Raw genomic sequence first — 144,179 nt, 5'->3', positions numbered from 1 at the left:
CCAACCTAGATGCCCATCCACAGATGAATGGATAATAAAGATGTGATATATCTACACAATGGAGTTCTATTCAGCAGTAAAGAAAAATGAAATTATGAAATTTGCAGGGAAATGGATGGATGAATCTGGAAAGGATTATAGTAAGTGAGGTAACCCAGGCCCAGAAAGCCAAATGTTGCCTGTTATCTCTTATATGTGGATCCTACCTACAAGTGTATAGAGTTGTGTGTGAGCTGGAACCAAAAAAAATTAGTAGCAGAAGCTCATAAGCTAGAAAAAAGGCTATAAGAGAGGGAGGAGAGGGAAGGTCTTAAGAGGATGGTATTGTATATAGAACATATTACAGGTAGGAGAAATGCCTAAGCGAGGTCAGGGGAAGAGATTTTATAAAAGAAAGATGGAGGGAGGATATTCAAGATATTCTGAATAAGACATATAGAAATCTACTTTTTTAAATAATGGCATATCCAAAAGCTATAGATTGTTACTACAAAATTTTCAGTGCCTGGGATGGGATACCTTTTCAAGGATAGTTTTTGATGATAAAGAAAGATGTGTGTGTGTGTGTGTGTGTGTGTGTGTGTGTGTGTATTTCAAAAAAAAAAAAAGTAAAGCTTTAAGATAGCTCAACAGGTAAGATTATTTGCTGTGTAAGCATAAGTACCTGAGTTCCATTCCCAACACTCACATAAAAAAATCCAGGCTTACATGTTGGGTCATGTTATGCAGAGACATTTATCTTACCCATAACTGTGGGCTAACTCCACAATGCATGACCCATATACCTCAACAAGGAGGGCCAATGGGGAGGGGGTAGGTCACGGATGAGCCTAATAATGGTACCAAACTGACTGTATTTGCTGAATAAAAAACTAATTAACAAAAAAATTTAAGAAAGATAATATTTAAAAAATCCAGGCTTCATTATACATGACTGTAATTCTAGAGCTGATGTGGATGAAAATGGGAGGACTCTGGTCCCCAGGTCTAACTGAAAAAAAAGAAGAGCTTCAGGCTTAGTGTGAGACTCTCTCAGAGAAGTAAAACAGAAGAGTCCTACACACACATGTGGAGACCAAAGGAAGACACTGAGCATCTTCTCCTATCACTCTTCTGTCTTACTTTCCTAGACAAACAAAAAAATAAATAAATTTAATAAACAGAAAACATTTTGTCCTGACAAGTGCCTTGCAATAAAATAGGCTATGGTAGTAGAATTGTGATTCAGTGACTACATTATATGGAGAGTTGTGTTAGTGAATTACAATAGGTATTGCTTCTGTCAAAAAACAAAAAAAAAAACACCTGGCCAGACATGGTGGCACATGCCTTTAATCCCAGCACTCAGGAGGCAGAGGTAGGAGGATCATTATGAGTTCAAGGCCACCCTGAGACTACAGAGTGAATTTCAGGTCAGCCGGGGCTAGAGTGAGATGCTACCTCAAAAAAACAAAAACAAAAAAAAAAAACCCTACAAATTTTAATGACTTCACGTATGTATAATAACACAATAGTTTTCAAGTATGAATTAAGAAGAGGCTTTGAGCACCATGTATACATTTAGACATCCAGGTGATGCCCACCCAACTATATTTAACATATAGCTTCCAAACTTCCTTTGAAGGATGATAGTCAAGGAAAAGACCATGGAAGGAGTACATTGGAGAGTTTACATTTCTGTCTTGGGCCACATGTTTTACTGCAGTTGATGTTTCATTGGTTCCCACACAGGTTTAGAGGTGCCTCAATTGATCACCTTCCAGCTCTAACATGAAGAAACATCATAAGGAATTTACCACAAATAATGGGGTCAACTTTTTGCCGAAGGAGCTAATGACCTCCTAAATCACATAGACATTGATAGAAAACAGTGATGTCTTAGGAATGTAGTAAGACCTTATTGGTCAGTCACCTGCTTTAAAGATTTCTCGGAGCATTAATGAAATAGAAAAGAACAGGGATGGGAATATAGGGTCATTTTCAAGTTCTTTGCAAGTAAAACATAATGCCAAATGAATGGCAACTTGAACAAATGTGTAAACTTTAGTGGAGATGGAGAGAAGTGAGAACAAATTGAGTTGAGTTTATTGTTCTTCAAGAGATATGTGATCATGTGATCTCAAAAGGACACAATTTACAATGTAAATTGAAAGAAACCTACCTATGCTGGAGCTTCTGAGAGGCTGATTGGTTGACTAAAACTACTACATTCAATGGTCTTCACTGGATGAGACATCTCTGTCACACCCACCTGGGCTCAGGGAAGATCGCAGAGGGCCTGGTGTGCAGAATGCTGATGCTGCCCTCACCGTTGACCTGTGAACTTTCTCTATGGACATGACCAGGAAGACTCAAAGCTCATCAAAGTTCTCAGAGTTAAAGGTTATTGAGAACCCAGTTATTATTTAGACATCTATGGGAATGCCATGTATTTTTCCCAGCTCAGGCACAAATGGCACATCACAGTGTGACTGCACCAAAAAACAGGTTTGGTGAACCGATGAGCTCATTGGGATTACTTATACAGCATGGGTGAGGGGTTGCTTACAGGGGTAATGGATCACTCAAAGGTGGAGCTCCCTATGTTGGGATTACCCCTGTGGATGGTCTTCTCTCAACCTCAGGGTGAGGGCTTATTTACAGAGTGTGGAGACCTCAAAGCAGCACACTATCAAGAAGTCTCATCCCATCATGGGTGGAAACCTCCCTGCAAGTACTTTGACTTAAAGACAGATACATCGTCAAAAAGCTCACAGCAGCTGGAAGAGCTCAGTGCGCAACCTACAGGCCGCTCTGCTGACCTGACAGGCCCAATCCCAGCACAGGACTCGCAGGAAGCGCTGGCTTTCCCCTTACCTAGCTGCAGGGGTGTGGAAACCTTTCCCCAGACTTGCTGACCTTCCTTCCTCCTCCACCCCAGGTGGGATTGTTTCAATTTTGAGGAAATTGATGCAAGGCTCAGAAAACATTGCAGAAAAAGGGGAAAAAATGAATATAAGAGCTAGAGGGTGGTGAGGAGGAATTTTGGGACACTATCCTTCCGACATAAAGTGACCAGTGTATTCATGACCTCATCGTGGTCATTGGATGTTGGTACCTCCACAAGACCTGCCTAATATTAAGGCCATACACACTTTAACATAGATGATGGAAGGGCAGAGAGAGAGAGAGAGAGAGAGGTCAAAATGGAGGGATAGTCACAAAGAAGAGGGAGTTCAGTTGGATGGAGGTAAAATGGGAAAAATGAAAGACAATGGGAAGGGATTATGTCAAAACTACAGTCTGTTAATGTATAGAAGTTCTTAATAACAAAAAAAAAAAAAAACTTCAAAGTTTTGGGGAGTTATGTTCCAGATACAAACCTAGAATTATCTTGAGCTATCTTTAGTCCCCATAATAGCCATTTATTACCCATCTTCTGTAATAACATCCTTGCAACAATCAGGTGACACCTTTGGAATGTATAAGCTTAGCATTACCACTAGCTTCCACCCACCCAAGGGCTAAGAATGTCATCAGATAACAAGTAAAACCTATTACAACATTTTCACCATATTTCTTAACATGTGTACTCAATATCTCTGGAAATGAAATGGTAAATACTTTGATTTATAACTTTCTTTTGTTCTGTAATATTAAAAGTTCGTGTAACTTCTTTCACATTGAAACATGTCATTCAGAAAAACCTGAATATGTGACTGTGCCTGGCCATTCTCACATTTGGCTAAAAGTAAACTATCTTTTATACCCTTTGAGGTGAGATTGTGTTTTATGCAAACAATGTGCACAGTTCTTCTCTTCATAGCCTCCTTAATCTTTATCAGAAGTGTGGTTTTTCACCATGTCTGATCCATTCTTTTCTAGCTCAATGCTAAGCTTTGGTTTTACTCACCTTTTTTTTTTTTTTTTTTTTTTTTTTTTTTTTTTGTAGCCTTATAGTGCTAGGAATTGAAAACAATACAATAACATGGCCTTGAACATGTTAGGTGCATTAATTACTATTCTGACTGCTGTGACAAAATACCTAACAGAAGCGACCTAAGAAAAGGGGGATTCATTTTGACTCACATTTTAAGAGGGTTCCAGTCCATCGCAGCAGCAAGTTTTGGCAACAAGTATTTGAGGCAGCTTGTCACATTATGTCCACAATCAAGAAGCAGAGAAAAATGAACACTGATGCTCATCTGACTTTTTCATTTTTATCTCTTTTTATTTAGGCCAAGAATCTAACCCATTGATAACTCTTCCTCAAAAATTACTCCCCTGAAATTCCCTCCCAGACACACCCTAGGGTGTATGTCAATATTCTAGGTGGTTCTAAATCCAGTCAAGTTGACTTTGAAAACTAGCTATCACACTAGGCAAGTGTTCTCCTGCATCACATCCCAGGCCATTAAGCAGCAATATTAAGGAAGAATAATGGCTTTAACCCCAGCTGTCATTGCTGGGTGTTTGGATGATGTCTCTTTCTTTGAGCAAAGAGAATAAGCATTTCAAAGAGCTCATAAAAGTTAAGTCCTCTATCTAATTCATCAATAAACTAGAGTTAGAACCTATGGTGAGAATCTCTAGCAGCTGGAGAGCAGGAAATGGGAAATGAACACATGTGACAGTCATGATTCATAATGAGAATCTGGGTCAGAATTTGCAGCTGGGGAAGCACCAGGAAAAATTGCTTTTATTATAAAAACTTGAACTTAATTACAGCTCAAGGCTGGAATGGGTGGGGGTGGTGGTGACTGCACAGCTGGAAGGGGAAAGCAAGTTAATTTGTTGACTCTTAAAGCCTTCTTACTGTGAAATGTGCCCCCTTCTGTTTTAGCATAGGGTTATAATGAAGAATTTTCAGAGTAGCCTCAGAGCAAGAGTGGACACGAAGTAGCATAAGAACATATCACATACGTGAGGCCTTTCCTCAGGCTTGTGAACTGTGAGAACTTTGGGCTGTGGTTTCTTTCAATAACATCAACAAAATCTGACCAGCAGTTGAAATTGCTTTCCTTCACAGACATCACATCCAGAGATGATGTTAGTAAACAAGGCCCATGGTTTTAGTGTATTTGTTTATTTGACAGAGAAAGAGGGAGAAAGAGAGAAAGAGAGAGAGAGAGAGAGAGAGAGAGAGAGAGAGAGAGAGAAAGAGAGAGAGAGAGAGAGAAAGGGAGTACCAGGGCCTTCAGCCACTGCAAATGAACTCCAAATGTGTGTGTTTCCTTGTGCATCTGGCTAGCATGGGTCCTGGGAAATTGAGCCTGAGTCTTTTGGCTTTGCAGGCAAACTCCTTAACCACTAAGCCATCCCTCCAGCCCAAGACCAATGATTTTATAATGCACTATAAATATTGACTATTTGGATCCCCTACAGAGAACCAATTGACAAAAAAGGCTCTCTATTTTCCATGAAATAAAAATGAAAAATATATATTAAATTGTTGCACTAAAATGGAGGAAGTTGGGTTAAACAGCACAAGATATTCATGTTATTAAATAACTATAACATAAAAATCTTTGCTAATTGGACAATAAGTAACAATATGCTTCTGGTCACACATTGAGCAATAAAGTGGGAAGCAAAATAAGGCCACCTGATAGCTAGCTGTTGAGTGAAGCTAAATATTGAAGGATACACAGACAGTTACCGGAAAGTCTTCTCCAGAAAAATGTCACCAAAAGTGGGATTTGATAATCATTTTAAGTGATTAGTATGTGAATAATGAGATACCTAGTGGAGTAATCATAAATAAGATAATAGTTTAAAGCAAAAGCAAGACAGTGGATGTCTACATTTTATTTTCAAATGACAAAACTCACTGGATATGAACCTTATTAAAAACTAAATCAGAATCCTATGCTTTGATCCCAGTACTGCAAAAAATACTATTATTGAATATATATGGAAATTTAGAAAGTATAACAAATTGGTACAATTAAGACTACTATGTGTCCAGACATCCTGGTACACACTTTTAATTCTAGCACTTGGGAGGCAAAGGTAGGAGGATTGCTGTGAGTTCTAGCCCAACCATGGACTATAGACTACAGAGTAAATTCCACATCAGTCTGGCCTAGAGTGAGACCCTAGACCAGAAAGAAAAAATAAAGAGTACTGTGTGTCTCTTTAGCTTCTCTGAAATGCACTTTGAATAATATTACAAATGGAAACAATTACAATAAAGTATGCTAACAGTATAAATAATCTGCATTTAATTTTACTCAATTGTCCTCATATTGTTGTATAGTATTTGTAGCTAGGACACAAAGAAAATGCTTCCAATTTGAATTGTTTGTCGGTAAGTATTTATGGAGAACTCAGTTTTCAAAAAAATGTAGCTCAGTGCTATCACTGAATTAAAATATACTTGTGGACTTCCGGCCAAGATGGCGACCGCCTAGCTGTGCTGCAAATCCCGGGTAAAGAAGGGCAAGATATTAAGGGTTTTCTGGGTCTCCTTATCAGTGGGAGGGCACAGAGGAGGGGAAAACAGGGAATCATGGATCCTCTCCCAGCGGGAAGACCACATCTAACATCAAATAGCCATGCCCCACCGACACAGACACACGCACCGCCTCTGCACTCCAATCTCGCCGATCCCTGCATGTGGAAGCTTAAACTGCTCTGCACACTTACCCACATTACTGTTCAGTGAACCCAGTCCCACAGCAACTGCCACACAAGCCCAGACTGTGTCTCTCGCTTGCACCAGCTCAGGTGCCCTCTCCTACCTATCTGCTGTGCCACCATATCCTAAATTCTCCTGTGGTGGGGGAGCGCAGACAGTTTCCGGGTCCCAGTGTTCCCAGCCAGAGTTTGGGCTGCTTCAGGGCTTGGTACTTCAGTCCCCCTCCAAGCTCAAATACAGGAAGTTTTGGCGCATAACCACTTGAGAATTCAGGCAGTAGATAGGCGGCTTTGGCAAGTGGGAGCCAAAGCCAAGGCTGCTTGACAACTGCCCCAGGCTGCCTAAGGTTCCCATTGCGCTAGAGCTCAGGCTGATCCATCCACCTACCTGCCCATAAACCGTCATGGGCAGACCACAGCACAAAGGAAATAACATGAAAAATCAAATGCAAAAAAACCCAGTTAGACCACCCAGTCCTACAATGAATGCATCTAACCAAAACAGAATAGTTATTAGGATCAGAACATCAAAATGAAGCTATGAGCAATGCAACCCTGACCAACCTACTGGTAGAACTTGCAGGAAAGCAACAAAGGACCAATAATCTTGTGGATGGTACCATCACTAAGATAGAAAAATTTGATAAGAGATTGGAAGGAGTTCAAGAGAGTTAATAGATTTGAGGGGGAGTGAAAAAAAAAAGAGGATCTTAAAAATCAGCTGGCCATACTAAATGAAGAAACAAATAACCAAACTCAAATGCCTACACAAAAGAGATCACAACAACCAAATCCAGAGTAGACACAAAAATCTTCAAAGCCCATGAAAACACCAACACACATCTACCACCATAATATGGCAGGGATCAAATCAAATCTCACAGTCATTATCCTAAATATTAATGGCCTTAATTCACCCATCAAGAGACAAAAGCTAACAGGATGGATGAAAAAATTAGACCCCTCAATCTGTTGCCTTCAAGAAACCCACCTCACCACTAAACACAGACACCTCCTCAGGGTAAAGCAGTGGAAGACAATATTCCAAGCAAATGGGAATAAGAAATAAGCAAGTGTAGCTATATTAATATCAGATAAAATAGATTTCAAACCAAAAATAATAAAAAAGACAAATAAGGCTACTTCCTAATCATCAAGGGAATGATCCATCAAGAGGATATTACAATCATAAATTTATATGCACCAAACACAGGGGCACCACAGTTCATAAAGCAAAACCTACTTGACAATAAAACAGAAATAATCACCAAGACCATCATAGCTGGGGACTTCAGTACACCATTATCAGTAATAGGCAGATCATCCAAACAGAAACTCAACAGGGAAGTAAGAGAGCTCAAGAAAACCACAGAGCACTTAGACCTAATAGAAATCTACAAAACTTTCCATCCCAAATCCAAAGACTACACTTTCTTCTTAGCAGCCCATGGCATATTTTCTAAAATATACCATATACTGGGTCACAAAGACTGCCTCCACATATTAGGAAAATTGACATAATTCCCTGCATGATATCAGATCACAATGCTATATTGCTAGAAATCAACAACAAAAGACCCAACAAGAATCACAACTGCACCTGGAAACTGAACAGCACACTTTGAAACAACAAATGGATAGTGGATGAAATAAAAAATGAAATTGCAAAATTCCTGGAATTGAATGACAATGAGAACACATCATACCAAAACTTATGTGACACAATGAAGGCAGTCCTCAGGGGAAAATTCATAGCCCTCAATGTGTTCATAAAAAAAGACAGAAAGATCCAAAATCAATAACCTAACCATCCACCTAAAGACACTGGAAAAAACAAGAAAAATCCAACCCAAAGAGCTCCAGAAGGAAAGAAATAATTAAAATTAGAGCAGAAATTAATGAATTGGAAACCAAGAAAACAATTAAGACAATTGACAAATCAAAGAGATGGTTCTTTGAAAAAATAAACAAGGTTGACAAACCTCTGGCCAATTTGAACAAGCAAAAAAAGGAGAAGCTCCAAATTAACAAACTTCAAAATGAAATAGGAGAGATCACAACAGATATAAGTGAAATTGGGAGAATCATCAGGACTTATTTCAAAAATCTCTACTCCACAAAACTGGATAATGTGGAGGAGATAGATAAATTCCTGGGCACAAACCATCTATCAAAGCTAAACTCAGAGCAGATTAATCACCTCAAAGAACCCATCACACTCATAGAGATTGAAAAAGTAATAAAGACTCTCCCCCAAAAGAAGAGTCCAGGACCAGATGGCTTCCCAGCTGAATTCTATCAAACCTTTATGGAAGAACTCAAACCAATCTTCCTCAAACTGTGCCACACAATCGGAGAATAGGGAAAGCTACCCAACTCCTTTTATGAAGCTGGTATCACCCTAATTCCAAAACCAGCCAGAGATGCCACAAGAAAACTACCGGACTATTTCTCTAATGAACTTAGATGCAAAGATCCTGAACAAAATCCTCTCAAACTGAATCCAACAACACATCAAAAGCATTATCCACCTTGACGCAGTGGGATTTATCCCAGGAACACAAGGGTGGTTCAACATATGGAAATATGTCAATGTAATACACCACATAAACAAGGTTAAACATAAAACACACATGATCAATTCAATAGATGCAGAAAAGGCCTTTGACAAGATACAACATCACTTCATGATCAAAGCATTGGAAAGAACTGGCATGGCAATATACAAAGCTCTGAAGGCTCAAATAATACTTAATGGATTGAGACTGGAGGAATCCCCATTAAGATTGGGAACAAGACAGGGTTGTCCTCTCTCACCTCTGCTTTTAAATATAGTACTGGAAGTCCTAGCTCAAGCAATGAGACAGGAAAAGGAAATAAAAGGGATACAATTTGGAAAGGAAGAAGTTAAGTTAGCTCTATTTGATGATGACATGATTGTATGTGTAAGAGACCTGGGAGACTCCATCCTAAAACTCCTGAAGGTGATTAACTCCTATAGCAAAGTAGCAGGATACAAAATCAATGCACAAAAATCAGTAGCATTTCTATATGCAAATGACAAAGATACAGAGAAAGAAATAAGGGACAGGGTCCCATTTTCAATAGCAACAAAAATATATATCTTGGAATAACATTAACCAAGGAAGTTAAAGATCTATACAATGAAAACATAAAAACACTCAAAAAAAAAAAAAATTGAAGAGGACTTGAGAAAATGGAAGGACCTCCCATGCTCCTGAATAGGCAGAATTAACATTGTGAAGATGACAATCCTACCAAAGGCAATATATAGATTTAATGCAATTCTAATTAAAATCCCTACAGTGTTCTTCACAGAGATGGAAAAAATGATCTCAAATTTCATATGGAAAGACAGAAGGCCTCATATATCCAAACATATCCCCAGCAAAAGAAATACCTCTGGTGGCATCACCATACCTGATCTAAAGCTATATTACAAAGCCATAGTAATAAAAAAACAGCATGGTACTGGCATAAAAATGGGAGTATAGACCAATGGAATAGACTTGAGGACCTGGGCTTTGGGTCAAGCAACTATAGCTACTTGATATTTGACAAAGGCCTGAACAATATAGGCTGGAAAAAAGACAGCATCTTCAACAAATGGTGCTGGACAAACTGGATAACCACATGCAGGAAACTGAAACTTGATCCACACATTTCCCCATGCACTACACTCAAATCCAAATGGATCAAAGATCTCAATATAAGACCAGAAACTTGAATACTACTGGAATAAATTTAGGAAGTACTTTCCATGGTATTGAAATGGAAAAAGACGTCCTTAACAAACCCCAAGTAGCTCATGATCTTAAACAGTTGCTCAACCAATGGGATCACATGAAGCTGAAGAGTTTCTTTACAGACAAGCATACAATAAGCAAAGCCAATAGATTACCCACAGAATCTGAGAAAATATTTGTAGGTTATTCAAATGATAGAGGCCTAATCTCTAGAATCTACAAAGAACTCAAAAATCTAAACAGTAAGAAGTCAAACACCCCACTCACAAAATGGGGCAAAGAGCTGAACAGGCAGTTCACAGAGGAAGAAACACAAATGGCAAACACACACTTAAGAAAAATGTTCATCATCCCTAATCATCAGAGAAATACAAACTAAAACAACTATGAGATTCCACCTTATCCCAATAAGGATAGCAAACATCAAAAAAGCAAATGAAAATAAATGCTGGTGAGGATGTGGAGAAGTAAGAACACTCATCCACTGTTGGTGGGAATGTAGGATGGTACAACCACTTTGGAAAGCAATATGGAGACTTTGAAAAAGCTGACTATAGAGATACCAACAGACCCAGTTATTCCCTTATGGGGCATCTACCCTAAAACTTCAAACCACAGGCCAGAGAGATTTGCTCAACCATGTTTTTAGCAGCTCAATTCATAATAGCTAAGAGCTGGAATCAATCCAGATGTCCATCACTAGAAGATGGATAACTAAGATGTGGTATATCTACACAATGGAATTCTACACAGCAGTAAGAAAAAATGACACAAAGAAATTTGAGGAAAAATGGTTGAACCTGGAACAGATCATTCTCAGTGAACTTACCCAATCACAGAAAAAAATATCGCCCCATAATCTCACTCATTTACAGCACCTAACGTGAATCTATCCAAGATACCTTACATACCCAGCAAGCATCTCATGGACTAGACACTAGGATGGACAGGGAGGGAGAGGAGGGCATCAAAGGGGTGGGAAACACTAAGCTAGGCCCAAACAGCAATGGTACCATAAAAATCTACTTCCTAAAAGGCAGACCAAATGGTTGAACCTTCACCAGGCCCTTACAGGAAACACCTGAACCACAAGACAGTGGAGAGGGTAGGATCAAGTCTAACCTAAACCTTTTATGTCTTCCCTCCCTCCCTCTCCTTCTCCCACCCCCCTCTTCTCTAACTCTTGTATATTAGTTATATTTTTCCTCATTTTCTTAGTGGGCACTGACCTGTAACTTCCAGTACCAGTATGGGCCTATCACCCACAATGAGCTTTTGATCAGGAAACCTACAAGGTTTCCTAAAAGAATGACAAATTTCTGTCAGAGTACTTGATGACCCACCAAAGGTTAGTGGTAAGACCCTATTGCTGAAGACACCATATGCAGCTGACACGTAAAATGCAACGGCATGGCTGGAAGCCAGGAGAGAGCCAGTCCCCAGACAGTCAGCATGTCTAGTGCCAGAAGGTGCTACATGGGCGACTGGGGGAAATGACCAATATCTGCCCAAGCAACTCCTGGTCTAACCTACCTAGCAGTAAATAACCTGTTGTGATGCCCACATAAGTGCAATAGAGGTACACAGCCATGGTGGGGATCCAACTGCTCTTGATTTGGCTAACTGATCCCCTCAGTGGTAAGGGATCCATAGCTGGAAATGGGAAACAAGTCAGAATCATATCCAAACATAAGCCCTCTCTACAATATCAAGCTACCATCAATCATGGGCTACAAGAGGGCCTATACCTATTAAACTCTCTGTTAAAAAAAAAAAAAAAGTATGGGTTATTTCATTTGTCCTGGAGCTAACTTGCTGTCTGTTGGAGAATCTGCTTCTCTTTTTCAGATAGATACAGATCCTAAGGAGAGAGTTGCCCCAACATACCTCAAAATGGCCCCTGCTGAAACTAAGGAAAATTGGCAAAACAAGCAAGGGTGCTGTTTTCCTGATGAACCGGATACCAGCACAAGGGGGATGGAGACCAACAGAGAAAAACCAACTCCTACCAAATCAGAGAGCCAGAGCCTCAGAGGCCCCCAACACCTCAGCACTGAAGCAGACCAAAAATGAACCCAACATGGCTCAGGGAAATTTTGCGGAAGAGAGGGCGGAAAGAATGTCAGAGCCACATGTTGGGTCAAGATATGCAGAGACATTTATCGTACCAATAACTGTGGGCTAAATCCACAATGCACAACCCATATACATCAACAAGGAGGGGCCAATGGGGAGAGGGCAGGTCACGTATGAGCCTAATAATGGTACCAAACTGCCTGTATTTGCTGAATAGAAAACTAATAAAAAATGTAAAATAGAATAAAATAAAATATACTTGTGATATTATACATAAATGATACTTATATATACACAAAGCCAGCTTGAAGACATCAACCAATTGTGTCCCTTTGTCTAATGATGAATTCTGACATCATTCATCTCTAAATTACTAATAATGTTTAATTATTTTTCACTGTTAAACAATATCAGTGATACTGTCATCTTACTTGGCACTGACATAATATACGGAGTCATAGTAGAATCAACACTGATTATGTATCAGTAAGCCTGATTCTTCCACTTAACAGGCCAAAGAAATGTTTACTAATTGCTTGGCTTCTAGATGTGCGAAGAGTCTTGAAATGGGCCAGTGTGCTATATTGTGTTTTCTTCTGAACAACACTTATATGTTCTGAACTGGTAGCAACATATTTCTGGTCTCATGTAAGCCCTTGCATTGCATATAAATCACACACGAATCATTGAAGCATCTTCAGTAACTGATAATGCTAGTGTAACATGACATTTTGACTACCATGCAATCAATGGTAAATGGGCACCCTCACAATGTCTACAAGGCAGCCTGAGTAGTCACTGAGAACAGGATCCCAGCTTCAGAATTACATAGAAGGGACAAGCAACAGATGCTCCAGCATTTCTAACTGAACCATATGTGACAACCACTCTTCTAACCCTACCCATACAGCTGGACAAGGGGGCGTAATTAAACATAGTGCCGTCTACATACTAGGGCTTGTAAGCTTCAAAGTTTGATATCTGTATCTGAAACTTAAATACAATTAGGAAAAAATAGCCAAAGAATGATCAAAGATATCAGGGATTCAAATGATTTTGAAATATAATGCTTAGGTTTTATTAAGATGTGTTTAAAATATTGGAACATAAAAATATCTTGGAAGCATCATAGGTCTTAAACAGAAAAGCTACGAGTCAGTATAAAGCCAATGACAATTATAGCTAAAATGGCATAGAATTTGCTATGTCAGGGCCTCTTCTAAGCACTTTGCACATATTAATTTGTTTAATTCTTTTAGTCCTCAACAAACCTTCAAGGAAGATATGAGTATTAACATATTTTACAGATGGTAAAGCTAGGTAGGAGGTTAAAATATTGGCTTTGCTTTTTGCGTATGTTGAAGAGCGTAGGCTCACGTTTGGTCTTAAGTGGCAGCACATGTGCTCACCTGTAGTGCTGTGTGCTTTCCTATGGCGGCCAGAGCCAAAAACCAGGTTTCCTGCTCCATGGCTCTTCTGCCTGTTCTTATTTGAGCCAGTGTTACTGAATCTGGAGCTTGCTGGGGTTTTGTTTTTTATTGTCTGTTTGTTGGTTGTTGTTTTGTGAGATCCAGGAACACTCAAGCCCCTTCGCTCCTTCAGGACTGGAATTACTGACAATGTGGCCATGACCAGCTGTATATGTAGTGCTGGGGACCAATCTTGAGTGGCCTGTCAGGTTTCCTCAGTCCCTCATGATTGCACAGGAAGTGCTCTTACCTGATACGCCATCTCTCCAGCCAAAACTATTTGTCTTTGGTCATATAGTTAACAAGAATGAGTAGTATTTAGGCTGGAGAGATGACTTAGTGGTTAAGGTGCTCTCCTGTAAAGCCTAAGGACCCAGGTTCGATTCTCCAGGTCCCACATAAGGCTTATACACATGGTGGTGCATGCACCTGGAATTTGTTTGCAGTGGATATAGGCCCTGGCATGCCCATTCTTCCCCTCTCTCTCTCCCTCTCTGTCTCTAATAAATAAAAATAAATCTTAAAAAAATAAATGAATAGTATTTAAATCCAGACTCTTCCTCAAAAGCTAGAGTATCTCTTCATAATGATTGGAAAGAAATAAGAACAAAACATGGAACATGTGGACACACACTTTGGACGGCATCCTCCGGGCATCCCACTCACCCATTTAGGGCTCTAACCCGCTCCCACTCCAGTCTGATGATACGATGCTTGGTGACACTTTCCTAGCATACATAAGGAAAAATGTAATGAAATAAAATGTTGCCATTCCTTCTAGTGAATGAGTGTTCAAGAAATCTTAAAGAACTCAAAAGAGGTCTAAAAAGGATCCCTGCCAGCAGAGATTGGAGGTAGTTTTGTGATACTATTAGCTTAGGAAAGCAAGTTCCTGCTTCAGGGTAGTGGGTATGTTCCTGGGCTGAACAGGAAAGAATGATGAAAAGATACAGAGCAAAGGGCTGGAGAGATTGCTCAGTGGCTAAAGAGCTTGTCTGCAAGGTCTAATGACAAAAGTTTGCTTTTGCAGTACCCACATAAAGCCAAATGCACACAGTGGTACATGTTACTATGTGCAGTTAGTTTGCGGTGTCTAGAGTCCTTGGCTTGCCCATTCTCTCTGTCTCTCTCTCTCTCTCTGCTTGAAAATAAATAATGAATAATTTTAAAAAGGAGATCTTTAAAATAAACATACAGAGCAATGGAGCATAGATGCTGTCACTATTATTCTTGACACACTCAAACCTGTCACATCTTTCTGTCAATATGTATGAACTACATGAAAATGCTTATTTTGTATACACATGACACGGCATTCAAGTATCATGAGAAACTGAACAGTTCTCTTGGTCTGCCTGCCTTCCTGACTTTCCACTTACCTTCCATGGAGGACCTTCCCAATACGGATGAGGTTTCTAAAGTGTGTCCACGGAAGAGCATAGACCTTTTTCCGCCCAGAATGCAAATTGTTCCCATAGGCTCCCATGTTTGAACACTTGGTCTTCAACTGATGGTGCTTTTAGGGAAGGTTTTGAAACCTTTAGGAAATGGAGCCTTGCTGAAAAACGTGGATACTTGGCATGGTCCTTGAACTGTTTATAGCCCACCCAGGAATTTATTCCCTCCCTGCTTTCTATCTGCTGATATGTGACCACAAGCTCCCAGCTGCTGTCACTATGCCTCCTGTGCCATTATGGACTTGCAGTCTCAAACTATAAGCCAAAATAAGCCCTTTCCTACCCTAAGTTGCTTCTGGTCAGGTATGTGTCCACAGCTACAAGAAAGTAAATGATATAGACTCCCAGGAGGGATGCAAAACACACTGATGGTAGGAAGACAAAAGCAGAGTGAAATGATTATGGGTTTTATAACTCAACAAAGTAGCCTTGATAATTACTAATTGGGTAAATGATATTTGCAAATAAAGAGATCAAAAGGTTTACAGAGTAGTGAGATTTCCTGTTTGCAAAGCAACAACAACAACTGCTACTTTATTTCTCTTTACTGATCCCTGAGGGAAATAAAGTTTCTCACTCCAGGCAAGCGTCAACTTTTAGCTGCCCTCCTCCTTCAGTGTAATGAACGGTGCATACCCTGACTCCTTGTGAAATGTTCCAAAGGCACAGTGGATTTTCTTGGCTTTACTCTTTCCATAATTTCTGGGATTTAATGCTCAGAAAGTATAGACTCCTAGGAAATGTAATGAGATGATTTACAAATCTGTTCTGTTTAGTTTTTCATTTGCTAATCCTTCTCCCATGTTGTTACTGCAAGCACTCTGACTTCTAGAAACTGGATGCATAAAGTTTCTAAGAATAACGGTTCCTTGGCTGAAAAAGCAAGAGGGGTTAATATATTTTCTTTTACTTCAATACTTTGACCACAGGCTAGTTTCTGGGGTTATTTCTATACTTCCTAGATGTGCCTCTATTAATATTTCAGGATCTGAAATGTTGTCTATAAACAATTATTTGGATTGGATAATTCTATTTCACATGCACATCTTCTGGTTAGAAATTTAGCTTTGACAAGATTAACACATTTGTATGTACATATACATGAGTATTACAAATAAGAACATATTCAAAACATATGAGATTGACTTAAACACTGTACTTTATTTGCTTCGCCATTTTAAGATAAATACTTCTATAAATATATGATTTATTTTGTTTTATTAACTTAGAAAAACATTTGATGGTCAAATTAAAAAGCACAATCTGGGTATCATTGAAGTTATCTTCAGGCTGGATTTAAAAAAAAAGATAAAATGTTTATAAAATTTAGTAATGCAATTTCAGGGCAGTTATTTTACAAAACAGTGTCACACATTGGTCACCAGAGGACCTGAGAAACAGAATATTTATAAGAAAAAACACCATAGCAGCTATTAAAAATTAGTACTGGCGGCTTGGGGATAGCTTAGCGGTTAAGGCACTAGCTTGCAAAGCTTAAGGACCTATGTTCTAATCTCCAGATCCCGGTAAGCAGGAAACAAAGGTAAGGTAAGCGCAAGGTCACACATGCCCACTAGGAGGTGCAAGGGTGGGGAGCTGATTGCAGTGGCCTAAGCCTTGCTGGACCAATTCTCTCTCACGTTTCCTCTCTCTCTCTCTCTCTCTCTCTCTCTCTCTCTCTCTCTCTCTCTCTCTCGCTCAACAAAAATAAATAATAAATAATAAATATTTTATAAATTGGCACTGGGCTTGATACAGGAATTTTGGAGTTCCTAGACAATGCACCAAAACAACATGCCAGCACAACAATAATTTAGGGGTGTCTCCAGATTTGAAAAATGAAATCCACAGATAAGATGATAAGGTTTAGAAGAATTTTATTATAGTTTAAAGCTTTAAGAGGGAAAAGAAAAGGGGGTGGGTGGTTTAAACCCAGGTGAGAAAAGGAAGCAAGCAGAGCTCTTGCACAGAGATGGTTTGAGATGCTCACTTGGAGACTCAGGTTGGAAAACTTTGATGTGAACTCCATGTGTGGGCACCTGGCCTAGCAATCTGGTAATGACATGAGGTGTCTGGGGTCAGGGTTTCTGGAAAAAAGCAATCTTCCCAGAAATCTAAATTCTCCTGGAAGGGGCTTCTCTAAAAGGAGCAGAAGAACTTCCTAATCAGGCAAAGATAAGGAAAGGCCAGACACTTCCATCATTACTAACCTATAGTAAACCACAATGAGATTTTTCCCACAGACCCAAAGACAATTCAAGGAGAAAGCTATTCACTTCTTATTCCTTCCATCTTAAATTATCTAGCCAATTTCTATGCCTTACAGGGTTTCAAAATACAAGAGAGGTAATAATCTGTTATTGAAATTCATATTAAAATTTCATTTATTTTCAATTCATATGTATCCCCCGAAATCTTCAAATTAATGAATGTTTTTGTCATTTGATATAACAGGTCATTAGCAAACTGTGAAAATAATACCCCTGATTGTTTGCAAATGTATGACTGAAAAATAAATGGTGGATGAGGCTACATGATGGAAAAGGGTTCAATTAGGATGTGTACTGACAGCTCTATGTTTGTTCCCATATAAGAATACTAAGCTATGAAAATAGGTCCCAAAGACCTGGACCAGCTTATAACCAGCCTAGAAATAAAAAATATATCCAGGTGTGGTGGTGCATGCCTTTAATCTCAGCACTGGGGAGGCAGAGGTAGGAGGATCACTATGAGATGGAGGCTACCCTGAGACTACATAATGAATTTCAGGTCAGCCTGGGCTAGAGCAAAACCCTACCTTAAGAGAAAGAAAGAAGAGAGGAAATAAAGAAAGAAGGAAAGAAAAAAATATGAAAATATGTCCAATTTATAAGGCTTTATGTGAAGGCATGCTTTAGAGCAGAACACTATTTCTAAAATGGGCTAAATCTACAGAGAGAAGCAGGTCTGAAAATAGAATCACTCTATTCACTCATCCAAGCAATTCTTTGAGAATCACAGACTTCCTACACTTTCCATTCATAAACAAAACAAAGTGACATGAATCAATTGAAAACACATTATATCAAATGAACAATTTATCACAAAATTCTTTTTCTCCAGTTGTTTTACTGTCACTTCCTATATGCAATCAATATCATGGCCTCAGAGGCAAACTTTATCTTTATGACAGGATCACTGCTTCATTTTGCTTGGTAATAAGGTGCAAAATTATAATGAGGTGAAAGTCATGCGTCATACTCATGATTATGTTCTGTAGCACGGCATGGTATGTCCAGTCCACACTAATACCTTTCTCAAAATAGCTAAAATACAGTCTTTTGAATGCCTTCACCAGAATTAATGGTGAATCTTCAGGGTATAGATATGCTGATTACTCATTTGATCATTGCACATGACATATATGTACTGTGGGCAAAGTGCTACACTGAGCCGCGTATCTCACTAAGCATCCCTGGATAGCCTAGTGACCCTCTTCTTCCCCTCAGTTCTGGATATAGCTATGCACAATAAATCATAGGGTCTGTGAGGCTAAGGCAGGAGTATCTTAACTTCCAGGAAAATCTTGGTTACATAGGAAGACCTTTGTCTCAAAAAATAATAATAGTAATAATAGACCTAAAAGCATATGTATTGGGTGAAAATGGTATTGTGAAAGTTTATATTAATTGTCAAATTGAAAGGACCTAGAATCTCCTTGAGGGATTATGTAGATTAGGATAGGTTCTGGGCAGGTCTGAGAAGGATTTTCTTCACTAGGTTAATTGAAGTAGGAAGGCTCACCTTCACTGTGGGCAGCAGCATTCTATGAGCCAGGGTCCTAGACTGTATAAAAAGAAGACAGCTGAGTGAACAGTAGTTCATTTCTCTCTGCTAATGTGAGGATGTGAAGCTGGTTTCCTGTCCTTCCATGCTTCCCACACTATAATACACTCTATCCTCCAGAACTATAAATCAACATAAGCCCTTTCTCCCTTAAACTGATTCTTGCCAAACATTTTACCCCAAGAATAAGTAGTTCACTAATACAGGTATACTGTGTGATTTTTCTCAAAAATTTTCCACAGGAACTTTTCTTCAGGGCACCTGAAAACAATGATTGTGGAGCACTCAATGGGAATAGATAAGCAAAAGAAATATCTAAAAACATGGCAAATTATTCTCACATCTTGTTAAAGCCAAAATGCCCTCTGGGAAGGTCTGCAGGCATTCAGACTCTGGGCAGTCTGGTATTTGGGGAGCATATCTATGGCTCTAAATCATTGGACCACAGTTTTGCTTCCTATGGAAATTTGTCTTCAGCGAGGGAACAGGCTGCAACAAAAGCATTGATGTTGCTACCTTATGTTTTGTCCTCAAGACAGGCTGCAGCACTGACAATCCCTCAGCCTGCTCTTTGCTTTACTCCCACCCAAGTTGGAGTCTAACAATTATCCCTCATTAGTTTTCCCTTGGTAACATTCTGAATGCCACAATTTCCCTTTGTGTCTTATTTTCATGCATATGTTGAATGAACTTTAACTTTCCTCTCTACATTATCATCTAACCTACTGAATTCTGAAGAAGAAAGTCTGATTCAGACTCAGATTGAAATTTATGGCTACTGAACCCAAGTAGTCCCTAAATTTGGCCTGGAGAACATTACTTTTCCAATTGTACTCTGTATCAAAAGCGACCGCGTAGCCGGGCGTGGTGGCGCATGCCTTTAATCCCAGCACTTGGGAGGCAGAGGTGGGAGGATCATTGAGAGTTCGAGGCCACCCTGAGACTACATAGTTAATTCCAGGTCAGCCTGGACCAAAGTGAGACCCTACCTCGAAAAAAACAAAAAAACAAACAAACAAACAAAAAAAAGCGACCGCGTGACATCTTCGTCCTCTCCATTGCTTTTCAGATCTAGAATTACTCCACCTCCTCTTGTTTTTGCTCCTCAGAGAAAGTGGCAGACCCTTTCACCCTATAGGCAATAGCCTCCTCTTCCCCTCAGAAAGGACACAGTTTTACAGAACTTTTATTAGCCATATCTTTCTTGTCTTTTGGGAAGAAGAGGATGGAATTATCTCAAATTTAAGACCAATCTGACACTATATTTTGGATCACTATCTTCAGATTATCAGACATCTTATGCTATTAAATATCATTGCCCTCTTTGTTCATGCACTTTTGCATTTTAACAATGAACTCTTCTGCCAGCACACAACAAGCTCGTGGCTCTTCACTAAAACACACGTATAAACACAAACTGATTTTGAACTAATTAGAAGTTCCTTGCATTCATACTTCCTAATCATTATTTTCATTCTTTCCTCCAACATCTTGATGTCATTTTGTGTCCTTTGGCTCCCTTTTATCTTTTGTTTAGTAATTGCATTTAACACTATCCATGATTTTCTTGGTACCATCTTTCTTGTCCATATTCATCTTTTTTGGAACTTGGTAGAACTTTTAAGAGGTGGAGCCTACTATGAGGAAGTTTGGTCATTGGAACCATGTCTGAAAGGGGCTTTGGATGTAATGGATTTCTTTGAGAGTGACAGAGGCTCCTCCCAGCTCTTAGGTGGGCTTAACTTGGGAGCTCCCCTACTGGTCTCAACAGTCACTAAAATTCTACTGCATGGGCTATTTTGGGTTCTCTATCGCCTTTAATCCCAGCACTTGGGAGGCAGAGGGAGGAGGATCTCTGTGGGAGGCCACCCAGAGACTATGTAGTGTATTCCAGGTCAGCCTGAGCTAGAGTTAGTTAGACCCTACCTCAAAAAAAAAAAAAAAAAAAAAAAAGAATGAATGAATCTCACAGACAGTGAAGGATGAATTTAAAAGGAACACCTTTATTACAGAAAGAAAAGAAGTTTAGAGAAAAGAATACAAAAGCTTACTGGGAAAGGAAGCAAACTGTATTGTGTACAAAAGTAAAAGCACAAAGCTGCCTGTAGCCGGGAGGGGCGTCTGGGCAGGCTGTGCTGGATCTCGAGGTTTATAAGATTTCTGGCTAGAGAAACAGTTAATCTTTAAAATTACTGGACTGAAATATGAAGGAGAACAGTTCTGGAGCATTCATCAATCCTGGCAAGGTGTCCATGTGTCTCCTTTCCAAGCAGGAAACTGGTCACAATCTTCTCCATCTAGATGAAGATCCCTGAGATCTGAATTATAATGAGAAAGTAGTCACCTACCTTTCAGTAAAAGGGAAAAAACTGATTGTGCTCTGAAGAGTCAATCTGGTATGGAGTATGGACATCAATAAAAAAGTATTTATTCATCTCAAGTCATTTCACTTAAATTAAAAGGTAAGTGGAAAAAAGGGTACTAAATTTAAAATAGAAAAAGTATAAATTGGAAAGATTTATGTATGTTAAACATTTCCCCCACCCCTCCCAAATAAACCACTCATGTATAGAAGCCTTCTTCTCTAGTGTGATCATATTTGAAGATAGGGTTTTGGCAATGCAGTTAAGTCAAGAAGATGATGTCTTTGTCAATGTAATGAGTTCCTTTGTAACTAGAAGCACAAGACAGATGATCTCCTTTCCACCAGTACACAAGATGCAGGAAGAAAGCTCCATTTGTAATCCAGGGAATGAGACTCAACGAGATACTGCCATTGTTATCTCCAGCATGGATTTCCCAACCTCCAGAATTTTGAGAAAGAAAAGTCATTGTTGTTATGTTAGCCAAGCTTTCATTGATTTTAACAATAATAGTGTGCAATTTGGTAATGATATACATAGATGAGATCTGTCAAAGTTCTGTAGGTTAAAAGTTTCCATGAAAAAAAAATAGCTAGCACACTTACGTGAGTCTGCGAGGTTCAAACTGGGGAGACGGTGCGCATGTCTACGACAAGCTCCTTAGTTAAACTGGGGAGACGGTGCGCATGCGTAAAACAGGCTCCTTAGTTAAGCTGGGGATGGTGCGCATGCGTAAGACAGGCTCCTTAGTTTGGTGTACTCACTTCTGAAGTCCTTGAAATTCTATACCTGTCAATGAAAAAAATCCCAAAGAACATAAAAAGTTGTCCTTTTGACATGTCCTTTTCATTTGTTAGAGGAAATTAATTTTAAATGAAAGAATGAAAAATGCAAAAAAGAGAAAGAAAGAAATTGAGCTGCTGTGCTATGGCTTTCAATACTTTGATGTGCTTCTCTTGTATTTGGCCTTCAGATCACCTGTGTAGTATGTAAATTTCCAAAAAGACTCGGTGAATCTAAATAAGTCAATTATGTCATTTCCTCTACTTGTCAGGAAGGGAACGCATACTTAGAAGGGTCAGGATTGCTTTAGTTCCAAATTGAGGAATGTCTGCATCAAAGAAACCTTCTCATGACCTTGACCATGCTCTGATTACTAAGTAGTCCTGATGACATATATCATCTGCAATAGGACACTTCAAAGAAATTAAAGTTCTGGGTGCCTATAATGGATGCTCAGCGATGAAATTCCCAATCTGATGTTAATTATTTGTTTCCAAGTTACTGGAGCACATAATGCAATTTGTGTTGATGGAGAAACAATACAGCACTAGGAAGCTTTCACTAACAAGCAAAGAGGTGCACTGCAGACGGGTTATTACATACACACCCAGCATCTGAGCACTGAGAATTGGAAGATGAGTTTGCCTACTCCATCCAATATAAAATAATTATTTTGAAGCAATGTCAAAGGATAACATGGGTCTGAATTTAAAATTTTTATCCCTAAATAGCTGTTGTGCAACCAGAAACTTAACATCTATGTTTACATTTGCATTTGGTGTCATAGGAGAATACTAATGCTCAGTATTCAATTAAAACATATGTATGATATTTTACTTATGTAACACATCATGTATGCATGCATGCATATATAAGCCTATTTGATAATGTACATATACAAACACATTGCACTAGTTCTCTTTGGTATCTGATTATGTCCTTCCATTCTCTTGCAGGTCCCATCCTTTATTTCATCCAGTAGAAAACATAAGTCTGGCTGAAATGGCTTTTCCAAGTATAGCATCTGAGGTTTTCCCTGGGTGCAATTTTCAATAGTCACTGTGTCTTATTCATGACTTTAGTTCCCACCAATCTGATCCAATACAATCCCAGTTTTCTGTGTTATTTCTCCAGTTTGGGCACATGGCCTTGACGCCAGAGTGTTGTTATCCTTTAGACTAAGAGTGGCAATGAATTCATTATGGTTTAACTTGGAGAGAATGGTTTCTTTCCGGCTGTCACTATCTGGGTGTCTCTAGCATGACTTCTCCATGCTTCCATGATTATTTTAACTAGCATTAAAATCCACTGCTTCTCATTCCTAAGTATTCCTATGCTATTGGTTGGACACACACATTCTCATGCACACACGCAGTGTTAGTATCTGCAGTCGCTTCTAGGCAATCTTTCCCAGAATCTACTGTCTTAAGCATCACAGTAGACCTTTACCTTAATTACATTTCCCTAGCCTGAATACTAAAGGTTTGGAGTAAGTCCCTTCAGTCCACGTTTTGGCTCCTGAGTTTTCTGCTTATTTCTCAACCCTATCATCTTGTGTTTTATTGTTTTTAGTTACTGCTCTCACTGGACTCAATCTCATGTATTTTCCTGCTCTACATTTATAAAGAACTATAAGCTTCATGGTCTCCTTTCTTGAGATGATGCCTTCATTGTCTATCGAATGCAAAATAACCAATTAAGGTATTTTTCTCAGTGAAAAGAGTTTCTCATCCCCAAAAGATTTCTGACATCAGCTACTAAAATGAAAATTTTTCATTTATCCACAAGTATTTAATTTTCTTTACTGAGGATTAATTGTATTCATTTTTAATATAACATTACTAACCTATGATTAAAATAGCAACGTTAACTATTTATATTTTCCTAAAAGAACAAGCTTGGTATGAGTTCAGAGGTATATGAGTTGAATAAATGACAGCCCAAAACTTATGATACATATTTTCAGAAAGAAATAAATCATTTAACACATAGACTTTGGTAATGATTTTTAAAAGAGCACATGACCACTTCAGTATTTTTCTCAGACATTAGTATTAAGAAGCAATAGATTATTGTTACTACACAATTATTTAGGTGCTACACAAGTCTAAGCAAGACTCTGCCTCAAGCACTTATTTACCTTTATACTAATATACAGTGGTAACTAAAGAATATCAGAGAAAGTGTCATGGTTGTGTCATTCAGACTAGATTTTATTATTCACTTTTATACTAACCCCCAAGAAAATAAAGTTCTGGTTTAAGAGAGAAAATATTTGGGCTGTAGAAACAGTTTAGCACTTAAGGCATTTGCCTGCTAAGCCTAAGGACCCAGGAACAATGCCACAGCACCCACGTATGCTAAATGAACAATGTGGCTAATGCATCTGGAATTCATTTGCAGTGGGTAAAGGCCCTGGCATGCCCATTCCCTCTCTCTCTCCCTCTCTCTCTCTCTCTCTCTCTCTCTTCTTTCTAATAAATAACTAAAAGTAAAATATTTTTAAAAAGATATAAAATATATACAAATGTATCCAATTGATTGATAATCCAAAATACCAATGGAAACAAAGAAAAGTTGAGCCACATGATAAAACGAATTAAATGTCTTTAACATTAGTTTTCATGGATCACAGATATGCTATCTCCAACTAGGTGTGGCTCCGTTCTCTTCTATACCTCTTCAGTTATCAAGTGTAGATGAGCATTCAAGCCTTCCTTCCTTGTCTGTATCTTATTTTGATTACTTTCTACTATATAAATGGAATCAGTGAAACTCATCTTTATCTATCTCTTTCTAGGAAGTTCATTTTGTTGTAAGGACATGATTTGGAGTCAGCTTACTAGAGATATAAATCAAAGTTCTTCCTTTCAGAGAAACATCAAAACACAGGACACAATGTGGCAGGTGGATTGTAGAGATGCTTCATGCTCCCTCTGGGCTGGAAACATCCTAGAAGAGGCAACAACTAAACCTGCCCTAGCCTGATGGAAGTGACACAGACTTCTTCCTTTGAACACTCTTCTTAGCTGAGCTCTCACTTTAGATCAGTCCACTCTTAGCAAGAAACTCGAGAAGTCCTCCTCCAACCTTGAAATAGCGCCATCCCTACGATCTACTCAAGCGCCACACTCCTAGACTTGGATGTTAAGTCCCTGGCTTGCACTTGTTAAGAATTTTGTTAGGCCAACTTCCTAAGAATCTCTTTCCTGAGTTTTGCTTCCAAGGGATGTTTTATCCACTTACTCACTCTGCTGTCTGACTACAAAATCTTCACCTTCTTTGTTGTACTCTGCCTTGAGCCTGAACACTCCTCTTGGTTGTAAGAGTGTGAAGAAAGTCTTCCTCATCATCATAGGGAACCATGTTTCCTTTAGCAGAAGGATAAGGAAGAACATATGAAGGAGAAGAATGGAGAGGAGCTTCCAGATAGAAAAAGGCATGTGCAAACGCAGCTAGCTGTGAGCCTACCATGTTTACAGCGGCACAAATTTAGAGTGGCTGGGGAACAAGATGTGTCTCACATAGTGGCATGAAACCAGGCCAGGGACATTGCTCATGCATGACAGACTTTATGTCCCAAGCCAGAGTCTCTATTTACACTAAATAAATTTTTGTATTTTATCCACAAAAGAATTTCAAGAAGAATGTAACATGGTTAAATTTGCATTTTAGTAAAAATTTGTGAGTGGCTGGAGGTCCTGGCATGTCCATTCTTTCCTCTACAGCTTTCTTTGCCTAATAAATAAATAAATAAAATAAATGTATTTTTAAATACATAAAATATTAGTTAAAATATATGCAAATGTATCAAATTGATTGATAATCCAAAATACCTGTCCTGCAGGGTCTTGTTGCACTGCAGGCCTCGTGAGGAAGCTCTGAGATTAGTCAGTAGTTGAGTATTTCAGTGAAGAACTAGTTCAAGTAAGTGTCTGTAAGAGATGGGATCAATAGTCGTGCATGTTGAAGTAATGAGACCAGGATAATGACTGGGGCGAATCTTGAGTGTCCCTAGTTGAGATGACTAGAAAGAATAGCTTATTGATTGGAATGGAATATGCAAGAGGAAAGGAACAGTTTGAAGATAAAATGAAAGCTTTTTCTTACTTTTGTTTTTATCTCATTATGAGATATTTAGAGAATAGAAATTGCTAAATAGCTGGGCAGACTTTGGGAATTAGCTGTGTAAAACCAAACTATTCATAACTATAATCATTCTAAATCCATTTGATTTTAATGTTTCAGATTTTTTACTATATAACTTATAAGAACATGGCTCCATATTAAAATGGTCATTTTCTCTAATTGCATATTACCAAATAATGATCGATTGTGAAGAGAAATTTGTTTGGATAAATTTTCAAAGCAGGCTTAACTAGCATTGCTGAAGTGGCTTATTGCTACCATTCTGGTTGCAATAGCATAAAACATACTAGGGAGATCTCAATTGTGATTGTTCATTTACTTATCCTGATGAACCTAGTGATTTTGCAGTATTACTATTTTGGAGATCTACCTCTCTTTCTCTCACACACAAACACACTGAGTTATTATAAGCCCTTAATAAATTTGAACTAATTGAAATGATGCCCTCACCTTGTGACCGACTCTTTTAGTTAGAAAGTAGGGAATATAAAAGCATTCCACAAGAAAAATTACTCAAGTACAGATAAAAAATACATGTAAAAATATGATTAACTGATTCATTGAAAAATGCTCCAATATGTGTACAAATGTCAATATTTATTACAAACACTACTGGCAAAAATACATGACCACATGAGGATTATAAAATTCCTAAGGCCTTTTAAATGCTTCTTGTTACAAAAAGAGAATTTGGACAAGTCTAAATGGAAACATGCACATATCTACATTTCTACTGTAAAGACCTAAATAAAGGATGCCCTCTTATCCTAGAAAACATGAACTATATATAAGACTGTGAATATGTCTGGGAGTAAAATTGTCAAATAAGTAAATATGTTACTGACATCACTGATGTTTAGAAATTGTCTCCATAGGAATGTAAATAGAAAAGCACTGGGAAGTATTAATTGCAGGAAATATAGGGAGAACAAGTGGAGAGAAGCAGAACATAACCTCTAATGAAGTGCTCCTAGTGCATGGGTATGTTCCATTCCTCTCCATTTTACTAGGAAAGTGAGCAAGCAGACTAAAGATTGCAAAGGCACTGTGGATAATTTAAATGTAAAATTATGTAAAACAGTCATGAAGATTTTATGTCCTAGAAATGATAAAACGTTAACCCTCTTAAATATTATTTCAGGGCTGGAGAGATGGCTTAGCGGTTAAGCGCTTGCCTGTGAAGCCTAAGGACCCCGGTTCGAGGCTCGGTTCACCAGGTCCCACGTTAGCCAAATGCACAAGGGGGCGCACGTGTCTGGAGTTCGTTTGCAGAGGCTGGAAGCCCTGGCGTGCCCATTCTCTCTCTCCCTCTATCTGTCTTTCTCTCTGTGTCTGTCGCTCTCAAATAAATAAATAAAATTTTTTTAAAAAAATATTATTTCAAGTGTTTTTATTGTTTCCTTTTTATTTTAATTTTTCTTACTTTATTTTAGCTATGGATTGAAATGGTTTACCTCCTTGCAGCTGATATAATTCAGAGTATTTATGTTCATTTTTGAATTTACAAAAGAAAGGTGAAGACCCATTGACATTAATGAAATATTATAGTTTAATGACAGTTCAAAGTCCAATAATGTATTGAATGAATATAGAATCTAAAAGTATGAAGTCTCATAGGTTCTATTGGGGATTAAGTTTAGTTTTATTTTCAGAATAGCTAGTTGACTGGATTAAGTATAAAACCCTTTTTGAAAGACTGGAAGAATAACACACATTGTTTCTAGCTTTATAAAATGAATACAATATAAAAATATATATACCACAGGGCAAAAGATCTAGAGAAGTCAAGATATAGAGGACATTACCATATCATTTACAAACATGTTCAGCCAGTACATAATTGCTAAAATAATCTTCAAAGGGGGTAACAGTGCTGAGCTCTACGGTGGTAGCTACCTTGATGTCACTTACTCTAGTTTAAGTGGAATAAAATCAGACTCTAATTCTGTTAATTAACAAGCCTATCCACAGGAGATCTCCAGACACTCTGAGTAGAACTCCTGTTAACACAGACAACATACATGCCTAGCAATGACATGTCAAACCTTAAACCTAATTTTGAAGTTTACAAGAGAATTTATTTTTCCACAAGAAAATTATAGTGAAGGGGGAAGGGAGAAAGTGAAAGAGTGTAGCATGTATTAATGAACTATGACTTGGAAGGAATGTGTTTCCTGAATTTGTTCATTTTTAAGAGGAACAAAGTTGCCACCCTGCTGGGTGTGTTTAAGGAATGCCTGACTGGCATTATTTTGATCTGCACCATGATGTGGTTTCAATTAGCAGGAGCACTTACCTAGACTAGTAGCAGTCATTGAGCCACAAAATATGAGCCTAAAAGTTTTGAGAGGCATGTTAGATGGATCTTAGGTGTCTTAGAAAATGGCACTACCAACCTTCCATGTGCTCAACATTCTCTTTGGTTTTGAGGATCTGAGGTGGGTGTCTGGTCACATCTGCACCGTGCCCTCTAAAACTAGCTAGCTCAGGGCATCCTCCTTGCCCCACCTCCCCAGCGTTAGGGTCACTAGCACATGCCATCATGCTCAGCATTTGTTCATGGCTTCAGGGAGTCAAACTTAGGTCATCATGCTTGCAAGGCAAGCACTTCACAAACTCTGCTATCTATCTCCCAAGCTTCCCATGCCGATTGCTGATGTCCTAACAAATAAAATCTTTCAAAATAGAAAGAAAGGCTAGGAAAAGAAGAGCTCTGTGAGACAGTTTATCTATGAAGGTACATAAAGAAAATAGAAAGGCAAACAAAACTCAAGAAGAATGGTGGTAGGTTTTTCAGTGCTAGTCTCTCTTCGTGAGCTCTTTCCAGTCACAGACAAAGCAAACTGTGGTACAGAAGGACCCTTCCCTGAAACAATAGCCCAACTGTCAATGTTAAGCACAGAAGCCCTATGATTGTGGCTGCCTACACTGGCAAAGGCTGCTGTCCCAGGGAAGGATGACTTACTGGAGTATTCCTTTTCAGTTAGGATTTACTTCTCACCAGGTAAGCTATCATGATTTGCTTATGATCTACAGAGCTAAAGGATATATGCATGCCATGTAAGGTCAACACAAACAAGAAAAAAAAATCATGATTTTTTTTCTAAAGAGTTTTACATAGAGTTTTGTGAAAACTGTAGAGTGTGTGTGTAAAATAAAAACAGCTAGTGCCTTAAAGCCTAATTAAAAATACATTAAAATATGCATGTTGAAATTATTTACTTGTCCTTGGTAACGGTAACTCATGAGTCAGCAAAGCACAGCTTGTGGGTCAGATCTGATACACTTATGGGAACATGGGGATTTGTTTTCATATTATCTATCTGATCTCCTGATAGATCAGAAGAATTGGGAAATTTCAATAATCCCAAAAGTATGGTTCCCAAACTCCAATATATTATCTTGCATTTTCTGGGAAAATGTTTGTCAACACTTGCTATGATTTGTTATTAATTTAATGAAAAATGGAATGCATTTGTCAAATTTGCCTCAATCAATGCACTTTATGTGTCTGCTTAAAAAAAAAAAAAATGAGCCAGGCATAGTGGTGCACTTATTTATTTATTTATTGTTGTTTTGTGAAGTAAGGTCTCAGTCTAGCTCAGGCTGACCTGGAATTAACTATGTAGCCTCAGGGTGGCCTCAAAATCCTGGCAATCCTCCTACCTCTGTCTCCCAAATGCTGGGATTAAAGGCGTGGTGCATGTCTTTAATCCCAGGACTCAGGAGGCCTAGGGAGGAGGGTTCCTGTGAGTCCAAGGACATCTAGAGACTACATAATGAATTAGGTCAACCTGGGATAGTGAGACCTTACCTTGGAAATTTAAAAAAAAAAAAAGATATCCATTCTACTCTTTTCTGAGACAGTGTCTTGCTATATACCTTGGCAAGAAGAAATCAGCATCACTTATGTAAAATGTAGGTAAGTTTTTACCTTTATTTGTTCTGAAGAAACAAAATGTGTCTACCATGACATTGCCTTGATCTTCTGTTAGTCAAGTAATGTGTAGATTTAAGGATTTATCTCTTGAAAAAATAATTATATTATGCCTATTCTGATGGCATACATGTTCATATTTTTATTTATTTATTTATTTATTTATTTATTTTTTTGAGGTAGGGTCTCACTCTAGCCCAGGCTGACCTGGAATTCACTATGTAGTCTCAGGGTGGCCTCAAACTCACAGCAATCCTCCTACCTCTCCCTCCCAAGTGCTGGGATTAAAGGCATGCGCCACCACGCCCAGTATATATATATATATATATATATATATATATATATATATAGAGAGAGAGAGAGAGAGAGAGAGAGAGAGAGAGAGAGAGAGAGGGGGGGGGGGAATTGATCATGCCAGGGCCTCCAGCCACTGCAAACAATCTCCAGACTCATTTGTAGCTCTGTGCATCTGCTTACGTGGTTACAGGGGAACCACACTCAGGCCATCAGGCTTGGCACACAAGCATCTTAACCACTGAACCAGCTCTCCAGCCCCAAGTTTATATTATGTCAGGAAAAAAAGGAGAAACTTGATGGCAAAATCTACTAGTTCTACAACACAAACAAAAAAAATGATACTTTATAAATGATAACAGATAGCTTTTTTGATCTAAAAGTTTTTTGCTCCAGGATCTAATGTACTTAGCTCCAAGTTGGTTACTCATGATAAATATGTCAAAGTTGTCATTTAACAAATTGTACATTAAAGAACGCACTGTACTGTTAAAAACTACTGATATATATCACCTATTTACCTGTTTAATATTCACAGAATAAAGTATTATTTTAGCAACAGTAATATAACCTGAATTCTGAGTTATTAGAATATTCTTCAGTTGAAAATTTATTATAAAAAATGTTATTCTGAAGAACTTGCAGAGATAAAACTTAAAAACAAGATTAAAACATAACATATGTGAATGTGTGTAAACAGTTTCAGCCTGGAAGATACATACATAAATGCCTTATTTAATGATAAAAATAAAGTAATACTTGCCTGTGAAGCCTAAGGACCCCAGTTCGAGGCTCGGTTCCCCAGGTCCCACGTTAGCCAGATGCACAAGGGGGCGCATGCGTCTGGAGTTCGTTTGCAGGGGCTGGAAGCCCTGGCGCGCCCATTCTCTCTCTCTCCCTCTATCTGTCTTTCTCTCTGTGTCTGTCACTCTCAAATAAATAAATAAATAAATAAAATTTAAAAAAAAAACACCTTCTAAGTTATTGACAGCATGACTCAATAGAATATTATTAATTTAATCATTTAAATATAACATTCAAAGTTCTCTCTAAATATTCAGCATTCTCTAAAGAAATAGAACTAATTGAATGAATATATATATGTATATATATATATAATGAATACATACATATATATATAATATTTTATTTATTTATTTGAGAGAGAGAAAGAGGGGGGAGAGAGAGAGAGAGAGAGAGAGAGAGAGAGAGAGAGAGAGAGAGAGAGAATCGCCATGCCAGGGCCTCTAGTCACAGTAAACAAACTACAGACACATGTGCCCCCTTGTGCATCTGGCTTATGTGGATCCTGGAGAGATGAACCGGGATACTTTGGCTTACAGGCAAATGCCTTAATGGCTATACCATCTCTCCAGCCCATAGAATGAATATATATGATTAAGGTGGTATATTAGATTGGCTTTCATGATATGGGCTGGGTAAGTCCATCAATGGCTATTTGCAGGCTGAAAAGTTTGAAAGCTAAATACCAGCACAGTCCACAAGTCTGGATACCACAGCAGTTTGGTGCTGATACTGGGAGGGAGGGTTCCTGGAGAGCAGTTTGTCCACATTGGAAGGCTGGCAAAGCTGGGTTCCAATGTCTGTGAAAAGGAGAAGCAACAGAGTAGATGCACACCAGCAAATAGCAAGGACAACCAGGCAAAAGACACTGCTTTTTCCTCAGAACTATTTATATACAGGCTGCAACCAGAAGAGAACTGTCCACTCTGGGCGAAAGTCTTCCTTCTGTAGTTAGTCCTTTCTGTAAATGACCACATAGATCTATCCAAAAAGTGTGATTGTTACTTGATTCCTAATCCAGTCACTCTACCTGACACAAGCTCACTCCTTGTTAACTTGACACCACATCCCCATACATCACAATTAATTTCCAAATGAAGACACTAGCATGGGATAACCCTGCCCAAGCTGCAATAACTACCCCACCTAGAACCAGAAACACACTATTCTTTTCCCTGAAATACATGGCAAAGTCCATTGAGGAATGATTAGCATCTAGCATCCCATAAGTTAAACATGATGCAGATGTAGCAACATCGAATTGCTAATATTATCTCAATTTATGTTACATGGTGGATGAATAGAGGAAAGAAAAACATAAATATCTTATTTTCTATTTATTTGTTTAATTTTAGGGAGAGGGAGAGAGAATTAGTAGGCCAGGGTCTCAGCCATTGAAATTGAACTCCAGACAATTGTGTCACCTAGTGGACATGTGAAACCTTGTGCTTGCCTCACCTTTGTGCATCTGGCTTATGTAGGATCTGGAGAGAGATTGAGCCTGGGTCCTTAGGCTTCATAGGCAAGCACCTTAACCACTACACAATCTCCCCAGACCACAAGTATCTTCTTAATATATGTGTGCATATGTTCAAATGCTCTTTAAAGTAGTTCAGAAAAACTCATGGAAATTACAGTCTTCACTTGTGTAAGTGAACACATGACCTTAGCTAGTCTCTGTAACTTTCTGTATTTTGTGTACCCTCACCAAGCAACTCTGCAGATCTTGTTCTTTATCTGAAAAGTGAAAAGTGAAGGGTATGGGTCATGTATCACCAGCCTTGATTGAGTTACTGGAGCTTCTGATTGACCTGAGCAAAGGGTAGGGCTAGCACTGAGATGCTCTAGATGACCTCCAGCTCTCCGGGCGTATTCCTCATTCTTCAAGGTGGAGGAGAAGTCCAATTTTACCCCTGTAATCTGGATTAATTACTTCTGCTGGCACTAGAACTCCATGTTTAGCTTGTACACTCTGTACTGACTTGTTTTATTATTTTGTCTATGTAATTTGTAAAAATATATATATATTACTTGCTTGTTCTTTTTCTGGTTTTCTAGCAATAAACTTGCTGTCAGTGTGCTAAATCTGATTTAACAATTGACACTGATAGGTTTGCACAACTGTGAGTTATTGTTACAAACATGTAAGCTAAATAAACTTATAAGGAAGAAAGGTCCATTTCTGCTCATAGGCATAGAGGTTTCATTTGGCAATTGATTGCTTTAAACTCATGACTAGGCAGCACAGCATAGTGGGAATATATGGGAGGAAGTTCTGTTCACCTTGTGGCCAGGCATTAAAAATAGAGAGACAGAGAAAGAAGCAGGAAAAGATTAGCATCCCATAATGGCCTTTGAGAGTATGCCCTAACTTAGCCAAGTCTCCCAATAAAAGATTTTGACCACCTTTCATTAGTGCCAAAGAGGAATAGTCTTCCATGACACAGTCCAGATCCAAGCTATGACAGATGGGGTCAAAAGATCTACTTTAACTATTTTGTAGAAAGAATTCCTAACTCTGACAAAAACCAAGAATCACAGATAATCTTTGTTACCAATCAGAATGTCTGGGTAGATATGTATGAGTTTTATTAGACATATTTTGGGAGTTGTTCCAGAAAGGATACCTGCTCAGTGGGGGGAAGTGCTCCCTGAGGGCAGGTCAGTGCCTGGGAAAGGGAGCCTGCTCACTGGAGGAGGAGTCACTGGATGGCCTGCTCACCAGAGGAAGTGCTCACTGAGCACAGAGAGCTGCTAAAAAGGATACTTGCTTCCTTAATAAAACAAGATTTTTAGCCCAAGATGGGTAGTACCACTGCAAATAAATAAATAAATAAATAAATAAATAAAAAAGTCAATAAATTGAGAGATCTCTAACAAGTTGCCTAGTCCCACAGTAGAATGAAACCATAGAGGAAGAAAATCAAAGAAGAAACAATAATCAGAATTAAAGCACAATAAGCTATCTGACTAATCAAATGAATAGCTGAGCTGAAAGGAAATCACCAAAAAACCAACAATCACATGAACGAAATGTATACAACCTTCTTCACAGAATTAAGTTAATTGAGGAAAACCAGAGAGATCTCAAAACAGGGATAAATGAATTGAAAATGAGTCAACAAATTGAGGATCTCAATAACAAGATGATTAAGCTTAATGAAGACAGGATCAAATGCAAAGGATGCCTTCTAGAAAGCATAAGAAAATCAAACCACAACCTAAAATTGGAATTTAACAGAGATGGAAACTATACAGAATAACAACAGAAAAGAAAAATAAAACAGAACTTGTAAAATCCTCTCTAGAAGCCCTCACTGACACAGTTAATCTTGTTTAAGACAAATCCTCAGCTGGAAGATAAGCAGAAGAAACAGTCCAGGTGTCCAAAAACTCTGATGAACTAAAATCATCATGTGAGCAGAACATGAGGGCATTATGGGACACCCTAAGATTATAAAATATCGAGAACATAGGTATTCCAGAAGGAGAAGAAATTCAGGCCAAAGGTATGGAGAACATATTCAACAAAATTATTAAAGAAAACATTTCTACCCTCTCAAAAGAAAGACCCACCTAGATATAAGAAACTCACAAAACTCCAGACTGGACCAAAGAGGAAACTCTCCAAGATACTTATTCATTAAAACTCTAAACAACAAAAGCAGAATAAGAATGAATGCTAAAAACAGCAAGAGAGAAATAACTTATTACATACAAAGTTAATCTCATCATAATAACTTCAGATTTCTCAATGGAAACCTTGAAACCAATAAGAGCCTGGGATGGAGCACCTTAAAGTCTAAAAAGCTATGGCTTTCAACCTAAAGTACTGTAGCTAGTGAAAGTATCTCTCATAATAAAGTATGAAAGGGAAATTTTCATGATAAATGCAAGCTTTATAATTATATGAACACAAAGCCAAACCTAAAGAGTATGTTTCAGGGAATACTCAACATAGAAAAGTCAAAAAAAAAAAAAAAATCTCAGGAGCCCACAAGAGTAAGAAAAATAACCAAAATTAGGGCAGGCACAAAATGTACAGAGCCCAAGAAAGTCACAAAACATATAAAGCCTCAAACATGGCAGAGATTAAACTTAACTTCACAATTATAACCTTAAATATTAATGGTCTTAATTCACCCGTCAAAAGACACAAGTTAATAGGGTGGATCAGAAAAAATGGACACCTCTGCCTCCTGTCTTCAAGAAACTCATCTCACCCCTAAGGACAAACACCACCTCAGGGTGAAAGGTTGGAAAATAATTTTCCAAGCAAATAGAAATAATAAACAAGTGGTTGTGGCTATATTAATATCTGATAAGATAGACTTCCAACCAAAAGTAATCTAAAAGGAAAAAGAGGCCAAATTAATTCAAGGGACGATTCAATAAGAGGACATCACAGTCATAAATCTACACACACCAAACAAAGTTACACCACAATTTATAAAACATAACCTACTTGACAACAAAACAGAAATAAACCCCAATATGATCATAGTGCAGGACTTTAATCCTCAATTATCATTAAGATCATCCAAACAAAAATAGGAACAAAGAAATAATAGAGCTTAACAACACCATAGACTGAACAGATATCTAAAGAACATTCCACCCCAGTTAGACAGAGTACACAGTCTTCTCACCAGCCAATGGAAACTTTTCCGTAATAGAGCATATATTAAGGAAGAAACGGTGCCTCCAATGTTGATGTAACTTCCTGTATCATATTAGAGTATAATGTGATAAAGATAGATATTAACAATAATAGACATAACAGAAAATGATACCAATGTTTGGAGATTGAACAACACAGTTTTAAATAATGAATGGGTGGTAGAAGAAATCAAAAAGGTAATTGTAAAATGTCTAGAACTGAATGATAATGAAAACACAACATAAGAAAATTGATGTAACTCAATAAAGGCAGTGCTAAGAGGAAAATTTATAGCATTAAATGCCTTCATAACAAAGACAGAGAGATCTCAAATTAGCAACCTAATCATCCACTTAAAGGTGTAGGAAAAACAAGAACAATCCAACTGTAAGAATTTCAGATGAAAAGAAATAATTAAGATCAGAGCAAAAACTAATGAATTGCATACTAAGAAAACAATTAAGAAAAGTAATGAAAGGAAGAGGTGGTTCTTTGAAAAAATAAACAAGATTGACAAACCCCTTGCCAATTTGGTCAAACAAACAAAAGAGAAAGCAGGGCGTGGTGGCTCATGCCTTTAATCCCAGCTCTTGGAAGGAAGAGGAAAGAGGATGGCCAAGAGTTTGAGGCCACCCTGAGACTACATAGTGAATTCCGGGTCATACTAGGGCTAGAGTGAAAAAATCAAAATAAATAAATAAATAAATAAAGAGAGAAAGAAAGAATGAATGAATGAACAAAAGAGAGGAAGGAGAAGTCTCAAAACTTGGAAAAGAAAAGGGAGAGGTCCCAACAGACATGAATGAAATTACAAGAATTATCAGGACATACTTCCAGAACCTCTGTTCTACAAAAGTGGATAATCTAGAAAAAAAAAAAAATGATGAATTCCTAAATACATACCATTTACCAAAACTAAATTCAGAGCAGATAAATCTCCTAAGCAAACCAATTACATCCATTGAGACTGAAAAATGTAATCAAGAACTCCCCAAAAGGAATAGTTCAGCACCAGATCATTTGTCAGCTGAATTCCACTAAACCTTCTTTGAAGAACTGAGTATACTCCTTAACTCCTTCTATGAAGCTTTCATCACCATAATACCAAAACCAGACAGAGATGCAACAAGAAAAGGAAACTATAGACCTATATCCCTAATGAACTTAGATGTGAAAATCCAGAAGAAAATCATCTCAAACCAAATTCCAGTACTCGTCATAAGCATTATCCACCTCAATTAAGTAGGCTTACACAAGAATCATATGATTATTTCAATAGATGAAGAGAAGGCTTTTGACAAAATATATCACTTCATGATCAAAACAGTTGAGAGACTAGGTACGGAGAGTTTATACCTCAATATAACAAAGGCTATGTACAAAGTACCTCAAGCCCAAATAACACCTAATGGGGAAAGACTCAAGGATTTTCCATTAAGATTGGGAACAAGAAAGGGGTGCCCACTCTCACTGCTGCTCTTCAATATACTACTAGAAGTCTTAGCCCAAGCAATATGAAAGGAGAAAGATGTAAAAGGGATAAAATTGGAGAGGAGGAAGTCAACCTAGCCCTTTTTGCAGATGGCATGACCCTATTCATAAAGTGGCCCAAAAGTCTCGACCATAAAACTTCTAAACATGATAAATTTCTTCAGCAAAGTGGCAGGTTACAAAATTAACACACAAAAATCAGTAATCAGTCATGTTCCTATACATAGAAGACAATTGGGCTAGGGAGGTGGCTTAGCAGTTAAGGCACTTGCTTGTGAAGCCTAAGGACCTATGTTCAACTTTCCAGATCCCACCTGAGCCAGCTGCACAAAAGTGAGGGCGAGGTTACACATGCCCATTAGGTGGCACAAGCCTCTGGATTCCAGTTGCAGGGGCTGAGGCCCTGTTGTGCCAATTCTCTCTTTCCCTCCATCTCTCTGTTCCTCTCTCTTTCTCTCAAATAAAAAGACAATTGTACACAGAGAAAAATCAGTGAGGCTGTCCTATTTTCAATAGTTACACATACAAAAAAAAATACTTTGGAATAGCACTAAAAAAGGCTGTAAAAGATCTATATAATGAAACCATAAAAACACTGAAGAAAGAAACTGAGGAGGACTTAAGAAAATGGAAAGACTTTCCATAATCTTGGACAGGTAAAATTAAATGTTAAAGTTATACCAAAAACAATCTACAGATTCAATGAAATAGCAGTAACATTCCCAGAATCATTCTTCACAGAAATAGGAAAAACGTACCTCAAATTTCATGCAGAATGGCAGAAGGCCTTGGGCATCTAAAAATATCCTTAGCAAAAGAAACACCTCTGGAGGTATGAACATACCTGATCTAAAGCTATGGTGAAACCCACAGCAACAAAAACAGCACGGTACTGGCACAAAAACAGGCATATATACCAATGGAACAGAATTTATGACTTGGCCATTAGTTCAAGTAACTTCAGCTACTTAATCATTCACAAAGGAGCAAACAACACACATGGGAGAAAGATGGCATCTCCAACAAATGGTGCTGGGCAAATTGGATCACCACATGTGGAGAAATGAAGCTAGACCCACTCCTCTCACCATGCACAAATATGAACTCCAAATAGATTAAAGAGCTTAACATAAGACCTGACACTGTTAAATAGCTAGAAGAGAAAAAAAAAAAATAAGGGGAACTCTCCATATTTGAGTGGGGAAATACTTCCTGAACAATACACCAGCAACTCAGGAAATTAGATAATTTCTCAACCAATGGTATCTCATGAAGCTAAAAAGCTTTCCCACATATAAACATACCATAAACAGTGCCAACAGATTACACACAGAATGGGAGAAAATCTTCACCATTTATACCACTAAAAAAGGCCAAATATCAAGAATCTAAAAAGAACTCAAACAACTAAACAATAATTAAAAAAAAAAAATCCACTCAAAAAATGGAACAGAGAATTGAATAGGGAGTTCTCAAAGGAAGAAATGCAAATGGCCAATCCTTACTTAAGAGAATGTTTAGGGAATAGAGAGATGGCTCAGGGGTTAAGGTCTGTATGTGCAAAGCCTAGCAACTGCAGTTTGATTTTCCAGTACCCAAGTAAAGCCAGATACATATGCTTAGTGGCACATGCATCTGGAGTTTGTTAACAGCAGCTGGAGTCTCTGGCATGCTCATTCTTATTTGTCTCTTTTCTCTCTTTCTTTATCTCTACTTACATATATATGAACATTTTCTGCATCCTTAATGCAAATCAAAATAACTATGAAATTCCACCTTATTCCAGTGAGGATGGCAATCATCAAAACATCAACCAGCAATGAATGTTGGTGAGGGTGTGGGGAAATAGGAACCTTCTTTCATTGTTGGTGGGAGTGCAAACTCGTACAACCACTATGAAAATCAATATGGAGACTCCTACAAAAGATGAAAATACAGATACCAATTGACCCAGCTATTCCTCTACTGTGTATTTACCCTAAAGGCTCCAGACTTCACTGCAGAGATAATTGCTCAAATATGTTTATAGCTGCTCAATTCATAATAGCTAAGAACTGGAGTCAACCCAGCTGCCCACCATTAGATGAATGGATAATGAAGATGAGGTAAATTTACACAATGTAATTCTACTCAACAGTAAGAAAAAATTATATAATGAAACTTGGAGTAGATCACACTCAGCGAGCTCACACAAATACAGAAAGACAAATGCTGCATGTTCCCCCTCATCTGTGGTTCCTAGCTTGGAACAGCTTCAGTTGCCAGCATATCTGATGGGAAACTTGAGGAACAGACAATAGGGATGGATGGGTTTGGGGGAGAGAGGGGAATGGGTGGTTGGGGGTAGGTACACACAAAACTAACCCCAAAATGAACTGGTACCATACAAAGCTTTCCCCTGGGTAGTGAACTAAAAGATAAAACCCTCAGCAGAAGTATGCGGGGTATTGTGTGGTAAGAAAAGCACCTGGAGAGGGTAGGATGTAGCCTAACATTAAAACACTTGGCTCAGGCTTGTAACTCCTAGGACCAGAAATCGGTTGCTACACATTGAGCTACTGATCAGAGTGACGTACAAGGTCCTCAAATAAGACAGGCTTCTGTCAAGCACTTGATTTGAGGTTAAAAAAAAAAAAAAGTAAGATCCTATTGCTAAAGACACCACATGCTGCCTACATAGAGCACTTGTTGATCCTACTGGAATCTGGAAGAGAGTCAGTTCCAAGATGGTTAGCCCATCCAGTGCTGGAAAGCCCTACAGGAGCTGCTAGAGACAAAAGGCCAGCAACATTGTGGCCAAGCAAAGGATACTGTTATTCAAAAGCAACCAGCCTGACACAATGTTCACACCTGTGCAGTGGTGGCACCAGCCTTGGTGGGTAACCAGTGGCTTTCTGATTGGCTTAGGGATCCAGTCAGTGGGAATGAACTTATAGCTGGAACTGGAAACCAGGTCAGAATGCTATGGAGACCAAGATTACAGTCTCCAATGATAAGCTCCCACTAGTCAAAAGAGGGACTAGGTCCAGCAAAATCTCTACAAATTAACAATGTGTATTCTACTTACACTATGCTGACACCATTCTCCATTGGAGAGTTTGTTTTGCTTTCTCAGAAGGTAGCAAGAACCAAGCAAGTAAACCCACATGCCCATCCTCACATGCACACCAGCCAGGACCAAAGTGAAACCACAGAGGAATGGGGGAGATGAGCAAGAGTGCTGCTTCCATGGTGGTCATGACAACGTGCACCAGGGTGATGGAGACCGACACTGAGGACGCTCAACACATACCAAAGCAGAAATAGAGAAGCTTCTGAGAGCTCAACCCTGAAGTAGGCTTAAAACACACTAACCATGGCTCAGGGGAATTTTGTAGAATAGGGGGAAGAAAGGCTATAAGAGGCACATGTGGACTGTTGTTCTCACAAATCGTAATCATCAGCAATCCGACTAAGGAGGGCTCTCAGCAGAATGAGGGCAGAGAGGATAGAAACACAATGTGTCCATGCGAAGTGTATACTTATTTTTTTTTTAAGACAAATTTGAAGTCCACTGTATATAAAATATGGTCTTATGTACCGGAACCCAAACGTTTACTACTAAATGGACATGTATCCAGGAAATTGCCTATTTTGAGATGGAGGAGTAATAATGATAATAATGACAGTGATAACGAGAGAGGCATTGGTAGTGATAAGTTGCCAAGGTTAAGAGATTTATCCTTGAGTCTTGAATAAGAAGCCACAGTGAGAAAGGGAATTTACTCTGTGTGGGAAAAAATATGAACAGTCTCCGCTAATGGCACAAAAATGGAGTGCTGATGCTATAGACTGGGCTGATAAATTTGGGGAGTCAGGGGAGGTCAAGAGTCTAAGATGTAGTCTGGCCAATGTTGGTGGAGGTCAAATTGTAAAGTGGATAAAGGCAGCACTGAGTGTGGACATTCAGATCTTGGGTTTAGGGTGCTGATGGATTGGTTGATTTCCTTTTAAAATTTCGCAAGCTGATGCTTCTTTGGCAGATAATCCCTGCTGCAGGAGTGGTGCACAGTTAATCATATTAACATGAATCTATTTTGCTGAGAGCTACTTTGTTTCTTGTTTCATAGAGAAGATAAGTGACCATATTCTTAGGAAAAGATTTTGCCTCATTCAAAATCTTTGTGAACAATTTATCTCACAGAGTCCCATGAGAAAGAGAGAATGGATTCTTCATTTCTATAAAACCTGGAGGCCTGATGACTTATATTTTCTAGCCATTTAATGTGACCTTCCTCCCACCACACCCCTCCAGTTCAATTCTCAAGCATTTCGGGATGGTATTTGTAGGCAAAAGCTTAGATTAGTACAGTAGAATATATTCACAGTGTTTTGATGAATGGGAGAAATGAATGAAAAGTTACATTTACTTAAATGTAGAATAATTCTGATGAAATAGAAATAGTCGTACAGTATAAACACTTTAGTGCACTGATAGTTTTAGAGTTTTTCAGTTTTAAAGAACTGCATTTCTAGTCAAAAGGTCACCTCCCTTTGGAATATTTATCATTCACTTGAAATAAAACATATGAGCATGTATTCATTATTAAATTTAAGTTTGGATATTGAAAGAAACTAATGCCAGGCTGGACTACATCAAAAGTCAAATTCCCTACAATGACAGTTCCACAAACAAAGTTAAAAGTTGAGCACCAGGCTGTGGGAAACATGCGTTGTAGAAAAGAACAATTCCCACTATAAACCAAAGAATATGTTAGAATCATAACAACAGTGATCCAAAAAAGAAAAGAAATGGGATAAATAAAAGATACCACCAGTGAAGATACTCAACAGTGGACACTGCCAGCCCTATAATTGGCCAGCCAGGCCAAATGAGCCAACGGGTGCAATAGTGGCATGTCTGTCATGGTGGAAACCAACTGCCCTCCAATTGGACTGGAGACCCGCTCCATGGGGGGGAACACATCCCTGATACTGAAAACGTAAAACAGGTAGTCATGAGCCCTAGGTGTGTAACATCTGCTGATGTCTGGATAAATGTATATACTATGCTTATCAAACTGCCCAGTAAGTACTTCTCTTAATATTCATACCCTTATATTAATGCTACTCTCACTTGGGGTAGAGAAGCTTCTCTTTTCAGATGGCAGTGACCTTGGGACAACTCAGAAGGTATCATAGTGCTGGAAAGAAGTGACTGGAGTACTGAGTAACATCTCAATCACACCTTCCAAGGCTCAGGTTGTAATGCGGAAGAGGTGGCAGAAAGAATGTAAGAGCCAAAGGAAGGGTAGGACTCCTTACAAAGTGCTCCCTCCAGACATAAAATGACCTGGATATCCATGACCTCATAGTGCCTGACACTACCTATACAAGACCATTATAAGAGGAGGAAAAGATCATAACATCAAAATAAAAGAGAGACTGATTGAGATGGGGAGAGGATATGATGGAGAATGGAATTTCAAAGGGGAAAGTGGAGAGAGGGAGGGTATTACCATGGGTTATTTTTTATAATCATGGAAAATGTTAATAAAAATTGAGCAAAAAGAAAAAAAAGAAATGGGGTAAATATATGAACAGAAAATTCAAAGAAACTAAAAATGACCAAAGGAAGAAAGATTTACTTAATAGGAATTGGTGTTTAAGCATGATGGAGCCTCGTTGCTGCTGCTTGTGGATGGGATGTGTCTCAGGAGCTGAGTCAGTGGCAACCAAGTTCATGGAGGGTTAAGCTTAGAAAGTTTTTATTATAGAGTTTGTAGAAATAATGTTTAAGAGAATGGAAGAAGACAGAGCTCCTGTTAGAAGGCACAAGGGGGGTTCCATGGTGGGAATATAAGGTGGGAAAGTCCACCTCGAGTCCCAGAGTGGAGTCCTCTACGCGAGTTTACTAGATGAAGGCGAAGTGGGTTATTCTTGCCCCATCCAGGTGTCCAGCCACCCCTGCATTTTAAGGAAAGGGAATATATCCTTGATTATTTCTTGTAAGAAAGGGGGAACTCCTTTATGGAAGAAGAGATAAGGGAAGACCAGACCAATGGGACGTTCCTGGCCTCTAGGCAAGTGGAAGATCCCAGGACTCCTTTACCATAAAGAGAGCACGAAGTGCCTCCTCCTGCATAGGCTGAAGAATATTTCTCACTTTCCAATTCATTTTGGTGGTCCTGCCACCCTGAACCTGTATTGATAATAACAAAAAGAAAATTTGTAAGGAAAATATTTTTTTCAATTTTAAAAATTTATTTATTTATTTATTTGAGAGCCACAGACAGACAGAGGAAGAAAGAGGCAGAGGGAGAGAGAGAGAGAGAGAGAGAGAGAGAGAATGGGCATGTCAGGGCCTCCAGCCACTGCAAATGAACTTCAGATGCATCTGTCGCCTTGTGCATCCGGCTAACATGGGTCCTGGGGAATCACACCTCGAACTGGGGCCCTTAGGCTTTACAGGCAAGCGCTTAACCACTAAGCCATCTCTCCATCCCCCCCAATTTTTTTTTTCAAAATAATGGCAATACATTGTTTTAATTGGTGAAAATGTTTGAGAATATATAAGAAAAGCAATGTAGTCATATACTACACTTGGGAATATAAATTGGGTTTGTTCTTTCTGGGAGTAATTTATTATGTGTAAATTTAAACTATGTCTGCCTTTAACTTATTAATTCTAATGCAATCTAGCCTATTAAGAAGTATTAATAAACCTGGGTATGGTGGTGCATGCCTTTAATCCCAACACTCACTCGAGAGCCAGAGGTAGGATGATCACAGTGAGTTCAAGGCCACCCTGAGACTACATAGTGAATTCCAGGTCAGCCTGGGCCAGAGTGAGACCCTACCTCAAAAAACCAAGAAAACAAAAATGTATTAATATATATGAACACACACATATATACAAAATCAGTGATAGGAGACATAAATTGACTAGGCAGTCAGGGTAACAGAACCCCTAAAGTTAAATGTTTTTATTTTCTTGACTAAAAGCAGGAAATGTCACTAGGTTTACAGAAACCTGGATGTTGCACCCTCCAGGAAAGATTTCTAGAGTAAGCTTGCATTCTTCCTAGATGACAGAAACTCTGATCCTTACCTAAAATTACTGTAAAAGCTATAAAATGAGGTATTTGTCTGTAGTAACCTGTGAACCTGACCTTACTCACATCCACATAGCCACTCTTCATTAAAAGAAAATATAAAACCAGGTCTGAGTCTCTGGATTGGCTTCTCCAACCCCTCCAGACTCTCTGGGCAAGAGCTCCACCTTGCTTTCTGCTCTTAGGTTCTATGCTTAAATCCTCCTTCTCTTCCTCCTCTGAAAGTTTTAAGCTATAATAAAATCTTTCTGAACTCTATCCTCTGCTCCATGAATTTCATTCTTCAAATTCATACGTCAAGGATCCAGAAACACAGCAAATTACTGGCACACTGGCGTACAAGGAACACTGAATCCCGGTGTCACCAGTGTCAGTTTCAGGATTATCAACAATACTAATGACAACTGAAGATAAACTAAGCATGTATCAATAGTGACATAATAAAATAAGTCATGAAATATAATGCAACATTTCATAGAATTAGGTAGATTTTTAGGTACTGATTTTAGAAAAATAGATTTTTTTCTCATAAGTACTGAAAACAATCCCACACTATTCACAGATGGAGTTTATGTATTTAAAAAATCTTATGTTAACATGTGCACATATATGCATGGAAACATATTTCACCATGACTACATAAACATGGCATAGCAGTGGGTGTTTGTGAGAAAGGGAATAATTTGGGAAAATGAAGTTCATAGGAGTTGTTCTATTGTTATTTCAAGCTGTGAGTTTGGGTAAAAAATTAAAAAAATCTACTTCTCATGCTGCTGTTGATTTTTTTTCTCCTGTAAAATGTTAGCTGATAAAAGTTGATATGGTTGTGTGTATACAAGTATGTGTGAGTGTATGTGTGACTGATTCTCAGGCCAACTCAAATGTTCACATGAGAAGGTTTGCATTTATTCAAGCCCTTTCATAGCTTCCTTCTACTTCTAGGCCTATAGATTGCATCTCATTAGCTCAGGAAGCTGCACCCTATAGCCTGATAGACTCTCCCCTGTCTCCCCCATGTTTTTGTTGTGATGTATCTGGATCCTGGCAAAACACGTAGGGTTTGATCCACATGGTAGATGAGATCTATACAGACAGACACCCGGACAGACGCCTCTCACAAGGGAGAACAGCATGGTCCCGCCGCCTTGCCCTGCTACCCTCGGAGGGGCATGTTCCCCAAATCCTGGGGATGCTTAAACTTGAATCTGAAGGCTGAATCACCATCAAGAAACACGTTTGGGTTATGTCTCCACCTCAAAATATCCCCAGTGAACCATCCATCTGGGGATATTGTAATAGTTCAAACCTTCTATCCCAAGAAAACAGACAACAGAGATAAAACATTTGAAAGAATGGGTGGAATTTCCTGTCTCAACATGTGTGATAACACACAAGCGGTGTGTGTGTGTGTGTGTGCGTGTGTGTGAGGGGGGGGGGGAGGGAGGGAGGGAGGGGGGAGCCCTCTGTGTACGGGAAAGAGAGGGTCTTGTAGTGGATAACATTCTTTAAATATAAGTCTATTTAAATGTGCATATATTAAAACATATGGTCCCATTTCCCTCTCCTGCATAAAGGAATCGGGCGGTCTCTTTCTATTTGATCTTAATCCCTCTCCCCGCCAGCGTGGCCCAGAGCGCCCTTCCTTTGTAATAAAGGGTGGCAGAGCAAGACATTCATGCTGTCCCCTTTGATCACCCCAGAACTGTCAGCCCTCGCCGCCGTTTCCCTCTCGGCTCTTGTTTCTGCCTAAAAGTGGAAGTAATACCCCCCTGAAAGGAATACCCTAGGTGTCCCGAGAAGCACCAATCTACTTCTTCTCTTTTCCCCACGAGGGGCCCACCCTCCCGGCTTGGACAAACGCCCCTCTTACCCCCGCCTCCCTCTCTGCAGAGCCCCAGTTCCTTTGAGACGCCCTCCCCTCCCCTCCCGTCCCGGGCCCCCGCGACCCCCTGGGCCCGCCAGTCCCCGAGGCTGCCACCCCGCCCCGGCCCTCCTCCCCGGCCGGGCCCCCGCCTGCTTCCCAGAGAGCCCGCCTTGTTTGCCCCTAGGTGCGGCTTCTCCCCGCGGCACCTCCGCCCCTCCCCTGGCCCGTCCCCCGCGAGGGACCTGGGACGTCCCGGACTCGGCGAGCCGGCGCTCGGGCCCCGCCGCAGCCGCGTTTGGGAGGCGGGAGGGGCGCGGGGCAGACCGGGCTGGGGTCGGCGGCCAGCCCGGCGGGGCTGGCGGCGGGGACTGCGCGACCCTGGCCCCTGCGCGCCGCGCCAGGCAGTGATGTCGAGTTTGTAAACACTGCTCCAAGGACGTCATTCGCAAAGGCAAACGGTTGGGAGGGAGTTATAGGGACCACGAGGTTTGCCTTTGACGCGTTTACCGGGACGTAAAGGAGGGTCTGGGAAATGGGGAAATATATATATATATATATTTCCCCATATATATCATATATATATATATGAGGAGGTGGTGAAGGGATGGGGTGACCCCCGGGTTTGGGGGATTCTATGACAGTAACATGGCTAATTACATGTAATGTCGCTTAAAAGCTTTTGCTCTCTTCCTCAAATTGCTCGAAAGTACGCATTATTTGAAAAGAGAGCGAGATGATGTGGAAGGGGGATGTGGCTTAAAAATGACTGAACACAGCTCACTGTGCTGGCTGGAAAGCGTCGAGCCGCAGTGAAAAGAAATACAGCATTGCAGGCTGGTGTGCAGAGGCCCCGCCAGGGGAAGCGAGAACTGTTAAGTGGAAAATTCCTGCCGAGGACATGTTTCTGTTTCCAGTGGGAAGAAAGAGGCTGTTGTTGAAAGCAGGCGGATCTTTGGAAAATACAGAAAGCACAGAGAAGATGACAAAAAAACGACCTCGTTGAACTCCGAGAAATTAAGCAAACAAATAGCGTTAGCTAATGCACTATATTCTTACGGCGCCTGTGCCTGGCTCTGAGCGTCCGGAAGGGGACTGAAATCTTGGCTCTCCCGTGGGGTCCCCGGAGTGCAGCCAGAGGGGGCAGCGGGGGCGGCGCGCACGACCGCAGAGGAGGTGCAGAGGGGCTGCGGCGCGCACGTGCTCCTGCCCAGGCCCGGTCCCTGCGCATCCCGAACGCTTAAAAGACCGAATGACCATGCGCTCGAGTTTGCTAGCCCTAGAGGAATTCAACTGAAGATGCTAACCCCCCCCCCCCCCCCGTGAGAAAGAACTTCAAATCCAAGGGGTTCCCAGATATTGCAGCCCACAGGTGGCCTCTGTGAGAGGTCAGTAGGGTTTCTGCCAGTATAGTTTAAAATGCTTCCAGAGGTGGTGAGAGAGGAAGCCTGTCTCCGAGGCCATGTGAAAGTGGGTCCTGCTCACAGCGTGATGTCAGCATTCCCACTTTACGCCTTCCAAGTGTACCCTGATGCAGAAAGACAAACATCAGTAAGAAGCCATGGTTTCCCTCCCTCCCCCCTCCCTCCCCCCCCCTTTCTCCAAAGCCTCTGTCAGGGAAAAGGGAGGGGGGAGTGAGGTGGGGAAAAAGCAGTCCAGAGAATGCCCTGTGCATATTCAAATATAGCAGAAAGAATCTTCATGTGTTCTACATGACTGTCTCCATTAGATCGACAGCACGCGCACAAAGGAAAGGAAACTTATTTTTCTTTTATGGTTATGGTGTGTGGAGAGATGAGAGAGAGAGAGAGAGAGAGAGTGTTGGGGATAGCCCTTTTAAATGTAAGATCATGAAAGTCTGAAAATTTAATGACTTTTGAGTAATACTGAAAACACCGTGAACCACATTTTCATCTCTACATTAATTAAAAAGTTCAGATGAGTGAATTTATGCATTCCCACCAAGTGATCGATCCAACACATAGGTGAACACATCTTGCACTGTTCTGATCTCACCTCTAATATTCAAGTTAACTTGGGTGTGTACACTTAATGCTATGTTGACTTTTGAACCTTGAAAGTTTTAAATAGCAAACACAGTTTGGTTCAGGACAAGAGTCAAGCTATTTCTGTTAAGGTAATGCAAATAGCTGTTTGAAGAAAAAACACATGAGAGAAGAAGAGATAGCTTAGTGGTAATGGCGCTTGCTTGCAAAGCCTAACAGCCCATGTTCTATTTCCTAGTACCCAAGTGAGCCAGATGCACAAGGTGGTGCCTATGTCTGGAATTAATTTGCAGTGGCTGGAGGCCATGATGTGCCCATTCCCCCACTTCTCTATCTCTCTCTGTCTCCATCATCTCCCCCCACCCTCCCTCTGTCAGATAAATAATAAAATATTTTTTAAAAAAGAAAAAATGCCTGGGAAATTAGTTATATAACTAGGATATGTGGCTTGGATGTAAATACTCCCATAGCCTCAAGTGCTTGTAATTAAGCCTCCTACTTTGTCCCCCAACTGGTGGAAGCTTTGGGAGGTAATGCATTGCTGAGGAGCTGAGCCACCGGGGCAGGACTTGTGATTATATTGTACAGGCCTCCAACCCCAACCTTGCCATTGCTAGCTAGCTCAAACTTGCTGTTTTGTCTCAGCTGATATGGCAAGATGAGATACCTGGCTTTCTGCTCATATCAGTCCTTCTCTATCATAATGAAGCTTCCCCTTGAGATATAAGTTGAAATAAATCCTTGTCTTTCATAAGATGGTTCTGGCTGGGTGTTTTGTCTCACTAACCACAGGGTAACTGCCATTGGATGTAAAACTTCTGTCTCTTGCAAGCAACACATGTAGATTTTTAAAGCACTTTTATTGCGATATAACTCCCATGTCAAAACTCTATTTAAGTGTCTGGTTCAATGTTTCCTGGGATATTTACAGAGGTAATATGACTACTGCATTTCCATCTGTCTAATCATTAACAACCTCTATCCTTGCCAGCCCTAAGGATCCTAAATTCTTTCTATTTACCATTCTTAGACATTTGATATGAACAGAATCATGCAGTACTCATGTGTATATGTTTGATTTCTTTCATGCAAGCTGTATTTCAAGTCTATCCATGTTGTCCTTTTTACTTTGTGAGTCATATTTCCTTGTGCAGGCATACCGCAGTGTGTTTATTCCTTCATCAGGTGATGGGGATGCCCACCATTCCTCACTTTGCGCAATAAAATCAAAGCTGCTGTGAGAGTCATATATTGGTCATGTGGCCATATATTCTCTTTCATCCTTGGAAAATACTAAAGCCAGAATTTTCATTTCATAGAGTCTGCATAGCTACTCCAGGAACTGCTGAGCTGTTTTCCAAAGTGCCTGCATCATTTTACGCGCTCTCCTTAGAGAATAGGAGTTACAATTGTTCCAAATCCTTATTAACATTTGTCACTGTCTATCTCTTTGATGACAGCCATTCCATCAGGTAAGAAATGGCAACTCTTTGGGGGTTTGATGATGTTTCCTACTGAACGATGAAGTCATATATCATTGCATTGCTAGTAGACATGTGTGTAGAGAAATATTAATTTAAAATGTCTGTCCACTTTTCATATGTGTGGTATTGATTACATTATAAGCTAATAATAGTTTTTTTTAAATTTTATTTATTTATTTATTTATTTGAGAGCGACAGACACACAGAAAAAGACAGATAGAGGGAGAGAGAGAGAATGGGCACGCCAGGGCTTCCAGCCTCTGCAAACGAACTCCAGACGCGTGCGCCCCCTTGTGCATCTGGCTAACGTGGGACCTGGAGAACCGAGACTTGAACTGGGGTCCTTAGGCTTCACAGGCAAGCGCTTAACCGCTAAGCCATCTCTCCAGCCCAATAGTTTGTTTTATATTCTTTTCTCTTGTTATATGCATTGATGATTTGAGACTATATTTGCCAACACTGTTGGTTGTTTTGTGATTACTTGGTGGCTTATTTTGATTCACTGAAGATTTTCTATTATTAAATTCAATTAATTGTTTTTAGTTGATAGTTTTGATTATTGATATAATAACATTTATGTGAAGTTTTAAGACATCATTTTCTTAGCAAAGAAAGATCTAAGATCTAGAACAGCTTAGATTCTGCAGAGTTAATTGGATTTTGACACAGAGTACATATTCAGGATTAGTTATGACTTAGGACAAGGAAATATTGTATATGATAGAAATTGTTTAGGCAGTTTAAGGGTGGCAGAACCCCAAAGTGAATAGCTTTCTCTTGGCTAAATGCAGGAATTGTCCTTGGGCTTGTAGGAAAAATTTAGGTCATTACACTTTACTATAGGTCAGAAGTGTCTGGCCTTTCTTTCTCTTTCCCCCTTAAAGAGTCCTTCCATTCCCTCCCTAGAGAATTAATAGATACCTGGGAAAATTGCACTGTTTTGATTTTTTTTTTTTTTTTGAGGTAGGGTCTTATTCTAGCCCAGACTAACTTGGAAATTACTATGCACTTTCAGGCTGGCCTTGAACTCAAAGTAATCCTCCTACCTCTGCCTGCCTCCCAAGTGCCAGGATTAAAGTCATGTGCCACCATGCCCAGCCTGAAGATTGCCTTTTTCCAAAATTCCTGACCCCAGACACCTGGTGTCAGAAGTAGACTGGCTGAACCAGCTGCCCTTCCTTGAGGCTTATATAAAAGCCCCAACCTGAGTCTTGAGGTGGGCTTCTCAGTTCCCCTAGCCTTCCAGGGTAGTAGCTCTGCATTGCGTCCTCTTCTTCAGTTCGGGATTTCCCAAACCTAGTCTTGCCTCCTTGTGCAAGAGTTGTGTTGTACCTTCTTCCCGTAAGCCCTCCTTCTCTTAAAGCCCCCTCCTCCCCGTTAAAGCTCTATAATATAAAAAAATCTTTCTGAGCCTTATCTTCCGCTCTGTGGATTTCATTCTTCAAATTCATAAGACAGGGATCCAGGAATACCTCAAAATTAGTTATTGCTACTTTAGTATATGTTGGTACATTGGCATAGGAATCCCAAAATTCCTGTATCAATATTAGATATCCTGTGTTTGCAAATAATTTTCTTTGATTTAGTAGGAAGATAAAAGTAAAATAAAATAACTTTTAATTCCTTGTCATAGATAAAATTACATATCTAATACATCTTATTTTGAATTCAGTGTTAAATGTCTTTCAAGTTGTGTTTGTGCAAATGTGTTTTATGTATTCAAGCTTACTCTTTCATGTTTTTGCAGTATATTATAAGAGAAATTTTCTATAACAGAACATGCATTTAGTATTTTATGACCTCTGCACCTTTTAGAGTAATGCAATGCCCAACTTTTAGTTTTTATAATGAAATGCCAGAGTCCAGCTAATCTTAAAAAGAAAAGACATTTATTTTTGTGGTTTACAGTTTTGGAGGCTGAAAGGCATGGCACCACCTCACAGCAACTGTTATGTGAAAAGGAAAGCTCATACCTCTAAACAGAAGACCAGAGGCAGAGGAAAGGGCCAAGCATATCCTTTTTATAACAACCCTTACTCAAGAGAACAAGCTGAGAACCAAGGAAGCCACTTTACAACTTTCCAAGAGCATGGCCTTCAGTAATGTAAGGACCTATCACTAGGTGTCATCCCTTAAAGGTTCACATGACCTCACGTCATAGAAACACTGCAGCAACAACCCCACTTCTGATACTGATTTTCTATATTGGCAACCTTTATCATTGTTACAACAAAATGCCTAAAAAAAAAAAAAAAAAAAAAAAAAAAAAAAAAACTGCTTAAAAGAAGAGTGTATTATGGCTTACAGTTTGAGGTGCCATAGTCCAGAATGATGGTGGAAGGATGGCAGCAGGAATATATGGTAGCTACTCGCATTATATCCACAGTCAGTAAGCATACAGATAAGTACTGTTAAGCTTGTTAAGCTTGCTCCTCCCTTGTATTCAGTCCAGGACCCCAACCATAAATTGATGCCCTTCACCTTTAGGATGGGGCTTCCTATCTCAATTAACCTAACAATTAAACTCCCAGACATGCTCAGGGGTTTTTCTGTAGGTGCTTCCTGCTTCATTCAAGTTGACCGTAGAGATTGTCTATTGCAACTGTGGACCAAACTTCCAACAAATGAACCTATCACATCCACTGGATTCTTAACTAGTTGTAACCTTCCTTGTTTCAAAACACTTTTTTTCCTCTACAAATATGAAAACTAATGATATGACCTAAGTGCTTATGAGGAGATCTTTTAAAACATATATGATGTAATCTCTAGGATTTTGGATTACACAGCCTTCATGTTTTTCCCCAGTCACCATGGAAGCACATCCTCCACCAGTGGTATGCTAACAATTGGTTTTTCCCTCTCCCTCTAAAATTTTGTTCCAGTGTGCTGGACTCCTTGTCCCCTTACACTTTAAGGCCAAGATAATATGTTGTTAAAATATTATTCAGATTTTATTACTACACCACTTTTCCCCAGCCTAAAAAGTACCAGTGTCTTAGCACATTTAGGAGAACGTTGAAATCCCTTACCTTACTTCAAGGCCCAGTATAATCACAACCTAGCCAAACATAGATAGCTATGTCTTCTGCCTCTTTTGCCTTTTCTTGTTGTGACCTAAGAGTAATGGCCTCATTCTTGTTTAAGAAATGTGGTCAGCAGTTGTGTGCTTATCTCTGAGTCTTTGCCTTTGATGTTCACTCTTCTAAAAATTTCTTTCCTTGGAATTTTGCCTGGATAGAACCTTCTTCACTTTCCCTAACACTTCCCTCATGTGCTAATTCCCTTATTTTCCTGTTGATATTGTCACTGTATTAATCAGTCTTTTTTGTAATATTTCATTTATTTACCTGTAACAAAAGAGAGAGAGGGGGAAGAAAGAGAATGGTCATGCCAGGGCTTCTACCTATTGGAAACAAACTCTAGATGCATGTGCCACATTGTGCATCTGGCTTTGTGTAGATACCGGGGAATTGAACTCCAGATTATTAGGCTTTGCAGGCAAGCACCTTAACTGCTGAGTCATCTCTCTAGCCATTAATCAAAGTCTGTAGGTACCTATCTGGGTACTTTATTTTCTACCTAAATTCTTAAGAAGACAAAATTCTTGAGAACTAGATTTTTTTTTTTTTTTACTCATGTTTATATCCTCTGTACTTAGAATAATATTAGGTATGTACATATTCAGTATATATTCACCAAATGGAAGAATCAAAATATAGTAAAACAGAAGCTAATGTTTTGTGTTGTATCTGTATAAGTTGTGAACTTCATATACCTTACCAGGCCGTATGTACATGAAGGTATGCAAGGTAGCATTACCTTTATCACTTTCTGCTTACAATTATCTTAAAAACCTGTAAAATATAATACATTTAAGCATGTGTTAATGAGAGCTCTAATTATACAAACTCTTAAACCATTGTTTATTTTAGGCTCCAAATAAACTCTAAGAAGTTCTATTTTCCTGTGTCTGACAACTGACCTCTCATTTTGTTTCCATGTTTGAAAACTCTTACAGTAACCTAAAGCAACAACAATAATGTGTGGGCATAAAATCCAGGGGCTAGGGGCTCCCAGTCATGTTCTGAAAAGCACATGGTGACATGGATAGAAGCTAAATTTCCAGTTAAATAGAGGGGATTTGCTTTGTTTTTATTTATTTATTTATTTATTTTGTTTCTTCTTGAGAAGAACATCATGAGTTATGAGAACAAAACACAGACAAGGAAGCAGTTGTTTTGATGGAAAAGGACCCTGATTCTGGAAACTGTTTCTAAGGTTTTGTGCTTTGGATATATAATATGACAGATTTTCCTTTGAGATATATTCACCAAGTGTCTGACAATGTCAAATATTCTGCCATAAAAATCTGATTGCTTTAAGAAAAATACTACTTTTAAAGGCATATGCCATTGGCTCCAGATGTCACATACCACAATCCCTCATGTGTATAGATGATGGTGCATTTCATGTGCATTCACCATGCTTTCATAACTTAAACTATCTGCACACTTTAGATCCCTGGACAGGAAAACTTGCCACTCTCCTTTTAGATATTAGAAAATTTAACATTTTACTGGAAGCAGCAATGGTCCTATAGGACATAAAGGAAGACAGTGTATAAATTTATATTAAACTTATCAAGAGTCTCGGGGTATCAGAAGTCATTTATTTAGACAAAACGGCTAAAACTTCAGCAGAAAAATAATCTGTAATGTTTTGTAAATAAATTAAGATAGAAGCTTACATGAAGCACAGAGCAATGGACATGATTGTAACATAAAGCAAGGTGTGGCTGTAGCTCTGGTATACATAATATTCTGAGATACTTTGGCGAATTTTTTTTAAAAAGTATTTATTTAGACCCATAATGCCATAATTACTCTATGAGCTGAACAACAGAATTGTTTTCACTATAAACATCCTCCTCTGAGAGAGTTCTTTCAGCCCTTCCATGTACTATGACTAAGTTAGGGTGGACAAATTCACAGTTTGTGCTGGAATGCTACTTGCACTTCACAGAAGAATGTGTCTTAATTCATGTATGAAAAATCCATTCCCACCCAATGAGTGGTTGGTTTTCCCAAGAAAATGAGACTTATACAACTGAGACAAAGATCTTTACTTGTTGCTTTGTTTTGCATCTTGAATGCCATGCCATGTCCCAAGTGTGGAAGGCTTGGTTCCAGCCTGTGGTCTCATCAGGAGGTGCTATGCATTCTCAGATGTCAGACAAAGTGGAAATAAGAGAGGTCAGTTTCAATGGCTGAAGAGGTGGCTCAGCAGTTAAGAGCACTTCCTGTGCAGGTGTGCGGGCCCGAGGAGGCTGAGAGGTCACTTGAGTTCAATCTCTAGGACCCATCCCAACAGCTGGATGTTGTCATGTGCATCTATAACCCTAGTCCCACAGGGTTACCTGAGAATCACCTGAGCATGTGAAAAAAAAAAAAAGGATAAGCTTCAGGATCAGTCAGTAAGAAGCTCCAACTCCAATACGATGGGAGCAAGAGCAGCAAAGACGAGAGCCAGTGCTCTGCTCCAGCCACACGAGTGCAAGTGAGTGCCTGGGCACCAGACGGGCACACACACCACACACCGCACAAACACCCACGCCCATGCGAGCCGTACCACTGCTGCTTTGGCAGATGAAGTTCTTGGAGAACGAAGAATGGTAAAATAAGTTTTTTGAACATTCAATTTCAAAGCACAATTTTGAATTTTGTTCTTGAAAACTACACGGGTGACATTTCATGTGAGCATAGGGAATGGTCTTAGTTCATTTTCTGTTTGTGTAAGAACATGCCTGAGACTAAACCACTTATAAGGCAAAGAGGCTGATCTGATAGTTCTAGAGGTAGGAAATCCAAGATTGGGTGGCCACATTTCAAAACAGCAAGCAGACACTTGCAGAAAACCAGTTCCAGGGAACGGCAACAGACACCGTGGTCTTTCAAACCTCACAAGAACAGAGATCCGGAGTCTGAAGAGAAAGCAACACCCAAGCAGATCTCTGTGTTGCCCACTGCGGCTGAGGGAGCATCTGGCTGCGGGACTGGAGGAGGAGGCGGGAAGAGCCTGCGACACCGGGTTTCCCCATTCCTGCCGAGACCGACTGAGGCCTCCTCATACCCACAATGAAGACCAAAGACCCCACAGAAGACCCTCAGTACAGTTTGGATGGGGAGAGGGGGTCTGTGTGTGCAATCTTTTTATTAAAAATCAATAAATATTAAAATGAGAGAGACAAAATACTTTTGTCCATCTTGCTTTGTGAATAAGCTTTTCTCATGAACTGTCACCCTCACCTTCAGGAAAGGTACCAGCTCCTCTCAGAAGCCTAATCACCCTTTAAAGACTGAACCACTTCTCAATACCATATGAGCAATTCAATTTTAACATAAATTTCAGAAGAGACAAACCGTGTTTAAACCATAGCAAGAACCAGTCTGGAGGTTATATAAGTACCACAAAAGTTACACTTGGGGCTAGAGAGATGGCTTAGCAGTTAAACACTTGCCTGTGAAGCCTAAGGATCCCTGTTCAAGGCTTGATTCTCCGGGACCCATGTTCACCAGTTGCACAAGGTGGACATGCATCTGGAGTTCATTTGCAGTGGCTGGAGGCCCTGGCACACCCATTCTCCCCACTCTCTCTCTCTGCATATATATATATATATATATATACACACACGCATACACACACACACACACACACACACATGTATGTATATATATACACACACATACACACACATATATATACCTCTTTCTCTGTATGTCTGCTGCTCTCAAATAAATAAATAAAAATAAAAAAAGTTTTTAAAAAGTTACACTTGAATTATTATTAGGTCCTAATGATGCAATATTTTACACAATTTCCAGTCATTTTAATTTATTAATCTAATTTCATTTATTTAATTTAATTAGTTTATAGTGACCAGCTGCAGTGATATTTTATACTGTCCTTAAATTTTTTTCTGAAATGTTAGAATTCTCATAGCTCTATTTCAGCCAGTATTTATGTTTATCCAAAAGCTTATGCAAATGTAGAGCTCTCTGCTGTTTACTTTCATTAAGTTGATAGCATTTTACCTAGTGCTGGAGGTTGAACCCAGGGCCTTGAATTATCTAAGCAAACATCTACCCCTAAGCTAAATCCCCAACATTAAAAAAAAATATATTTATAAGTGAGTGTGAAGTTGAGAGAGCACATTCTCTATTTACATATGTTACTTTTCAGAAAACTATTTAGACATGTTAGGTACCAGCAAACACCTCAGTTCACCAAGTATAAAACTTTAAGTCAAATCAGCAAAGTAATATTGGGAAATTATTTGGTGTTCTGTACTAAACCTCGCTGGAGGACAGGCTTTGTGCTGTACCAGTAGGAGCTGGTAGTACCTGAATAGAAGAAAGTTAAATGAAAATTTCAAGGAGTGGCTTTAATAAAGTCAAATTTACTAGTCATTACCAAACAAGGGTAACAACATTTATGACATAATTCTATGTCATTATTGTTAAAGAAGGATTGAGAAAATGAAACAAATGGACAGTTTTTTTAATATATTTTATTCATTCATTTATTTGAGAATGAGAAAGAGATACATAGAGAAAGATGGGGTGGGGAGACAGCATAGACACGCCAGGCCTCCAGCCACTGCAAAGGAGCACCAGACGCATGCGCCCCCTTGTGCATCTGGCTTATGTGGGGCCTGGAGAATTGAACTGGGATTCTTTGTCTTTGTAGGCAAACACCTTAACCACTAAGCCATCTCTCCAGCCTTCAAATGGAAAGTTTTGAAAGTGAGCATAAAGCAATGATAGAACAGACTTTCGACTTTAGGAGTGAATGAAGGCATCCACTTTGTAAACCCTACCATCTCCCTTCGTGCTGCAGGAACGTCTGTGCCCTCAAACTCAAAGCCAACCCAAACTCTGCCATCAGCAGAGGAAACGTGGCTGAACAGAGCAGTGTTGCTGGAGCTCAAATCTGGGCAGAATCCAGCAGCAGGTGCCCATGCAGCCACTTCTTCCACCTCAGACACCTGACCTGCTGTGCCTGCCCACGGCCCATGCAGTGGTAGCAGTTCAGCCTTGTCAGTGCTCACAGTTGCTCACAGCAACCTGCCTTGTTTTCTGCCAAGGGGCTTCTCCTTCTCTTCCTCCTCCTCCCCCTCCTCCTTCTCCTTCTTTTTCTTTTTTTATTAATTAGTCTTGTACTCAGTGAATACAGTCAAGTTGGCACAATTGTTAGGGTCATCCATGTCCTACCCCCTCCCCCCTGGCCCCTTCTTGTTGAGGTATATGGGTCATGCATTGTGGAATTAGCCCACAGTTATGGGTAGGAGAAATGTCTCTGCATATCATAAGGAAAGAACCATCCCATCATAGCTCAAAAGGGACCCAGCTGAAACTAAGAACAATTGGTGAAACAAGCAAGGGTGCTGTTCTCTTGGTGAACCAGGTACCAGCACAAGGGTGAAAGAGGTTGACACAGAGAACAATCAACTCCTACCAAATCAGAGAGCCAGAGACCCAGAGGGCCCCAACACCTCATCACTGAAGCAGACCAAAAATGAACCCAGCATGGCTCAGGGAAATTTTGCTGAAGTGGGGGGCAGAAAGAATGTCAGAGCCACACATTGGGTCATGATATGCAGAGACATTTCTCCTACCCATAACTGTGGGCTTCTCCTTCTTTTGTCTAAATTAGTTTACAAAAGAGTAGGTTTCCATGTGGATTATTAATAACCTCTTTAGCTTTGATTGCCCCTCCTCCCACAGCCCCCTCAATCTGTCTACCACCCCTGGCCTCACTTAGACCATCCTGCCTCCATTATTCCTCCCTGTGGTGGTTTGAATAGAATAGATGGCCCCCAGTATATCCAGTTGTTTATAGTTTGCATCTGTAGCCACCTGGCTGGAGACAATGTCACTGGGTGGATCTTAAGATGTGGTGGTGGGTTTCAGATTTCAATCTAAAGATATTCTAAGTGTGCCCAGCTGGAATTCCTGAAGTGTGCTGTGGCTTTTGACCTTTAGGCTTGTACTTCTCTCTCTCTCTCTCTCTCTCTGCTTGGTCCTATGATGGCAGGCCAGCTTCTTCTGCCATTTATAGAACTTCCCCTGTATCTATAAGCTTCAATAAATATCCCTTCCTCCATAACTGTGTCTGGTCTGAAAGTTCATCTCAGTGAAGTTGAAGCTGTCTGCTATACTCCCCTACTTATTTATCTGCTATCCCCTTTAAAAAGCCTTCCCCTCTCTTTCCTCCTGCATGGCCCCAAACTAGCTTCCTGGCCTCCAGTCCTAAGTCTTGAAGACTGTTGGAGTCCACTGGCTCAATGCAGGCCTGCAGCCCTGGCAGGACAGAGCAGAAAATAACCCCTGGAGTCATCCATCTTCAACCAAGAGGGGCTGACAAACTGGGGATCTTGCTTCTCACATTTAGGCAGACAATTCTTGCAAGCACCTGTGGAAAATGGAGTCATCTTGCCCATGGCAGTGACCACAAAAGCACAGTCTACTATTGGCTTCCTTCTTCCTTCTTCTCTCTCTCATTTTCCCTGCTCCCCTGCCTCTGCTTTCCAGGACAAGCTCCCAGAGGACCTGTATCCTAGTTCTTTTCCTAACTCTGCATTTAAAAGAACCCCAAACCTGGAAACACAGCCCCTTGATGGCAACTGATTTCAGTGATTCCATAACAGGGGTAGATTAAGGACTGGGATTTGATAACTTTTGACTTCTGGTTGGTGGCCACTCAGTTTCATTTCAACCTTGATAAAATATTTTATTATAACAAGGTAAAAAGGTATTTCAAAACTTTCTAACAACATTTTGCTCATTTTCTTAACACATGTTATTTTTGGTGAATATTATTTGTATTCAATATATGTGTTTAGCATGCTGTTTCCTTCCTTATTTACATGTGGTTTAGTGCAGAGAACACGTGATCAGGATTATGAATGGCCCATCACCACTGTGTACTCACATGCTGAGTTCACTGAGTGTTAATAATAGGGGGATGGAGCTACCTTCAGTGGAGAGTTTTTATGTGTTCCAGGAAAAATGGTTGGAGTTCTTAGCTGGAACTGGGGACAAATCATTATATTTCTAGTTTAGAGTAATGAACTATAAGCTGTCATAATCTGATAATGTTCAATTTAACACTTTTTAGGAAAATACATTTGAATAAAAAGGATCCCTGCAGCGTTCGCTGCATTATATTGTTGGAGGCTAAAATGTTTACCCAAAAGAGTCTAATAATTATATTTTAGCCACAGTTACTTGTGTACTTATGCATGATAAACATCTGTTTAAACAATTTGCTATTCCTCATAAAATTTTTACTAGGCCTTAAAAAAAGGAGAAAATGACCAATTACAAAACAAGTCCCTTAGCTATATCACAGAAGTGAAAAAGTGAATGCACACTTACATTCTTAAAATATATCTCATATTATGCCATAATAGTGATGTAATAGTTAACATATGAATGTTGGGTTAAAATAAACAAGATAGATTTTTTTCTTTTTGTTGGGGGCGGGGATTCCAGGTCAGGTCTTGCTCTGGTCCAGGCTGACCTGGAATTCACTATGTAGTCTCAGGATGGCCTCAAACACACAGCAGTCCTCTACCTCTGCCTCCTGAGTGCTGGGATTAAAGGTATATGCCACCATACCCAGCTTAAACAAAATATATAAGTATGAAAAATAACTATTCTCAGAAAACAGATGTTTAAGTTTAAACCTCATTTGTAATTGCCTCACAAACACCACAAATATTTAATAATGTCAGAAACATATGTTTTCCCTTGGTTAATTATGATATCCAAATAAAAATAGATGTATTTACCTATCTGTGTGTATTTGGAAAATTCTAAGTGGTTTGAATATAAAAAAAGAGCTGTCCTATACAAATGACACTTTTTGTGTTTATGTTTATGTACATGTGCATTTCTTATAAGGAAATCAAACCCAATGTAGGTACTGGGGAATCAAACCCTGGGTTGTCAGGGTTTTAACTGCTGAGCCTTCTCTCCAGCACCCCCAAGCATCATTTATAGCCACTGAAAAGCAGAGGAAATCACACTCTGGTAAGTTCTGCCTTTTGTCCACAACCTTTACAGCACCTTTGAATACAGCATGTCTGACCTGTCACATGCTTCTAGTGTTTGTTACACAGAATCACTTATTATTTGTTTTAGATGAACTATTATTCAGATAGTCTACTAACCTCCATATTGGAAAAAAGTATGCACAGTTGACAGGGAAACATTGTCATAATTGCTTTCCTTTTCATTCTAGTCCTCTTTTATTTCCTTTCTTTTGGATAACAGAATCAAGTTGTCCTTAACTTCTTCCTAAAGAAAGATGCAAAATCAGCTCTGTTAGATTATGGATAAGCCTGTGGGCCAGGACTGCTGGCAGCCATGGCATTGTGGCCTGGCTGGAAACCCTCCCACAGAGCAGCTATGGCAAGAATTAGGAGGACATCAAAACCTCAAACAAGCTATGCTCCTGTGGATTTAGGGAGAAACAAGACACTCCAACATTCCTTCTCTGGTTTCCTTAGCAACATCCAGAACAATGCTGCAATACTATGTGCCTCTGTTTTGTTAACCCTTCAGGATGTCAACTTCCTTGAGGAAATATTTCAATGACTAGTTGGACTGGAATAAATTAAACCCAGTGATGCACTGTGTTCTGATCCTTTCCTAAAGTTCAACGGTTGGGATTGGGGAGGGACATGGAAAAGGGAAACAAAGTGAAAATTCCACCTTGAAAGCAGTGAGAATTTCTTCATAAAAAGCTTGCTTTGGAAATTTGTAGAAGTGATTTATGTGGAAAAAATAACAAACATCACAAAAAAGTACCACGCTAAATTAGACTAGGTAGACTTCATCAAGTATATTTTAAAGAGGAGATAAATTCAAGCCCCTAGTTGTACATAATCACGTTGTCTATAATGACAGAAATCAGCTAATAACCCTTAAAGCATGTGTAATCAAATTGAAAGAAGGGGCTAAGAACATTTTATCTATTTTGTCTAACTTCTATCGCAAAGGTAATAATTGAGAGCAGTTATCACATTCAAGGAAATGAGAAAATTACATACTCTTGAGAGGTGGGGATGGTAAGGAATATATAGTAATATGCTAGTCATTGAAACTTTGGAAATGAATAATAACAACCAGTTATTAAGGAGGTTAACTTCTAGGAATTGCATGGAGTTCAGCTTGTATTTAGACATAGACAATGTCAGGGAACATCCACGTCTCCTTTCAGCAGCTCATTGCTTCATCTTATGAGGCCAAGAATATTTACAATGATTAACTAATTAACCCATGCTCATAATATTTCTCTCCAGAAAATTCAGATAAAGAGGGACTACATTAGAAGGAGAGATGTTCTACATCTTATTGGAATGATATTGCTTATCAAAACCAAAGCCACCTGTTTTTTCATCACTATAATAAATTCATTGTTTTTTTTCCAGTGAAAAAGGACAAATAATTCAATTTATGAACATTTCTGATCTTTTCTATAAAAGAAAAAAAAATTAAGTATCTATTAAACACCTGCTTCCTTCATTATGGACTTGAAACCAACATAAGATGTGGGGCTAGAATGAACATAACAGTAGACATGAAACACTTTACAGGGTTCTGTGTTCACTTATAGCATAACAATTTCATAGCAGTCTGCCCTTTAAAATTTGTAATAAATTCCTCTTGTAAGAAAGAAGAATGAGTGCCAGGAGCTTGTCCAAATGTCACATTATGTGGGCCAAAAGACTATTTGAAACACAAAGTATGTGCAATGATTGGCAATAACACGATAAATAATAATCAAGACTGACCAGGAGTATGGCCACACCCCCCATTGTGGGGATCACAGTGATAATCATGATCTGCAGAAATGAGAAAAATCTACACTTAGGGAAGCACATTTTATCTTAAGGCTGCAGAGGACATAGACCCTGAGAAACCATAGAGTATATGTAAGATCTTCAAATAATGCATTATGATGTTTTACTCAAATCATAAACAGAACAGCATGCTGAAATCCAACAAAAGAGGGAAGACCTGGGAATGTATAGCAAGAGGAATGAGGCTGTAACTTTAATTACATCTTGGTCATCAACAAAGAGAAGCTCTGTGCAAATTACAGGAGTCACATAAGTCATTCTGCATCTGTTGGTACCTAGGATGGTGGTGATGTTAATTATATCTGATGTGTACCTGCATTTCTTCTCCTTGTTATCCATACACATCTACCCACCATGTTCAGATCTTATTCCCTATCTGTGTAAGACCTACCTGATGCCTGACAGAATCTAGCCTTAGGATTGGAAAACCATTTCTGCACCTGACTAGGAAAGTTCCTGCCTTAATCTAACACAGACATCAATAGGAACCAATCTCTACATCCAAGCATAAACTTGGATCTAAAGTTCCAGCACTTATATATAAGGACGTAGGGAAAGATCAGGTGCTCTGTTGCTTATCTGCCCATTAGCAGTTCTGTAACATACAAATGCTTATGGACATAATAGTGGCAACATGCCATTGAAGATAGGCTCAGCAGAGACCAGAAAGTTATAATAGTAGTAATCACTGAGTAAGTGTATTGTCATGGAGAGAACTTAAGACATGTGTCAACAATCCTAAACCTAGATACAGAAGAAAATTAGAAAGGCAGTGGTTATGAATGTGAATAGAAGAGAAAGAGCACCAAAAATACAAGTGAAGGGGACCTGTAAATTAAAATAGTCTGGAAAACAAAACAATACAGGAAGAAAACAAACCTGACAGATACAAGCCCCTGAATTATCTGGACTATTTCAGGCTTTTGGTTATATTGGTAGATAAGGTCTCTGGCTACCATACTCTTCCAAGAGAAAGGTCATTGATATCTTAATGTGAAAAATATAGTCAACAAAACACTGTGTCACCCCTTCAAGACTCAGGGAACATCATGGAAAATGGGGAAGAAAACGTACTAGAGCAAGAGGTAAACCTGAGGTGTTGCAGAGTGGGATCTTCCAAAAAGTATAGCGTCTCTCAGCAGCTGTGATTACCTGCATACGATCTAGACAAGATTGGGCTTATCAATATTCCATCGTAGATGGAGTATGGACCTACAAGGTTCCCCTCCTCCCTGACAATAGTAGTTCTTGGTTGCCGGGGAGAAGGAAAGACATTTTCCTCAGAGGTACCTCTGGTAAGTTGTCCATGCTCCTATAAATAACCCCTCACTTATGCTCCTCTAAGTAATACTAATGAAACACACTGGGTCACCAGAAACAAAACACACACACACACACACACACACACACACACACACACACACACGGAATGGGATGTAAAAATAGAAGAGATACTGGTTGAGAAGAGGAAGAGAATTTGTGAGAGTGAGAGGAGGCAAGAGAAGACAATGGGGGTGAAGACGGTTTAAATATATGACATACAAGTATGACAATCTCATAAACTCATTATTATTTTTTTTTAATTTTATTTATTCACTTGAGAGCGACAGACACAGAGAGAAAGACAGATAGAGGGAGAGAGAGAGAATGGGCGTGCCAGGGCTTCCAGCCTCTGCAAACGAACTCCAGACACGTGCGCCCCCTTGTGCATCTGGCTAACGTGGGACCCGGGGAGCCGAGCCTCGAACCAGGGTCCTTAGGCTTCACAGGCAAGCGCTTAACTGCTACGCCATCTCTCCAGCCCAAACTCATTATTTTTTCTAATTAATATATACTAATAAAATTTTGAAGATAGGCCATAGCGCTAGCATCTACCAAGTGCACATCTCCTGTCCCAACCTGCTAGTTCACTTCTAGAACACAGCTCTCGTTATGTCTGCTCTTGCTGCAAATCTTTTCTCATTTGCTGCTGCACCCAAGCAACTCAAAGGTCTCTGATACCATGACTATAACTCTTCTGCTTCCTATATTTTCACCCCTAACTATTCTGAACTGCCAATCATCCCTTACACATACACTTCCACATCTTCCTGAGGAGAAACAGCTTTTCCCAACTTATTTCTTACTTTATCTCAGATATCATTCATGTTGAGTTTCAAATGCCATTTTTCTATGCTGAAAAATATTATTTGTGGCTTCCCCAAATACTCACAGGATTTAGTTGTTAGATGCTTTCTTTTTCTCCTACCTTATGTTAATTCAAGCTCTTTGTTGATGGATGACGCACATTGTTTTGGATGAGTGACTTCATACATACAAATGGGTGATTTCTGGAACATTCAATGAGAGGTAGATGGGTAATTTCATACATACAAATGTGTGATTTCTGGAACATTAAATGAGAGGTAGACACTAGCTGTATAAAGACCTTGAAAGTGTCTTCTTAATAGCTAAGTGGTGGTGGTACACACCTCAAATCCCACTATTTGGAGGCTGAGGTAAAAGAATCACAATGTTAAACCCAGTCTGGACTATAAAGGACCCTGTATTAAAAAGCAAACCAACAGATTAGTAAAAAGAAGACAAAAACACCTTGCTCTAAAGTCAGAGAAACCTACAATAAATGCCAAGTTGTTTCTTTGTTTCTAACTGAAACCTTAGGTATGTTATTTAACTTCTTTCAACTTGGGTTGTTTATTAGATAACCCCCACCCAAGCTCCCACAAGCAACACTCCTTAGACACTGGGCCACCAACACACACACACACACACACACACACACACACACACACACACACACACACATCCTCATAAATACACATGAAAGTCAAATGTTGACTAGTTGGTAAGATGCAGCAGATGAGTGAGTGTGGGATATAAGAGAGGATAAGGGTGGGCTGGAGAGATGGCTTAGCGGTTAATCGCTTGCCTGTGAAGCCTAAAGACCCCAGTTCGAGGCTTGGTTCCCCAGGTCCCACGTTAGCCAGATGCACAAGGAGGCACACGCATCTGGAGTTCGTTGCAGAGGCTGGAAGCCCTGGCATGCCCATCCTCTCTCTCTCTCTCCCTCTATCTGTCTTTCTCTCTGTGTCTGTCGCTCTCAAATAAATAAATAAAAATTTTTAAAAAAAGAGAGGATAAGGGTAATGGCAAAGAAAATGAAGAAAGAGTAAGGGGAGGAAGAGGTGAAAAATAAGGATAAAGACGTACGATGATAGTGGCTAAACAATGTTCAGTCCTTGGAAAATTAAACCTGGGCTGGAGTGAGACCCTACCTTGAAAAACCCAAAACACTATCTATCTATCTATCTATCTATCTATCTATCTATCTATCTATCTATCTATTGACCATTAACATTATCAATTAAAAACAATATAGTTGTTAGAGATAAAGTTTTCAGATTCAGTTTTATATACTCCATGATATATTATATGCATGAAATATAAATAAAACTCATCCTAAATTGGCTAAATGAGAGTATAACTATGCATCTTGAATGAAGTCAATATGACAAGGCTCTACATATGACCATCAGAAAGAGTAGTTGAAAACAGCAAGGAGATTGTTTTGAAGTGTGGTTAAGAAGTTTGCAGAGTTGTTATAAAAGGCTGATGTGACAAAGTGAATGATATTGGAAACACTGAGCTCACTGCAATATGTGGGAGGTATAAATTAATGGATCACAGCTGTTGTTTGAAATACTTAGCTGTGCATGAATCTCAGGAACCTGTACTCTTCCTGAAATTGCAAGCAGGGTTTATAAGTGGGAAAGAAGCTGAGGCTCTCATTGGTTGATCAGACAGATTCATGACTCAGCAGGATTCAGGCATGCTTTTTTGTGATGGAGCATATCAAAGAAATCAATTAGAGATCACAGAGAATAAAACACCCTTTGTTTGATGTACGGATGTTGTATTTATGTGGAACATAAACTGTGAATGATACATCAATGACAGAAGCTCCTAAGTAGAAGAACAAGGAAGGATTTACAGTCCAACTAGTGACCCTGAGCCTCACTTCAGGGAAACAGAGATGATTATGTCTCAGAAAGTTGGTAGATGAACTTAACAAAAGAATGTGGCACTGGAAACCAATGTGAAAAGAAGAGAAATAAAAAGAACAAAAATGAAAGCATTTCATGCATGAAGAAAACCAAGGTACAGTTGATAGAGAATAAAAGATAGAAATTGGACTGGAAAAATGGTTGAAAATGGTTGAGCCTTAATCATCTCCTGTTTCTCTCTCTCTCACTCTCTCTCTCTCTCTCTCTCTCTCTCTCTCTCTCTCTCTCCTCTTATTCTCCTGTATATTACTGTGGTGGTTTGATTCAGGTGTCCTCCATGAACTTAGGTGTTATGAATGCTAGGTTCCCAGCTGGTGGACATTTGGGAATTAACACTATCTGGAGGCAATGTATTGTTGGGGGTGGGCTTATGTGTATTACAGCCAGTTTCCCCATGCCAATGTTTGGCACACTCTCCTGTTCCTGTTGTCCACCTGATATTGGCCAGGGGCTGATGTCCAGCCTCTGCTCATGCCATCATTTTCCCTTCCATCATGGAGCTTCCCCCTTGAGTCTATAAGCCAGTAAACCACTTTTTTCCCATAAGCTGCTCTTGGTTAGATGATTTCTGCCAGCAATAGAAACCTGACTGCAACAGTAATAATAACAGTGGTACCAAGGAGTGGGGTTGTTACTAGATACCTGACTGTGGCTTTAGCTTTTTGGAGTTGATTTTCAAGAGGAATGTGAAAAGATTTGAAACCTTGGCCTATGTGGTGCCTTGCAGTGCTCTAAGTACAGCTTAATGGATTGTCCTGGTCAGAGTTGAAAGACCTGAATGCAGTAAGAACTATGGACTATGAGGTTTGGCTTATGAGGGTGAGAAAGAGCTTTTCTTCGACTGGGTTAGAGGCAGTTTGGGTGAAAATCTTGCTGTTATGCCCGTTTCCTGAGAAGTTGTGCAAGGTTGCTTTGCATAGAAATGAACTGGTGTGAGCATAGTGATATGGCACAGAAAGAAAAATCTTTGGGTGAACTGCTGCCTATTCAACTGCAATTGAGAGATTACAAACTTTGAGATTGGGCCAGCTGACTTGCACTGGGGCAATAGGAAGAATGTAAACTCTTTTGAAAGGGCCTGAGTGCTCAATGTCCTGTTCTTCAAAGTCTGTTTTCTTCCCCTCTGGATTAACAAATTGGCACCCTATCTGGTATTGTGGGGTATAAGAAATGCAGGAAAGATAGGGTCACTGAGTTTGAAACATGGTCTTGTGTTTTAGAAGTGGCCATGGGTTGTGTGAAGCATGTTTGCTGGATGCCTGCATGGAGACCCCGTGGGACCATGAAGATGAACCATGGGTTGCAGTGGAGACCCAGTGGAGATTCCAGGACCATGATATGGCTGCCAAAGAGAGCTGCAGGCCCCAGATGAACTTTTCCAGGACTATGAGCAGCCTAGCTGGAGGGGCAGAATTGGAACTCCAGAGACTTGCTGCTGGTTAGAATTATCAGACTTGGAGATTTGTCACTGGCTAGAGTTGTTGGACTTGGAGCTACAGAGTTTGATGTTTGCCCTGGTTGTTTTAAGTCTTGTATTGGTTGAATATTTCTTTGCTATGCCCAACGCTATATTTTACAATGTGAATGTTTATTCTGTGCCATTATGGTTTGGGGGGGGGTTGGTATTATGGCTCAGTTAAAAGACCTTAGACTATGGAGATTTATGAACATCATTGGAATTGATAAAAACAATGAGGACCTTTAAAGTTGGATGAATGCATTACATTTTACATCATGGATGGTTATCAGTTTATGGAGGACGGGGTGGAATGTGATGGTTTGTTTTGAATGCTGGGTTCCCAGCTGATGGATATTTGGGAATTAATATTTCCTAGATGCAGTGTATTGCTGGGGGTGGTCTTATGGGTGTCATAGCCAGTTTCCCCAAGCCAGTGCTTGGCACACTCTCCTGTTCCTATTGTCCACCTAATGTTGGCCAAAGGGTGATGTCTACTCTCTGTTCATACCATTATTTTCCTTGCCATCATGGGGCTTTTGTCTTGAGCCCATAAGCCAAAATAAACCTCTTTTTTCCCCCACAAGCTGTTCTTGGGTGATTTCTCCCTGCAATGAGAACCTGATTGCAATAATTACATAAATTACCTATCTTTTTCTTCCTTCTTTTCCATTGGTGCTGGTCTGTAATTCCTACATCTACAATGAGCTATTGATCAGAGAGACCTACAAAGTTTCCCAAAAGAAGACAAATTTCTGCCAGAGGACTTGATTACCCACTGAAGGTTAATGGTAAGTCATACCCTATTGCTGAAGACACCATATGTTATTGGTATAGAACATGGAGAGACATGGCTGGAATCTAGAAGAGAGTTAGTCCCCAGACAGTTAGCTTGTCTAGTGCTACATGAGTAACTGGGGAAAAATGGATAACATCCATCCAAGCAACTCATGGTCTAAGCTACTTAGCAGCAAACAACCAGATGTGATGTTCACCTATGTGCAATAATGACATTCATCCATGGTGGGTAACCAACTGCTCTTTAAACTGTCTAATGGATCTGCTCGTTGGAATGGAAACCATATCTGGAACTGGGAAATAAGTCAGACACATATCCAAAAAGTGAGTTTGCTCTCCAATATAAAGTTCCCACCAATCTTGGGCTACAAAAGGGCCTTCACCTATTAAATTCTCTCTAAAGTAACAATGGTAATCCCATTTATCTGGTTCTGACTTCACTCTCCATTGGGGAATCTGCTTCTCTTTTTCAGATGGACAGAGAACCTGAGGATAAATCAGCCCATCACACCTCACCCATGCCCCAGATGAAAGCATAGCATAATTGAGAAAATGAGCAAGAGTGCTGCTTTCTTGGTGAACTTGGTACCAGCACAAGGGGTGAAGGAGATAGACACAGAGAACACTCAACTGTTACCAAACTAGAGATCCAAAGACACAGAGGCTCCCAAAACCTCATCACTGAAGTAGATCTAAAATGAACCCATGACTCAGGGAAACTCATGAAAGAGGGGGCAGACAGATTGTTAGAGCCACAAGTTGGGACGTTATGCACAGAGACATTGGCCACTTTCCAATAATTGATGGCTCCCCCACAATGCACAACCCATAATCCCCAATGAGGAGGGTCCCTTCAGAGGGGGGAGGACAGGGAGGAGGCTAACGATGGTACCAACATGGCTGTTTACACAATGAGTATGTACATAACTAAGAAAGAAAAAAATAATGAAAATGGCCTAGCTTTTAGTGTGCTTGCCTGCAAAGCCTAAGGACCCTTTAATTTTCTAGTACCCATAGAAGCCAGATGCACAAGGTGGCACACCCGTATGGAGTTCATTTGCAATGGCTGGAAGCCCTGGTGTGCCCATTCTCTCTGTTTCTCTCATGTTCTCTCTCTCTCCCTCAAATAAATAAATTAATGAAATATAAAAAAATTTAAAATATAGAAATAAACATACAAACAGCCCATGAAAGCTTTTGCATAGAAATTAATGAAAAACCAAAAACAGGGGCTCAAGAGATGGATCAGCAGTTAAGGCACTTGCCTTCAAAGCCTAAAGACCCATGTTCAATTCTCCAGATCACATGTAAGCCACACACACGGTGATGCACACGTATAAGGCTGCACATGAGCACAGGTTGGTGCATGTGTCTGTAGTTAGACTGCAGTAGCTGGAGGCTCTGGCGCACCAATTTTCTCTCTGTCATAAAACATATAAAAAATAAAACCCAAAAGAGTGTATTAAAATTAAAAACAAAATTTCTTAAAAGTATTATGTAGTGCATATATTTAAGGCATAATTCACAGTCACACATGGGCTTGTATTAAGTTGCAGTAGAACAAAAACCCTGAAAATATGCAGTCATTCAAATAACTGACATAACTAAAAGCCCTTCCTCATTAATCACTATTCACTGAAGTTATTCTTTTTATTCCTTTCCTAGAAACTGAATCACATCAATCCTCCAAATATTTTAAAATATCAGCACATCAAAGCCACTGAGAACTTGCACAATATTAGTGCTATTGATTTATATTGTACATTTCTAAGAACAAATCTATCTTACTCAGGAGCCAATTGACAGAAAATAGAACTTTGAAATTTATCTCAATATGTAACAATCATATTATAGGCCTATATCCATAATAATATTTTTAACATTTCAGCCCTTTATATTTTCCAAATTTCATTTCTCAGTTAAAATTCAAATGCAATGTCAGTTTACACAGTATACTTAGTCTGAAAAAGAAGAGACTCAATTATATTGCATTAAAAAACCTTCCATTATTTTTATCTTCTTGAAACACTATTTAACTGATTTATGTTAAATTAGAATTGCAATTAATTATGACTCTTAAATTTGTAAGGAAAATGATAAATATGTCTTTTATAAATTAAGAAAGTCCATCTATAAAATAATTATTCTCGTGTATAGAGCAATTTAAATATTATGAAAATGCATAAACTTTATTTGTTCTATAAACGAGGAAGTCAATTATAAAACACTGATATAAATCCAAAACTCTAGAGACTTGTTTGCTAATGTAACATTGAATCTTGAAATCACAAAAGGAAGTCCACTGGGAAATTACCACCAGAAGACTTAGATCCCTAAGAATCCACTTATCATACCAGGAGTTATGGTTCCTACAAAATAGAATGACATTAAGCTCACCAGCTACATAATTTCCAAGGTCAAGTACAAAATAAAATGCTGACCCTCTTCTTCAAATATTGCTGATAATTTCAGTGCATTAAATCAAGCCCAGAGAAGGGTTCTGAATGTCTACATAGACTGTGCAACTAGGAAGTGGGTCCTGTTAGGGCCTTTGTCAGCCTAGTTAGAATCATACACCACTGTTTCTTATATTCTGTTTGGATACTGTATCAATTTCTTTTTTATTTCCATGACCAAATATCTGAAAATAAATAATTTAAAGGAGTAAAGAGGTTATTCTGGCATACAGTTGAGAGGGATATATTCAAATATGTTGGAGAGAACGTGGCAGCAGGAGAAGGAAGTTTCCTCATCACATGGCACTTAGTTAGGAAGCAGAGGATGAACAGGAAGTGGGACCAGGTTACCAAACCTCAAGGCCTGCTCCCAGTGACCCACTTTCTCTAGCAAGGCTCCACATCCTTAAGTTTTGACATCCTTCCCAAACACTGTCTTCTGCTGGGAACAAAGTTCTCAAAACATGGGCCTATGAAGGACATTTTAAATACAAACCACAACAGGTGTAAATAGATTTCATACTTCCATCATAAAAGAACGCAGTAATAACATTGATAAAAGCTTGAATCCTTGGGTTAGTTTAGGTTGCAAACAAATAAAGTATGTAGACACTTGGAGAGCACAGATAGTCGAAAGAGAGCAATGGGATCTTTCAGGGTTCTTGACCATGATGCATGGTCTTTCCCCAATAACTTTTTCCAACAACACTTCACAGTAGTCACAGTGGTTCAGTGGCACAGGTCATCATTAATGGCAATACCTATTAAAAGGGATCATTGTAGAAACAAATATTTAAATCTTTGGCAATAGGATGATATAAAACATAAAATCCTGGACATGATTTTCCCATAGTAGAAATCCTAGAAGCATTAATTGGGCATCCTGAGTAACAGAAAGCCAATGTCCTCTCTTACTCTCAATGTCTTAGTTCAGAAATGTCTGTTGCTAAGTTTCGATAGATACATGATTTCATTTTAAACTTAGAATTCAAAGGCATATTGTCATGAGTATACAGACATCTGCATACTCATATTTTAATCTATGTGGCTACAACCATAACAGTAACCATTTGTGGTGGCTTACATTTTCTAAGAGATGAAAATTTTCAGTTATACATAAATTTTTCAGCATATCACATCTGCAATTACAAAGTAAATAAAAAAATTAGTTGTAATGAATTCAAGTACCTCTAACAATTTAAAAAATCTAAGATATTTCACCATTCATTGAAATAACTCACTTGTGCTACACAAAATTATATGAAATGCATTTGGCTGATTTGTCAGTGTATCATCTAAATCCATCTTTGTTTTACTCAAGTTTTAAAAATCAGAATTAATCAAGAAAGATCTAAAGTAGTTGCCTTGATATCCTTAGAAGGTCTACTTGCCTTTAGAACAGCCTGCATGTTCATGATTGGAGTCTAAATTGGATTTCAGGAATATTCATATTTATATGAAGATAAATTTAATCTTATGTTTATTCACTTACTCACCACAATACATGAGGAACTATGCTGAGTGTTCTTGGTATGCATGATGTCTTTTTATTCTTCAAAATATTCCTGAGATGATACTGGTAAGATCTCCTTTTGCAAAGACAAAAGCTGAGGTCTAAAGAGATGCTAGAACCTTCACAATAATAAAGTTGGGCAGTAATCATCCTAAAAACACACCTAAAAGAGTTAGTTTTCCATACAGCAAGATGTGTGTAATCAGGTGTTTGCAACTCAGAAACATGAAGTGGAAAGATATATATATATATATATATATATATATATATATTTTTTTTTTTTTTGAGCAGGGAAGGGGGTTGCTTAATCTAACTGACTGCTCTAATGCTAGTGTCAAGCTAAGATTCTTGGCTGGGAGGAGGAGTGGACTCTTCAAGGCTTGTGTGGCTCATCTCTCTTCTTTTCCCAGAACCTCAAGTCAACAAATAGCAGTTGTATTTTATTTATATCTCTATAGGCAAACAATTTGATATAAGATGCAGGGCTTTCTGATTGCGTTTTTTTTTTTGGTCAGTCTTACTGAAATCATTTTTGAAGCAGAGTTTAAATAAGAAATGGTAAAATGAAAACAGGGCATGGTGGCACACGCCTTTAATCCCAGCACTCAGAAGACAAAGGCAGAAGGAGAGCCATGAGTTCAAGGCCACCCTGAGACTCCACAGCGAATTCTAGGTCAGCCTGAGCTACAGACCTCACCTAGATTAAAAAAAAAAAAAAAAAAGACAACAAAAAAGACTGGAAACCAGAAAGTCCGAAACTAAATCCTAGACCCGTATCTGACATACAGGCTGTGTGGCACCATCAAGATGTGATCATCAAAGGGCCTAGGCAGCCCAACACCAGTAGCCATGCCAGCTGTCATCCACACGGTCTTTCTCTTGGGCTCATTTCACTCCTCCTCCAGCTGTTCCCAGAACACACGACATTCCAAGAGTCGCCATAATACTTGGGTTTCCAGTGGCTCAGGCTTCGCCCTTCCTGCTTCACTCCTAACCTGCCCAGGGCTTCTTTGAGAGACTCTAGCTTTGCAATACAGTCATGGCCTCCCAGGCCTCCAATTAAGATCAGGAGGTTTCATGCCCATAATACCAGCATGGAGGGGATGGCGCCAACATTTGTGCCTAGCTGGAACAAGTGTCCACGCCCTCTGGGACATGGTTGCAGTGGTTCTCCAGTGTCTGAGTAGCTGAAGGAGGAATCCCTGTGTGGCCAGGGTGCCCTACTAGCTGGCTGTTCTCAAGGAAGTCTTTCAAATGAGTTTCCAATTTACAGCCTGGAGGCGACAGTGGGTGGATGTGGACAAGTCCTGAGATGTTCTCCAGGCATCTTTGCTATTGTCACCAAGCAAATTCTTATGCTTCTTCTCAGTGGCAATGATATCGTTAATGACCATACCCTCGTTCTCCACAACACTCAACTCTTTCTTTTCCTAACCAGATGGAGGGTTTTTCCAAAGCTTTCTGCTCTGCTTTTTGCTACCTGTTTTTACTGTAAGTCTGGCTAAAATTGGTCACCAATAACTGTGTCATAGCCTGAAATTTTATCCTCCAAATTAATTAACCTATTATTTTTTAATTAGTCTATTCATGGCTGAAGAGATGGATTAGCCACTGAGACACTTGCCTGCAAAGCGTAAGGAGCCAGGTTTGATTCCTTAGTGCCCCTCATAAGCCAGATGCACATGGTGGCACGTGAGTCTGGAGTTCCTTTGCAATAGCTGGAGGCCCTGGCACACCCACATTCATTCATTCTCTCTCCTTCTGTCTCTCCCTCTCTCTCTTTATCTCAGATAAATAAATAAATAGTCTCAGGAAAATGACAACATATAAAGAAAGTCTTTTCCAGAATAGTTTCTAGTCTAATTCTTAGAAGTGTTCAATCTAAGTTTCATGAACACAGCCCTTACTCTCTACATTTATTTTGGCATTCTGATATTTTGAATCTCAGCAGAATCACCCATTAAGCTCTGCTAATAGCATTCTGGTGCTTCTTTAGCTGGGATCTCCAAACTCTTACGAAGTCCTTCACAAACTAATTTAAAAAGCACGAAAAACATCAAGTTAGCAACATCAGTCTCTGATGCCTGTTTTCTATACTTATTACTTTTATCATTTCTGTGACAAAATTCCTCACACAAACAACTTAAAGGAGTGTGACAGTTAATTTCAATTTTAAACTTGATTAGATTAAGGAAATTTAAAGAGGCAAAACTGAATGTATTGGTGAAGGCTTTTCCAGAGAGGATTAACTGAGGAGGCCTTAAATGCAGTTAAGAGAAAAAAAGAGAAGAGAAGAAAGAAAAGGAGGGAGAGGAGAGAGACAGAGGAGGAGAAGGAGCCAGAAAGAGAGAGAGAGAGAGAGAGAGAGAGAGAGAAGAACCAGATATAACCTTCAAAGATCTGTCCACTGCAAGTTACTATCTCCAGCAAAGGCATGTTTTTCCAAAGATTGCACAACGCCCCAAAACAGCGTCATCAGCTTGCCCAGGTGTTCAAACACACATGCTTGTGCTAGATTGCCTCAGGACATTTTTTCCATGAGCAGATGAGAACACACAGGAGGGCTCAGACAACAGACCAAAGTGTGATGGCACAAAAATCAGTTTGGATGAACCAGTGAATTTATTGCGGCTAATTGCAGAGCAGGATAAGAGGTTGCAAACAGGATTCTGTGTGTGACAACGGCACCCGTGTCACCAAAGACGCTACCCCCGCATAGATGGCAACCCGTGGAGCCAGCCTCTCTGTAGCACGCGGCAAACCTGCCCGCCTGATGACAGTCCTCCAACGCACTGTCTATGGGCAGCTCAGCAGGGCAGGGGCAGAGTCTCGTTCCAAGCAGTTGTGTGCCCTTCCTGTAAGGGTAAGAAGGGACCTTTCAACCTTTTCCCCAGACTTGTTGACTTCCTGAAGTCTCCCTCCTCCCCCAAGAAGAGAAAGTTTCAATTCATAGAAAAACTCCACACGGCAGTGGTAGAACCTGCCCCGTAACAGTTGTTTTAACTTTTTTTTTTTTTTTTTTTTTTTACCGTTCCTGTGACCTTCAAGAGTGGTCCTGTGACTCTTCAACTCTTCTAGATTAGAACTAAGCCATCTGAGCCTACTTTCCCTCTTCAAGAGGGAATACTTGAATTCAGAGAATTGTCTGTACTGCATGGGCATTTCATATTCAAAATATAACAATACAGAGACAGCCACCTAATAATCTCCCAACAAGATGAGCCAAAATGGTGACAGGAGCAACGGTGAGAGCCGGTAGCTGAGGACCACTAGCAGCAGGCAGATGGACGGTCAGTTGACTGAAGACGGAAACACCACCTACGCCGTGGACAGCATGGTGGAGTACATCAGTGCGAATGCCAAAAACTCAGAAAAGGGCTAAGGGATGGCTCAGTCAGTAAGGTGCTTGCCTGCAAAGCCAAAGGACCCAGGTTCTAGTCCCCAGGACCCATGTAAGCCAGATGCACAAGGTGGCACATGTGTCTGTGTTAGTTGCAGTGGCTGGAGGCCCTAGAGTGCTCTCTCTCTTTCCCTTCCTCTTTCTTTCTCAAATAAATAAATAAAAATGAAAATAAATTAAAAAAAAAAACCCAAAAGTATCCACAACTGGAGACTGGTTTGAAAGCCGGCCAAACCACAGAGCAGGAAGCAATCACCAGCTCCGGAAGACCTGTTTTCACTTCTCTGCCTCTCACGTTACTTGTTCTCCACTGCTAACCCTTTAGTCATTCAAGATTGCAGTCAAAGACTGGTGAGGTGAGGGTTATAGAGAAAGATTTACTTTGATGAAAAGTCATAAGTTACAAGCCACCAAACTCAGCTGTGTGAAGAGAACATCTTTCTCTTGGATAAAGATGGGAATATAAAGGAACACATTACATTTGATGATTCTAAAAACTGTATTGAAAGGACCTTTGCTAGTTAAAGGGACTACTGGCTGCTTTTCTGATGGGACTAGCTAGAGCCTCCATTCAGAGCAGAGAAAGGTCCACCTCTCCTAAGGAGATTTAAAGGGATCCATGGCAGACAGGAGTGGATTTCCATGGAATTACCTCCACTGAGCTTTGCTCTCTAGGCTAGTGGCACTCACCTGCTATTTCTGCTTCCCCTTGCTGAAACTACTGTGTAGAGGCTGGCTCTGGCTAGTCTTGTCTCTAGGTGCCCTGACTTCGTTACTCAAAGCCACAATGGCGAATGACTTTGGCTCAGCTGAGAGAAAATTGTAATACCCAGGGGCATGTAAGATAATTGCCCGGTTTCTCCCTGAAGCATGTCAGTCTGGTCCTTCATTAAACCCTTGCCATAAATAAAGCCAGTACTCTGATTCTTTCTTGTTCGTATCAATGTGTTTATACTGTACAGAAATGAACTTTGAAAGAAAACAAAAGGCATTGAATCCCATAAATCTAAAACCAAACTGCAATAAAGCCAGGACTTAAATCAAGAGCTGCTGGTGAAGACCAAACATTTGACCCTGTCCCTATATACTCTCTGCCCAGAGGAGAGACAAGACTGGAGTAAGCCAGGCCCACATGTGAAGGCCCACAGGAAATCACATGCCTAGAATTTACCTGGAAGCTGATCACCTGGTTACACTGAGTCCATTGATTCAATGGAGATCTTTGTTCTAAACTGAATAGCTATAGATGCCTACATTAGCAAAAGAAAATGGATCACTTCTCATTTCTTTAATGATAGCACTTGAAATAATAAGGCGGGAGGATTGTTTCAAGTTTGAGGTTAATCTGGGCTACACAGTGAGTTCTAGGCCAAAGTGGGCTATAGTGTGAGATCCTATATATAGAGAGAAATAGAGAGAGAGAAGAAGGAGGAGGAGGAAGAAGAAGAGGATGAAGAAGAAGAAGAGGAGGAAGGGACGAGGAAGAAGAAGCAAGGAGAGAAGAGAAAAGACAGGAAGTCGGGAGGGGTGGGGGAAGCAAGCCAAATGAACTTCACGTTCTCTCAAAAGTCACACAGGTAAGTTTTATTACCATTGTGCTTGAAATAACAGATTACAGAAGAAGGGGCTTAGCCAGTGACAACACAGCCATGGAAAGAATACATCAAGTTTCAGGACCTTTCATTTGCTTCCATTTTGAAGTGATGAAAGTACATTGAGTAACACACTTCTAAATGAATGCATCGTCAAAATGTTCATTTCTTTTTTCAGCTAAAACTTTGGAGAAAGCAGAGCATGGCCTAAAGGTCTTCCTGCCCTCCACTTTTATGAAACAAACCGATGATGGCCAAAAAGTATTACAATTGCATTGAGCGACGAGGCCTGCCACAAAGTGCTCTTGTCACTTTAATCCTCAGATGTGCTCTCTGAGCTTATGCTGAGCATGCCCAAAATAGGCCTTCTATATTTCCTTCTAGAAGTAACTTTAAACAGAGTATATTCTGGCATGTGCCAACCCTAAAATGCATCCCTGCATGAATATGTATAGCTCTGCAGAAAAACCCTCATGCTTCTTGGCTCAAGGACATCCCTTTGAGAATCGCTGCTATGCTCTTATTCCCTATCGCAAGTCATAATCTCTCCACTCTTTTTATTTCCAGCCGTGCTTATTTTTGACTACGTTTTAGCTTTGCACTCACAACCTGTTGCATCGTGGGGCCCCAAGTTTAGAAACAACTGAGCAATAGAAACCATATTTTTAAATAGCCGAGCGTGGTGATGCACACCTCATCTTTTTTAATTTTTCTTTTTCTTTATTTATTTGAGATAAGGAGGGAGGGAGACAGAATTAATGGGTGTGCCAGGGCTTCCAGCCAGACACATGTGCCACCTTGTGCTTCTGGCTTATGTGGAACCTGGGTCTTTCAGCTCTGCAGGCAAGTGCCTTAACCACTAAGCCATGTTCCCAGCCCTAGACATCATTTTTAAGCACAATATTAATAACAAACTAATGAGCAATGTGGCTTTACATGAACTTCTTTTTCTTATTCTGCATGACATGCCATTAGCATCTTTTGACAGTCTGTGGCCTTCCTCATAGTAGAAACACTGACAACAGGCAGAACAGAGCACTCCCCTTCAGAAAACCTATATCAGAAGAGAAAGAAAAGCGGTTGAGTCAGGGGCAGGGGCTTGGAGGGGACACTAGGTCGGGGCTGTGAGACCCTGCTGCCCCACTCTGCAATAAGCAGGGCCCTTCCTCCACTCTTGGCACATGGAGGCATGAGTAGCACAGATAAAATGCATCCAAGCTCTCACATTCTCTCTACTGGATGAGAACACACAGAATAAATCCAAATTCCCTCCCACCAACATTAACGTCAGAAGTTCTTAGGACGGGAAACTGGAATACTAGTTGTTCAAAGCAAAGTCTCTGGACTGTGCTACTTAGATTCAAATAGTAATTTGTACATCTCTTTGCTGAATGGCTTTAAACATTTCATGTCTTCTTCAACAAGGAGATAATCAAACCTTTTTCATAAGCTTCTCACAAAGACCAAGTTAGTTATGAAATACAAAGTACTGAGGATATTGCCTAGAAGATAGTTGGTGCTCAAAATAATCAATTAATGTGGTGATTATTTCTGCTTCAAAACTCAGCTACATTTCTGTGGGTGTATTTCAACCTAGGATCACCTTTAAAACATTTATACCATTTGTAAATCTAGCCAATATTCTATTTTAATTATTTTATATTATGTACCACATTATGTGGCTTTACTAATTTGTATACTCATTGAAACACGAAGAACATAACATTTGGTAGACTTAGCATGCTGTAGCTTGTGGGCACAATTTCACCATAAGAATAAAAAGAAAAAAAAATTGCTATTTTGCTTACCTAGATTTGACTTTGCAGATCTATGAATGTTTGAAAATTCCAACTTTATAAAACTAGAAATTAAAAACAATGCAAACTTTGAATTAGATAATATCACCCAAGTTCATTATCTGTATGAATGAACTGTTCATAGAGCCTTTAATTTGCCTTAGTCCATTCCTGCTGCTACAATAGAATGTTTGAAACTTGACAGCTTATAAGCAGGAGAAATTTCCTTTTCAAGCCTTATTAGAGTCTATAAATACAAGTTAAAGTTGTTGGCAGATCTGGTGTCTTGGGAAGGCTGTTTGCTTTCCAAGTTGGTGTTATTTTGGTGGATCCTCTGGAAAGGCTGAATGCAGTCCTCACATGAAAAAGGATTGGAAAGGCAAAGGAGATGGACAGCTTCCTTATTAGTCAGGAGTATCTAGAGGAGCAGAACCAAGGAAATGGATACATTTTACAAAGGGGATTTATTAAATTGGTTTATACAATATGATCTGTTTAATCCAGCCACGGCTATCTTGTCTGCACACTGGAAGGTCTGAGGACCCAAGAGGTTCTCAGGCCATGAGGCAGGATGCCAATCTGATGTTAAAGGCCTGGAGGATCCTGGAGAGTCACTGGTCTTTAGTCCATGTTGGAAAACCAAAGAAGCCAGGCTCTGATGTCAGAGAAGGATGTTGGCAACAGGGGTGACATCTTCCTCAACAAGTGCAACCAGGTATAAATGGCTTTTTCCTGGAATCCCTTTAGATATAAGCTGCTACCAGAATAGCTATGTCCAGTGTGGGAGGTCCACCCCACCCCCACTCATCTCAATCCTTCCTGACTGACCTACCCAAGAGGTATGTCTCTTACAATCCTGATCTTATGAGCTTGATGATATAGATTAACCTTTGTACTGTCCTCGCACATCTTCATTAAGGTCATTAATCATATTGATAACAATCTCTTCCTAAAAGTCTTGCCTCTTAGTACAAGCACAGTAGTGACTATGCCTGTGCAATTTTGGATTTAAACTATAGCACAGTGAGACAGAACTTTACTGATGGCTGCCTGAGAAAGCACAAGCTGAAGTCAGCAGTTTGACTGTCAGAGCCAAACATTATGAGACAATGTTTCAGTTCTTTTCTATCAGATTCTGGTCTGTGAAAGAAAGGGTAGACATACTTTAGCACACTAGATCAGGTTATTAGAGTTTTTGGTTTTTGCAAAAGGTAAAGTTTCAAGACCCTGTACCTCTTCTGTATTTATCTTAGCTTCATAAACATACAGCTACTATATTTCACACACATGCATGAATACATGCACACATTTTTACACAAATAAAATTCACTGTGTCATTGAAAACAGAACAGACATCTTTCAAGAGAATGGATTGTAATGGGATTTATGCAGGAAAAGAACATCTACAGTCAAGCTAAGGCATTTATAAAAGTTGCGTTTGAAGCTGCCCAAGATCATGATATCAACATCAATATAAATATCAAGATGCATTAGCTAGACAAAGACTACATAGTTCAGTAGATAGAATGGAAATGCAGGAAACATCATGTCTAGGTATAAAGCATATTTCTGTTACCATGTGAACTATTTATGGAAACTACTGAACTCTGTGTGTGACTGTGTACTCATCGGTGTATGGAGAAATTAATGGTGCCTCCATCTGGATAACAGGAAAACATCAGAACTTCCCTTAGACGGTTGCATGCCTGAAAACAGTGAGGGTAGAAGCATTTTGACTAGTCATACTACATGATTGCCTATGAAGGATTCCGAGAGTTAATACAAAAAACCCACTGAAGAGACAGGCTGGCATACAGCGAACCATATGTAAGCATCTACTCATTTATTATCCTCAAAGCATCAGAGATTAGATTGACACAGCTGCATTGCAGATACACACCTGGCAAAGGTAGTAAGTCCAGCAACAGATGTGGCACAGAGAAACAGAGCGGAATTTGAGTCACCTTTCTGGGCTGTTGAGTGTGTCTCATGTGTGTGTCAGACCAATACAAAGTGCCATCAACAAGGTAGAGAGAATAATTTCTTTTTCTTTTTTTTAAAGTCCAGAACAGTTCCTGGGGAGATCTGGCTTGCAACTTAGTCAGTGCTGAACCAAATGACTTGAGGTCAGCAGTGCTGAATGCTTTTTATGGAGTCTGTCTTAATACAAAGGCTTATTTGTTCACTCTAAGAATGAAGTTTTGATTTAAAGTGAGCCCTTTCAACTCCCACAGACCAAAGTGGTCTGTGTACTATGGCTCTGCTCGACAATCAATAGGGTTGTTATGCCACTTCCCTCCACAGAAAATCCTTTCATCTCCAAGATCCTGAGCTGTTTTTTTAATCTGTGAGCTGGGCCATAGGCACTGATACTATATGCACACACAGTATCCTTTATTTTATCAGTAATAAAGTCATAGAAGTTTGCTACTCTTTCCTAAGACTATAAAAATGTACATCCTTTTTAACTCCATGACATGCCTTTTTTTTCAACTGAGGGAATTCCCACTGATTTCCAATGAGCTTTAACCTGGAAAGGTATGAAATTTCCTCTTGCTACGCCATGCTTACCTTCTGCCACTTCATTCACTCCACATAATTAACTCTTGGCCAGTTTATTCCATGTGAAAATTAATGAAAATTAGTATCTTAAGGCTTTCATCAACTGCTAAAATAATTTTAAATATTTTGTACCAACTTGGAAATTCACTGGAAGAACCTCCAGAATGTCTTACCCTCTGACCTTATCTTATCACATCTCTAAAGGTGGCAGTGACAGACTATGTGAAAATGAATATGAATGTTTACATGCATTCGGAAAATGGTCCAGGTCATCATTTTGACCAAACATGTTTGATCCCATCAAATGTTTACAGGTGAATTGTTAATGAAGTAAATAGGAGCCAAGGAACAGAGAAGGAATTTCTATTGTTTCCATTCTCATTAAGTCAACTAATTAGTATTTATGCTTCTTAAAGTGTGTGTGTGTGTGTGTGTGTGTGTGTATTCATGTCTGCGTGTGTGCAGGTGTGTGTGCCATTGTGTGCACATGCATGTTGGAGCCAGAGGATAACTTCAGGTGTCAACCTCAAGAACAACATACGTCTCCTTTGAGGCAAGGTCTAGAGCTCATCACTTGGGCTCGATTAACTGGGCTGTGGGCCCCAAGGACTGCTTGTCTCTGCTTCCCTGCTCTGGGGTTGCAGGCGTGCTCCACCGCACCCAGCTTTCATGGGTGTATTGAGCAGCTAATGCTTGTGATGTGAACCCTTCACCTTTTGAGCTGTCTCCACAACCCATGTGAGCTTTCACATGCTATATTGTTTTGACAAATTCTCGCTATTTTCCTTTTCATGGCAGATGAAAACACAACCCAGAGGGGGAATAACCTCGAGCTCAGTATCACATTCATCCTCCTCACGGCTAAAGGAAGGAGCTAGTATAGAGTTGGAAAATTCCAGCAGAGAAAAACATGCTGTGTGAAGAGGAAGTGCTGACAAACAGATTACAATTAGACGAAATTATGATTGCAGAAATTTTAAAATCATTTACAAGAAGCAAACGGGGTAGATAATTATGTTATCATCTATATAGTTCACAAGCCATTTCCACTGGTCCAAATAAAATGTAAATGTTTTAAAATATAATTTGTGTAGCAGCCACAACAATTCAAGTGATCAACTACAGAAATAAAACAATAATAATTGAGCAGGAAATTAATATAATTCCATTCTCATTTTTATTACAATATGATTATGATTTTATTCTAAATCTCAGTAGTTTTAAACTTGATTTTAATGTGTGATTAGAGAGTCTCTACATCCCTGAATGGATTTGTAGCTCAGATATTTTTAATAAGAATCTGAAAATATTAAAATGCACTCAGAAAAAATATATTATCTTGAGATCGTCTAAGGATATGATATTATTAAAACATTTCAACAGTGGTAATGCGTGCCAATGACAGCATAGTCTTCTTTAAGATTATAGATAACCGTCATATACTATATATTTTAATAGGGAAAAGGGAAAGGGTGTGGATATTTTTACCATATAGAATTTAAGAATCTTGGATGATATAAACATATTTATAACCTGATTTAAAATTATATAATACATATATATGTTTGTAACTAGAACACAAAGTCCCATAAACATGTATAAATTTTAAGTCTTGTGTATTTAAAATGAAGTTAGATTTTCAAATTTTATAGTAAATTGAAGATCAAAATAATTTTTGCAAGCAAATAATATAATCTAAAAGGCTTTGTGAGAGAACAGAAGAGGCTGGTACAAATGAGATGATATGAGCAAGGCCCACGAAAAGACACACTAAAAAAGCAGTCATTTCAGACATCCAGTTTCCAAGAAGCCCTGCTAGATCATTGAAGGCATCCTGTTCTTCCTCGCAACAAGAAAAAGAGTTCAACATACTGAAAATCACAACTCCTCCCAGATGTCAGGAACTGAGTTCAGAGGGAACTGCTGGCTTCCGAACTGGACAAGCAGCAGGGCAGGACCTTAGTATCCCAACTCACCTAAGCGGGAACTGAGAAGTGTTTGTGGGACCAGTTCTGGGATAAGAGACCACAGGCTATAAATAATAAGTTTCTGTGAGTTCAGTGGGAGTATGTGAATAAGATTGAAAACTAAAATGCTAGGGTTAGACCCATGTTGTGGGAACCCTACTTTATCAATTTTACCTCTAGAAACCCTGCTATGTTCTCACAGGGAAAAATAGCCCTTTTGAGCAAAAGATAGCCCTTGACTTGGGCTGGACCAACATCCAGAAAAATGAATCAGAAGTTGAAAAGGCTGTTAGCCCAAAATACTTTTAATATATCCAAAATACTAAAAATTTTAATGTGCAACATAACATACTTAAGCATATCATATTCCCCAACAACTGAATTGTTTGCTCAACTGGGAACTGTATTGTATGTATATAGCCTGATCAAAATATAGTTTTAATATAATCCAAAATATAATTTCTCCTGAATATGTTATTTTCATGCCATCATGATATTGAAAAATCTCTTTAAGGCCTTCCCACAAGTGGAAGTCTTTCATGAAATCTAACCTACTGGGTTTTATCTGATCCTGCCTCCCATGGAGGGAGGGGATTCCCCAATTCCCATCCCCTACAGCCCAGTGGACCCCGACTGAGGGGATATACCAATAAGCAACATTCTGTTCTATTGTTCTGTATTCCTCAAACTACTTATAAAAATGAAGTCTGTCTATTGGCATAATAAATGAACCAGGCTAAATGCTGGTGAGCATATATAAATAAAAACAGAAATAGTGATACTTTTCATAATAAAAAAATACATAAATGTACATTGATAGATGATAGATACAAAACAGATAGGTATATAGGTAAGTGGATCATAGTTTTTGACTACTCTGTTTACCTTTTACAAACATTTTTGATAAGTAATACTGAACCTCTTTCCTCTCTTATTTGATTTAAATTGTGCTATTTTACTTATGTGTCCTTTCAAATTTGACACATTCATTTACTAATATCCCCTAATGCTTCATCATAAAATAAAACTGATTCATTTCTACCTTACCATTATATGCAAGTGTCTCTAACCACTGAGCAATCTCTCCAGCCCTTCTCCCTTATCATTAAATGCTATGGATTATTTTTAGTAGTTGAGCATTTTTATATGATCCATCTCTCTTTAAAACATTTATGCCAGCATAATGTGCCTATCTGTGATGGTTTGATTCAGATGTCTCGCATACACTTAGGTGTTCTGAATGCTGGTCTCCTCAGCTGATAGAAATTGGAAATTAAAGCCTCCTGCAGTGTATTGTTGGGGCAGGTTATGGGTGTTATAGCCAGTGTTCCCATACCAGTGTTTGGCACACTCTCCTATTGATATTGTCCACCTTATGTTGTCCAGGGGTTGATTGTTCATCCTCTGCTCATGCCATTGCTTTCCCCTGCCATCGTGGAGCTTCCCCTCCAGTCTGTAGGCAAAAATAAACCTCCTTTTCCCCACAAGCTGCTCATGGTTGAGTGATTTCTACCAGCAATGTGAACCTGACTGCAACACTGGCTTATTCCTTTTAATATCTTGAGTTATAAAATCAATTATAGCTCAGTCATTTTGCATTGGCTATAAAAATAAGAAACACAGTAAAATAGAGTGGTTTAAAAGGTGCTAATTATACTGTAAATGATGACAGCATCATGACTAAAGTGTGTGAGTCACTTGTCACATAAGAGTTGGACTGTACTTGACAAACCCATATGCAAGGAGTAATTCTGTGGATGTGATAACTGACCTCTCTGGCATTTCTGAGGTGTGATTCTGCCCAGGGGCATAGGTATGAACTGATTGATCACTGCCACGTTCTTCCCAGAAGAGGGTCTCAAATGATTATAACCTGAAACTGAAATCAGCTGACTACAACTGCTCTGCTCTTGATTTCTGCTCTTCATCCATTATTAAGAGACAAGTTGACTCTTTTGCACTTCTTGAGCCCCTTTCAAGTTGATGCCTGTCAGGATTCCTAATACCTCTTTAGTCTCACTTTAACTGTAATTCAAGTGTTGACTCAGCAGGGCAAAAGAGGTGAGGGAGGAAGGATATGCAATTTGGACAGACTAAAGAATTCTAAATTTCAGAGAGTATATTCATTTTCTTAACATAATTCAAAAGGATGAAAATGAGACAGTTCTTAAGTTCAAACATTTGTTAAAGAAACAGAAATTTTAATTCCATGTTTTATTTACATGATATACACACATAGAGTCTCTCTCTCTCTCCCTCTATATATTATATACATATCACATATATATGATATATATAGAGAGGGAGAGAGAGAGGGAGAGAGATAATATACAGATATCCAAAAATATACATGAAATGTTCATGGAGACATTCTCTAACCTGGAACTGTCATTGTTCTGTATGAAATTTCCTAGATGAGACCCATAGTAAAAGGAAACCACACTACAAAAGAAAACCACGACTCAGAAAGTTTCCAATGGGAAGAGGCAAAATTGTTCTTACTATCAAATGCTATTGGATTGCAGCTAGATGTATATACATCCATAATTCTTTCTACCCATTTTGCCCACCACCCTTTTCCATGGCTGAGTGGCTGGTCACATGTGTATTCAGTCTGTTTTCAAGTCACCATAATACCAGCATATCCTTTTCTATAGTGGGCCACAATAATAGTTCTTGTACATTATACACACATATATATGTCTGTATGTATGTTTTATATATATATATACATATATGTAATCATAATTTTATGTATTATTTTATACAGAGACATCATTACTCATTTCATGAGGTTATCCTGTGATGTAACATCTTCCCTAAAAGGCAACAAGCAAAGTTAGCAGATTTTATACATTCAAAAATCATCTGAAGAAATGAAACAGGGAAACGGCGAAGGTGTGTGCATGGGAGACGCTCTTGGTGTTGCCCTTAGCAGCTGCGTCTTTGTGAGAACTGCTGACACGTGAGCTGAGCCATGGTGAACAGTCATCACACATGGAGAGTGAAGAGAAGGGCTGGTGCTGGGGCGTTCCCGGCTCACGGCCCCCTTCCATCATTCCTGTGCTCAGAAATGACACTAATGAAGTGGGTGACAACTGAGGTGCAAATGCAGGGACGAGAGCTTACAAGGAGTTGTGGAAAGAAACATCCCCTCACCTTCCCCTCTTCTTTTCATCATCCTTCTCCTTTTATTTATTTATTTATTTATTTATTTATTTATTTATTTATTTATTTATTTTGAGATTGGCTCTCACTCTAGCTCAGGCTGACCTGGAATTCACTATGTAGTCTCAGGGTGGACTCAAACTCATGGTGATCCTCCTACATCTGCCTCCCGAGTGCTGGGATTAAAGGCATGCACCACTATGCCCGGCCTTTCTCCTTTATTATTTCTGATCTCTTAAATTTACAAAGTCGGGGCTGGAGAGATGGCTTAGTGGTTAAGCGCTTGCCTGTGAAGCCTAAGGGCCCCGGTTCGAGGCTCGGTTCCCCAGGTCCCACGTTAGCCAGATGCACAAGGGGGCGCACGCGTCTGGAGTTCGTTTGCAGAGGCTGGAAGCCCTGGCGCGCCCATTCTCTCTCTCTCCCTCTATCTGTCTTTCTCTCTGTGTCTGTCGCTCTCAAATAAATAATAAAATAAAATTAAAAAAAAAAAATTTACAAAGTCCTTTGCTTCACTGCACAGTAACTTATAACAGATAGAAGTTGATTTTAGAACTAGAGTATGCTGCATCTATGACAAGTCTCTCGTCAAGCTCATTAAATCACAAGTTGTGAATCACAAAATAGCGGCTAGAATCCCCCACCCAAAAAAACCTAGTTTTGTCATATCTCTCCCATTTCCATAAATGTATTCTTTCTATTTTTATCATCTACACTGCCCGTAATTACGTGTGTGCCTCCCCAACATGGAGAAATAAAACTGGAGCCCTGTATTACTCTATTGCTCCTGCCAGATAAATACTGTTGGTCAGGTGATTAACTGACTACAATTTATCACAGTTTAGGCTGTGGGACAAGAAAGACCAAGGTCAAAGAATTAGTGGACTTGATGCCCAGTGAGGTAAGCCTGTCTGGCCTTGTGGATGTCTGCCTTCTTACTGCAGCCTCACAGGTGGAGGGAGAAAGAGATGGAATGGATTCTGCTGTCTTCTCTTATAAGGTTGATAATTTTATCATGTTAGGCCAATCCTCATTTAAACCTAATTGCTTCCAAAAAAGATCCATCTGAAAATATGATTATATCTTGGGTAAATTCTCAGCCTATGAATTTGGCTAGAGGCAAGACAGCTAGTATTTTTATTATTTAATCAAATGGCATCCATCACTATATAATTCTCTTGTCAAAGCTTACAATGATTAAGTATCTACTGTTTTTCTGTGATCATTACAAGTCCTTTTGCATATATGCTCTTTAATACTCACAACAACAGTTTGAGGCTGTTATTATAATCATCCTCATTTTTCAAAGGAGGAAATTGGAAAACAGAGTGGCTTAGCAGCTTCATTTGGGTTATAGAGCTAGTAAGTATCAGAGCCAAGTTTCAAATCAAGCCAAACTGTCTTTCACACCATCTTGCTATGAAGCCCCTCAACTTAAAGAGGCTGCCTGTATTGTCTAAACTCAGTCACCAGATGTTAAGACTTCTCAGTTGCTAGTTATTCATTCTGCATAGAATCTATCTTTAAAGTTCAGTGTCCTCAGAGTGAGAGGGAATGTCCAGAGGCATTTCTCCCACACAATGATTGACTGCTCTTCTCACAACCCTTAACCTACAACACCATGGTGAATACCAGAATCCCACTGAGGAGGGCCCTCTGAGGAATGGGAGCAGGGATGAAGGAAATGATGGAACAACAGAAGATGTAGCATGCAAAGTTTATACTTAAAAAAAAAAAGTCTAGTGTCTTTTATGCAGTTACTTTCATTTTTTTTAAGATACCTATTTTTTCTTCTCCAGTATTTTTCCTTATTTTTTCTTGCCTTTATTTTCTTCTCATTTGTTCTATATATGTTTCCTTTCTTATGTGCCACTCTCCCCACATGATTGAGTCTCTTAAAGATGAGTCTAAAATCCTAGTTATGTCTATATAGATTTTCTTTGGTAGAGTTTTAAAATTGAATAATTATTTTGAAGTTTAGGTTACTGAATTTTTAAACCTGATCCAAAATGTCTTCCTTATGTCCACAAAACCATAGAGAAACTATGAATGAATGAATTTATATTTAGATGACTAATTCTGAAGTCCCTGAGCCTTTTGACACTGGACACAGACTTAATTTTTTAATTTAAAATTAGGAAAAAAAATCTGCCTAGACTATGCAAATTTGGAGAATATCAAATATAATGCAGAAATGGAGACTTATTTATAAATATTTAAGTATTGAATGAAAATGACTGGTTTTTCAGTTACTTTCTCATTGTGGAATAAAAGGCCAGGTGAGAAGCAGCTTAAGGAAGGGAGGGTTTGTTTTTGGCTTACACTTCTGAGAGGAAGTCGGTAATGGCAGGGAAAGCACAGCAGGATCAGGGAGTCCTTGCTTTTTCATTATCAGCAGGGAGACAGGCAAGGGAGAAAGAATGTGTGGAGGGGCTTGGCTACAAAACGTCAAGGTATGCCCCCCCGAACATGCTTCCTCCAGCAAGGATCCATTTCATAGATTCCATGGCCTCCCCAAAGAGTGAATCCAGCTAGGGATTAAGTGTTTAAACACACGAATTTGGGAGGGACATTTGATATTCAAATCACCACAACTGATATACCACAACTGATATACCTTAAATAATATCCATTCTTCTTAGGGGTTGCAATTTATCTCTCAATACTTTCTTTATTCAGCAGAGAAATTTAATTGCCACACATAATGTTGTTTATATTTTTTAATTTTTTTATTAGTTTTCTATGCAGCAAATACAGGCAGTTTGGTACCATTATTAGGCTCATCCATGACCTAACCCCACCCCAATGACCCATCCTTGTTGATGTATATGGGTCATGCATTGTGGAGTTAGCCCATGTGTGGCAGTTTGGATGTGAAATGTCCCCTTATAGATTCCTGTGCTTCAACACTTAATCCACAGTTGGAGGCAGTTTTCCAAAGTGGTATGGAGCCTTTGGAAGATAGAGGCTTGCTGGAGCAAATGTGTCATTGAGTGGAGGCTTTGAGATTTTATATTCCAGTCCCACTTCCTATCCTCTCTTACTACTTTCTCTCTGCTTATGTGTTCACGTGAAGCTGGCTGTCTGCTTATACAGTGCTTTTCTTGCTGTGATGGAATCTGCCCTCTGGAACTGTGATCCAGAGTGAACCCCTTCCTTCTGTACGCTCTTTGTGGTTGGGTCTTTTGTCAGAACAATGAGAAAGTAATTGACACACTACTGATCCATTAACCAACATCTACTATGTCTACATCTGTTCAGAATGTTGCAAAATGTAAACTAACTGGGGCATATGAAATATCTTTCCTTTATTCCTTAAAACCTGACATTGCAGTGGAAATGGCAGACAAATGTGCAGAAAATTGTAAGCCTGGCAACAAGAATTCCACTACAAAAAATGTTCAAGTTTATGGTTTAGAGGCATAAAACTTCTAATCTAAAAGTCCATCTTCCTTCCTAAATAATGATTTCCTGCATTAAAGAAAACAAAGAAAAATCTTCACACGGAAATTGTAAATCTTATTGTGTGCAATATTCTACATTATATTGTCCAGGTATTCACTTATTTGGGATGATTTTCAAGTTGAGTGAAGAGGCTCAGGGTCAAAGGTATCAAGAACTTATGTCTGGAAGTCATCCTGGTAGCACAATAAGATACCAAGAATTTGGTGATAAAATAGCCATCAAAACCCTTAGGGATCTTTTAATGCAATGGCAAATTCAATAATGCATGCAACGTATGTATGTGTGCGGGGGAAGACAGCTAGCTGCACGGCAAATACTGGTGACTGCTCTGCTCTGGCGCTGCTCGTTCTGCTAACTTATAAACATCAGGAGCGCTCGTTTCTTTTCAGAGGATCGAAACAACTACAGCAAAGAGTGTTAGCTAAGCATATTTTTTGTTTGTTTTGTTTTAAAGTAAAATACTATTTTCAAAGGGAATGATCTTTTGATGCTACTAGAGTTTACATGTGAATCTTAAAATTGTCCATTACTAAAATAAATAACTATGCATCAACTTACTATTGCAATCAGGTTTCTTCATCAAGATATCATTAATAATAATTTTACCCACAGTTTGGGGAATAAATATGTGTAACATTTTCACACAGACCTCTTAAGATATTGCTTATTATTTTAATGAAATTTTGCTAAATAACAAGAGGTAATTAGTTATACAGCTCACTTTGGATATCAATGACCCTCGTTAATTCCACATTGACATGGGATGCTGCATGTATGTCATTTGAAAAAAAAACAAAACAGTGCCTCTCTTTTAGGACATGACAGTTCTAGGAACAGTACTAGATCAGTAAAGCACAATGGATGAGCCCAGTCAAATCATGACTTACAAATTTGTCCTGCATTGGCCATGTGTAGAACACACTCTCTTTAGCAAAAAAGATAATAGAAATATATAAATATGTTCTAATTCTACTTGGCATGTACCTTTTAGTAGGAAATTTAATTTTAAACGAGACAAAATGAAAATGATGCAATTTATTAAATGGAAATCATACATTTTATTGTCTTGTCTGTATAACTGAATGCATATGAACTCCTTTTCTATTGTTCTATCTTTTCTTTTTAATTTTATTGATTTATTTGAGAGATAAATGATCATGAGAGCGGATAGATAGATAGATAGATAGATAGATAGATAGATAGATAGATAGATATAGAGATACATACATACATACATACTAGATGGAATATGAATGGGCATGCTATGTCCTCTAGCCACTGCAAACAAATTCCAGACACATGTGCCACCTTGTGCATCTGGCTTACATGAGTACTGGGGAACTAAACCTGGGTCTTTGGACTTCACACCTATCTCTCCTGCCCCTGTCTTGTCTTTTCTCCTCATGTCTTATCTTGTCTTTTTATGATCCTGTCCTGTCCTAGCTTATTTTGTTTTGTTTGAGGAAAGGTCTTGATATGTAGCCTAGGCAGGACTGGAATTGGCAATCTTCAGGCCTAAAGAAATATTCAAGGTCCTTGAGTTGAAAAGAAGCTCTTGGATTTTCTGGGTGGGACCAATCAATCACATGCATCTTTGAAAGCTTAGAAATTGTTCCAAAATGGTGGTGTCAATAAATAAGTCCTATGGATTACCATTCATAATTTTGGAAGTGATCAGGGATCTAACCTCTGAATAGGATTTGACCCAATCTGTTATTTTCAACCAAATCTTCCTCCTTTTTTCTATAGTCATAAAAGACTTGGGAATTGCTCTGACCTTTTCTTTTGCTGGTGGCAATTTGGGAGGTAGATCCTTGCTGCAAAAGGTATGTTGCATTCTGTGGGCTTAGAGGTGGTATAGCTCTGTTTCTCCTTGCCAGAGCTCACCTCACTCTCTTCCTTCTTTTTGCCAACTGCTGTGATAAAAAGTGATGCCCAGCCTCAATTCTATCATAATTTTCCTGCCATGATAAAACTTAACCTCAAGATCGTAAGCCAAAATAAACCTTTCCTCCCACCAACTGCTTTTGGTGGAGTGTTTTGTCCCAGCAATGTGAAGAAAACTACAAATATTTTATTATTTTCTTTTTCGTATTTTTTGTGCATAAAGATTTATGATGTTTTATCATTAAGGTATACTTAGTTTCTTTCAGGAGGCTTAGGAAGGGAATTTAGTCAAATGAACATATTCACTGTTTTTATTGTTGTTGTTATTGTTGTTGTTGTTTTGTTTTGTTTTGTTTTGGTTTGGTTTTCAAGGTAGGGTCTCACTCTAGCTCAAACTGACCTGGAATTCACTATGTAGTCTCAGGGTGGCCTCGAACTCATGGTGATCCTCCTACCTCTGCCTCCCAAGTGCTGGGATTAAAAGCATGTACCACAACACCCAGTGTTCACTTTGTTATCTTTAAAAAAATCCTAGCATCTTTAATTTTCTTTCATTGTCAGGTCCTTTAAGAAAAACAGTTTCTTGGCAATTGTTCCTTTCTGAATTATGTTCTTTTGATCCAGAGTTTACTGGAATCATAAAATAAGTTTAAAAGCATTCAATTTTGAATTCTAATATTTTATCACATATTGAAGTTTTGTGTAAAACACAGTGCCAAAATAATAACCTTTGTTTCTCCCAGAGAAGATGAAAACCCAAGAGTCATTTAATAGTACACAAATTTTAAGTTTAAATATATGAAACCTTCTTATATTTGTAAAGAGTGTAGAATATTTGACTTTTAAGCAGAAAATTTTAAAGCAGAGGTCAAGCCCCAATGTCTAATTACATTTGGCTGTCACTGTTCCTTTAGAATCATGGTATAAACTCTGAGTATATATAACTTTAGTCTTCCCTCATATTTTGGAAAATAATAAGATTTAAAATGCATGCTTTTAAGGCACTTGAATGGAATCATGCCTAAGTTGCAAATGGTACTTCCTTTTTCATCATCTGTAGTGTCTTTAATATTTTCCCCCCTTTCCTATTCTTATTGTCTTCCTGATTAGATAGAAGAAATCAAGAGCAGAAACAAAGGGAGAAAGTGAAACACACACACACACACACACACACACACACACACAGAGAGAGAGAGAGAGAGAGAGAGAGAGAGAGAGAGAGAGAGAGAGATGGTGGGGGGGATAAATAGAATAGAGAGAAAGATAGAGAGGAAGGGGATCAGACCAAGAGACTGAGAAAGAAAGAGAAAATGAGACAGAGAAAAAATAATGGGAGAAGAGAGAGATCTAATCGTACTCATTTTCCTTTAAATATAAATAAAATCTTCTTAAATCCTTCCCATTCTGAGTTTTGGTCCTTTCTATAATTTAAGATGAACAAAAATTCTTTTTAAGTAAGGCATTTGTCATTCTGTTGGCCCAAATCATGAATATTATGAAATCCCCATTACTGTGTTTCAGGAATTCTCTTTTAAAAAGACATTTGACTTTAAAATAGAAGTATTTAATAGAAACATTTAGTCATAACTTGTAAATGTTAAGGAAAATAGAATTTTCAGTGCAACTGATACTGTTACTCTTAAGGTCACTCTGCCACTTCAGCCAATAGTCCTAGGAGTGAATGATAGATTCACTGTTATTAGAAATGTGACACATTCCAATGAGAAATGCTCATAGAAAAGCCAACTCTTTGTGTTAAAGAAACAATCAATATCTTAATAATACATATAGATATACTTTTTAGAGAAAGAATAGAGAACTAGTGGAAAAGTTCTGAGTATATTTTTAACTCTAAGCTGTAATATAAGTTTCAAAGATTCCTTACAAAGTGTCTTTAATAGCAATGTATCAATCACTCTTCTGCAAAGAAATAGAAGCAACAGGAAATCTACCTATCTATTCATCTGTTGATCTATCTATCCATCCATCCAATCATTCATTATGTACATTTATTTACATTCACATATATTTGCATGTGGATATATGCATACACATATACATGGAGATGAGATGGCATTTATGAGAAGAATTAGTTCATGTACTTATGGAACAGCAGAAGTTCCCACCAGGTTGTCTGCAAGCTGGAGACCCAGAGATGCCAAGTTTTTGATACAGATCAAGTCTGAGATCTTTAGCACTCAGAAAGCTAATGACATCACTTTCAGCCTGAGTCTAAAGGCTGGAAACAGGCTAGTGCTTGTGTATATTCTGGAGCCTAAAGGCCAGAAATCATTGAGTTCTCATGTTCAAAGTTAGGTGAACAGAGAAGAGAATTTGCCTTTCCTCTGCCTTTGTGCTATCCAGATTCCCAGCAAGTGCCTATCCACATGGAAGCTGGATCACCCCCATTCTGCCCACTGACTCATTTAAGAGCTCTGCTAGAAACTTCCTCAAGTAATACCCAGAAGAAAGTGCTTTCCAGTGCTGTAGACATTCCTTAATCCAGTCAATTGACACTTACATTTATGTGTCACATTGCCAAATGTGAATCATGAAGCATAGACGCTTAAAACTGAGCTTGCGAGGCAGATGGGGCAATCTGACCATGGTAATGAAAACTCAACATATTATTTCTTGAAATCATTAGATATTAAATTAGATCAAAATTCTGTTACAAAGAACTTAGATTCTGAGATCAAAATAGATCCTGGCCCAATCCCAGGCCATTTCTGATATAGAAAGAAATTACCTAATTTTTGAGCACCCTGTGAAGACATTTCTCTGCCAGCAGAGCATGTCTAGTCAGAGGAGAATGGAAGAATTCAAAGGAGGTCAGGAGAAATTAGGAAACTGAAGAAATAGACTGTATTAAAAAAATTGATGACAGAATTTACAAATGTCTACAAAACTGAATGTAACAAAAGAGACAAACTTCACAGACAAACATCTAATGTTCCCTTTTGGATACTTATCTAGTTAGACCAAAGCTCAGACCCAGGATCAAAGCCAAGTAGTGAGAGGGTGACATAATTTAGTCAGAGGAAGTATTCTATAAGTTCTATTCTCTACAACCCAGAGACCCATTTCAAGAGAATCCACATCACTGACAGCATCAAAGTTTAATCTAAATAAAGTAAGGGTCAAAGATTATAGCCAGGAGAACCACTCAACTTCCAAGATTCTTGGAGCCCCTTATTTAGTAAGGTGATCTTGGTTGGACTACCTGGGCACACCATGAACCCAATCATGGTGCCATTCTTCCTTGATGGGTCAGTGTTACAGAAACCATTATACTCTCTAGTTCCTTTGGTGATAAAGAATGCATGATATTTCACTTGATTAATACAGTTATTTGAAAATAATTCCAACACCATTTACAATTTGATATTTTCCCCAGGTAGATGGCTTTATAGGACCAGATGATAGATACAAACTAATTCTAAATTTAGCATATGTTGTGTATATATAAGATTAATTAAATATCAAGTTTGGATATTGTGGGTGGCATGAGATTTTTATTTTATCATTACTTTTCCATTTAAATCCTGAAATATTATTTTTGTTTTTGGTCTGGGGAGATGGATGGCTCAATCAGGTAAAGTGCTTGCTTGCCATGTTGGTATGAGGATCCAAGTTCAGCTGCCCAGCCACAAAAAAAACCAGGCAGGGTAGCTCACAGCTGTCATCTCAGCACTGGGGAAGCAGAGCTAGAAGGATCCTTTGGTCTTGCTAAACAGCTAGTATAACCCATGCAGTAAGCTCTATTTTCAGTGACTGAGCAACTCTGTGTCAAAAAAATAAGGCTGAGTGATTATATAAACTACCCAATGTTGACCTCTGACTCCCACAAGCACCTGCATACATGTATGTACCCACAAACAGATGAAAAATGCATGCACATGAATGCACACCCACATACACACGTGTATACACATTATACTAAATGCATATGTACTCACAATGCACCCAAAGTTGGTTTCAAATTTGTGGAAATCCTACCTCAGCCTCCCAAGTGCTGAGATTATAGGTATGAGCCACCATGTCCCATAAAATTCTTTCAAAGTGCTGGTTTTTGTGTTGAGTCACAGTCTAGTCTGAATGCTTAGTGGTACTCCATTGCTCTAATGTCCCTTCTTTCAGCATCCAACACAAGAGGTTGTTGTAAAGCTGAGAGGGAAGGAAATACTTGGCATACTCAGGAGGCAAAAATAAGTACACACTGTGCATGGTTACCTTCCTAGAATTCAGCCATAGGGACCCGAATGCCATGCAGCCCAGTAAGCAAAGTAGTAGACATCTGGAACCATCCTAGACTGTTCATAGCAAACGTCCCAAGTCCTGCCTCCTCATTACAGCATCCATCTTCATCTTTTCGCACTGCACACCTGCACTTATGTGGTTACTACTTTCCCCTTCCTCTGTGGATTCAGGCTCCTTACTACAGGTTTAGCTCCAGACATGTTGCGGGCCAGAGTCTCGCTTTGAGCTCATACCTCCTTACCTCATTCCTCTGAGTCACTCATCCACCTGAGCAACACCAAGTCTAGTTACCATCCCACCTGGCCAGTTTCTACAGAGAGCAAGCCCACTCAGGGGATTCTCTTCCAGGCTCATGTTAATTCTCTTGGAGGAGGGCAGATAATAATGTCCCTTTCAAATTATTATTGATGAGGATCAGTGATGGTGTCTCTGAATGCCTCATAGACGGTCACCTGTATACAGTTTGGCCTTCATACAGGAGGATGACATTTCTAAGTACCTTTCATTTCAAATTCTGTCCCTAGATTCCTCATCTCCCACACTGATGTCTCACTACATGTTCTTTTGGAGACCTAGTTAGACTTTGACTAACTACCAAAAGGACACGAGCCTGAATAATGGCATAAATAGCGCTGGCATGATGTAGTCATACTTATCTAAGGCAAACACACAATCAGGGCTATGTTTTTGGACCTGACTTGGGTTAATGAGAAAACTTAAGTGGTGGTATCAGGCAAATGCTTTAATAAAAATACTATCTGCATTGAAATGATTTTTTAAAAGAATATTTAGATAGAAAAGAATTTAGTGAAAATTAAGGTAAAACTGAAAAGTTTTAAAGAAACCAGACTAGTCTTAGAAAAATTTATATTTTAAAGCACTTGAAAATGAAGGTAAGCAAGGACTACACTTTAGTACCATGCCCTATGGAGAATGGATTTGTGTTTGGACAGGTTTAGAGAGTGCTCTAACCTTCTGTCTTCTGAATTTCCAATTAAAATATGAGCACAGGGAGTAGGGGAATGTGTTTGCTTATACTTGGCAGAAGCCGATTTCCTGTTTCTAAGAAAAAGAGCTTCTCAAAGCTTTTTTGGACTTCAAATAGCTCTTGCAAAACAATATTTTGATGAGCTAAGTGTAAATGAATCAGAAACATATGGATTGGATTTCCATTGAGATACACATGGGCTTAGACATACGCTGAGGAGAATGCTGGTAAATTATACTTAGAATTGATAAAAGCCAAAATTTACTATATTTTTCAAAACTTGTTTTGTGATACCTTATGGCCCCATCCCCAACACTGAAGGTTTATCTTTTGTTTTTGAAGAAATCTTTCATGAGAACTAGATGATACTCTGAAGGAAGTGTTGAGTTTTAACAAGCAGGATTCAAAGTGATGGTGCTACAGATGTTTACCTTTTGCAAGGAGTGTCTTCATCTTATGGTCACCTATTCAAGCAGATTTTCATGCCAGCCATTCTCATTGCCCCCGCTGCTCTGAATCCCTCTGCTGTGCCTTCAGACCACAAGGGTATAAGGATAGGAATGCTTCCTATGTTAATCTCTGTCGCATAAAGCAACCTTAAAAATTGTTCTAACCAGATTCCGATTAAAGTGAATAAAATCTCAGAATCATGGGATTTTCTATCCCTTTGCAAGTCCATTTAAAATTTCCCTGTAAACTGTCTTGACTGAAGACATTAGCATATTGATAGTTTTGGGCTAAGGCATCTTACTCATAGGAGAGATGATGTCCCGGTTAATTCTGTTTATATACTTGGTCCTCAAAAGAATCTGGAGTTTGTGAATCCATGATACAAGAGGTGTTTCTCTTGACCTCTCACTTACATCAGATGTTGTCATGAACTGAACTGTTTCCTCCTAGAAGGCATATGTCGATGTCCCAACCCACAAATGTGATTGAATTAAGAGAAAGGGGAAATTAAGTTCAAATAAGATGACTCGAGTAGGCTGCAATCCAAGATAACTAGTGTTCTATGAAGAGGTGATGAAGATAGATACACACAAAGATTAAGACCACATGAAAACACAGGGAGAACATGGCCATATGAAAGCCTTAGAGGATGCTCTCCTTGCCAAGTCTCTGAGCTCAGACTTCTAGCTTCCAGAATCGAGAGACAGTGAATGTTTACTGTCTAAGCCTCTGGCTTGCATGGCATGGTGTGCATGGGGAAGAATGGAGAAGCCGAAGAGCAGATCCAGCTCACCTAGTCTTCCCAATCTCCATCCAGAACCATACTCCTTTCCGTGGTCAAATTCTGTTCTTCGATAGTTTCCAGTGGGCAGTCTTAGATCTTCAGTTTTCATTCTTTTCTATCAAACTTAGGCTTGCTTGCTACATTTGGCCTGTTCTCTGTATTCTGTTCTCAAGTTACCCAAGTAATAGATTCATGTTAAGACATATTTGTCTCTACGTATACTAATTAAAGTCACTGTTGACATCCTTTATATGTAACTGAGTAACTGTCACACTTTCAAACACCTTTCCTTCATCTTCCTTAATGAGCTCATCTGTCTCTTTAAGCCTGATGCCTGGTCTACACTGACATAGACTTCTATGTCAACTACTTCTCTAGGTGGCATGTGTCAATGCTGACCTAGCCTGCTGGCTCCATAATAGTTATATGGTTCCTTCACATGAACAGAGATAAAATTTGTATTTATTTCATAAGATTGTTGGGATATCTTGAATACGACATTATGTGAAAGGAGGACTTACAAAAAATAAATGATGCATGATTAAACATGTAAATATAGATTTCATCATTATTAGAACAACTTGGGAAGGAGAAATTGTCTCTTTTTTTGATACAAAACAGACAGAGCAGAAACTGGACGAGTTAAAACCTAAGGTCTTCATGATCTTTCTGGCATAGTTATACCTTGCAAGAGGGAGCCAAGAGTGGCACATCCAATATAATGACTCACTGTTATCTTAATACCACACAGCTTCACTGGGGCTCTCTAGGGAGAAGGACTCACTTTAGAGAATTACTATATAACCAAGACAGTGAAGGAGCTTTCAGATCCCCTTAAGAAAAAGTCGGTTCAGTTCCCTGTAGATAGAGGTCAACTCATGAGATGTTCCAGAGGTTCAGATCCGTGTTCTGGCTAAGAGATATGAAAGACGACATTACACATAGCCACATTATGTACTCAGTAAATTGGCCAGGAACTTGAGGGTGTGTTGAAGACTGCATCATTGCCAACAGGGTGACCTCATGGTCAAAGTGTTCTGGAGAGGTGCATTAACACCTTTCTATTTCAGCTGTGGGAGCCTTGGGACTGGGAAACCCAACAGTAAATTAAATCATTCAAGTATCTAGGAAAACTAATAGATCTCAGGTCATTTTTCTTGTCCTCTCATTATTGTTTCTGGCTGTCCACAGTATGCTCTGTGCTAGGTGTAAAGGGGATGAAATAAGCAAGAGTTGTTTCACCAGGGGTCCTTGTGATTGGACCACACAATTTCTTTTATTGTAATCTGTCATTTTTCTTACAAAGTACTTATATGCAAACTCATTTGGAAACCACATTAAGGACATGGAGAATTCTATTATATTAAATAAGGCCATGAGATCCAGGGACTATCTTCTAAGGTAGGACTACCTAGGCAGTTCATTTGAATTATCTTCTTCTTCTATCTCCATCTTTTCTTCTGACTTTAGACCCTAAATTGTGAGTAGCAGACTTGACACCAATTTCTACACATTTCTCTAGGGAAAGTACTACCTCAGGTTCTTACAATAACAATATTCACTGCATTAGGATATTAGTATTATATGACTAAATAAAGCTAAGATGATAATTGCTCTCAATAATTCATATATGGGCTGGAGAGATGGCTTAGCAGTTAAGCACTTGCCTGTGAAGCCTAAGGACCCCGGTTCAAGGCTCGATTCTCCAGCACCCATATTAGCCAGATGCACAAGGGGGTTCACGCATCTGGAGTTCGTTTGCAATGGCTGGAGGCCTTGGAGCACCCATTCTCCCTCTCTCTCTCTATCTGCCTCTTTCTCTCTCTGTCTGTTGCTCTCACATAAATAAATAAAAATAAACAAAAATTTTAAAAAATAATGCATATATGAATCTGTGTGAACAATTGAAGGGGAAGGATGCTGTGCACATTACTGTCTCCCTGAAAAGAAAACATAAGGATAAATACAGATAAGCACATATTGATTCAAAGGCGCTGATGACATTCACATCCACACTTTTCATGTGACTTGACCGGACTATTTAACCAGCAGCTCAAAAAGTTACCACAAGGACAGGCTACTCTCAGCTAGAAGGGTTTGTATCTCCAGCTTAATGCCATGTTTTCCTATGATTCATGTCAACTTTTTGTAACGCCAACCATTATCTGAAATTGGATTGTGTATTTTACCATTTACTCACTCCGTCTCAGTGCCACAATGTCAGCTGTGACACAGGAACCAGTGTGGTGTAATCATTATGTTGTCTTCAACGCTGCATGCTACAAAGGAGACAATCACATTTGTTGCAAAATGGTAACTGATTGACTAAAATACCTGAGTTGGTACATATTTTCAAACGAAGACATGTACCAATATTGGTAATACTATTAGCAGTATTCTGAAATGGAATTAAAGAGCACTCTGTTAATTTCAGCATAGATTATAAGTAAAAATGTGAGACTAAGTACACCCCCATGCATTTTTTTGTGCAAGTATGTATATGGTGGGGAAGAGGGTGCCCCAGGGTCTCTTGTAACTGCAAATTAAAGCTAGATACTTTGACAACTTTTGATTACATCTGGTTTTACATAGGTACTAGGGAATTGAACCTGGGCTGGTATGCTTTGTATGCAAGTGCCTTTAACCATTGAACCATCTTCTCAGCATACCATTCATATATCTTTTAATTTGCTTATTTATTTTTATTTTTATGGTAAAGCTGCCTTGTAGCTGAGGATGACTATGAATTTCTGACTGACATATTCATTCACCAAGAATCACACTGGCCTTACATCAAATACAGCACTGGTAAATGGAGACAATATGTCCTAAGAAGTTTGCAACAGAGCAGCAGGACTGTATTCACTATGTAACCAACAAGAGAAAAGTGAATTAGAAAATGTGTGCCCCTTTCCAACTGCAGAAACACATGAAAGAGCAATTTGCCATTTATATATATATATGTTTTTTGTTTTTTTGAGGTAGGGTCTCACTCTATCCCAGGTTGACCTGGAATTCACTATGGAGTCTCTCAGGGGGGCCTCGAACTAATGACAATCCTCCTATCTCTGCCTCCCAAGTGGTGGGATTAAAGGCATGTGCCACCACACCGGGCTCATAGTGTATATTTTTAATATATCTCATGTACTACAAAGTAATATTTTCTACAGTAAGAAATGAACTGGTTGAATTACATCTCCCCAAATGGGACATGTCGTCTATGACCTTAGAATGTTCCCATATGTGTCAATGATGATATTGCAGTTGCCTTCACATAACTGGAAAAACACCTTATCAAAAACAGCTTATGGGAGGAAGGGGTTTGCTTCATGGTTACAGAATCTGTGGAAGCACAGTCGTAGTGGAAAGAGGCTCACTTGAAATAGATGTGTCCAAAGAGAAAACACAACGCCAGCAAGCACCAGCAGCCAGGCATTAACCTGCTCTTTTCGCCCCTTCAAGCTATTGTAGTTCAAAATTAATTTATATTATTACTCATTTGAGCTTTCAGTGGGTGGATTTCTCCCTCGGGCATCTCTTTCATTGTCCCAGTGCAAAGCAACATGCCTACTATTAATAATGTTATGCAACTTAATAACTGCATCTTCAGTAATCTAAAATCAGTCTCCATGTCAGTAACTTCAAACTTGCTTGAATTTTATTCTATTAAAAACACACATCTTTTATATAATCCTGTTCTATACCTTCCACCAAGAACACAAGTTCATTACATTTAAATTGAACCTTGATCAAATCCTCTCGTCATAGGCAGAAAAATTGCAGCCAGACTTTTCACCAACTTAAATATTCATTAAATAAGCTTTAATAATCCACAATTAGGGCTGGAGAGATGGCTTAGCGGTTAAGCACTTGCCTATGAAGCCTAAGGACCCCTGGTTGAGGCTCGGTTCCCCAGGTCCCACGTTAGCCAGATGCACAAGGGGGTACATGCGTCTGGAGTTCGTTTGCAGTGGCTGGAAGCCCTGGCTCGCCCATTCTCCCTCTATCCCTCTATCTGTCTTTCTCTCTGTGTCTGTCACTCTCAAATAAATAAATAAATAATGAACAAAAATATTTAAAAAAATAATCCACAATTATCTCTCTCTATTTTTTTAAAAAAATTATTGTTTTTATTGTTATTTGAGGGGGTTCAAGTTAGGGTCTCACTCTAATCCAGGCTACCTGGAATTTACTATTCAGTCTCATGGTGGCCTTAAACTCATGGTAATCCTCCTATCTCTGCCTCCCAAGTGCTAGGATTAAAGGTGTGCATCACCAAGCCTAGGTACAATTATCTCTTTATTTAAAATTTTCAAACTTTCACCAGACTAGTCCATCAAGCTGTACTTGTAATACTGCAGGGCTTCTCAATTCCAAAGAATCAAATTCTTCCACATTATGCCAGCACACAAATTCCAACGGACTAAAACCTACATGGCCAAACTCTCACAGCAATAACCCCTGGTCTGGTGCCAGTTTTACTGTTGCAGTTATCTTTGCATTGCTGTAAAAACACTCTACCAGAAACAGCTTATAGGAGAAAGAGTTGTTGTTGTTGTTGTTGTTGTTTTTTCATGCTTACGGAATCTAGAGGAAGCAATATTGATAGAGGAAAAAGCCAGCTCCCTTCCATGGGTGCATCCACAGCTGAGAGAATAAAACAAACACCAGGAAGCACCAGCAGCCAGCAAACACAAACCATCAATGGTAGAAGAATCTAGCTCACTTCAGCATCCTCAGTAAACAGAGACAGCTTCCAGAGGCAGCATGCACAAACAGCCTGAGCTCAGACTGGCTCCTTCTCTACCTCAGGGTTGGTCTGGAGACTTAAGTTACAAGCTTAATTAAAAAGTCCTCAGACAATGTGGGACATACAGTTACATTCAAACCACCACAACTGACTGTAGAACACCAAGTTAAAATGGAGTTATCATGTTGTGTTTTTTCCAAAATCATTCATGTCCTTATACAAAGGTAGAATTTGGACACAGTGATACACCTGTAGAGAATGCATCAAGAAGACTAGAATTGTGTTGCTATGCATCAAAAACTCTACAAGGTATGAGAGAGAACTGGAACCTATTCTTTCATAGATCTCTGAGAGCATGGAGGATACTGCTGATCTGTCACCTTGATCAACAGTGAAATATCAAGGCTCAGTTAGGTTCAGGGCACAGAGCATGCTGAACGCCAGTGAACCAATGTGGTAACATAGTAGATTAGTCAGCTTTGCATTGCTACAACACAATACTTGAGGCAATTAACTTGTAAATGGGAAAAGTTTATTTTAGCCTTCTGTTCTGAAAGTCCCACTCCATCGTTGGAGCTCTTCACTTTGGGGCTCTGGCAGAGCAGGCACATCTCTCGACAATTATGGGCAGTGAACATTGTTCACACCATGAACCTGGAGACAGATATGAGAAAAGGGAGTAGGATCCCAGAATCCCTTTTGACTACATGCCTTCAGGGATCTAAGGATTGCCACTTAAAGTTACCATCACTTCCCCAAAGTGCAGCCCTATGAACCAAGCTTGAAATACCTGGGCCTCTGAACATAGCAGCTAGGTTGGAATTGGCACCACCAATGTAATGAAACCAGTACAGAATGATTTCCTAAATGCTATAACCATGTACTTTCAGTCTGAAAGACATAAACTACTGAAACTTTTAAAAAATGCTTTCAAGACAAATTGTATTGCTAGGCTAATTTAAAATTATTTTTAGAGAGTAATAATGACTGTAACTGTAAGTAGTAATGGCATGGAGATGAGATGGTTAAAGTTATTAACTTAACACATTTCAAAATTTTTCAATACTTAAAATTCAATTCAAATAATTTAAAATTTCATTACAAACAAAATAAATAATAGTCCAAGAATAGAAGTGTATTTTTATAATAAATTAATTACTGTCTCCAACCAAATCTAAAATAATATACAGAATAGACATTTTCATTTTGGGAAAAAGAAACATCACCATAACCAACATTATTGCAGTTAAATAATTAAGGACAACACAAGAAGTTTATAAAAACAGGACACATGAGTATTATAAAGGAAAAAGCAAACAAATCAGTTTTCTTTTTAAAAAGAGAACATACTTGCTTATCTACAAAGAATTATATAAGGCAAGTTTATTTATCCAGAAAAGGAGTAAAACAAATTAAAACCAGTTAAAAGCAATGGTGGGATTTATTGTAGCCACTAGCTTCGAAATAAACAGACGTACATGTTGCACTGTATCTCATAAAAACAGAAGTACAATGGTGGTTGCAGGGAATTGGCAAAAGGAAAATGGGGAGATGTTAACATATGTGCAGCTGCAGATTTGCAGAGAATGACTTCTGTATATTCAGCATAGAGCATGGGACTATACTTAACAATGCTTTCCAGTAGAATTAAAATTTTCTGGGACTGGGTAAATTGCTTAATACTTAAAGGCACTTGCTTTCAAAATAGCCGGGGTTTGATTCCCCATCACCTATGAAAAGCAGAGGCACAAAGTGGTGCATGAATCTGGAGTTTGTTTGCAGTGCCAGGAGGCTGTGGCATACCCATATTCTCTCTCTAACAAATAAATAAAATATTAAAAAATAAAATAAAATTTTCTGATCAGTAGATATTCAGTATTAAAACACATATATATAGGAAAAAGGAAGTGAAAACTATGAGGGGACAGACATATTGATGGCTGGATTGTGCTGATCATTTGATAATGTACACATATATTAAACATTAAATTGTGACAATGTAGACCTTAAATATATAACATTTAAATAAACAGAATTTATATGTATATAACCAATAGAGTTGATTTTTCCAAATGAGAAGAAATTTATATACCCATAGGTTATAGTAGGGACACAAAGGATAAAGAAAAAACTGTGAAGACATAGGTAAACAGGAGATGTATGCATGTGACCAAGAGGCTTCAGGAGAGAACCAACCTGTTGGCACCCCGATTTTGGACGCTATCCTCCAGAAGTATGAGAAAATGAATATCTGTTGTTTAAGCTAAGTAGATACATAAATAAATGTGAAACTACTAATGAAACAAATTTAACAAAAGTTTACATAATTTGTGAAAATCTGTGGATGGTGTATTTTTTAAACAGGAGTGAAAAGAAATTTAATCAGTGGGTGAAGAACACTGCTATTATGCCACCTCATCCCAATAACCAGTACACAATTCAAAATGAAATAATCACGTTTATATCACAGGAAAACATTAAATGTAAACAAGCCAGGAATGTATGTAAGAGAATAATATGGAAGAGTCATTGTTCTCAAGTGTTTTAAGATACTTGCCCACACAGAAAAACATAAATTATACTTTAAAGAAAATTAGATTTTGGGATGTAGTTCATCTGGAAAACTACTGACTTTGCATGCAGAAAACTGGGTTAAATTCCAAATATCACATGAGCTGGACATGGTAGAACACTCTTGTAATCCTAGCACTAGAGCGTGTACAGGCAGAAAGAAGTTCAAAATCATCCTCTACTTTATATAGGAAGCTCAAAGGCAGCCTAGGATATATGAGCCCCTGTTCCACTTCAAAAAATATATGTTTGAAGGACTGTACATATCTCTTTGCCTATACACATTAGATAAGTATACAATAGGAAATCTAGAGATAGCAAGACATAAAGTAAAGCCACTGTTATCCTTCAATGACCTCAAACCTTATAAACCATCAATAGTTTATCATAATATACACTATTCCAAATATGTCTTTCTTTAGATATATGTTTATATACATATTCCTTTGACATGGGATTATATGATACATATTTTTTGAAATGTTCTTTTATATTTTACATATATATATATATATATATATATATATATAGAGAGAGAGAGAGAGAGAGAGAGAGAGAGAGAGACTCATGCTTTCATGTTTTTAATCATATTAATGGTTCATTACTTATTATCTATGCTATTATTTTGATTATTTGGGTTACTTCTTTTCTATCATTCTAAACTTCACACAAAAATCAGTTATGTACCTCAAAAGGGCCCTAGCTGAAACTAAGAATAATTGGGGAAATATACAAGAATGCTGTTTTCTTGGCAAACTGGGAACCAGCACAATGGTGAAGGAGATCGTCATAGAGAACAATCAACCCCTACTAAACCAGATATCCAGAGACACAGAGGCTGCCAAGATCTCAACATGGAAGCAGACCAAATATGAACCCAACATGGCTCAGGGAAATTTGTGGAAGAAGGGGTGGAAAGAATGTCAGAGCCACACATTGGGTCATGACACGCAGAGACTTTCCCTCCTATCCAAAACTAAAGGCTAACCCCACAATGCATGACCCATATATCCCAACAAGGAGGGTTCCTATGGAGGAGGAAGGATGGGGAGGAGGCTAACAATGGTACCACCTTGACTGTATTTGCTGACTACAAAAATAAAAAAAAAAAAGAATGTACAAGCCAAAAAAAAATCAATTATATACAAATGATTCATAAAGATAGATTTTGGGGTTTAAAATGAATGGATAATGGTATAAAAGAAATTTCAGATACCCTAGAACACACATAGCCCATGTTCAGCCCTATGTACAAGTTACTTATTTGAATGTCCGTTAAAGCTTTTTTTTATAACAGAACAAGTCTTTCTGGTATAAGTAACTCAATATTAATCAATTACTTTACTTCATAAGGCTAGATTACAACATAATGTTGCAGCACACATTCCTAGGAGATGTTCACCATGTCCTCAGAGTAAAATCAGGTCATGTGAAAACATCTGTATCAGCTGTGAATCATTTTATTTGGGGAAATGATGAATACCTCATTGTGTTTTGAGTATGTTTTTAGTTAGCAACAGTTGCTGCAATAAATATCTACTTCTGAAATTCTTCTGTGTGTCCTGCTGGGGTCAGGGACTTGGACATTCTCCTGTTTCCTTTCAGGTGGTAGACTTTTCCTATACGAGCTAGGCTGATCCCTGGCATCTTGATAAGGTCCTTTCCACGTCCTGCACACCTCCTCAACATGCTCAACTCCTCAATTCACCCAGAGTTCTCTACATCAGCCCTTGTACTCTGACCGGGCAGAAATCTAGCAGTGTACTTAGGCAGAAAAAAACATCTGACCAAATGAAAAAATCTCAGTGTGTTTTTACTTGCAGCTTGATTCACATGGGTTTTGTTAAGACATCTAGCGGTCTTAGGAGCTCGTCTACCTTACTAAGGGGACATTTCCTTACATGTAGAGAAGTTGGGGGGGGGGGATTCATGATCACTCAAGACATTGCTTGATCTCCTGCTCTGTGGTTACCTGCAGTGTGGGGTTATCATTGAGGTAGAGACTGATAATGGTCCAAGATGACATCCACATAGCTATTCCAATATTAAGAGGGTCATAAATAAACAGGATAAGGTCCACTAAGACTACCTGCTGTAACAATTCAGAAAGAATTAAAGATAACCACGAGGCCATTGAACACAAATGAGATCATATTCAGGCACTAGAAAAATATTCATGGATTGAATTTTTAAACAACTCAAATGGAAAGACATTTCTTACTCTCTCCTCTCTGTTTTTGACCAGAGTTCAAATACTTATAGAAAACAGAAAGCTGAACAGATAATTTGTCCTCTACAGTCACAGTCCTATTTTCACATTTTCCACCATCTCACCTTTCCTGCATCTAGGATGAAGCCAGAGCCTTTGGAAACATTAGATAACTTAGAAGGTTAATCAGGGAGGATAGATGGGCAATATTTTCATGTTTTCTTCCCACCATAAGACCCTTTAAGAGCTTGTTATCCACAGAGTCAAACATTGAGTGCAGGAAACAGGACACAACAAGGCTTCAAGTGTACCTCTTATATGGAGTTTTAGAGATGGACAGAGAGAATAAAAGAAAGAGGAAGAAGGTACCCAAAATAACAAAGGAAAGGTACAATACATGTGAATGCATGTGAGAGAAGCTATTAAGCAGTATCCAATCTAAGACCCAGAAATGCTCAAAGATGTGGAAAGAAGATTTACCAACCATCTTCAATAAAGAGCAATTGTAAATTACCAACTTAATTTATCATGTCTATACAAAGACACACAGATTCTACCTCTTTCTACCACTAAGGAAATCTACATTCCTATCTACATCTAATCCATATTTATAATGTACCTAGAAAACCTCCTATAGAATAAGACAAAAGATATAGCATTCAAAATGCTTTAAAAATCAGGAATTGAAGTATTTATGTAAGTTTAAAGAGGAGTTTTAGTTATTGTAATGCTTTATTGTGGGTAATAGTAATGAGAATATACTATACATGAGTAAGTTTTGTGTTCGAAAACTAGCCATAGAAGATTTTAAAAAGATAAGATTGGGCTGGAGAGATGCTTAATAGTTAAGGCTCTTGCCTGTGAAGCCTAAGGACCCATGTTCAATCTCTCTCCAGATCCCACATAAACCAGATGCACAAAAGGTGCACCAACCACAAGGTTGCACATCCCCACCAGGTGGCACAAGTGTCTGGAGGTCAACTTCAATGGCTGAGGCCTGAAAGTGCTAATTCTCTCTCTCTCTCTCTCTCTCTCTCTCTCTCTCTCTCTCTCTCTCTCTCTCTCTCTCTCTCTCTGTGTGTGTGTGTGTGTAACTCTGTCTAAAAAATAAACATATTTTTATAACATAAAATTATTAAAAAATCAAACAAGAAAACTAAAGGTGTAACATTAGAATTTCACTTTTGGAGTTCAGGCAGAAGGTAAAATAATTGATGTAGCAGAGAAAAGAACATGGACATATAAGCCAGATTTCATCAGAGGTCCCAAAAATCAGAGGCAAAGACTGAGGTCACTAGTAGACAAAAGGAAGCAAAACAAACAGGATCACCCAGAGCAGAAGCCATGGGCCCTATGTCACTAGATACATCTTTTGGAGCTGAAAGTAGTTTAATGTACACCTGTTGAAAGGAAAAATACTTGCTAAAGAAAACTTGATGAAAAAAAAAATAGCCCACAAATATATAGATGCATAGTAGAAATATAGTTAAGAAAGCATTGAAGAGTAAAAAGATATAGAAGGCTTACGAAAAAACTTCCAAATTGTTAATGATCAAAATAACATTGCCTCTTACCCATAACTGATGGCTAACCCCAATATGCATGACCCACATCCCCAACAAGAAGGTTCCCTGTGGAGGAGGTGGACAGGGAGGAGGCTGAGGATGATACCAACATGACTGTATACACTGTGTACATAACTAATAAAAAAAAAAAGTGAGGTCAGGGGAAAAGATTGAGTAAAGGAAAGGTGGAAGGAGGGCTAATCAAAATCTAAGAGGACATAAATAAATCACATATAATCCTCTGGTTTTGGACAATGGAACACTCAGGAGCCATAGATTGTTGCTAGAAAATTCTCAATGCCAGGGATGGGATACCTTCCAGTGAATTGTTGGCCAGGGGATCCCTGATGCCCCCAAAACACTATAGGCCATTGCCAAGGCCGTTGGTTTCCCACCAGGAAAGACCCTATTGCTGAAGACTCCACATACTTGGACTGAAAAGCCACTGAGAAATCCTGCTGGAACTGAACTAATAATCTCCTCCATGTAGACCACTGACAGAAAGCTGGAAGAAGCCATTCTACATGTAGGTCAATGGGATAAAGAGATACCACCAGTGAAGATAATCAACAGTGGACATTGCAAGCCTTATATTTGGCCAACTAGGCCAAATGAGCCAACAGGTGCAATAGTGGCACATCTGTCATGGTGGAAACCAAATGCCCTCCAATTGGACTGGAGGCCTGCTCCATGGGAGGGAATATATCCCTGATATGGAAACAAACTGCCCCGTAAGTACTTCTCTTAATATTCATACCCTTATATTAATGCTACTCTCACTTTGGTTAGAGAATCTTCTCTTTTCAGATGGCAGTGACCTTGGGACAACTCAGAAGGTATCATAGTGCTGGAAAGAAGTGACTGGAGTACTGAGTAACATCTCGATCACACCTTCCAAGGTTCAGGGTCTAATGCAGAAGAGGTGGCAGAAAGAATGTAAGAGCCAAAGGAAGGGTTGGACTCCTTACAACCTGCTCCCTCCAGACATAAAATGGCCTGGATATCCTTGACCTCACCATGCCTGACACTACCTACACAAGACCATCATAAGAGGAGGGAAAGATCATGACATCAAAATAAAAGAGAGACTGATTGAGATGGGGAGGGGATATGATGGAGAACGGAATTTCAAAGGGGAAAGAGGGGAGAGAGAGGGTATTACCATGGGATATTTTTTATAATCATGGAAAATGTTAATAAAAATTGGGAAAAATTTTTTAAAAATAACACAACGTTCAAAATTAGTTAGCACTTCAGATATGCTAGATTGATATTAATTATAGCCTAGAATTAAAAAAAATAAATTGAACGAAAGAAAAACTGTTTTCAATCAGGGGAACAGACATACCTGTAATTTCTTTAATCAGGAGGCCCAGCTAGGCGGACTGTGAGATCATGGGCAGTTTAGGCTATATAACCAGACCTTGTCTCAAAAATTTTTTTGAAAAATGACAAAGAACTGTTTTGGAGTTTCAGAGCTATTTAAGTGGATATACATGGCAATAGTGAGGCAGTTTATGTTCCAAAAGTCAAAGCAAAGCATATGTTTTAGCCTATAGAAAGACAATCTAGCTTATTACACTCTGATGCAGGTTAGAAAAGTCAGAAGGCCTGGCTTTTTCTTCTCTCCACCCTCTGGGGGGTGGGGGGGGTCCTTCTTCATTTTTCCAAGAAGGCCCTTCCTAGAGGATTGAGATTTCTGGGAAGATTACCCTTTCCTATTAAAAAAAAAAAAAAAAAAAAAAAACTGGCTCCAGACACCTAATGCCAGAAGTGAGCTGAATAGACCAGCCATCCAACCATGAACCTCACATAAAAGAACTAAATCCAGTCCTCTAGGTGGGCTTCTCCATTCCTGAGAACCTCACTCATTCCTCCTCTTGGGTATGGGCTCTATCTTCTCTTAAGTTCTATCTATAATTTAATAAAACCTAGAAACTTCCCACGGTGGCCTATGGATTTCAATTCTTTGAATTCTGGAGAATCTGGAGGCCACTGACTGAAGTTTCTGTGAAAGTAGAGTTTTTTGGGACCTAACCCTTCCCTCCCAAGAGCCAAGACAAGGGTCCAACACTCAAAAACACATCAAATTCCTGTATCAATAGCATACTCATACATGCAGTGTAAATTGTATTATACTATCTATGGATATATCACAATTATTTTCTATATTTATCTACTGACAGTATGTTGATTATTTCTATCTGTTTCTTCATCACAATACTGTAAAACATTGAGTTATGCTTACATGGTACACTATGAATAAATATTCTCCTTTTAACTCTACCTTATGTATGAATTATAAAACAAAGCAGAGCATGTGGTGTCACTAAGAAATCAAGGAGAGAAGAGAACCTTTCAAAGACAAACAGAGTATGATCCTAGTAGTTTCACTGGCTCAGAACCTAAACAAACCAATGATTATATGACACCAAAATGTGCTAAATTGTATAAATGAAAGAAAGGGTACTTACTGTGAGATGTCAGTGGGTACTATGTACTATAGACGGGAGAGTCAGATAAGATATCTCGAAGATGGGGTATGTAATTTGAATTTTGGAGAGCAGAAACAAGACCTCATATAAAGAGAGTGAGGGAAAAAAATCCTGCATCTGTGAACTTCCTGTGCAGGAAGGGCCTGGCTCCCTGAGAACTCAAAAGCAGAGCACCATGGGTGGGAATTTAGTGAACAAAGGACCGTGTTAGCAGAAGAAGCATTTGAAGGGTTAGAAAGGTGCCATGGCCTGTCGGATCACGATAAACAGTCATTAAGACAAGTGAACCTCTAATTTGCTTTGTTTCTTTTACACTGATCTCACTCCCTCTGTTCCTCTGCATACCTCCCGGATGACTTTTGCTTCATAATTCTTCCTGAGCCTGTTCTTCTATAAGAATGAACAACTAAATGCTGATTATGCCTATGGGAGTGTTGCTATACAAACAATGACATTGCCATTGATCTGTTGCCATTTCTAATTTGGAAAGTTGAAGGGGGATATTGAAGAGAATGTGAGTAGGTGAGAAAGAAATGCTACAGGGCAGGAAAACAAAACATTTCCCAAATTTCATACCAAATGATAAAAGTTGGTATGCTGTTTACTTCAAAAAAAAAAAAAATGAGCCAGGCATTAAACTGTTTCTGAGGTACATGCATTGAAAGGTCATTTGTCTTTGTGTATTTAATGTGAAGCTGCAAATTCTGGAGAAACATTAGCTCTAGGATGCAGAGATCCTACTACTGAAACACTTCAGCACAACATTCTGAGAGAAAAGTTTTCTGGAAATAATTCAGTTCATCTGTAGTGAACCACACACACACATACACACACACACACACACACACACACACACACACAAGACAGAAATGAGGAAATCTCTAGACATAATTATAAGGATATGATTCAAAATGTATTATAATTTGATATTTGATATAAAATGTCATAAAATATATCATAAAAGATAAGCTTGTGTGCTGGAGAGATGGCTTAAGACACTTGCCTGAGAAGCCTAAGAACCCAGTTTTGATTTTCCACTACCCACATAGGACCAATGCGCATAATGGTGAATGCATCTGGAGTTCAGTTGCAGTGGTTAGAGGCCCTGGCACACCCATTCTTCCTCTCTATCTGCCTCTCTCTCTCTCTTTCAAATAAAAAAAAAATTATATGAAATTAAATTTTCAAAAGATAAGTTTGTATCATATGCATGTTTAAAATATGAATTTATCACATGCACTCTTTATTCTCAGGTATTTAAAAATGGTAATGTTCTTTAGCTTTGTCATTTATTATAATTCTGAAAAACTTTTATTTTTATGGTATATACCTATTATTTATATAACTGAACACAATTCTAAAATTATTGTTGAAAATCAAGGTAAAATAACATGGAATTATCTTGAAAGTTTGGGAAACAATTTGAAGGAGTGATGAGTAATTTTATGTCTACATCATAAAGGTAAGCAAAGCAGGTCTATGTTCATTACCTTCTGATGTTATTCTCCACCAACACTTCTCAGCACATAGAAGAGTCATTTAATGGTCAAACTGTCATTATTATTTGAGATGAAAATTTATTTCATGTATGGAACAAGCCAGACAATTCTTGATTTTCTTTCAAAGTACCTTTCTGTTTCTTTTTCTTCCTTTCTTCCCAACCCCTCCCTCTATGTTTCTTCCTCTCTTCCTTGTCATCCTCCTCCTACTTCCTTCCTGTGCTCCTCTCTGCCCCTCCATTCTCCTCCACACATTGAGTTTTAGAAAAGACACACAGCTCTCCTTTCAGTGTGTTTGTAATAGCAAGACAGTCATGTGTTTAAGGTATTTTAAAGTTAATGGTTACAGTTTCTGACTTCTATCAAACTTTACTCTGTGCATGGTATGGGATGTGGCTATCTTGACAAACCTAATGTATTATAACTTAACGAGTGACTAAGTAGTCATAAGTAACTGAATGAGCACAGAAAATTCAAACTTCTTCCTGTAATCCAAGTCCTATTTAGCACTATAGGATAAAGATAATTCACTGCTAATATGGTATAGAAAAATGTACATAATCTCATAAACTTGTGGCCCCAGAAACAAATATTTAGAGAAGTTAAATTCAGCTTCACTCAATATTGCAAGATACAGGTGAAATGTAATCAACTTACTTGCTCATATGTAACAAAAGTGCTCTTGTGCCCAATCCTTGATGGCATATTTCTTCTAGTCTTAAACAACATAAACTTATTTTCCCACAGTTCCACAAATAGAAGTGCAAGGTCAATGGGTCTTGCTCCACTGTGACATGCATATACATGCTTCTAATGACTTGACCACATGACCTTCCCACTGTGCACACACAGCTCGACTGTGTCTTCCTCCTCTGAAAGTCACCATTCTATCCAGGTAGGGTCCTGCTCTTATTATTTAACCTGATTAGCTCTCTCTCTCTTTCTTTTTTTTTACTTTATTTCTTTAAGATAGAGGCAGAGAGACACACACACATACACAGAGAGAAAGAGAGAGGGGGCAAAAATGGGTTCACCAGGGCCTTCAGCCTCTGCATAGGAACTCCAGAGGCATGCACTACCTTGTGCATCTGGCTTAGGTGGGTACTAGGGAACCAAACCTGGGTCTTTTGGCTTTGCAGTCAACCACATTAATTGTGAATCCATCTCTCTAGCCCCTGAATTACAATTTCAAACTCTCCAGCCCCTGAATTACAATTTCAAAGGCAGTACCCTCCAAAGGCAGTCAAAATGGGAAATCTAGCAACTCATGGAAACATTATCAGGAAATCTTTCAGACTACATTTAATGAAAATAAGTTTGTATTTTCTAGTGATGGAGTAACCAAAGCATAAGAAAAGACATGGAAGGGGTTGGGTAAATGGCTCAGTAGCTATAGGTACTTGTTTGCAAAGTTTGTTGGTCAGGGTTCAATTCCCCAGTTAGGAACTTAAAGCCGGACAGTCATTTGTTTGCAGTGACAAGAGACCCTAACACACACACACACCCCACATGCAAATATAATATTTTAAAAATGAAAAAAAATAAGGTGTTAATCAGGTAATTAACCTGTAGCTACTAATGATACAGGTCAGGCAATGAGTAATCATATAATGTACAAACGTGATACGAGTTAAATCTTAGATTTTAAATGAAGAAAAATCCTAACAATTAACCTAGACTAATCTCAACTGAAAGCATTAAAAGTATATGCAAAAAATACTAGCAAGAGAAATGATTCAAATGAGGCTGAGGAACCTTTTAAATTTATTTATTTGTTTATTTGAGAGAGAAAGGGAGAGAGAGAAAGAATGGGCACGTTAGTTCACTGAAAATGAACTCCAGATGCATGCACCCCTTGTGCATCTGGCTTATGTCGGTCCTGGAGAATAGACCAAGATCTATTGGCTTTTCAGGCAAAGGCCTTAACTGCTAAGCCACCTCTCCATCCCTTAATGAACTTTTTGTTTTAAAATAAGACTATAGTATTATATTTAGTCCTAGCACCATAAAATTAGAAGGTGTTTTTCTTTGCAAATATTTAATTTTGTAACCAAAGAATCAGAGCTAATGAAAGAAGAGATATTTTATCTTGTATTTTCAGATTCCTTCTACTTCTTGCTTTATACAATAGACATTTCCAAAAAAACATATAAAACTTGTAAACCTATGAAAGATACTGTTTTTGAGAGATTGTTTTTGGATCACGCAATCAAAATCAGCCAAAGTACACACAAAAGAACCTTTAGCAAGAAAGCAAATAAAATTTGAAATAGTGTATTCATTATAGCATTTCAGATACCTCAATCATGGATGATGAATTAGCTGAGTCTAAAAAATGATAGTGTAGATAAATTGAATGTATGAAAGGACAGGATAATGAATGAGATGACACACAGTCATAGTTTGTGCATATATTTATTATTTTCCACTTGAGTAATTTTAGCAGCAAAATTGCCACTTAATATAATTCAGAGGAATTTTTGAATAATGGGAGTAATACATTGAGAGATACCACTTAAAACTAGATTCTGATCTAAATATAGTGATGGCATAAGAATGAACTAGAAAGTTATCTTAGCAAAAAGAAGAAAACTGTGTCATGCATTAAACATAGAGATTTACTTTCTCAGTGATTAAATTACTTTTTTTAAGTCCACTTTCTCAGATTAGTAAGACAAATCTAGTATATCTTTGGTATTTATGCACATTAATTTTGACTGCAACATAAATGTCAATTTAACCACACAACACTTCTCATTTATGGCATCCTTTATTTATTAGGAGGATTGATTGATAGAAATTTCATTGAATTCTAAGAAGATTTAGAATTTGATTACTTTTGGTTGCTCATGAGTTACTTTGTTTTACAATGACATTTATCTTCCAAATGAGGCTACAGAGGAAAAAAAGAAAGTAAAATAAGAAGAAAGTCAACCAGACAGTGTGAGAGAGGAAGTGGAAGCTCATGTTCCATAGTAGCTGCACCAATTAGCATTCCCATCAAATTAAAAGTATAACTACCAGAAATGTCACTTCTGGGTGTATGTTCAAAGAAAATAGTCAGAATATGAAAGGGTAATGTGCCCTCCCTTACTTTAGGACTATGCATAAGTCAAACTACTGTATATATTAAAGTGGCTTTAAAGCCGGGTGTGGTGGCACATGCCTTTAATCCCAGCACTCGGGAGGCAGAGGTAGGAGGATCCCCGTGAGTTCAAGGCCAGCCTGAGACGACATAGTGAATTCCAGGTCAGCCTGGGCTAGAGTGAGACCCTACCTTGAAAAACCAAAAAACTCCAAAACAAAAAACAAAAAACAAAAAAACAGAAAAAGAAAAGTGGCTTTAATGTCCGGTGATGTATGGATGGATAAAAACAATATAGTATATATACACATATAGGATACTATTACACCATAAAAAAGTAAAGCAATTCTACTATTGACAACAGGCATGAATTTGGAAAACAATACTTCTCAGTGAAGGAAGCTAGGAATAGAACAAACATTACATGATTCACATGTGAGAAATCTAAAATTTTCAAACTCGTGAAAACACAGAGTAGAACAGTGGTTACCAGGACTTGAGAAATGTGTGAAATGGAGTGATATTTGAGTATAGTTTCAACTGTGTGAGATTAACTGATCCTGCAGGTGTTCTGTGCTCTACCTGTGACCAATACGTTGTTGTAAGAATCCTACCAAGAGGGTAAAACTTCCCTTAGATGTTTTGAAGATTGGGCCAGGAGGGAGGTAAGAAGGAAGGGAGGATACTATGGAAGTAAATGAAATGTTTATTTTGTAGATTGTATAGACTTATTTCTATGAATGTATATGTGCTTGCAAATTCATCAATGTAATCATGTAGTTTTGTGCCTATTAACCAACTTCAATGAGAGTATTGAAGAAAATATCATTTATTTTTCCAGTTTCCAATAAATTGATAATTGAATAGTTTTATCATGAAGATTCTACATTGTTTTTTTTTTCATATAATTTATTTCATAGAGAGAGGAAGATACAGATAGAGAGAGAGAATGGGCACACCAGGGCCTCTAGCAAATGAACTCCAGACACATGTGCCCCCTTGTGCATCTGGCCACTTGGCCCTGGAGAATCAAACCAGGGTCTTTAGGCATAGCAGGCAAACATCTTAACAGCTAAGCCATTTCCCCAGCCTTTTCTTTTTTAATTTTGGTTTTTCAAGGTAAGGTCTTGCTGTAGCCCAGGCTGACCTGGAATTCACTATGTAGTCTCAAGGTGGCCTCAAACTAATAGCAATCCTCCTATTCTGACTCCCAAGTGCTGGGATTAAAGTTGTGCACCATTATGCCTGACCTAGAGTGAATTTTTAATTCTCTTTATTTACAAGTATTGTGATCTTCTGCTAGGGTATATGGAAAGTATAGTGCTTAGTATGACATATGACAAGCAATGCTAAAAGCAAATGACCCTATCACTGAAAATTAAGATGGCTACAATTCTATCTCTCTCTTAGTAAATTAAACACATTCTCCCAGTAGAATAACTATTTCCTTTCCTTACTCAGTTTCACACATACAGCAAGCAGACCATAGTATCCATTAAACTTCATATCCTTCATGTCTAATTATATTAAATTTAATGGTGAGATTGGAGCTAGTCTTTCAATCATTTTCCTGAGCCTTATGTTCTTAACTCTTGTTAAGAATATATTTGATTAAGAAAATAAAATATATAGGTATTGTACAAAAATGTACATACAATCAATAATACTTTTCAATGTATTAGTTATCTAACATCTTAGCTTAATGAAAGTTTTTTTAACATATTGTCATTTTTAACATAATATTCCTCTAGGATACATAATGAAAACATTTTTGAATTCTTATAGTTAAAGCATAAGTAAATTATCTCTTACTGTGACCTTATTTGATGAAAGAAGACAAACTATTGTCTTTTATATCTGTGATACAACTGTCTTTAACTGAAGAAATGTGTATGTTACAGAAAGTAATCCTTTTGCTAGCTTTAGAGATGCACAGTAACAGTTAAACAAGGAATAGTATTGTTATGCTCAAGCAGTTGTTTCTCATGGAAATATAGGCACATTCTACCTATTTCTGTACAGATGACTCAGTATTTGTCACGCGTGGTACACAGAGGGCTTAGCCTCCCAGATCTCACTCAGGAAAGGACTGTTGTCCCCAGCTGTAGGACTGAACACATGCAGCAGACTCTTGTGCTTCTAAACCACACCTAGTATATGGCTCAGGTCAAGTTCTGACTGTATCCAAGAAGTGGCCCCTGGAAGATGACAGCACCCAGATATTTTTACTCAGGGATGGACAAGACTGACAAGCCATATGAGGCCCCCTCACACCTGAGCAAGGCTGTGTTGCTGTTGCCATAGCAGTGCTTATCTCTGATAAATATCTTTCACATCAGATTCTGTTCCAGTTCTGCTTCTCAACATATCAGTCTGTGACCACACAAAGATCAAAAGTGGAAAATGGTTATATAATGAAAAAAGAAGTCGCTGATCTTTGATACTTAGTGTTGTCTTAGATATGAAGTTATTTATTAAACTGTATATCGCGCTTGCAGATGCCTCATAGCACAAGGTTACACAATTTCTTTAGACTTCTATTGGCTTCTACAGGCCAAGGTGTGAACCTGAAAAGGGTATGTCAAGTCCTTGCTGCTATTGCGGTAACCACTTTTTCCATGAATCAGAAGAATGCCAATTGGGTTCATCCTGTGTGGCAGTCAGGTTGGCTCTGCTGGATCATAAGGTATTATTTTCTTGGAAATGTTTGGGAGAAGATCAAAAAGAGCTCAGATCTTCATGTAAAACCATAGATTATGAGTCAACCAGGGTTGGCCCATGACAAATATCTGATGTGTGGTTACTCATGTGGTGAGTCAGCATTCTAATCAGGGACACAGTTAATCAGTTAGAACTCCTTGTTCACTCTGCCAAAAAGCCTTTAAGCACGCCTTCCAAGAGGAGCACACACACATTCTTTTGGTCTGCTTGGTTTTGCTCGTGTACCGTGTTTCTCCTCCTACCACCACAAGACAAAGACATTAATTGCAGCCAAAAATAAAGTCATAAACTCTGGCAAGCTAAAATGGAGAAGTCATCAAAGAGACTGTGTATTTTTAGAGGCAGCAAAAGAGTCTTCCATGGCTGGGGAAGGATGAAGTAGTCACCTTAGATCACAAAACAAGTTTGTGGCAACATTGGGACAAGAATCCAGATGTGAATGTTAACTTTGATGACATCAAGTTATCTCCCATTCAGATTTCCTTGGATAGCTAGTATTGATGGAACCAAAAATGCATGTCTTCCAAACTCAGTATTATACCATTACTTACTGAAACTCTGTCATGAGTTGATACAATTTTAGGCATAGCTGAATCTGACAGATCACAGTGAATCAGAAAGATGTGCTTTTGTTGTCAAGGACTTACTTTCTGGAAAAGATCAATTTTCTTTTTCCACTAGAGGCCACTTCTAGTAGATCAATAGCAAGATAAGTACTTAAACTAAATGCAAAAGATAATAATAAAAAAAGACAGCATTGACCTCTCACTCTCTCTCCTTCTAAGATAATCTAGGAGAGCATTTCTGGTTTGCCAGTGAGTTCCATCATGCTGCTATAAGAATTTGTCGTTGAACACAAGGCCAGCAATGCTGACAACATGCCCCTACAACACAATGGTAATTGGGCTTAAAGACATATACAATATGAAAATATAATGATATTTCTGAGTTGGAAGAGTAGATGTGGATTCAGCCATATTTTAAATTAATATAACATTGCATAAGATATGAAAAAGAAATAATTGCATGGACCATTGTTCTCTTCTTTGCTGATCTTGTAAGTAAGTCATCACTAGTAACATTTGCTCAATTGTCAATTCATGATATTTGATTGATGGGGAGAGGTGCTCAGCAAAACAAACAAACAAACAAACAGGAAATATGGACATCATAGCTTAGATTATAAGAGACTCAAGTATTTACAGACAGATATTGGTGGACTCTATAAATCTTGTTATTTTATTATTAAAATTAGAACTTGACATATTCAATTATTTCTGGAGAAGTTCATGGCTAAGTGCACACATTCAGTAGCCAGTTTCTTACAGATCATTCCTCTCTCCCCATTAGAGATGTGGTATTGAATGTCAGCTCTTATGTTGATTCTTAATGTGTGAAATAAGAACATCTAGTCATAGAGCTGATAATGGGACTTAAGTACATAAATATTTGTAATGTACTTGCAATAGTGGTTGAGATAGAGGATTATACAATGATGAGACAACTTAATAAAAATTCAAATATTCCTTTCCTACAATGTCATAGGCCATGTATGTGATTTAGTTCTCAATAATATTCTCATCTCCTTTGATTATGGTTTCCTGTTGAATTGTTCAATAAGTATTGTTAATAAGTGGATGAAAACCTTGATGGAAAAATCTCAAGATCCTGTGCCTTAGTTCCTCAGATTATTCAATTTAATAACAAATAGGGATTGCTACTAATTGACTATTTATTCCTTTGGTATTATGAATACATTATTGCAATTGACATAAGAACAATCCTAAAATGTGTCAGATCTTCACCGCACAGATTAATGAAGTCTATAAAAGTCACCTTACCAGAAGTTTGGACAGAACTTCAGATCAAAGCCAGGTCCTTCTGATGCAGTAGCCCGGGCTTTTCCATGCTACATGATCATAAACCAACAGAGGGTGCTTGGTGATGTCATATGGAAAACAGTGAAATCCACAAAAGGAAATTTACAGGATTATAGGTAATAGAATATCACAGGATGTGTGGTGTAAAGATTTACCTTTCTAAACACATTATCTCCTGGTTTTCCTTCTCTGCAAATGTCAAGTCCAATAATTCTGGCAATATCCTACACCATTTTCTGACACCTTTTACTCAAGGTAAAAATCAAAGTCTAAGATTTTAGTGATTGTAGTTCAATCTATAAAACATACACAAGCGAAATACCCATATTTTTCAAAGTTCAGTATATAACAGCTAAAGTTTATTACATTCTTATACATAAACCACGATACATAGCCACATATGTTTAGATCTATAAATCTGAATTGTGAGGAATAATGAGAAGAGCATTCTTTTTGTTTGTTTGTTTGTTTTGTTTTTCAAGATAGGGCCTCCCTCTAGGTCAGGCTGACCTGGAATTCACTATGTAGTCTCTCACGGTGGCATCAAACTCTTATAATCCTCCTACCTCTGCCCATGGGTTCTGGGATTAGAGGCATGTACCACCACATGAACCATGTTGGCAACAGTACCAGGCTACCCAAAGAATTCTGTGATGGTACTAGCTCTTAGTAGTGCCAGGACAAGGGAAGCAGTAGCACATCCTGAGGGAACTGCCTCACATGACACACCATCTACTCCTAAATGGAACTTCGTGGACCACTAGGCCCACTTTCTTGCTATGGCTTATCAGTGGACTCTGGTGGAGCGTATGGAGCTGACTGAGGGCAGTAAGAAGTCTGGTAGCCCATACACATCCAGAGCACAGCAGTGTGGAATGACCTCAGGCCAGTGTACCACCTCTTCACGTTACTCTTACCTATTCCTCATCATTGTAAAAGAAAAAAAAAATATGTGAAAATAATTTAGAATCACACCTGAAGTTTGAATGCATTCTATGTTACTAAAAAAATTCAAAAGAAAAAAAGAAAGAAAATACTTAAGGAAGGCTCTCCTCACATAAATGGGCCCTAGCACCTCAGAAGAAGATTCTATTTGTGAACCTGTACCTCCGCTGAGAACTGGAAGAAAGCCAGTTAAAATGGAAAAGGTAACTGAGAAAAATAGCTATAGTTTAGAATTGGTTTGTTTTGAAGTAGGGTCTTATTCTAGCCCAGGCTGACTTGGAAGTCACTACTCTGTTGTAACCCCAGGCTATTCCTGAACTCATGGCAATCCTCCAACCTCAGCCTCCCAAGTGCTGTGGTAGGCCACCATGCCCTGCTAAAGAGAGTGGGTATGATAGGGCCTCCTGCCCCTACCAGTGAACTCCAGACACTGTGTGTCTTGCTCTACATGGGTACTAGGGAATCAAACCTGAGCCATAAGGCTTTACTCTTTTCACCACTGAGCAATCTCCCCAGGCCCTTAACCTTGCGCCCTGAGAGGAAACACTTCTACACATGTGATAAGCTGAGGCCCTCCGGGGGTCTCCTATTTAAAGAGATAGGTGTTTCAAGTAGCGAAGGCATAGAGCCCTTTAGGTATTCTAATTAGGAAAAGATATGGAGCTGAACTTTAGGAACTCCTTCTATCCAAAAAAGCCATCTACCAGGATATTTAAAACTCTTTCCTATAATAGCTCTATGAGGTGCTGGGACCCATTTATGTGAGGAGAGCCTTCCTTAACAAAGTCCAAAACATATAATTGGAAAAGATGAATGTAACTCAGAGATTGTCATGTAAAAGTAAAAAGAAGACAGAGATTATATTCCAAAGCAAACAAACAAGCAAGCAAAAACAAACAGAACATCAAATCCTAAAACCATTTCATCAAAAAAGCGTGAAAACCCCTCTTTCCCAGGAAGTGAAATGCATACTTGAAGGCTTTGGGAAACTCATTTGAGCAAACAAAAGAGTGTGTGAGCCCCCTGTGGCTGTATACTGGCCAGTGTGGAATGCTGTGGCAGTATAAATTATAAAGAAGAGGCCTGTCTTTTCATCTCGTGCCCTCATCCGCAGATGTCTGTGGGGTGAAAGAGGCAGTCCCTGCCAACTCCATTCCTGCAGCCCTGACACCCCGCAATCATCCTCCGTCCACCGAGCCCTCTCATCGGGTCCCGTTATGATACACAGTAAACTCTGAAAAACTAAGTCATGTTGCAGTAAACTTCACTTGGAGAGTTTCACAACATCCTTTGAGATCAAAATAAGCCTGACTGGATTGTGCAACTGGGGTTGGGAATCTCTTGCCTAAGTTACAACTTTGTGAAAGAAAGAGGGTGAAAGTGGGGAAACCAATCTTGCTTAAAACAATTGAGTTTATATTAAGTAAATGGCTCCAAGTTAAATTTGAAAGAGACAAGAAAATCTGATAAACTTCTAACTTACTTGTTGTCACTTTTAACATGCATCAGTGTACTTTTCTTTGCCCTGAGAGGAGCATACTCTTCCTCTCCAGAACCTGCTTTTTGTATGTTTCCTTCATTCATCATTGTTAATTTGAAATAATGTAAATAAGAAAATAGATAAGTGAGCGAATGTGAAGATGAGGGAGAAACCAGCATCTGACTAGCCAGTCCAGCTTTACATATTAATCAAAACACATGTCTCACATACCATCAACAAGCTTTCAAGTGACCCATCATGGCCATTTCTAATCATAGGAATGTCCTTTGCTCTTTAATAATAATTGGAAGATTATGCTAATATAAGAAAGGGACGATATCAATTTTATGTGTGCTAGACAAGCCATGCCATTGATTTCATAGTTTATGATATGAGCTTGGATGAGAAGAGAGCTAAGGACATAGTTTCACAAACAGAATAACATCTTACAGGAGAATAATTCATTAAAGTAGTTGACAAATAGGTGGAGAAAATGTTGCAAAATATTAGGCTTTCCCAACAGCCTAACACTCATGGAGTTGGTGTCACATTCTGTCTTATTCTGACAACAGAAAGGCCTGTGACAGTAGCAGCCATATGTCACTGATAAGATTGAGAAATTAACTTGTTCTTATAAGGATTTGATTAAAACATGAAGGTTCAGTTGATTAGATGTCAAATTTCTTGGTTCAAAAGAAAAGAAATGTAAATAGGGTACTATTAATTGTACCAGTGAAGTTATAATACTCATCATATTTGCTCTATGATCTTCTGTGAGAACTTGGGTTAGTTCATGTTGTTATAGCAAATGATATTTCAATGTCAGTAGGTATTTTGCAGATCATAGAAAAATCTGGGGATAAATTTATCATCAGAGAAGACAATATGCACATTTATATAAAGAGTAAGTCTTAATTTATAGTAAAAACTCATTGATATTTTAATAATAATTTTAAAATAGCTTTTTTTTCTGAATTTCACTTCTAATATTCTAATATTATTGTTGCATGCTTTACTTTATGTGTAAAATGCTTTAATGAAATTAGAGGAATAAAGTACAATTGTACTATGTTATTAAGAACATGACGAAATCATAATTTGTCAATAGGTTTTTCTGATCAATCAAAAAACAAAAATGTACAACTCAAAAAAGCATAAAGGAAAGTATATTAAACATATCAAACTTATATTGGGTTGAGGCTGGAGAGAGAACTTAATGGTTAAAGTGCTTGCCTGCAAAGCCTAAAGACCCAGGTTCAATTCTCCAGTACCCATGTAAGTCAGATGCATAAGGTGGCTTAAGTTTCTGGAGTTCATTTGGAGTAGCTAGAGGCCCTGGTGTGCCCATTGTTTCTCTCTCTTTCTCTTTCTGTGTGTGTGTGTGTGTGTGTGTGTGTGTGTGTGTGTGTGTGTGTCTCAAGTAATGGTGGTGCTTTAGAGAGGCAGAGGTAGGCAGATCATTGTGAGTTTGAGGATAGCTTGAGACTACATAGTGAATTCCAGGTCAGCCTTGGCTAGAATGAGACCCTACATCAACAAAACAAAACAAAAATGGGAGGCGGGAGCTGGGGAAATTACTCAGGGTTTAGAGTTAGCAAAGCCAAAAGACTCAGGTTCAATTCCCCAGGACCCATGTAAGCCAGATATACAAAGTGGCACATGGGTCTGAAATTTGTTTGCAGTGGCTGGAGGCCCTGGCAACCCCTTCTCTCTCTCGCTCTCTCTCTCTCTTTCTCTCTCTCTCTCTTTCTCTCTCTCTCCCTCTGTGTGCGTGTGTGTGTGTGTGTGTGTGTATACATGCATGCACACGTGCTTGAAAATCCATTAATAAAAACATAGCAGTGTTTAAAATACCTCAGGCTAATTACTGTTAAGTTTTGAAGGTGTGAATTTTTTGACAGGGTAGACTAATTGGATTGTAATTAGAGGCAAGAAGGAGTCTAAAGTTTCTGTTAATAAAATTTACATTGGTTTTATTTTTAGAGATGATAATTTTTCTTTTTGAGAAATTTCTATTAAGTTATTAGAATGTGAGCACATTTTGTGTAGAAGCAGCCATAACTCTTCCTGGGTGTTTTTAACTTAACTACTGGAAATCCTTAACCAATTACAAGAATATTTTTTTACCTTTATTTTCAAAATAATTTGGTTGCTTTTGTTACATGGTCTCTGCTTTTTTTTTTTTTTTTTTTTTTTGTAATCATAGTACATCTATACATGTTTTTTTCTGAACATTAAAATTTGTAATCTAAAGATATAATCCCATTTTTAATGGATTTAAAGAGCTAACAAAATCATCACTTTCATTCCTTAGGAAATAGATATTGGCCAAAGTGAAGAGGGAGATAATATTTCATCTTGTAATAACAATGGAAGTGTGGTTTGCAGAGAAATTGTTTTTGTAAAATTGGGATTATAAGGGATGTCAGTGTTCACTTATGCCATATTATCAGTCCCAAATGCTTCTATTCCATTCTAGAATTCTGAAATAATGTAATTTGAAGTTCTTAATAAAATTGGATTTAATTTTATTAAAAAAATTGAAAACAAAACAACAGAAAACTTGTATTGAATGACCATTTTCATATGTAGAGCTAATGCATATGTAGACACAAGCATAATCTGTAATACTCAAACACAAATAAATGCTTATCTAAGACACAACAGATTACTTCCAGAAATTTCAAAAACCTTTATTATACTTGCTTACATTTGATAATTTTTTCTACTGACGATAGTAGCAATTTGCATGCAGTCTTTGTGCAATTGGTCACAACTCCAACATCATTGAAAGAGAAATTTATGTATTACAAATGATTTGCTTAATACTGAATATTAAATGTTAGTATATCAGTCCCAATTATTACATTTCACTTGAAGATAAGTTGGTCTTAAAGCTAGAATATACGATTTTATAGGCTATAGATGACCATAATTTATTTTCTTACAATCTGTAAGTAATTTTTCAAAGTAAGACAATAATATTTTTCAGAAAAAGAGATTTTTAGAAATTCTTAAACTAGGACCATTTGGAACTATTCCAATTTTATTAAGAAATTTTGTGCTGAACATTTGTGAAACTTGAAGATTAAATCATTTTTGCAAGCAGAATGTTGACTCATGGTTCAGGTTTTTTTTTCAGTGTTTTTAATCATTCTATAATCCTCAAAGACATTACTTTCAGATTTAATGTGGTATTTGTTATATAAATGCAAAGCTATGGGATTGCATGGATGAATAAAAATGGGTAGTATAGGGCTGGAGAGATGGCTTAGCGGTTAAGCGCCTGCCTGTGAAGCCTAAGGACCCCGGTTCAAGGCTCGGTTCCCCAGGTCCCACGTTAGCCAGATGCACAAGGGGGCGCACGCGTCTGGAGTTCGTTTGCAGAGGCTGGAAGCCCTGGTGCGCCCATTCTCTCTCTCTCCCTCTACCTGCTGTCGCTCTCAAATAAATAAATAAAAAATTAAAAAGAAATGGGTAGTATAGCTTCAATCATCATCAAATTTATTTCCAATTTTCTCTTATCAGAAGCAAACCACAGTCATAAATAAAGTCCAATTAAAGAGTGTAATAGTTACTTGTAGATTCACACCCCAAGTATGTGTAAGAATTGGCACATAGATTCTCATCCCCAATTGTGTGTAAGTGTAACCACATAGATTCTCATCCCCAGTGGTGGGTAATAGTTACCACATAGATTCATTCCCCAGTGGAGCCCTTTTTTGTTTCCTCCTGGTTCCCACTAGATGCATTTGTGTCTGTAGATCTCAGGACTTTCTGTGTGAGTCACTGGTAAGTGATCTACAAAAGCATGTTCCTGTTCAGAGGAAGTCCATCCAAATGCACCCTGCACGTCCAACACAGCACCCTCTGCTGCTCTCTTGTTTGGACACGTTTAAAACTCCCACCAGATGCTGCTAAGTCTAAAACTAAGTTTTTTTCTCTTCTTATTTTTTAAAAAAAATTTTTTTTATTTACTTATTTGAGAGCAACAGACACAGAAAGAAAGACAGATAGAGGGAGAGAGAGAGAGAGAATGGGCGCGCCAGGGCTTCCAGCCTCTGCAAACGAACTCCAGACGCATGCGCCCCCTTATGCATCTGGCTAACATGGGACCTGGGGAACCGAGCCTCAAACCGGGGTCCTTAGGCTTCACAGGCAAGTGCTTAACCGCTAAGCCATCTCTCCAGCCCATTTCTTCTTATTTTTAAATATGTAAAGAAAATAAAATATCAGCAACTGACCTGAAATATGATACCTTAAAACTATGTACTATACAGAGGAAAAGTACAAAGAAAAATGAAAGAATAAAGGCAAAGAAGAAAAAAGTCATTTGATTCAGGCCTTACATTGTGTTGAACCTTGGTGGAATGCATCCAAGGTAGAATTAAATCCAAATGTTTCTTAGTTCTTTCCATCTTAATAGTCTCGTAGTTCCTTCATTTCATCTCATCCGTGGCTTTCACATTTAAGCTTGTCATCTTTGAAATCACTGAACATATTTATGGCATGTCTGTCTCCTGATACATATTTCAGTTTATCATATTGTTATAGTTACAGGACAACAAAGGGATTTCAGATTTATTTATAAAATACTGACATTTCACTTGGGGAAGAAATGTTACTATATCATGCCAACTTCAAATAAATCTTTCTTCTTAATGTAAAAGTCATGACAATATTTGTCAAGCTATTGTTTCCTACCTTCATTATATGGTCACCAATTAAATTGAAGAAATCATTCACATCATCCCAGTGTATTTTAAAATATTTTTATTTAATATTTTATTATTATTTAAAATATTAAATTAAAGCCACAGGCTTAACCATGAAATGGCAATGAGGAAACTATGATCATTAGTATTAAAAGTTATCATGTGGAAGCTGTGTTTATAAGAAACACACATGAAGAGCTTAATTTATTTGACCTCAACTAAACTTTTCATAACTGAAGGAGAGTGGTACTCAGTTCTGGAGGTTGTAGATATTAATTAATTGATTTACATCCACCCAGCTAGTAACAGAACCAAAATTAAACTAGGGAAATCAAGTTTTCAGAGGCACTTTTTTTTTCCTTTGCTCTTTGAATAATCTCTGTAAAAGTTATAACTCAAAAGAAGATAAAGATGGCCACATGGATGAGAAGATGAGCAGAGATGGAACAACGTTGTCATGCACATGGACCTCCACTTTTGTGCGGCTTGAGTCTCGCTCTAAGAATTACGTCAGACTGGCAGCCTAGTACTATCACTGTTGTTTTGATTGCATAGATTCCTAGTGGGCTTCTATACAATGAAACGGGGAGACAGGCCGAAGAAAACTGAGAAAAGAAAGGACAAATAGCAATCAGGAGACAGATGACCATATTTTCTAGCAGATTACACAAGTCTACCTACATCTGACATCAGTAGGCTGATGTTTACACCTCCACACGTTTCCTTCTGTTACATCGTAGATGCGTGGTAGTATTTCCCCTCCTATTCAAATGTCAGTGTAATGCTTAACTTATGTGAACAGCTTCGTTTCCTAGAGCTGAGCTGGTCAAACAATAAAAAGAACAGAAGAAAAGCTTCCTGATGCTCCGTGCGGTGTGCTAACTGGTGCCAAAGGCGGCACAGACGAATCGCGCAGATGTAGGAGTGAGACATCAGCTGAGTGTCGTAGTGTTTTCATTCTCTATTTAAAACATTCCTGTGCCTTTGGAGGAGCTTTCCATTTTGACTTGGCTCATTTTGTCAACCGAACAACTCGTCAAACCTCTCAGGAAGGGAGAAGAGACAGTTTATGACCTGGAGTTTAAGTTCTGAATAGTCCTGACTACTGTACTTTTCTCTTCAACAACGGAATTCTTAAGTGTTCCTGGAAGATTCCTGGTACATAAAGAAAGGGATTTTCTCTCCAAAAATAAGATTTTAACTCAACATATTCAAAACAGGCAGAGATGATACAATGGTATGAGACTATGTTTTTATATTTTAGTTACTCTTCCCATTGTCAGCCATTATTTAATTACAGACTTCAGAAATATATATATATATATATATATTTATTCCTTCAGGTTAACTCTGTTAAAAATGGTGGAAGGGTCTAAATACTCTGTAAAACTATATCCAGGTTAATTTATTTTTAATTATTTTACAGGAAAATAGAGGCTTCTTCTTAAACGAAAATTATATTTCCTTTTCATTTTTTTTTTCTTTTCTTTAAACTGTGAGAGGGAATTAGGTAGCTTCATTTTCTAGTAGCCAGTCAGAAGAGGGTCCAAAGAAGGAACCAAAAAGATGTCTCACCTCCTGATTCAGCAGAACCAGAATTCTGAGTATGATCCAGTCCCATCCAATCGGCACTTTCTCTCTCTCTCTCTCTCTCTCTCTCTCTCTCTCTCTCCCCTCTCTCACCCCCCCCCGCCCCCGGCCCCTGGCCCCCGGCCCCCTGACCCTGCTCAGATGTGCTGACCGCTTCCTGAGCCAGCCTCCTCAGCCCAGACTAGTCAGGTCTCTCATACTCCCCTGAGCCTGAGGGTGAAGCCCAACACAATTAGATTACAAATAGATCCTTACTGAGTGAGCAAGGCTTGGTTTTGTTGTTGTTGTTGTTTGTTTGTTTGTTTTGTTGTTGTTTTGGTTTTTGTTTTTGGCTGACTTACCTCTTTGGAACTTCCAGGTCCCTGCCTGGTTAAGACCCCACACCCTCCAATCATTTCAGCCAGGCTGGGCTGAGGGGAGGGGGTGGTTAATTAAATGAGCTCACAAGATTCAGCCCTCGGTTAAGCTGTTGGCAAGACCCAGCACGTGACAAAGGAGCATCGGGAAGTCTTTTCTTTGCAGCTTATTCTTCGTTAGTTCGTTGCTTGACTCCCACGTGGGCTCCCACCCCCTCCTGCCTTCTACATGGCAGGAGCTTTCTTCTGTAATTCTTTTCTTTCCTTCTCTAAATCTATTTTTTTTAAGATTTATTATTTTTATTTATTTATTAGAGACAGAGAGAGGGAGACAGAGAGAAAGAGAGAGAGAGAGAGAGAGAGACAGAGAATGGGCATGCCAGGGCCTTTAGCCGCTGTAGATGAACTCCAGATGCATGTGCCACCTTGTGCATCTGGCTTACGGGACCTGGAGACTCAAACCCAAATCCTTAGGCTTTGCAGGCATGTGCCTTAACTGCTAAACTGTCCCTGCAGCCCTCCTTCTGTTAATCTAATAAAGGTGCTTTAAATCCTACCCTCTCGTCTATGGATTTTAATTCTTTAAATTCATATGACAAGGAGGCAGGGATCACCTAAATTTGCTGCTGTGTCGTGTATTGGTGAAGAACCCCAAGTCCCCCATTACAACAGGTTGTTCTCAAACTTGACGTCCTCCTATCCTCTCTAGGCTGTCATTGCCAAATCTGTGCCACCACGCAACACACAAGACAGCATTGTCCTTGCAGCTCACCTATGTGGGGTTTGGCCACCCAAACTTGAGCTTTTGCAGGTGCTGGGAAGTGCTAACTCTGTTACTCCTAGGTGGCTGAGTGGCACTTCTTTGCCACGGCTTCACCTCCTCTCCCCTTTCCCGTTGTATTCCTTAGCGCCAAAGCTGCCCAACCTCCAAGGTCTGCCGGAAATATGATCATGTCCTGAGACATACAAGAAACCTCTCTTCCCTGACACTGTGTACAAGGCCGGGATGGGAGCGATGCAGAGTGCACCTACGGAGCATTGTGTCCCTTGGAAATTGTGGGAGGGCAAGAGCAGTGCAGAAGTTGGACAGGGGACTGGGTGGAGTCTAGCTGGCCTCCCAGTCCCCCTTCTTCTTCTGGAGAGGGGTGCGCCAGATGGTATTTATTACTGTGTTTTAGCAATGCTTTTGGCACCGGGTAATAGCAAGATAAGAAAATTTGAAGTAAACAGAGATGAAAAGGGAAGTTACCAATGAAACAAAACTGGAAGCATTTAAGTTTCTAAGGAAGTGACTTCAGAAAATTAGATATAAAAAGGGACAATTAGTTTATGTGCACTTTTGCTCCACTTTGGGAAATAAAAAGGGAATGAGATCCTAAGGCTTAGTCTCCTGCTTGCTCTGCTGGAGTTGTTCAATGATCCTATTTTTTCAATGTTAATTAATAGGGTAAAATTAATGATGGCATTCTGCTGTTGACTTTACTCCTTTTCTGATTCCTTCCCATCACTCATGATTTTATCCTGAAATTTCCCTGATGTGATTTATTTCTAACGCACGTTGTATACAGTATACTAAATCCCAGGCAAATAGAGAAGATCTGTATGTCTCTCAAACCTCTGCACACAGGTATTCCTTTCTGTTCCTGGACTTTGAAGGCAGTGGGCTTTGGCCTAACTTCCATAGCAATATATGCACTTATGTTAGGGTGCCCTAGAGAACAGAACTGATAGAGGTTAGATAGATAGATAGATAGATAGATAGATAGATAGATAGATAGATAGATAGATAGATGACAGAGAAAGAAAAAGAGAAAGGAGAGAGAGATAGGTATAAAGGGATGGGATTAAGTAAAGCAGCTCACAAGGTTCAGGCTGGGCAGTTCAATACAGCTGTCCACAAACCAGAAAATTGAAGAATCCGGCAGATGGTCAGCCCATGAGGCCAGACTAATGGCGGAACACACAAGAGATCAGCAAGGGGAGTGCGGCACAAAGCAGACAGGAGGAAGCAACCAGGGCAGAGAAGAGAAGCGCCCTGGCATGCTCCTGGAGCTTTCTGGCACACAGCGCCCCAGCGGAAGGACCATCCTTTGTGGAGGAAGGACTTCCTGACTCAGGCAATCTTGCCTGGAAATGACCTCACAGACCTGCCCAAGGTCTGCCTCTGTCACTTCACTTCCAATGTGACTGCATTCACATCGAACAACCGTCACAGCACGACTGGAAGATGTTGTCTTGAGAGCCAAATCCATTTATCAGATGCTCTTCACATGTGGTATTCAGCTTGTAGAATGGAAGCATGACTCATATGTGTTCCCACATCAGTAGAAATTCGAGAATTTGTTGATGTGGTTTTTATCCTTCCTTTCCTTATTGGCCTTATTTAAGCTGTTGGTCCTGCTTGGAATATCATAGATCACTGCGTGGAGACAGTGATTGTGGTTTGGTTGTGCTTACACATATGCATTAGTGAAAATACTGGTTGCTTTTGTTCCAGGACATCTTTCCCAAGATGTTAGTAGATTCTAAAGCCTAGACAGACACAGGGAATATCTCCCTCTAGAGCAGAGCTGGGGTCTTCTGCAGTATGCACTTGCTATTTAAGTGAGTAATAAACTGCCCTTGCTGTCTAAGTCCGCTTTGAATGGTATGCCATCATCCACTGTTCTGTAGGTCAACCTGTCAGCCTGTGAGGAGATAAAAATCTCAGACCCTTAGTCTGTGATGCATTTTCTTTGCATTTTTACTTATAATATGCTTCCTCTGACACATTCTAGTACAAATACTAAATATGATAATTGAGTGCTCCTCAAACCTTACCTGAGGTTATAGCTCCCATGAAGTAAATAGGCAGACTTTCAGAACTGCCTCTGAGGAAAGCTGACTCACGTGTGATTTGGGACACAGAAAATCTGTCCGCTTATATCTTTTTAAGTAAGGCTCTCAATGATCATTATTTCTGTGGGAAGACCAAGTATCTAAAGAGATCACCCCTCCAGGTAAATAATAAATGCTGGAGAAATGACTGTTGTTGGAGTCTTTAAAGAGTCTTTTTCTATATAATACTTTCCCTACTTCAGTATCTGAAAAAAGTTGAAAAGCTTGGAAAAAAAGGATCATCACTTTTATTGCTGATAAAGATCAGATTAGAGAACACAGATTTTGATCTGTTGACCAGAAACATCTGCTGATTAAACCCCAAAATTAAATAATTTAATTATTTGAACTCAGGCAAAACTAAAGTAGGGGAGTTTTTTTTTTTTTTTTTTTTTAATATTGAAGGTTTTCATTTAAGTGAGATTTAAATAGAAGTCATTGGAAACTTTGTTATGATTTTGACTTAGAAAATGAAGAAATATAGGATATATGTTTTAAAAGTAGGTTTATAAAGTAATTAAAGTAAGAAATAGGATAAGCTGACTATAGTCAATATTTACTTTTCATCTTGATAATTTAGGTTTTATAATTCTCTCTTCCAATTGCCTCATGTCACAGGCTAAGAACTTTTCTGAAGCTCATATAATGTTAGTTAGAAGTCAAATCTCCAATTCAAAATCCCCAGGACACTTACCACCGCTAGTAAGGGGCTGTGGAAAGGACTTTATCCACTGAGCTAGTGCCCCAGCCTGACAGCTCCCCGGGGTTTCCAAATTTCTGCTACTTCCAGTTTCACGCTAAGCATATATATGTGGACTATGAATAAACAGGTGTCTGTATGTAGTATGCATCATATTCTAGCATAGATTTCTGGTGTATTCTTGCTTCTAACAATGTAAAATGTGTAATGAAATGCTGTGTAAGTGGAAATACCTTACAGCCAATGACAGACTTGGAATTCAAATCAGTGTCCTGTATCCAAACCTATTTTCTGTGACCTCATATGTTCCCCTTGAATCAGACCTAAGAATAATCTTGACACCACAGAGAACATCTCCCTGCCCACATGATAACTGGGACAGGGAAAAGCAGGACTCACCTTGAGAGGAATGTGACTCGGCACCAGGCGTGCCAGGGTCACTTGGGGTTATTTTTGTTATGTTGCTGCCCTTTCCACCTTGGTCATGGCTCCAAATACACAGGCCCCATCTGCACTCAGCTCTGCACTGCGTAGCCAGCTGGCCTTAATATCTGAAGGCATGGCTGCATTGCAGCACCTGCCATTGTCAACTTAAGGCACTGGCTTTTCTCTGTCCTTGCCATGTAAGGTTACAGGAGGGAAGAGTTAGGTAAAAATTATTAATGTTTCTATCTGTCTCTATTTTTAAATATTTTATTTATTTGTTTATTTGACAGAGAAAGAGGGAAGGGAGGGAGGGAAAGAGAGAGAATGAGTACACCAGGGCCTCCAGCCACTGTAAATGAACTCCAGATGTGTGTTCCCCCTTGTGTATCTGGCTAATGTGGGCCCTGGGGAATTGAACCTGGGTCCTTCGGCTTTACAGGCAAACACCTTAACTGCTAAGCTACCCCTCCAGCCCAATGTCTCTCTCTACAAGAAGTCAAGAACACATGGTCCAAATAATCGGGGGTAAATTGTCCAGTTTCCCCAAAATTAAATAGATGTATTCTAGCAATTCTTGTCCTATAATAAAGAACAAGAGAATCTAGCAAAAATAAATAAATAAATAATTGAAGCCATGCGAGGTAGCACACGCCTTTAATCCCAGCACTCAGGAGGCAGAGGTGGGAGGCGGAGGTAAGAGGATTGCCATGAGTTCAAGGCCACCCTGAGACTGCATAGCTAAGTCCAAGTCAGCCTGGGACACAGTGAAACCCTACCTCACAAAACCAAAAAATTAAAAATCAATTAATTGTTTTTAAAAAATGAACCTTACATTTTCTTCTTATCTTTTCACCAGTAAATGCAGACAGATACGAAAATAGTATATATTCAAGGTACTATTAACAAACTATTATGAACAGAAGGTTAAATACAGAAGTCACTTGAGCAAGGTACCAAGGCTGCATCATGCTATATGCACCCTTGAAGTGGCTTCAGAACAGTAATTACAAATCCTTGAATTAAAAAAAAAAGTCTTTTATTTCATGTGTTTTTAATGATAGGCAAAATAGTATGAGTTCAGCTTTAAATTTTAACCCTGCCTTTGGCACTTGTTAGCTATGTGGCCTTCAGTACGTCCTTACCTTTCTGGGTCCCTCGGTGACACTGCAGAATAGAAAGTATTCTTAATCTGTGTGCCAGAGGTCCCCTCCAGCTCTGAACTGCCTTGATATGAATGTCAGCCACCAAGCCTGTACCACCCCACATCTACAACGGAAGTCAGATTGTCACAGACAGTCCATTTCAATAAGGTTACCAGCCTTAGACTATATATAAGATTACAGGCCTTCAGCACCTACATTAATTTCTCCAAAGTCCGCTCTGGACATTTTAGGTAAGGTGATGTAGCACAAGTTGGTAGGGCTCTATTTTGGTCCTGTCAAGTCCCAGTAGCCGTATTTGTGTGTGCGGGCCTGGGGTCAGGGTGGACTTGTACAAGTGAGGGCATCTCTAGCCTCACTTCTCTGCCTTGAGGCCACTGGAGAATTCTTTCTTCCCTGTCCTTCTCCCTGATGTTTCACATATGCTTAAGTGAGCACCACTGAGCAGCACCCCTCTGGACGCCCACTACTTGTCGGCCACTTGAGAGAGGAGCCTTGCTGTGACGTGGCATACGGATCTGCTGCCAAGCACGTGACTCCCCAAGATATCTCTGAACTGCAACAGCCAAGAGGCCTGTATCCTCCAAGTCTCATGTAGCACCTGAATCATAGTGGGCTGGGCCAAAAATGAAGAGCTGTGTTTCTCCTCAACTCATTGCACATTGCTACGTATGCTCAGAGCTGGGCTCTCCCTGCCCTGTGTTTGGTAAGACCTACGTGCAGGGCAGTCATCCTCTTTTCTGGGGTACATTTAGTGGGTAATGCTACTTGCTGACTTGAATGGGTAGAAGAGCTGTCATTCTGCTTTCTTCTACTCTCCATCTCCATCTTCCATGTGTCAAATATATTCACTGACAGCTACTGGCATCGTGTTCAACCAAAATTCTTATTGTTGAAATGTGAATCATCTGCCAGATACCAATACATCAGGGCACTTAATGGAGAACTACACGGTCTCTCAGAAGGCTTCTCCTCACCAAACCAATGGGCCAGCCAAAATAAAGACTGTACTTAATTTATAACGGATACTTTGTTTGGTGTGTGTATGTGTTGAACATGGGGGTACACATGTGTGGGTAAGTGCTTGTGTGCCTGTGGAGGCCAGTGTTCAACATCAGGTCATGAAGCGCCTTCCTCACTCACTCTCTTCTTTATTGGCTATGGTAGGCTCTGTCTCTTTTTCTCTCTTCACACTGGGATCACCTGATAGAGCTTGTCTAGGAGATTAGAGCCTCCTACCTTCACCTCCTGGGCACTAGATTACAGGTTGGCTATCATGCCCACCTGGCATTTAGTCAGTGTTGGGGATCTGAATTCCAGTCCTGACACTTGTGTGGCAGAAGCTTCATCCACTGAACCATAACTGGAGAATGATACTTTAAATTAAACAAACTCAACCAAGAAATGATAAGTAACTTATTTGATTTTACAAAATTTACTTAAAGTCTACAATGTGTCATTGTCTTTTCATTCCCTTCTTCAAAATTTCTGGAGTTAATAATATTGGTTAATTTATTTGTTGCTTACTGAATAATCACCAGAAAAAAACTGTATCTAAAGTTCTCCTCTCAATTGATCTAAGTAGTAAATTCTCACCAAGAGCCACTATTTCTTTATGGTTTCATCAAGAAACCATCTTGGACAGGTAGAAAGCATCTTAGGCAGTGGAACAATAGCATTGCAGATAACACACACAGGGATATAATTTAATATCTAATAACTGAGACCCTTTGTAAATGGTCTTCCCTTTATAAGGAAAAGGACTTATTGTACTTGCCTCTTGTTTATATGAACAGTATATCTCCTAAGGTAGCTTCCTTACCTAAATTATATCTCTTCAATTCTTTCCACTCAATCACCGTTTTATCTCTTATACATAAAATGATTGTGTATGTGTGTCAAAGTTAATTCAACAAGCACTGGAGTAGGGAATGTGATTTTTGTTTCTTGCAATGCCATGGGTTGCTGAGCGAGCTGAACTGCATATTGCATCAGCAGAACCAGTCACGTTCTTATGCTCTGTCCCACAAGAAACTTGGTTTTAGCTATCTTGAGAAAAGTATTCAATGAAAGGCACAGTTTCTATTTGAATCAAATGCAGAATCCAAGAAGCAACGAGGAGGCAGACAGAATGAGCATTGTTTAAACATATCTAGCATACTTCTCAAAACACATTCTTCATATGGCTCTTATAAAAGTTTCATTTGGTGATAGTTTGTAAGGAAGGGAAAATGGCCAGAGCAAGATTAAATTAAAATGCTTTGAATAATATAGACAAAGTACTTTAAAAGAAATGGTTTTTAACTTTTGGAGGGCTCATCAACTCCAGCAAAGCATCTGAACATGTAAACCTTGATGTTTAGTAAAAATTCTTGAGAGATTAGTGTGATATCTGTGGGGCTCCTTGTTGAATTCCACATCATGCCATCTAATTGGAGTTTTCTAGAAACAGTTTATGAAACGTCCTACCTTGTTAAGATAAAGAGACACTTGTCCAAACAAAACAAGATGAAAGAACTGATCAGATTGAATTGATTTAAGCAAGTAAGCTAATCTTATGACCTCATTCCTCCTTTTTTCTTCTTTCTGTCTCCTCCCAGGCATCCCTTCTGTGAGTCTGGTCTAAATATTAAACCACCTACATTGTCCTGTAGTTAATGGAATTTTGGTAGTAAAGGAAAAAACAAGGAAGCTCTGCATTTTTCCTCCCTTTCCATGTCACATCATGAATGTAGTGACACCTCCAAGCCTAAGTCACATAGCAGCTTCCCTCCATGCCTTCCCTGGGGCCCACACAAACCTGGGAGAATCTATTCATTGATGTGAAGTATGAAAGCATTTGGCTTTAGCCTTAGAGATTGTTGACTACATAGACATCCTCCAGAAAGATATTGTCTCAGTTCAGTGTTGTAAGCTATGTATGTCTGTGGATTACTGGATTATTACAGTAGCATCACCAGTTGTTACAGCACCACCAAAAGTCCTTCATGCCAAGCCAGCCTGAGAGTAAGAAAGGAAGGATAAAATAGAAGTATCTTTGGTCTAATCTTGCTAGGTTAACTGATGATGCATTTTATTTATTTGGAGCAAGTCATAGGTGCAATCCATTCTCAAAGGAAGAGAAACACACAGAGGTGTCAGTATCAGGAAGTGAAGTTCACCAGGACCCTTCTCCAAGGCTGTGAACAGAGAAGGGAGGCACTTTGTCAGTATCTGTAACCCTTAAAAATATGTAAGCAACTGGGCATGGTGATGCATGCACGTTTTTAATCCCAGCACTTGGGAGGCAGAGGTAGGAGGATCACCATGAGTTCAAACCCACCCTGAGACTACATAGTGAAGTATAGGCCAGCATGGGCTATAGCAAAACCCTACCTCAAAAAATAAATATGCAGACAAGCCAGGTGTGTTGGCCCACATCTGTAGCCCCCGTTACTCCAGTGCCTCATGCAGGATCACTGGAGCCCAGGAGTGGAAGGGAGATCAGCAGAGTCAACAGAGCAAAAAAAAAAAAACCTCTGTCATTGCGCTTATCTCATTAATAGGTATTGAACAAATCAGTTGTCTGTGTAAATTTTGTTTGAATAAAGAATGGAAAGATAATGCTTACTAAGGAGTAGTAATGAAATCAGAAGTGTGGCTAAGGCTAGGCTGTTGCTCTTATCAAGCTTATTTATCCTAATTAATTACTTTTGCTTGGTGTTGCAGTTATGTTTGCATTGCTGGCAGAAGTCACCTAACCATGGACAACTTTGGGGGAAAAAAGGGGGTTTATTTTGGCTTACAGACTCAAGGGGAAGCTTCATGATGGCAGGGGAAAACAATGGCATGAGCAGAGGATGGACATCACGCCCTGGCAAAAACAAGTGGACATCAGGAGATTGTGCAAAACACTGGCAAGGGGAAGCTGGCTATAACAACCATAAGCCTGTCCCCAACAATACACCACCTCCAGGAGGTATTAATTCCCAAATCTATCAGCTGGGAACCTAGCATTTAGAACACCTAAGTTTATGGGGGACACCTGAATCAAACCACCACATTTGGTATTACTTTGTTTACTGTTGTTTAACCTACCTTAATTTCAATAATGAAGATTTCAAGACATAATAAATGATCTCTGGCAGGAATAAACAGATAAAATATTTATATTTAACATTAATAGATCTGTAGAAAAATGTGTTCTGTTAAAAATTTAAATTTTACCCAACATGGCTCAGGGAAATTTTGCGGAAGAGGGGGTGGAAAGAATGTCAGAGTCACTTCTTGGGTCATGATTTGCAGAGACATTTAGCATACCAATAACTGGGGACTAACTCCACAATGCATGACCCATTTACATCAACAAGGAGGGTCTAATGGGAGGGGGTAGATCATAGATGAGCCTAAACAATGTACCAAACTGCCTGTATTTGATGAAAAAAAAACTAATAAATCAAATTTAAAAAAAAATTAAATTTTACCAGCACATAAAATTTTGTAAGTTGCATATATGAATATAAACAATCAATATATATGTTTAAATACATCATAACTACTTCAAAGGGCCAATATCTAATTTTCAATAATTTATTTTATTCTTCTAGAGTGGATATAACATTGAAAGTGTCATTTTAGTCACTTTTAAGTATGTAGTTCTATGACATCAAACATGCTAAATTGCATGTATAATTGCCCATGGCATCTTTCTCCAAGTTTCTTCAACTTCTTCAGCTGAAGCTCTGAACCTCTTACTCATTTTTACTTTTTGGTTGGTGTTATTTTTTAAAATTTTTTATTGACAAATACCATGATTGTAAACAATATCCCATGGTAATTCCCTCCCTCCCCTCACTTTCCCCTTTGAAACTCCACACCCCATCAAATCCCTTCCTCTCTCAATCAGTCTCTCTCTCATTTTGATGTCATGATCTTTTCTTCATATTATGATGGTCTTGAGTATGTAGTGTCAGGCACTGTGAGGTCATGGATATCCAGGCCATTTTGTGTCTGGAGGAGCACATGGTAAGGATTCCTGCCCTTCCTTTGGCTCTTACATTCTTTCTGCCACCTCTTCTGCAATGGACCCTGAACAATTGGAAGGTGTGATAGAGATATTTCAGTGTTGAGCACTCCTATGTCACCTCATCTCAGCACCATGGTGCCTTCTGAGTCATCCCAAGGTCACTTCTATCTGAAAGGAGAAGGTTCTCTAACCAAAAGTGAGAGTAGCATTAATAAAATGGTATGAACATTAAGAGAAGTGCTTACTGGGCAGTTTGGTGAGCATAGTATATACAGTTACTATTACAGACAGCAGCTGACATAATACCCCTAGGACTCATAATGGGTACTGTTATAGGTTTCCAGTATCAGGGATGTATTTTGTCCCATGGAGCAGGCCTCCAGTCAAATTAGGAATTGGTTTCCCCCATAACAGACATGCCATTATTGCACTAGTTGGTTCATTTGGCCTGGCTGGCCAAATATAAGGCTTGCAGTGTCCACTGTTGAGTATCTTCACTGGTGATTTTTCTCTCTCCCATTGAACTGCATGCAGTGTGGCTTTTTTCTACGTTTCTGTCAGCTAGTCTACATGGAGGAGGTTTTCAGCTCATCTCCAGCAGGATTTCTCAGTGACTTTGTAGCCCAAGTGTGTGGAGTCTTCAGCAATAAAGTCTTACCATCTATTCCTGGTGGGAAACCAAGGGCCTCAGCAATGGCCGTTAATGATTTGGGGCTATCAGGGACCTCCCTGGCCAACAACTCACTGGAAGGTATTCCATTGCTGGTACTGAAAATTTTCTAGGAAAAATTTATGGCTCCTGTGTGTTCCATTGTCCAAAAAAGTAGGTTTCCATATGACTTATTTATATCCTCTTAGATTTTGATTAGCTCTCCCTCCATCTTTCTTTTACTCAGTCTCTTCCCTGATATCACTTAGGCCTTTTTATCCCCCATTAATCTGTTCTTCTACTTACATATATACAATATCATCCTATTAAGTCCCTCTCTCTCCCTTTCTATTCCATTTATATTCCTGTTACTAATTTTTGCAACAAACTGCTAAGCATATAACTGTTATGTTCTTCCTTTTAGGAAGTATTTTTGACTTTGGCTTTTTTTCTAATTTATAACCTTTTCCCTAAAAGGCAGCCATAAAACAACAATGATTAATGCCTATTTTGTTTCATTTCCAAGAGCTAAGATGGTTGTAAGTTTAATTCTACTATCTATGTTCAAGAGGCCAAGATGAGTTTGTGCAGAAACTGCTGGAAGCTCCTCAAATCTACTGCTGGGCTTCCTTCAGTGATTATAGGAGGTTTAAGTAGTAAGTGAGGGAACCTACATGTTTACAGAATCACTTATATATGTCACCTTTGTGGTAAATCTTTCCTTTCACCCTGCTTGTACCCTTGTTTTATTCTTGAGAGACACCCATGAGGATTGTGGCAGCCAAACATTATCTTGCCGAATAAAGTTGCTAATTCTTCTATGGTTCTTTGTATCAGGGACCGGCCTGCCCCTCCTAGAATGTGCAACGGCTACAGAGAGGTGCATGTGAGCTGCGGGTCTATGATCTTATCCCAATGACTTGATATAGAGGGCATCTCTCAGCCTCCATATGCCATTATCCTTGGGAACCTCTCATGGGCATGTGTCTTCTTGTCTTGTCCAAGTGGGGCTTCCTTATCTCTGCACACTCCCCATTTCCCTGTCTGTCCTCCTGAAGTACAAACCTAGGTTTTGTTCTTTCTATCTTTGGCACTTCTCTGGGAGAATGAGACAATGTTGCAGACATAGTGTACTCATACTCATGATGAGATGTTTCTAGAAGGAAGAGAACTGTTCATCAGATCACAAAGGCAGATAGTTTTCTCCAATCTTGAGGTACCTGAGTCCTAATTCTGAATATTCAAAAGAAAATTTTAGCTACCCAGTCAATATCTGCCTGCTTCTTCTGGAGTAATAGTGTGTCTGGTGTTGCACAGCTGCTGGGAGCACACAGCCTCCTGATTTGTGAGGCGAGACGTGACCATGCCTTTAAGTTCTCAGCCATGTAGGAAGAAAAGTCAAAGTTGTAGCTTTTGCCTCCCAGGTGTAGAAAAACTTCCTCTGGAAAGATGATTCACTTTTCTTGGTATTAACTGACAGTGAGGGGCTCCACTGGAAGCTCCCTGCTGAGGTTGACAGGGTATAGGGCACAAGTGCCTAAATCAGAAACCATTGTCTGGCTTCATGCCATGAAAAGACAAAAAAAAAAAAAAAAAAAAAAAAAAAAACCTTTTTACTTTTTTTGTTGTTGTATAAATCCAATATCTATTCTAACGGATAAAGTATAATTAGTAGAAACCTTATATTTTATCATTTGAAAGATTAATTTTTCAATCTTCTGTAGGTTAAAATATGTAATTAAATGTCAGATTCATTCAAAAAGAAAATAATTAATAAACTGTATATTCCTATAAATCAGCCAAACTTCCTTTCTGCTGTGTGTCTCATT

The sequence above is a fragment of the Jaculus jaculus genome, chromosome 4 (genome assembly GCF_020740685.1).
Source record: "Jaculus jaculus isolate mJacJac1 chromosome 4, mJacJac1.mat.Y.cur, whole genome shotgun sequence".
NCBI classification, from domain to species: Eukaryota; Metazoa; Chordata; class Mammalia; order Rodentia; family Dipodidae; genus Jaculus; species Jaculus jaculus.
This window is presented reverse-complemented; position numbering follows the sequence as displayed.